This window comes from Amblyomma maculatum, chromosome 10, assembly GCF_055883805.1.
Source record: "Amblyomma maculatum isolate TAMU_Amacu chromosome 10, ASM5588380v1, whole genome shotgun sequence".
NCBI lineage: Eukaryota > Metazoa > Arthropoda > Arachnida > Ixodida > Ixodidae > Amblyomma > Amblyomma maculatum.
Window position 1 is genome coordinate 140,775,271 of NC_139353.1, and position 144,179 is coordinate 140,919,449.

The 144,179-nt window shown below is 47.4% G+C and overlaps 1 protein-coding gene across 1 annotated transcript; it reads right to left on the reverse strand.

Moving 5' to 3' along the window:
• Window positions 1-19,325: 19,325 nt before the first annotated feature.
• LOC146177573 (lipase member M-like) lies at window positions 19,326-117,283 on the reverse strand. Its single transcript, XM_084581593.1, has 5 exons — window positions 117,143-117,283; window positions 93,464-93,689; window positions 74,653-74,767; window positions 55,008-55,158; window positions 19,326-19,373 (listed from the first exon to the last, which is right to left on the reverse strand). The coding sequence occupies exons 1-5, from the start codon at window positions 117,281-117,283 to the stop codon at window positions 19,326-19,328; spliced, it is 681 nt and encodes a 226-aa protein (XP_084437719.1).
• Window positions 117,284-144,179: the final 26,896 nt, after the last annotated feature.

Here is a 144,179-nt window from a genome sequence, read left to right on the forward strand (position 1 = left end):
ACAAATGGGACACGGAAACTAAGCGAAGCAACGTAATTTTCTACCTCACCGGCGTAGGAAATCTATGGTTTTGGAACCATGAAGCGGACATTCCATGTACAAAGCATGCTTCTGTAAAGTCTTCGGCCGTCCGGCTGTGAGAAAACTACGCGCTGAACAGCGCTTGCGTGCGCAGTCTCAGCAGGTTAGCGAGAATTTTATGAGTTATATCGAGGACGTCGTCGCTTGTGCAAACGCCTGACCACACAGATGTCAGAGGCCGACAAGATTAAGCACATTCTGCAAGGCATCGATGACGACGCCTTTCAGATGCTGACGGCTCGAGATATCCGCAACTTCGCGGAAGTGGTTACACAATGTCAAAGTTGTGATGAACTGCGCAAACAAAAGGCCATAACACGCGCGGACACCATGCAATCTGAGTCGCTTGCTGGCCTGACACATGCATTCGAACATTCCGCGCTCCTGCCACAAATCAAAGCTTCATTCGGGAAGAGGTTGCTTGACAGCTCTCCTGTCGACATGTCCTGTCGACATGTGATGTTGCTCGACATGTCCTGCCATCAACAACCTTCCTCCCATCTAGCTCCCAGTTTGGGCCAAATTATTCAAGAACAGGTAGCTGAATCTCTTCCTCCAGCCCCTCAATCCATGCCTGTCTCAGCGCCGTTGACATATGCGGCTATTGCTGCCCGACTACCCCCTACATATGCTCCGCCGCCACCTGCCTACGTTCAGCCGCCTCCTGTGCCTGCGCGAGAACCTCCGCAGTTTATTCCACCGGCTCCAAGACCACGCAATCCCGGGCGCACGACAGATAACCGGCCAATTTGTTACACTTGCGGGCTTGCTGGACATAATTCTCGTTATTGCCGCAACAGTCTCCCAGTATCGGCACCACCTACTCATGGTTCTGGGTACTGGTCTCCGACGCCTCAGTATTCCGCGCCTACTGAGCCTCCAGCCAGCCGTCATTTCTAAACAGACCGCTCAGCAATGTCCGCCCACCGCTCACCGTCGCCGCGACGCCGCTCTCTCTCCGATGCGACGTCGATAGAACGCCTCACGTGAGGAAAACTAGAGGCCGCAGTTCCTAAGTTAAGAACCTCACCTATTTGAAGTTTTCGTCGAGGGTGCTGCTGTCATGGCTCTAATTGATACTGGTGCTGAGATTTCGGTTATGGATGCAAAACTATGTAGCACTTTAAAGAATGTGAAGACGCCAATTGCGGGAATTTCGTTGCGAACGACCAGCGCTCAGCATATCAAGCCTTTAGCAGCGTGCACCGCTCTAGTAGGTATCCAGAATTTCATTTATACGATTGAGTTTGTCGTGCTGCCAAGTTGCTTACACGCTGTAATTTAATCTGGAATTTCCTGTCGCGTCACGCTGCTATTATCCATTGTGCTCGAGCTGAAGTGGGGTTCTCGACTGTGCCCGATGCCCTACCAGACGCTGATCCATGAAATTCCTGTGCTAAAGCCCTCCTCGCCGAAGATATCGACCTTGCTCCCTGCTTTTCTGTGCTTGTTTGTTTCGCTTGTGCCTCTGTTAGAGATGACACCGTTCTCTTCACACCAGCCCATACTCTCCTGGGCCGCAAGTGCCTTCCATTTCCCTACACAGTCCTCACTATTTCCACTGGCTTTTCCATGTTATGGGTCTCTAACCCATTTAACTTCCCTACTGCTTTGCGCCATGGTGAGTGCATCGGCAGTATCCAGCCAATCGCATCTCTTCTGATCTCTGAGGGACCTGACGACGCGCCGCACTCTGCCGTGACTGCACTCAGCCCCCCTTCACCTGCGCCCGCTCCCCCCTCTACAGACTTGTTGCTCTGTTCCATCGACGCCGATCTTCCTCCAGAAAAGCGTACCCAGCTTTTGAACCTACTACACCACTTTCGCTCCTCCTTCGACTCTCATCAAAGTTCTTTGGGTCAAACGTCTACAATCACTTATCGCATCGACACTGGCATCGGCACCCACGCACCACTGCAACAGCGCCCCTTCCGCGTGTCTGCAACCGAACGCCAGGCTATTGAATAGCAAGTGGACGTATTGATTCAGAATGGCGTGATTCAGCCGTCAAGCAGCACTTGGGCGTCAATTGTGGTCCTCGTAAAAAAGAAATATGGTTCTATCCGCTTCTGTGTCGATTATCGCCACCTTAATAAGATTACGCGAAAGGACTTCTACTGTCTCTTACGCATCGACGACGCTCTCGATTGTTTGCAAGGTGCCGAGCTCTTTTCTTCCATAGATTTACGTTCCGGGTACTGGCAAGTTGCCTTGGAAGCGGCTGATCAGTCTTTGTAACTCCCAACGGCTTGTAGGAATTTACAGTTATGCAGTTGGGCCTTTGTAATGCTCCGGCAACATTTGAGCGGATGATGGAGACCATTTTGCGCGGCCTAAAGTGGAAGACGGGCCTCTGCTACCTCGACGACATTGTCTTTTCTCCTGACTTTGACACACACCTCTACCGTCTGAAACATGTTTTGACCTGCCTATCTGACGCCGGACTGCAGCTGAATTTGAAAAAAAAATCGTCTTGCCGCCCGCCAGCTCACCATTCTCGGCCACGTTGTTTCCAAACAAGGTGTCTCCAGACCCTGCCAAACATCGTGCCATAGCAGCCTTTCCCAAATCGACTTCCATCAAAGATCTACGTAGCTTTCTCGGGCTGTGCTCTTACTTTCGCCGCTTTATTAGAAATTTTGCTATCATTGCTGCTCCCTTGAAAGAACTTCTGTCCGGCAGTTCCGACCTTTCGTCGTGGTCGCGACCGTGCGGCGATGCCTTCAATGCTTTACGCCACATCTTCATGGCACCGGCTGTCCTATGTCACTTCGACCCCACAGCACCTACTGAGGTCCACACAGACGCCACTGGTATTGGTCTCGGCGCTGTGCTCGCTCAGCGCAAATAAGGGTGTACTGAATACGTGGTCGCCTATGCTAGCCGTACACACAACAAGGCTGAATCTAATTACTCCGTCACTGAAAAAGAGTGCTTAGCGATTATTTGGGCTCTTACTAAATTCCGCCCTTACCTCTATGGCCGCCCTTTTGACGTAGTGACGAACCACCATTCGCTTTGCTGGCTTTCCTCACTGAAAGACACGTCCGGCAGACTGTAAAGATGGGCTCTTCGCCTTCAGGAATATAATGTCCGCGTTGTTTACCGCTCCGGCCGCAAGCGTCACAACGCCGATGCACTTTCACGCTCCCTCCTTACAGCTGAGGTCGCGAGTCTTTCCTCTTGCGACGATTCCCCGCCATCGCTTATAATCAACGACATGTCGTCAGCGCAGCGGCAAGGTCCTTGGATAAATTCTATCCTAGATTTTAACTCCAATCCTACAGCTGCTTCTCCATCGCGTGCTCTCCGCCGCCATGCTTCCCACTTCGCCATTCGTAATAACCTCCTCTATTGCCGCAACTACTGCGTGGATGGCCGCAAGTGGTTGCTAGTTATTCCCCGGCAGCTCCCTGCGCAAATCTGTGGCTATTCCACGCTGACCCACAATCCGCTCACGCGGGCGTCTTCAAGATATCCACTCGTCTCCGGCTGCGTTACTACTGGCAGGGCATGTACACCTTCGTACTCAAGTACGTTCGCTCATGCGTCACCTGTCAATGTCGCAAGATATCTCCTGAACGTTCTGCTGGAGAGTTGCTGCCGTTACCCAGCCCAGCACGCCCTTACAACCGCGTCGGAATTGATTTGTACGGGCGGCTTCCCTACACTGCGGCCGGCAACCGCTGGGGTATCAAAGCCGTTGATCATCTGACGAAGTATGCAGAAACCGCCGCACTTCCATCTGCCACAGCGTCAGAAGTAGCTTCCTTCATTTTACAGCGATTTGTTCTTCGCCATGGCGCACCTCGAGAGCTGCTCAGCGACAGAGGACGCGTTTTCTTGAGTGACGGTGTGAAAGCCTTGCTCACCAAAAGCAACATTATTCATAGAACAACCTCCGCCTATCATCCCCAGACTAATGGCCTCACTGAGCGTTGCAATCGTACCCTTGGTGACATGCTCTCTATGTACGTCTCCTCCAACCACTCAAACTGGGACCTCGTCCTTCCATATGTAACGTACGCTTACAATACCGCAACGCAGTCTACTACTGGCTCCTCTCCTTTTTTTCTCCTCTACGACCGTCACCCCTCTGCTACAATCGACACCATACTCCCGTATCAGCCAGACATATCAGAGTATACTCCTGCGTCTCAAGAAGCCCAGCATGCGGAAGGCTGTCGACAAATTACCCGTGCATTCACTGCTAACACCCAATACCGCCATAAATCTAACCATGACAGCCAACACTCGACACCGGACTCCTCGTCTGGCGCTCTTGTGTGGCGGTGGTATACCTTCCAACTCTCCTGGACTGTCTTCACACTTTCTTGCTAAATACCATGGCCCATACCGAGTGCAGAAGCGCACCTCTCCTGTTAATTATGGGGTGGAACCTGTTACGCCGTCTCATGATCTACGCCGGCGCGGACGAGAGATTGTTCACGTCTAGCGCCTCAAATCCTTTTACGACCCTGCCGTCTTGCTCATGCCCTAAGTCGCCAGGATGTCTCCTCTTCATCCCGCGGGTAATTGTGAAGATGAAGAAGTACGCGAGGAACATTCCAGTCAGTGACATCGTGATCGCTGCGCGTGTTGGACCTGACTGTGTTCGCTGTCGCTGTGTTCGCCGTTGATCTGCCCAGCCTTGCTGATCGAATCCTGCTGATCTGCTCAATAAACTCCCATCTTACAATAGTATTATTAAAGATGACAATGTTAAGTGTGTAGCTTTTCATCCTACAAGTCTGACACATGTCTTTGTGTCGTCCTTCTTTATCTGACGGACGTATCCTGTGAAAGATCCGCGTGATCTCCGTGTGACGAAAGATAAACGGAATTCATAGAAAAAACGGAGACCCTAAAACTTTGGATGCGAACTATCCTTATGAATCAGTGCTCTTGAAAATAAAGTAAATAGATTCCTACACGGAGTTCACATACACCAGCTAAGTAGTCTATAACGTTAGAGTAAGTTTCCGGTTGTCTTCAGTCTCCAATGATAGATTGATTGATTGAATAATAATTTATTTTTCTTTTATTGATTTATGAGGCCCCCTACCCAATACTCCTGGTACGCATGTCTGAGGAACGGGGGCGGGGAACTCCGCGACTAAGGAATGGCGAAGATACAATATATATTCTTGCCACCTTTTGTTACTCTCTGCTATATACTATGGGATTCCCCTCTGTAGCTCCTCCCGCAGTTTCGCAGCTCCGGAATTAAGGCCAGAGTGAGGCAGCTGTGCTCAGCTCCGATCCGGACACACAGATCGGGGTCGTGACAAGAAGCCTAGATGTGGCCGAGAACCAAAACTGATTGGTCGCTTGATGGGGCTATACTCTTACACTATTTTACTACCTGTTAGCGGAAATAAACTTTATCCTCCTCGCCTCCTGTGAAACACTGTCGTTGGGGGTCAAATTATAACGTGGGAAAAAGTATCCGCGGAATCTAGGACAATTTCAGCTCCAGAGGCAGCGGATGTAGGCATCAAATTCAGGCTTCCCAGCTTTGTCCCCGCGCGAATAAGAGAGTTCGGCGTCTCTTCTATTATGCGCCACGAATTTCAGCGCGAAATGCACGCATGTACTCCTCCAGAAGAAGCAAACCATGTAGGCACCTAACAGTGTTGCTCGGATTCTAGTAACTCGGGGCACCATGGGGTGACTCAATATATTTTCGGCCTCATATTGTTACGTAGTGATGGGAATGGCGTTGGAGAAAAATGAGGCAGCTTGAAATTCAGTGAAATAAACTGTTGGCCTGACGCGTCTGGAAAAGAATTGAGCAATCGGCGGCGGCGATAGCAACAAGGGTGCTCAGCGGTCAATGATCTACGAACACCAAGTTCACTCGAATGCGGTTATTCAAAGGGTGCGACTAGATAAAACCGCGAACGGTGACTAGCATACACTGGAACATTGTAGAAGCAAATGTGTATGGCTGCGATCTTTCGAGATACATCTCAAAGCATCTTCTGCAACAAAGGAAATATTAAAACCGCATCTCGCAATAACAAGCATGAATAAAGAGTGCCTAAACGATGTACCCTCTAAAATTACGGTGATAAGCCCGCAATCCAGCGGCTGTTAAAAAACAACAGAGTTTTTAATAGTTCGCGGCATTACTCGCCCATGAAACAACATCAGCTTGATATACCAACATAAACAAAGGAAGGTAAATATAAACATTCGAAAGATTAAACATCACGTATACTTTAATGCGCGTAATATGGCTTCAGACGTACGGCATGTAGGATTTCTGGCCGAGCACGGTACCTCTGGGATGCGATCGTTCCGTTGAGCATGAGCTCGTATTGCAGCTGCCCGATGCTGCGAAGGACTTTCTATTAGCGGATGTACCGCCGCAAGAGCTTTTCAATTAGTCCAAAGATGCGTCACCATCATCATCATCATCATCATACTCAGCCTGACTGTACCCACTGGAGGGGCCTCTCCCATATTCTCCAATTAACCCGGTCCCGTGCGAGCTGCATCGACTTGAGTCCTGCGAACTTCATATTCTCATCCGCCTACCTAGTTTTCTGCCGCCCTCTGCTACGCTTTCCTTCCGTTCGAATCCAGTTTGTTGCCCTAAGCGGCCATCGGTTATCCTCTCTTCGGGCTACATGTCCTGCCCATGGCCATTTCTTCTTGATTTTCATTAGAATGTCAGTCACTTGAGGTATTTCTCTGACCAACTCTGCATGTTTCCTATCTCTTAACGTTATCCCTACCATTTTTTTCCATAGCCCTCTGCGTTGTCTTCAACTTAAGTAGAACCCTCTTTGCTAGCTTCCATGTTTCAGCCCCATAGGTAAGTACAGGTAAGATGCAACTGCTGTATACTTTCCTCTTCAGCGATACCGGTAAGCCGCTAGTCATAACCTGGCAGTGCTTGCCAAACGCGCTTCATTCTAGTCTTATTCTCCTTGTTATTTCCCTTTCATGGTCCGGATCTGCGGTTACTACCTGTCCTGAATAGATATATTCGCCTACTACTTCCAGTGCTCCGCTACCTAACGTAAACTGGTGTTCCTTCCTAGGCTATTGAACATTAACTTAGTCTTCAGCGTATCGGCGTCTAAACCCGCACCTGGTCTGCCGGCCTGCACTCTGTGTTGTCGCTTGTGATGTCGTCGTACGTAAGTGCGCTGTTGGTTTTTAATGCGCAGCAGGGCTAGTCGTCGGGCTTCTGAACGCTGAAGGTAGGCGGAAACGTCCAAGTTCTCCTTGTCGTTCAGAAGTGCAAGATGCCGGGCTAGGTGGTACTGCATAATGAAATAAAACAGCGCAAGGAACGGGACGAAATACGAAGTAAAGGAAACAAAGACACAGGCGCTGAGTTGTTAGTCAGCGCCTGTGTCTTTGTTTCCTTTCCTTCGTGTTTCGTCCCGTTCCTTGCGCTGTTTTATTTCGTCATTCTCCTTGTCGGTTACATGCGGCCGTATTGTGCCGAGCTTGTCACGGCCACCCTGACGTACACAAGCTGGAATGTGGTCAGTGTGGTTGTGTCCTGAATGGGAGCGTTATGTGCAAAGATCACTTATGGCAGGATGGCGTGCTTAGTCTTGTGTTCGGCGTCGACGTATATAGCGATTATGTCCGCAATCCGCGCTCCGTAGGTCCATTGGTCTGACTACGAGGATTGATCGGGGTGGCATAGTCGTCTCCGTCAAGAACGCTTGGAGCGATGTGATATGTCGATGTCGTGAAAGGTGCGTCGTTCTCTGTCGAGAGCTTGATCAGGTTTGATTGAAGGTCGATGATCACCAGATGTCACTCTTCTGGTACATCGCCCGGACTGTGTATTAAAGTTACCACTAGCGATGCAGATTACCAGGCCATTCCAAGCGGGTTTCACTTTCTTGAGATGGGCAGCGAATGTTCCACTGATGACAGAATTAGCGGTCCCAGTTTCCACTAGAGCGCTAAAAGGCCGACCGTCGACAGCAGCTTCGAGGTCATTTGCTCGCGTCCTCCTATTGCATGTTGGCTCCGGTGTTCGATCTCTACTTCGTTATGTGACGAGGTCGTAGCAGGTTCACACCGTTGTTACTTCGCTGGGCGGCGGTGTCAGCTTGGAGTCTGGTCGTGTTCTCGTCGACGTTGTTGTCGTGTGGAGCGGCGATATAATGGTTGCATGGTCGTCACTCGTCGTAGGCGGCAGAAGATTCTTCTGTTCCTCTTTCAGCACTTTCAGCACTTACTTTCAAAGTGTTCTTTCTTCAGATACTCTTACGGAGTCTATGGCAGCCTCCTCAAACGTAACTTCGTTCTGATGACGCGAAAAGGGCGTTTTACGGGGATGGAGAGTGGTATTAATGAAATGGTGAGTGCCGGGAGCAAGTAGTCGATTTCTTCTGGTCTTTCACCAGGACGGAGTCGTGTAGAATTGACGGCAAAGCCGCTTAGGCCGATCCGTCTGTACGAGCAGTATCGTAAACTGTGGCTGGGCTCATCGCTGTGGAAAGATAGCGGGCTGTTGTTGGATGTCTTCCAGGCGTCGCCCTTCCTGGGGTGGACGGTTGTTCATAGGCTTGGCGGGCGGAGGCCATGGAGCAGTGTACGAAAGAAGCTTGCTTGCGGTAATGGGGGCTTCCGGGTTCCCGTCGGGGAGCAGAATGGCTTAATACGGCAGTGTAGTTCATCCTGCTGTGGGCTCTTGCGTCAGAGCCACCTGAGCTATTGAAGCCGTCTTTGGAGGGAGGTCCTGTGCCGGCAGGACCTCTTCACGAACGAAGCCCGCAAGCGTGGATATTTCGGGCTATCCAGACGATGGTAGGAGTCGTCGGAATACTTCGCGGACGATAACGTGATGTCTTCCCGTAGGTTATCTCCGCATGTACGTGAGACGCCATTGTGGCTTGCGGGCAAGCCATTAAGCGGCCGGTTGTACTGGTGGTTTCGGGGGTCAATGTTTTCTCAATGCGCGTCATCTTGCGTAAATTCCTCCATGATCTTCAGTGGCTCATTTAGGAGAACGGCAAAAAATTGGTCTTTTACACTACGCATCAGGAGATTAACCTTGTTCTTCTTGGTCATGTTGGGATCGGTGAGGTGAGACATTTCATCTCCTTAACGTAAGACAGGACAGACTCATTCGGATTTGAATTTGAACCTGGGCTCTTCGTTTTCGGGCCAGATTGTAAAAACCGCCCCGAAGTCCCTCTTAAATTTCTGCCAATAGTTCAACAAAGTCTTACAATTTTCGAACTAAATTCGGGCACAATCTTAAAGAGCATAGTGTGTTTACTTAGACTCGTTTCCTTGTTCCAGGCGTAGTATGTTGACGCGCCTTCAAAGCTGCCAGTCTTCCACATCCTCATCCGTTCGTCCTTGAAAACAGAGGGTTCACGAGGCTGGAAGAAATCCAAAGGTGGTCTGTTCCACGAGAGCCATCTTCGGGGATATGTCTTGATGTCGGGATGCAGCACCTCCACTAGATGTCTAGTGGTGACAACGCCATTGAAGAAAAAGAGGAGGCTTGAAATACACTGGAATAAACTTTTTGGGGGGTGAATTGCAACCGCAGAAGAAGTAATTGGCGGCCTCGTCGTTAGTGTATCTAATTGGTTATTTATTGGTGACATATCACTGATATATCTTAGATGACGGCCCATAATGCTCTCACCACTAAATCCTAAACGGCAGCCTCATCGTAAACCAATAGTAACCAATTCGACGTTGATTGGTGACATCTGGGATAATTAAAATTGATGAAGGAGCTGGCACGCAGTTAAGTGTAGGCAACGCCTCAATCGCGACACTAAAGCAGAAGTGCGTTCATATAATCCCTGCCTAACGCAGTGCACAATGCCATGCTCTGCTGCTTTGCCAAATGGTCAAATAACCATGGCCCAATAACCCATGGTCAAATAACCATGGGAACGTCTGCATATAAATTTTTCAGAACCTTTCTGCGGATGTGTCTCGTATCTCGAACACCCCCGCCTTTTGGAGTGGGCGCCGACAACACCAGGAACATGACACCCTGAAAAATCCTTCCAAATCTATGTGCAGACGTTGTCATAGTCAGTTGGCCATACCTAGGGGCGCAAGAAAGCAGGACACGGCACTGTGGCACTGCGTTAAGCAGGGATTGCATGAACGCACTTCTGCTTTAATGACGCTATCGATGCCTGGCCTCATCCATAACTGCGTGGCAGCTCTTTCATTCTATTCATTTCAAATATCCCTGGTGCAGTCCTTCTAGCGTTTGTGGCTAGAACTTTTTGGGAATAACGGCACGCCGTCAGAGTGTGAGGCAGTATAGCTGCGCAGCAAGTTCACAGCGCCGCTGAAAGAACAGAACATTTCTTGGCTCACGACATGCTCATGCTAACCGGCCTTTACATGTAGCATGGCCAGTCTTATAAACGGATGCCGAGAAGTTTTCCGTTCTACGTCAGGCTAAAATATATCGTCCGAGCATTCGTCACTTTCCCCGCCCAAAGGCAATCGCGATAAGCAATCTGGGTCGGCGCTGGGATACGACGGCATATGCTGCAAAGTGAAGTTATAGCCAGACAATATGGAAGCTCAGCTTAGCAGCCGAGCTGTAGTCATAGTTTATATTGCTGTCTTGGGGCCGGAATTGTCTGCAGAGGTTTGTGATCCGTCACAAGATAAAAACTTTGTTATGGCTTAGGTCTGATTAACCCAAGCTGAATTGCGAAACCAACGGCGGAAGCTTCTTGTCCGCTACCTTTATCCCCTAACAAGCGCTGTCAGTGTAAGGTGATACATTGTTGGGGACACTTAAGCTCCTCTTTAAGGGTATGACGCGAGAGCGTAAGCTACCAGCCCACATATAAAATGACAAGGGTTCAACGCTGCTGAACTGAATATGGAGCTAACGCATCGGGTAACAGCGCGTCCTTCGTCTTCTTCGCGGCTGTTCAAGGTCATTCGTGAATACGACTACGGACTACGCGATGGCCCGACACCTGGCGTAGTATTGCTTTAGCAATAAAATGACATCCAAAAAGGTAAGAGTGAAAGCGTTTCACTCCAAATACTAGTGCCAATGCCTCCGTTTCTTACTGGCTATAATTTACGGCTGACGACGACAGAGTACGAGATACGTACGCCACAGGGTGGCACTGAACATCTGGCTGCACATGAGAAATGACCGCTCCTAGGCCGTAAGCTGATGCATCACTAGACAGCCTGTACTAGAGCACAGGGTCGTAGTTAGTTAGCATCGGTGGTTGAGGCAGCAGCCGCTTAGTGTTCGAGAAAGCTGATTCGCACTAGTAGCTCCAAGCCCAGGGAACGTCGTGGCGAAGCAATCTGTTGTGAGGCGAAACAATACTTGATAAGTTGGGCACAAATTTGTCGTTGTAGTTTATCAATCTCAGCAGTGAGCTTAACTGCTGCTTGCCGGTAGGACGCGAGGCATTTGCGATAGCTTCAATCTTACCGGTATCCGGTTCAATTCCGTGCCTCATAATGACGTGTCACGCATTTTGTTATTGCGAAAGCAATTCTACTTTCACTTTCAGCTCCTCGCGTGGCGAAGCCGCGGTAGCTATCATTGACCTTTAGCTTGACCTCTTCTATGACGTCATACCATCTTCCGCAAAAACCAGGGGCCCAACGTGTGCCGTGGCGAGGAGAAACCCCGCGTGGTGGCTGCTGCCTAACTCATGCGCCCGTCGCGCGCGGCGCGCCTAGTGGTGTGACGTCACATCTGCAAGAGCAGGCCTCACACTTGTGCCGTCGCGAGGCGAGGTCGCGCGTGGTGGCTGCTGCCTAACTCCTGAGCCCGCCGCAGTTTAAAGCACCGGTTCGAGTACAGCCTTACACACCTAGAGTAAGGCCGACCTCGCTTAGTGTTCAGCGGACCGCACTTGGAAATGGAGGTTTGACACATCCTCATGCACGTAGTAGAGGTGGGTTCAACAAGATTGTCGGCACTTCGGTTGCTACTTCTGTAGGTGGTGTAGCCTTGCAGTCTATAGGAGGTGAACCCACCAGAGGCTGTACAACTACTAAGAGTGTTTCTAACTTCCTCTCTAATGGTGTAAAGAATGCCTTTGCAGCCGGTGCCGGAGCAGCAGTTATGCATTCTGAATTAACCTCGCCTACAACCAAGTATATCATTGCAGCCACAGCAATTCTCGCATCGCTACTAGTTGTACACAGAACAACCAGTTAATACCATTGCATAACCATAAGTCCCATCCCAAGCACCACCACCAACAATGCTACCAGCTAACTAAGCATAGCTACCATACTGCTTTCGCCATCACCAGGCTTAACTCAGCTAAGCCTTCAGTCAAATTCTTTTCTTTACTCTGATGCCTCGGTCCGGGAGCCATTCCAGCACTGCCTCCAAGTTTTTCAGATGCTCCTGTGTATATTTTCCGGTCACCATTATATCATCGATGTAGCAGGCAAGACCTTTAAGACACTTCCGTATATTGTCACCACCACGAGTGGAGCGGCGATGAAATGGTTGCGTCGTCGTTAGTGGTCGTCGGCGGCGGAGGCTCTTTGTCTTTTCGCCGTTGAGCAACCTCACCTCCAAAGGTTGCTGCCTTTAATTTCCCCTACGGATGCTAGGAGACCGTCCTTGCACGTAACTGCGGCCCAGCGACGCAAATCGGGCATTGCACGGCAATGGGGAGCGTGACAGACGCCCTGGCGACGAGTGCTCTCCGCTGCGCAGGAAGTCGTTGATTTCCTGTGGTCGCTCGCCAGGACGGGGTCGTGGGGCGTCGACAGCGAAGCCACGGAGACCGATCCGCCTGTACGGGCAGTGACGGAGGATGTGCCATGCCTCACCACAATGGAAGCAGAGCGGTCCGTTGTTTGCTGTCCTCCAGGCGTCGCACTTTCTGGGGCTTGTTGGTAGGCTTGGCGGGCGGGGACCAAGGGGCGGCTTTCGGAAGCAGGATGGTAGCCACGAGGGCTTGGGAGGTCGCGTCGGGGTGAAGGACGACATAATGCAGCTGCATAGTCCATCGCTGCTGGTTCATGCTCTGGAGCCGTCGGAGTCGTCGCTTTAGGAACGCCCAGCGCTTGCTGATCTTCACGGACGACGTTCGCGAGCGTAGCCACCTGGGGTTGTTGCGATGATGGCAGCATTCGGCGGAGCTCCTCTCGCACGATCTCCCGGATGAGGTCGCGAAGGTTCTCTCCGCTTGCAGATGCGCTGAGGTAGTGGCATGAGTAGTGTGGTTGAAGTGGTCGCTCGTAGTGGCGCATCCGGGTGTCCAACGTCTTCTGGATAGCAGACGCCTCCGTTTCAAATTCCGCCACGGTTTTTGGCGGATTTCGGACAAGACTTGCAAAAAGCGATTCTTTAACGCCTCGCATTAAAAATGTGACTCTCTCATCTTCGGTCATGTTAAGGTCGGCGCGGCGAACGAGACGCTTCATCTCCTCAACGTACGCCAGGACAGGCTCGTTAGGAAGTTGAAGTCTTCACTGAAGGAGGGCGTGGGCTCTTGCTTTTCGGACAACGCTTGAAAAGGCAGTCAAAAATGCTTCCTTGAAAATCTCCCAATCCTTCGTAGCTGCCTCATGATTTTCGAACCAAACTCGGTCATGTCCTTGAAGGACAAAGTAGACCTGCCTCAGTTTCGCAGCGTCGTTCCAGCCGTTGAATTCTGCCACACGGTCGAAAAGGTCCATCCAGTCTCCAGCATCTTCATCAGGTTCTCCATGGAAGCAGGGGGGCTCACGGGGTTGGGCGAAAACAACCGGTGCTGTAGGCTGGGCCATTGTGAGCGTCGATGCCTTCCGAGATCGAATGGGGTCAGGCAGCAGACCGTGTTCGGGTTGTAGGCCTTGGAGTCGGCGGCTGGCTCGGTGACCTGTAGGCTGGTTTTCCAGGGCGACAGGAATAAGGCTGAGGTCTTCACTTGAAGGATGAAGGACAGCACCTCCACCATATGTCACGCGGTGGTGACCAGGTCGATGACACAAATGAAGGGTCGATGATTTCACTGAAGAAACTCTTTATTGGGCTGTCTTGCGCCCACAAAAGGACTAAGCAACTCGATGGCGGCGATATTAACAAACGTGCTCGTCGATCATCGAACAAAGAATGCCCGTCACACTCGTCAACGCTCAGTTTAAAGGCTGGTCAGAACAATCTAGATAACGTCGCAAACAGCTACCAGCACAAGCTGGAACAATCTAGAAAGACACACGAGTGGCCGGAATCTTCGGGACAGATCTAAGTGCATCATGCGCTACAATGAAACTGATAAAGGTGTGACTCGCGACAGCGAGCATTAACAAACAAAGAATACAGAACTGATACGCGATCCAGAATCAGAGTGATAAGGCCGTGTGGCGGCGGCTGTTAAAAAACAACAAATACAGTTTTGAAGGTTTCGCGGCAATATTGTCCATGTTCGTGTGATAGATCGTTGGCCCTGACGCGCTTACAAAAGGCAAACTTTAAATAACATATAGCTCTTGCACGTGTTCAAAATCACGTAGGTCTTCTATTCCTTGTCCATCTCGACTTTTTGAAAAGAGCGATTGAGATCAATTTTCGATTTTTTTTTACCTCCCGCTAATGCTGCCAAAAACTCATACAGCTTTGGTGGTGGCTAAATTTCAATTGACTCGTTCGATTTATTACAGGCACAATTGGCGCAGCGTTCTTGCTAGTATCGGCAGGAGAAATGATTCTCAGCTTCTCAAGCTATTCAAAATCAGCCTATACTTTTCTTACAAAAGCAAAATGTACACTCTGTGCTTTTAGAAAACGGGGTGGTTGACCTTCCTTGAACATTAGACTTGCTCTGCCTTGATAGTTCCTAGCTCATCCGTAAACAAGGCTTCGTTTTTCCGTAGAAATGTTTTCAGTTCTTCTGGCGGACTGGAAGACGTGGCGGGCACCGTGCAAATGCATTGAATGCCAGCCCAGTCTAGCCTGATACACCGTAGCCAGGACCTAAAAGCGGCGTCCCTTCTTGCGGTAAAATTTATAACTGCGGTAGTGCCTCTTGGTTATTGTGAGGGACCAGCACATCTATTACACATACAGATTTTACAGTTTCCCTTGTCTACGTCTTGAGTTGCATACTGTTTCCTTGCAAACGGACATCGGGGAAGAAGTGCTTGGCCTAGCGGTGCGACATGACCGAAACTGCTGCTCCGGTGTCAAGCTGTATTTGTACGGTAGATGCTTCGATATTTACATCTACCGTGATGGATGAGGTTAGAGACCGTCGACACTGTTAAGCTGAGTTTGTCGTGCTGGTTCTTGCACTCGAGAGTGTGCATACAATGCTTCTGGTTCTTAGGTTCCAATTTTTTTTGCACATTCTGCGTAAGTGCTCCTCTTAGTTGCATTCAAAGCAAGTAGCGCGATGTGCGGATATGCTTGTGCATCGTTTTGACTGAAGCTCAGCGATTACACGGTAGGGGTTTCACTTGTCTACTGACTTGCTTATGGTTCTGCTTTTTTCCCTGCATTCAGTGAACGTGGTCGGCACTATCTGATAACGCCTAGTTTGTCGCAGCATTGTTCATTGCGGCCTCGCAGGCAAAAGGACGGTTACCCGCTTTCTCAAACGTTAAGCACTTGTCCTCAATGAACATCTATCTCTGAATGTATATTCGCCGTATGCCACACACAAATGTATCGCAAAGCGCATAGTCGAGGAAAGAACAAAAATCGCAGATGTGTGCGAGTCTGCGTACCTCTAATACAAGCTGAGAAATCGCCTGCGTTTCACGGTGCACGGCGAGATAAACGTCAAGCTCTCTATGCTATAACCGATGGCTTCGGATACAGAAACTTGCTCAAACGTCCCCTCAGCGCGCTTAGAAACTTCATCATCATCATCATCATCAGCAGCAGCAGCAGCAGCAGCAGCCTGGCTATACCCACTGCAGGGCGAAGGCCTCTCCCATATGTTTCCAATTAACCCGGTTCTGTGCTAGCAGCATCCACTTGACCCCTGCTAACTTCTTAACCTCATCCGCCCACCTAACATTCTGCCGCCCCCTGCTACGCTTTCCTTCCCTTGGAATCCAGTTTGTTACCCTAAGCGACCATCGGTTATCCTCTCTCCGCACTACATGTCCTGCCCATGCCCATTTCTTCTTCTTAATTTGCACTGCCAGCAGCCATTCTTGAGGTCAAACGACAAGAAATATTTGGCATTGCGTAACCGGTCCAATGCGTCTTCGATACGCAGGAGCTGGCATACGTCCCGTTTTGTTTTCTGATTCAACTTACGATAATCAACGCAGAAACGCAAGGTATTGTCTTTTTTCTTCGCCAACACTACAGGCGAAGCCCAGGGGCTTGTAGAAGGCTGCACCACGTCGTCGGTAAGCATTTCTTGCTTCGAATAGCTTCACGGTCTCTTGACGACACGTGGTATGGGTGTTGAGAAATTGGCTTGCTCTCCGCCTCAACCATAATGCGGTGTTTGGCTACTGGGGTGCGCTGAACTTTCGAAGACGCTGCAAAGCATCCAGCAAAATACCCAAGGAGCTCTAGGAGTTGCCGCCGCTCAACCACCGACAGATTGGTATAATGTCCACTGTTGATGGGATGTTGGGTGCATTGCATCCGTCTGACGACGGAGGCGCGAGAGTACAGACGTTCGATGGCTCAATAAAGTCTGCAACGTACGCGATGGCCGTTCCTTTCGCAGTGTGCTGAAACTCGGTCCCGAAATTCGTAATCCAGAGCATCGCACGACCATCCCGCAAGCGAACAAGTCCTCTTGTAGCGCCTACCCATTTCTAAAGAAGCAAGCCCACGTTATTCTCTGCCTTTACATCGCGGTCGCATGGTGAGTCGCTTTGTACCATAAACATAAGGCTGCACCTTGGCGAGACCGTAACGTCAGCAGCTGTAATACGTAAGGCCGTTGGTGAACTTTCGACGCTAAATCTCGCAATGGCTTGACTCGGCGAAGGCGTCACACGTGATTCGTGCAAATTAATTATCACACCGTTAGCCTGTAAGAATTCCAAACCGAGTATGACGTCTCGCGAACAGTTGGTAAGAACAACGAAGTCGCAAACATAAACAAATTCGTCAATTGCAAGTCTCGCATCGCATCTTCCAGCCGGGGTGATAAGGTGTCCCTCTTCCGTGCGAATCTAACGTCCAGTCCACTCGGTAAAAACTTTCTTCAGTTTCCTGGCTAACCCACTGCTCATACCTGAATAGTCCACCCCCGTGTCAACTAAAGCAGTAATGAGGAAATCGTCGATATAAACCGGTACGTCCATAGCTGCGCACTCAGGTTCATCGTTACCTGACTCTGTCTAATAGCCGTTATCTTGTAATAAACGTAATAAAGCATGTTCCGCAGTTCGCTCGTAGCGGCCTCACCTCCGCAGGTCGCTGTTCCTAGTTTTCCCGACGGCTCGGGAAGCGGGTGCTTGGCGAACGGCCAGTGTGGTATGTAGAGGGACGTGTTCTTGAAGAATGATAACGGGAAACGGTAATGACGCGGGACCCGTCTGGGGGATCCGTATGAGCCGACAGGTACTCTGCGATTTCGAGTGGTCGTTCACCACTTCAAGGACATGATGCACGTGGATGAAAGTCATGACGTCCAGCGCGGCGGTAAGGACAGAACCTCAACATGTGACAGGCCTTGCACATGTCAGTCTTTCGAAAACGGCCTCGGCTAGAAGAGGAGGACGATGTGGGCTTGGTTTAACTGTAGGGGTGTCTACTCTGGCTCTAAGAGAGTCCTACCCACTATGATGCTGGTTTGGATGAGGCACAGTGGTGTTCGCTCTTTTCGAATTGCACAGGGTATTCTGCTGAATCACAGATGAGTACGTAGGCACACTCGTTGGCGGTGGCTGCACAGCATGCACGGACGGCTCCGGGAAGACTTGCCTAACTTCCTCATGAACGACCTCTGCGAGTGACGGAAGCCTCGGTGACGACGTTAGATCCTGTAGCTGAATGCGTCTCAGCTCTTCTCTGACCACGGATTGAGCAAGCTCCCTTAAGGCGTCACCGGAGCCGTTGAAGCCGGAAGCACAGGCACCCGGTGACAAGGCGGATACGTCACGGTTATAGTACTGTGCTCGGTGTTGAAGTATTTGCTCCATCGTGGTGGCCTCCGCTAGAAAATCTGATGTCGGGCTGGGTGGATTGGAAGTAATTCCTGTTTCACACCGCGCATTAGGTGGCGCACTTTCTTATTCTTAGACATAATTTGATCAGCACGCCTAGAAAGGCGGATCATGTCCTCGCAGTACTTTCCAACTCTTTCGTTCGGGGCTTGGCAGCGAAATTGCAGTGCCGACTCTGCAGGCTCCTTTCGGTCGTTGGCAGTGTAGGACGCCTACAGCTGGTGACGAAAGAGGTCCCATGATGGTAGCGTCGTTTCATGGTTGACGAACCACGTCCGCGCCGAGTCTTCGAGAGCAATATACACATTGTGCAGCTTCCTTTGCTCATCCCAGTCGTTGTAAATGGCGACCCGTTCAAAGTGTTCTAGCCAGTCCTTAGCGTCCTCATAAAGCTCACCATGGAAGGACGGTGGCGTTCGAGACTGAAGGACGACGAACTCGGGTGAGCTCTTTCTGTTAGCCACAATGGTCGTGTTCGATCCATACATGGTGGTCACATGCGTCCAGGACAAAGGCCCCAACTCTGGCGACTGACCTCGGAGGCGGCGGCTGGTACTGCCGTTGACCGGTGTCAAATCAGTGGTGACTCTCGGTTTCCCTTGAGGGGTGGAACTCTGCAAAAGGGGAATTGTACCCGGCTGCTCCACCAGAAAATGTAACGAGTAGAAGGCGGCAACCCCTGAACGGATCAGTTGTTGTTGTTGTCCAAATAACTTATGGCACATACCCACAGAGGGGGATCGGCCAAGAATTGGGTAGCAAAGATTTTTTTTCTCGGTTTCGAGAGGCAAGCGACATTGGTTCGTCCTCTTTTTCCTCGGTTTCGAGAGGCAAGCGGCAATATGTATATTCAGAAACTCTCTCCAGTGACATCGTTACGAAGTAGACGAAGCAGGCAGTGGCACGCGGCGGAGCGCTCGCGCCTGGCCCGCTGGTCATTAAAGCATATTTTATCATCATGTCATCATGTCGTTCTGTTCCTATTGTTTCGCCGTGTTCCATCACTTGGCATATTGCTCCACGCAACATTTTGGTTGGAGGTGTGGCGTACTTCATCCCCATCCTCGCCTTGGAGCATCGACGCCATCTGTAAGCCGGGAGTTATCGACCGAGGACCCAGAGACATCGCCGAGCAGCTTGGCCTCAGCCCTTCAGGCCCAGACCCGATCAACTGCCCCCGCCCAGCCCCCAGCCCGGACCTGAAGACAAGCAGAACAAACAGACCAACCAGAACCAAGACGAAGGACCTGAAAGACCCAAAGGAACCGATGAACACGAACAAGCAACCCCCGCCCAGGCCTCCCGACGTGACCTCGAGCCATCGGTCCCATGGACTCTGGTGACGGATGGATGAAGCGCTTCAGGGGAGGCGGATTACCCACGCATCAGACATCATGGTGGCAAGGAAGTCATTCACTTCTGTCTTTCCTTGAACATCCTCACCGTCACGTCACCTTCCACCTCAAGCGAACCGATCGGGACGATCGCACGGTGTCCCCGGGAAATGTTACGAAGAAGATAGGCAGTGGTGCGAGAGGAGCCCTCGCGCTAGGCCAACCATTAAATTATCCTTCACCCTATCGCCATGTTGTGCTGTCCTCTTCACTTGTCACCACGTAACAATATTCTGTTAATTGAATCGGCAAAAACGTAGAGCGATGAATTGTTATAAAATGTGATTTATACACAGTTAAGAAAATTGACACGCATTTGCTATTTTTTGCACCATTCATAAAATGCAACAATTGATTCGTTAGACGATAATAATCCTCAAAGGGATGGATGGTTCTGTAAAGGACACAATCGTCGGCATACATGCTGAATTTAGATTGGAGTTATTCAAAAGGTCGTTAATATAACGCAAGAAAAGTAAGGGGCCTAAGACGGATCCATGTGGCACACGTACCGGAAGAGACTGCGACGACAATGGATTCACCAGAATTGTATGCTACATACTGAGAGCGTCCAGAAAGAAAGTTAGATATCCAGTTAACTAATGTAGAATTTTTAATACAAGGTTTAGTTTGCTCAGGAGCTTTGAAAGGATTACGGTGTCAAAAGCTTTAGAAAAGTCAATAAATAGAGCATCAATTTGGTTACCAGAATCTAGGCTAGAAGAAATGTCCTGCACAAATTCAGATAATTTTGTTAATGTGCTAAAACCCCATCAAATTCCATGCTGAACGTAAGATAAGATGTTATTTGTTTCCACAAACTCTGTAATATTCTAATAAATACAATGTTCTAACATTTTGCATGATGTCTTCAGCGAAATGGACCTGTAATTGCAAAGAATGTGTTTGTCGCCAGGTTTAAATAATAGAAGCACTTTCGCCAGCTTCCCAAGAGACGGGCATAGTACTAGAATTGAGAGATTTACTGAATATAATATGTAAGTAGCGACTAGAAACACATTTGGAATGTCATAAGGACCAGCAGACTTCCTAATATGCAAGCCTGGTATAAGATTCAGGACATCTATAGAAACATGAACATTGGTGATTAGACAAGCACTAACAAACGATGGTAAAACCTGATAATCATTCGTAAAAACTGACAGAAAAAAAAAAGCGTTGAAGGCTTTAGAACGTTCTTTAGGGCACTAACGTACTTCATTATTGTTCAGAAATATATTAGAGCAGTCTTGGGCAAAATTGCAGACTAAAATGTACTGGAATTTGAGGATAAAGAATTCTTTAGCTTAACGCGAAAAGACAAGACTCGCAGACTTTGCAGCGGCACTAAGTTCTAGCTTTGCGTTACTAAAACGATTCATACTTTCTAGACTGTTTATGAATTTTACGTCTGTCTTCCCACACGACAGGGCAAGTGTAAAATATCACGATTTATCCAATTTGCTTTTTGATTCTGATTTTTCTTTTTTGCTTTAAGGGGGACAAAACGATCGATACATGTTTTAACTGTTTTCATGAAGATATTTATAAAACATCAATATCATTTGCAGCACTCATCGTAATGAATTCATCAAAGCAATCAGGCCTAAACTCGGTATTTGAAACGTCATCTTCGTTGTTAAAGCAACAAAAACATGTAAGATGATACTGCGGTTTAATAACTTCACACGTAATTGAGACCGAATGGCTTCATGATCAGAGATGCCGTCGATAGTTTCATATTTGTAGCCTTTCCTACATACATCAGAAGTGAAGAACAGTGTCTAAAATAACATTATTCCTAGCAGCATCATTGATAACTTGGGTAAGCCTGAATGTTAACGGAAAGTTTTGCAGCTCCCTATAAACGCTAGGTTCTTTGCCAGAAAACTGCATAGATGACTAGAGAATGTACGGTGCATTAAAATCGGCCTTGCAGAGGACATTATATGAACCGAAGTTATTGTCAAACATGAATTGGTTGAGGCTGTACAGGTTATCAATACTGGAGGCAGAAGGGTGGTAAAATGCAGAGATTACTACAGAGAATTTAGCCAGAATGAGTCTGCATCAGACTGACTCAGTATTATCAGGACTGTGTAATAGCTCGCAAAACTAAGGCAATGCCTCCGCCTTTTTAACTTTGCCTATCGGCTCTAAGTGTAACGTAACCAGGAGGAGTGAATTCTGCGTCGAGAACGTCCTCATGCAACCAGCTGTATAATAATAATTAATTGACGATGTCATGAATTATTTCAAGATGGCGGCTTTAGTGCCATCATAATCCAAGATCACAAGAGTGTGATCGCTCGTTACATCGCTTTTCAGAGGGTGAGGGCATATTTTGTTGCGAAAGCTACACTGGCCATGAAGTTGCGTTTTCGCGGCAGCCGTACTATGAAGAGGCACAGCGTCGTTACCTAGCAACCGCCGTAGCTGGCAGGCGCCGCGCGCTCGCAGCACCATTTGGCATTGGATTGAATTTGGCAGGATAGAATTGGATTGTATTTGACTGGAATGAACTTTACATTATTGAACCGGATCGGATTACACTGGATTCGATGGGATTATTGGATTAGAGAGCAGTAGCAGCCCAGCTCCAGGCACACATGCCTTCGCCGCGTATATCCTGGCCTGGCTGAGCTACGCCACGCTCAAATTTTCACACGACGTGGTATTCTAAGGCTTATTGAAAACTGGTCAGACGCTGTTGTACAATCGTGGTCAAAAATAGGCCGTTAATAACTTCGGCTGCCAGAGCACTTCCAGGACGTTACCGTGGCGCTTGCGCGCACGCTGCAAGGGCATTCCGTTACGTCAGGTTTTCTAGCCGCAGGAGTCCTAGAATGAGGACCCAGTCACGGGAGCTCTACGTTATTATTTTTCTTTTTGCATTATATAAAGTTTTCTCTCTATCTCTCTCTCTCTAGCGAAAGCTACATTAGTCGTAATGCAGCGATTTCGCCGTGGCACCAATTTTCGCTGTGGTTGCCTCGCTGACCCCGCCGCTGCCTAGCAACCACCTCCTCGTAATATAGCATGTATACGACTAGAGCATTTCACCGTGTACAAGACAGTTCCCTAGAACGCATGCCCGGAAACCGGAGGAGCAACTGGTGCGCTGCGCATGACATCAGAGAGCATAGCAGCAGCAAATAGAGAATGAGCTTAAGAAGCTGGATAGAGCAGCGGTGACGCTCGAGAGAAGCCGTGCGCCGCGCCATTTTGGCGTGCAGCCGGGAATGTAGGAGAGGAGTGAGGAACTGGCGCGGACAGCGGCGCTGTATAAAAAGCGATTGGTTCGTCGCCGCCGCCGTGTTAGGAGCCACGAAAAGCGAGTGGGAACGAGTGGGAAATCTTAAACAAGCCAGGCTTAAGCATAGGATTGAAAACAGGTGAAGGCGACGAGCCAAAGAGACCTAGCCAGGCAATCACACTACCATGGACGTGCACTCAAGGCTAACCAAGCAACGCTTTAGCGTTCGCTACGTATATCCTGGAATAGCCGAGCTGACCTACAGCCAATATTGTCCCTCGCTTTCGTGCACGTTTGACACGTGCTTGATAAATGTCAAAAGCAGCGTTCGCTACCTTAAGATCCGAAGCTCACTACGAGGAAGGAGGCGCGCAGTTCGCCCCTACCCCCTCAATACTGGCGCTGGGCTGCGGAAGGCTTGTCATGCGGCGGTAGTGCCATAGTTCAGATGGCCGACTACTGTGCCGAAGTATCGGTTTTTGAACCCGACCACCGGAAGCTGCGTTTAGATGAAGGCAAAACGAAGAGACATCTGCAACTGCGCGATGTTAGTGCACGTTAAAGATCCCCATGTGGTCGAAATTACTCCGTAGCTCTCCACCGCGGCTCTCTTCTTCTTTTTCCACTTCACTTCCAGCTTCCTCCATGAACCTTACGGCGCAGTTCAATGTTCACAGATACAAGCGTGACAGACAATACGCCTTTCGCGTCCTGTAAACCAATTATTGTCATTATTATTATGCCAAGACGCCTCGCTCCGGTGTGCCTGCTCTTCAGTGCGTGATAAGATGTGCGAACATTACGCGTTTTAAAAAATAACGGGAACAAGATGTCGCGTTCACGTGACTCCGGAGCGATGTCATCATTCTTGTGCAAGTATACACTCCCTTGACACATTGCATGTGCTGTGATGTGATAACAACTTTATTCTTTCAGCAGATAAATAAGCCCCCTAGTCGCCGCCCTCGGCATGCAGGCCTAAGGAATGGGAGCCAGGACCTCCGCGATCAGAAGGAAGCAAAGAGGTCTTGGTTCTTAGCGGCTTATTCCACCAGGCGAAATGGCTTGTTGCTATGGAGCAGGGCCCTCGCTCCCTAGTGGAGCTTCCCAGACTTTTCTAACATTTTTATATGCTTTAGCCCCTGGCGAGCTAGAACGTTCCCAGAGTATGTGGTGGAGGATCCCTCTCTTCCCCCAATGCTTGCATTTATCCCTTTTTATATCGTCAACCTGAATATAATGCAGGCTGGAAACTTCAAAAACCCAGTCTGGGCACGTTGCATGTGCCTCCTGTGTGACGTCGTCACTTAGCAAGTCATCCTGCTTCACATGACACTTCATTGTCACGTGGTTCGAGTGTGACTCCCTCACGTTTTGCAACTCAGTCTGAATCGCGAGAAAGCTTGTCATTTGGCACTTTCTTGAACGTTATCAAGATTTACACGAGGGTTCATTGTTACGTCGCTCTAGTGCAACATCACCACTTGCAACGCATTGATCCAATGTGAAGTTCATTATCATTGCGAAGTACGTGGCATTAAATGTGATTAGACATAACGTCGCATAATCAGTGCGAATGTGCATGTAACTCACATGACTAAAAAAGCTATTTTCCACCTTTATTAGGACTGATGCTGATATAACTTTACTTTGAATAAGTGTGGAGGAATAGAGGGAGGCTAGTTAGCGTGCCTCAAGCTTTATAGATCTTTGGCGTCGCCGGCCCATCGACGGCCTTGAACTGAATGTCAAAGTCATCGCTGCACCTTACCTATCCCAAGCTTCTTTAGAGGGATCAGTAAAGAATACTGAGGGAGGCTAATAGGTCTTCAGGCCCAGATCATACGACAGAAATTGTATTTCTCCCGCAAAAGCAGCAGAACGGATTCATATTCTTAATTATTAATTTCGATATGTAGTTTGGGTTGTGGAAGTTTCACTTGTGGGTTTCTCGATATGAGTTGCTGTTGTCTTGTCAGTGTTTTATGATGTGGTGAAAGTTTTCGCAAATTGCCTTGTAATGTACAGTGAGATAGTTGTATGATACGAATGGCTCACCGAAGGGCTCGACCGGCTAATTATTGAGCGTATTGGTGGGCAGCCTCAATTGCCTTGTCCCCCACATGGACCGAGGTCTATATCAGTTCGATATCTCTCAAGAGATGAGATTATCATATTTCAGTGGGTATTTGTGAGGCGGGATTGGAAACCCTACCTCTAGAATACATGCTGATCTCCAATTTTTGTCGTTTACTATTGTAGTTGCATTATGACGGCGATGGCCTCGCTGATGGCGGCCTCCACCGCGACTATCTGTCTGGATGTGGAAACCGTCTCCGCCATAAACAGTCGCGCTGGGTAAAAATGCTGGGGTGTGTAACAACACATCGAATATTTATTAGGGTCTTCCGTGTGTCTTCTGCCGCATCGACGTAGATGACATTCTGTAGCTGGCTCAGGGCCTTGTGCAGGCTCTCAGCTCGTACTTACCTTCGGCCTTGATGTGCGTGGGCTTACACGTTCCGATGAAGAGGTTTGATGGTGATCCTCTTGCGGATATCGCTCGGAATAGTTTGAGACAAGTCATGGAGGGGTTCGCCCTCAATACATGGTATAACGTCCAATGACTGCTTAGTAAGCTATATCGCTTAGCATTATACCGATAAATAGGATAGATTAGTGATGAGGCTACATATCCCTTCATATGACTTGACATGATCTTTCGGGATCATGACATCTGTAACCTGCGCTGTGGAATCTTCCGGTGACGCCGTTTTCAACTTGTGAGATATAGAGTTTCGGCTTAAAATTTGACACGTGCTCTAAAATAAATGTATTGATTTTTTGTCTATGAGAGAAAGGAAAGAACTGCGCATACGGACGCAATGCAACAGTAGACTTTAAGAAGTAACTCAATGCAATTGTTAAAGTGTACGCTGCACAATCGGATACTTAACGTACGACGGATCGATAGTAGTGCAACTGGACGAGAAAAGTACTCATGGACAAAGAGATAGTGTGAAAAAGGTGGACTGTGAAAACCTTGTCGGGCAAGATCCTGGAGCACTGTCGTGTAGCGGCCACAGAAATTGGATTGATAACGTGATACGTCGTTACCAAGACCTGATGACGCTTCCGCGTTCTAAATTTAAGAGCAGCATTCAGATAACGTGATACTTCGTTACCAAGACTTGATGACGCTTCCGCATTCTAAATGTAAGAGCGATATTCACAACGATAACTGCGTGCTTACGTAGATCTCTCAATGTGCTTATATAGATTTATCAATTTACACCTCAGAGAGCCACACGCCCTATCTTGCTATACGTCCTATTTTTTTTCTCTACCGCAAGCGCCTGCGGATGCCTGCGCCTACCAAATACTGCTTGAAATCTTATTGGCAGACAATGGCATCGTCGTGCAGACAGCCTCGGAAATAGTTCGAATTATACCAGGCTTCATGCTTGTAACGTAAACATCCTAGAATACCTTACAAATAACTGCAATATTATCGTACGAAATATAACAGAATTCCGAGGTTGAGTAGAGATGTTGTGGCGGACAATTCAATGCTAGTGTTCGTGAACGTTAGAGTTTTTATGTTTAGTCCCTCGTTTTTCGTTTGTGTCCTGCAGAAGCAACTGCGGAAACGCCGGACTGTTGTAGGAGGATATTCAGGGCTTGCACAGTTCACATGTATGCATGGTATGAAGGAGCACTGAACAAGGGTAAAAGGCGGACGCCTCAGTTCACACGTCAAGCCATATCATTTTCGCCTGGCACCGCTGACTAGCTACAAGGAAAGTATCTACACCTATTTCTCAATGAAAATGGACACGAAATATAGCCTGCTATTTTTGTGACCTTGTGGACATAAGGTGTGTAACTTACCGCCAGCACAGGAATCGACGGCAGCAGTAGTGAAAACGGTGTCCCCACGTAAGTAAGGTTTGCAACCGGGCCGTAAGCAACCAGAAGATTGACCTGCATGAAGAGAGTAATATCGGCAGATGTCGACGAACATATCAAATATACGAAGTTAATCAAATATTAACTGCACAAAAAATGTCAGAAATTCGGTGTCCTGAAAGCGCATATTCCAAATATTCTCAGTGTCTCGCGATATCGCATTTTTGCGGAGTAGTGGCAGGCGCCAAGAATGAAATGTAGAAGGTTATACACTAATACGATAGAGACAAGAATAACGTTAGCTTGTCCACACGCCCCCTTGCAACAAGCCGATAGGATTCATTCAAAGCAAGCAAGTGTTCAAAAATAATGACCCACTGGGCAAAATCTTAACCGCTCCTGTATTTCATGTAACACCATCTCCTACATTGAAAGCAATGCTCTTCCGTTTCGTATACTGTGTTTTCACCACCGATGTAAAATAGTATCTAATACCTATGAAAATAGTATAGTCCAGTTGTCAAGATAGGGGGAAAATACTGCTATAGATGCTAAGGTGGCGTCCTTGTTTTGCACTGTATTCTGCGAATGTGGTTTCACTTCCGCTTACTGCTCTCAAGCGAATATGTCCCCCCCCCCCAAACACACACAACAACGTAGCTTCTCTGCGCAAATGCAGGAGAAATCTTTTTGTATAATGATGACAACCATTATTTTGGTTTTTCTTCATACAAAGACAATTCCTCAGCTCGCCAGTAACTAGGACGTGCGACCGTATCGAACTTTTCTTTTCACCGTTGCTGAGGAATTTTGCAGCATTTGGAGCCTCTCCGAAGGGAGAAAGAAAGTTATGAGCGCGCTATCAAGCAGTGCAGGAGACGAAGCTTCTTATAAATTGCTCTCGAATCTCACGTCACCAGTGTAGAGCAGAATAGCCCCACTTGTTAGCGCGGGAAACTGTCTTTTTTTTTAAATTCTTTAATGATCCCAAAGTTTAGCATAACAGTGGTTTGGTTGTTTTGTAGGGTTTGATGCCCCTAAGCGCCTTGGCTATGAGGGACACGTAAGTGGAAGCCTTCAGCTGTTTCGACTTCCTGCAGTTTTTTAACGTGCACTGATACTGCACTGCACACGGGGGCCTTGTTTTTGCCTGTATCAAAAAGCTGCCGCCGCGGACAGAATTCGTTGTGCGTCGTCAGGTTTACTAGTCGACCGCCAAAACCACCCAGCTATGAGGGGTTCTTAAACGTTTAATACTTGTTTTTGGGACAGTAGCGCACAGAACATGCCCCTATATTTCTTGTTTCTGCCATTTATACAGGGTGTCCAAGCTAACACTATCCAGTGTTAAAAAATCAAACATTTGAGGTAGGCCAGAAAAATAAACTGTAAAGTTAATAGCCATCTGGCGCACCACAAGCAATGCTTTATTTTAAAATTAACTGATTATTAATTAGGAGACGTTTTTATTTACACATTAGTGTCTTTAGAAAATAGATGTGATTTGCAAAGTTGGAGAGCACGTTCGTAAACTCCCATTTGCTTTATTTGCGATGAAGAAAACCTCACGTGCGTCTTTTTTCCAAGCTCTAAATAAAGCCTGCCAAATACACAAAAAAATCAGTGATCAACGCATTCGCGCGCCAGTTTTTGGTGCTCTCCAATCGTGCTTTACGAGAACAATATCAGCTGCGACCTGAATTACTGCGGTTGTGGCAGTAATTGGCCACAACCTCCTATGAAAGCCTCGGGAAGGAACAGCAGTTTACATTAGGTAGCGAAATACTGGAAGTAGTAGGCGAATATGTCAACTTAGGACAGGTAGTAACCGCAAATCCGGACCATGAAAAAGAAATAACAAGAAGAATAAGATTGGGATGGAGCGCATTTGGCAAGCACTCGCAGATTATGACTAGCAGCTTACCGGTATCGCTCAAGAGAAAAGTATACAACAGTTGCATCCTGCCAGTACTCACCTATGGGGCTGAAACGTGGAGGCTACACAAGAGAGTTCTACTTAAGTTGAGGACAACCCAGATAGCTATGGAACGAAAAATGGTAGGGGTAACATTAAGAGATAGAAAGCGGGCAGAGTGGGTCAGAGAAATAACTCAAGTTACCGACATTCTAGTGGAAATTAAGAAGAAATGGACATGGGCAGGACATGTAGTGCGAAGAGAGGATAACCGATGGTCGCTGAGGCTAACAAACTGGATTCCAAAGGAAGGAACGCGTAGCAAGGGGCGGCAGGAAGTTAGGTGGGCGGATGAGATTAAGAAGTTCGCTGGGGTCAAGTGGATGCAGCTAGCACAGAACCGGGTGAAGTGGAGAAATATGGGAGAGGCCTTCGCCCTGCAGTGGGTATAATCAGGCTGATGATGATGATGATCAGCTGCGACTGTGAATCGACAGCCCATTTACAGCGGTAGGCTACGTTGGCGACGGTTGTAGCGAACGCGGTGAGCTCGCTGCAGCTTGCACCGTCATGTGCGCCGACTTATCAGACTTATCATCATGCCGCTTCAGGCCATGAAGCTACGGCCGCTGCTGGTTTGAACGTTCAATCAAACCACGCTTCAGCGCAGCACATTCGAGGCTCCCTAATGCCCCAGTCACACCATATTTTCTAGTAATTTGATGGCTTTCTTTAGAGCTTCAAAGATACACGTGCGGGTTTCCTGATGAGAAATATGGAGGCTTCACAAAGATGCTCTCCAACTTTGAAAATCAATATATTATCTTAAGGCAGTAGTTAGTAAGATACAAAAATACCTGTGATGCGCCAGATACCTGACATATGTATAGATGTAGTATCTATGTCTACCCCAAATGATTTATTTTTAACCCATGGCTAAGGTTAGCTTGGACACCCTTTATATTGTCACGTGGTGGTGCCCAAGGTTGATGACATAAATCAAGTGTAGGTGATTGCACTGAAAAAACTGCTTACTGTGCTGACTTGCGCCCGCAAAAGAACTAACCAACTCAGCGGCAGCGATAAGAACAAACTGGATCGTCAATCGTCGAACAAAGAATGCCGGTCACACTCGTCAACGCTCAATTCAAACGCTGCTCAGAAAAATATAGATAAGGTCGCAAACTGCTACTAGTACAAACTGGAACATTGTAGAAACATACGCAAGTGATCGGAATCTTCGAGACAGATCTCGGCGCATCGTTCGCGACAAAGAAAATTATAACGCGTCGTATCGCGACAAGTATGAACAAACACGGTATACAGAATTGAAACGCGTGCCAGAATCACAGTGATAAGGCCTCATGTCAGCGGCTGTTCAAAAACAACAAATACAGTTTTGAAGGTTTTGAGGCATTACACCCCCCTTAAAGAAAACATCGCCTCGATGTTCCAAGATAAACAAAGCAACATAAATAGAAACTACAAAGTTTAAACACCACGCATTCATTAACGCGCGTAATAAGGCTTCAGACGAACAACACGTACGATTTCCGGGCGTGCGCATCGCCGTTGTGATGCTGACGTTCCGTCGGGAATGACTTTATCGTTCAGTGGTCCGACGCGGCGAATGATTTTGAACGGCCCAAAATATCGACGCAACAACTTTTCACTTAGTCCGTGACGGCGAATTGGTGTCCAAACCCACATTTGATCTCCTGGATTGTACTCTGCGTGGTGTCGTCGTAAGTTTATCGTCGGCTGTCGGTGCGCTGTTGGTCTTTAATACGCAGCCGTGCGAGTCGTCGGGCTTTCTCTGCACGCTGCAGGTAGGCGGCGACGTCAAAGTTGTCCTCGTTGGTAACGTTCGGCAGCATTGCGTCGAGAGTCGTCGTGGGCTCCTTGCCGTACACAAGCTTTAACGAGGTCGCTTTCGTCTCCTGAACTGCCGTGTTTTACGCGAAGATCACGTACGGCAAAATGGTGTCCCAGGTCATGTGTTCAGCGTCGAGGTACATGGCGATCATGTCCGCGATCGTTTTTTTTTCAGGCGCTCCGTAAAGTTATTGGTTTGAGGATGGTACGCAGTTGTTCGTCGATGGCTTGTATGACTGTATTCCCGGATGGCTTGCGTCAACTCTGCCATAAACGCCGTTCCCCTGTCCGTGATGAGCACATCATGGGCGCCGTGTCGCAAGAACATTTGTTCGAGAAAAAATTTGGCAACTTCTGCCGCGGTACCATTTTGTAGGGCTTTTGCTTCGGCGTAACGGGTAAGGTAGTCAGTGACCGCAATGATCCACTTATTATCCATAGACGAAGCTGGAATGGGGCCGAGGAGATCCATCTCACTTTGCTGAAAGAGCAGGTCTGGGGTCAGAAAAGGGTTTAGTAGTCCTGCTGGTCTGATAGGCGGCGTCTTGCGTCGTTGGCCCTCACGACATTCCATCACGTAGGGGCAACGTCGGCTGGCAGTCGCGGCCAGTAGTACTTCTCCTGTATTCGGCGCAACGTGCGTGCAAATCCGAGATGGCCTGCAATGGGCTCATCATGCAACGCCTGCAGAACTTCCTGCCGCAGGTGTTTAGGCACTTCAAGAAGTTTCGCGGTCCTGTTGGGTGCGAAGTTCTTCTTCACGAAGAGGCCATTGCTTAACGCGAACGATGATAAATGTCCCCTGAACACACCAGGAGGGGAAGCAGTCTTTCCATCTAAGTAATTGGATAGAACATTAAGCTCAGGGTCTCATCGCTACTGCTCTGTGAAACTGCTGGCACTTACCGGTCCCAAAACGGCGTCGTCGTCAACGTCCTATGGGGAAGCGTCGACGGGAGCGCATGATGCGTCGGAATGCTTCCGGCCCTACTTACACACTACAGTCAAGTGAAATTCATGAAATCGTAGGCTCCATCTGGCGAGGCGGCCAGAGGATCTTTCAAATTAGCCAGCCAGCACAGCGCGTGATGATCGCCTACCACCCTGAATGGTCGGCCGTATAGGTATGGATGAAACTTAGAAGTGGCTCACATGATCGCGAGGCACTCCTCGGTCGTCGAGTAATTGAAGCCGGCTTTTGTGAGGGACCTGCTAGCGTAGGCGATTCCTTTCTCCTGTCCGGCACTCCTCTGGACAAGAACGGATCCTAGGCCCACATTCCTCGCGTTGGTGTGAATTTCGGACTCAGCTTTTTCATGCAAGTGGCCAAGTACAGGAGGGCACTGTAGGTGGCCCTTGGGTTCATCAAATGCTTCTCCTTGCGGCGCTTCCTATTTAAAAGGTACATCAGCCTTTGTAAGCTGCGTCAACGATTCGGCGATGCGCCAAACGTTTCTGACAAATTTTCGATAATAAGCGAATAACCCAAGGAATCGGCGCACAGCTTTCCTGTCGAGAGGCGGTGGGAATTCTGTGATTGCAGCTGTTTTCTTCGGGTCTGAGCGAATACCTTTCTTACTAACGATGTGACCTAGGAACAGCCGTTCTTCGTTGGCTGAGTGGCACTTCTCTGCTTTCAGCGTTAGTCCCGATGACTCGATGGCTTCCAGCACTGTCTGCAGTCGTTTTAGGTGGTCTTCGAAGTTTGACGAGAAGCAAACAACGTCGTCTAAATATAACAAACAAATTCGCCACTTCAGGCCCGCCAGGACTGTGTCCATTATTCATTGAAACGTGGCTGGTGCGGAGCAGAGGACAAATGGCATGACCCTGAACTCAAAAAGGCCGTCCGGTGTTATGAATGCGATCTCTTTCGTCGACCTCAACTTTCCAATATCCGCTCTTCTGGTACATCGATGAGAATTACCTTGTATTGCTAAGCCGGTCGAGAGTGTGTCGATGCGTGGAAGCGGGTAGACACCCTTCCTAGTTATGCTATTCAAGCGGCGGTAATCAATGAAGAAGCGAAGTGTGCCGTCGTTCTTCTTCACCAAAACTACTGGTGCCGCCCAAGGGCTGTTCGATGGCTTGATTCCGTCATCACGAAGCATTTCCTCAACTTGATCGCGTATGGCCTGGCGTTCTCGCGACGATACATGATAGGGGCTTTGGCGCAGAGGTCGGGCATGTTCGTCAGTTATAATGCGGTGCTTGGCCAGTGGTGTTTGTCGTACCTTCGATGATGACGAGCACTCCCTGTAGCTTCGAAGAAGACTGCGAATCTGGTCTTTCCTAATGTGGGTCAGTGCCGGGTTTATGTCAAATGCGGGCTGATGGAATTGGTCCAGTGCGTCTTCCAGTAGTTGGTCGTGGATGGCGAATACGTCTTTGAGGTCCGCTAATTCGCCCAGAAAAGCGAACGTCGTGCCCTTGTTGAGATGACGGTATTCTTCGGTGAAGTTTGTTACCAGCGCCTGGGCTTCTTGTCTCCGGAATTTCGCGATGCCTCTTCCGATGCCGACACCTCGTGCTAAGAGCAATTGAATATTTCCTTCGACGATGCCTTTACCGGTTTCGATGTCTGCGCCACCGACGCTGACTGCGACGCTTGATCGGGGCGACACGATCAATTCTCCGTCGAGGACGTTTAGAGCGACGTGGTGGGTCGAAGTCGTCGTAGCAGGTATGGCTTTGTCTGCAGAGAGCTTGATCAGCCTGGATCGGATGTCGATGATAGCCTTATGTTCATTTAGGAAGTCCATGCCTAAAATCACGTCTCGGGAGCACTGCTGCAAAACCACAAAGCTGGTTGGGTAAGTACGTCCATTTACGGTTATTCTTGCAGTGCATCGTCCCGATGGAGTAATTCGCACCTGCGGTGCGAATCAGCGGGCCATCCCAAGCAGCGGTAACTTTCCTGAGCCCAGAGGCTAGTGGTCCACTGATGACTGAATAGCCAGTTACGGTGTCTACTAGGGCAGTGACTCTGCGACCGATGACATCAACTTGAAGGTGGCTTATTCACGTCCTCGCATTGCGCGTGCGCCTTGGTGTCCGATCTCGGCTCCGTCGTTTCATGAGGTCATAGCTGGGGCATACCATTGTCGCCGTGTGGAGCGGCAATGAAATGGCTGTGTCGTCTTCAGTGGCCGTCGGCGGCGGAGGATCTTCGTCTTTTCGCCGTTGAGAAACCTCACATCCGAAGGTTGCTCCTTTCAGTTTCGCCTACGGGGGCTAGAAGACCGTCCTTGCAAGTAACCACAGCTCGGCGACGCAAATCGGGCATTGCACAGCGATGGGGAGCGTGACAGACGCCTTGGCGATTAGTGCTGACCGCTGCGCAGGAAGTCGCTGATTTCCTGTGGTCGCTCACCAGGACGCGTTCGTGGAGCGGCGACAGCGAAACCACGGAGGCCGATCCGCCTGTACGGGCAGTGATGGATGATGTGTCCTGCCTCACCACAACGGAAGCAGAGCGGTCGGTTGTTAGACGTCCTCCAGGCGTCGCATTTCCTGGGGCTTGGAGATCGTTGCTAGACTTGGCGGGCGGGGGCCAAGGGGCGGCTTTCAAGGGCAGGATGGTAGCGACGAGGGCTTGGGAAGTCGCGTAATCTTGGGAGGTCGCGTCGGGGTGCAGAATGACGTAATGCAGCAGCATTATTCACCGCTGCTGATTCATGCAATGGAGCCGTCGGAGTCGTCGCTTCAGGAACGCCCAGTGCCTGCTGGACTTCTTGACGTACGGCGTCCGAGAGCGTCGCCACCTGGGGTTGTTGTGATCATGGCAGCAGTCGGCGGAGCTCTTCTCGCAGAATCTCCCGGATGAGGACCCAAAGATTCTCTCCGCTTGCAGATGCGCTGGGGTAGTGGCTTGAGTAGTCCGGTTGAAGTGGTCGCTCATAGTGGCGCATCCGGGCGTCCAACGTCTTCTCGATGGTAGACGCTTCCGTTTCAAATTCCGCCACGGTTTTGGGAGGATTTCGAACAATACCTGCAAAAAGCGATTCTTTAATGCCTCGTAATAAAAATTTGACTATCTAAGCTTCGGTCATGTTAGGGTCGGCGCGGCGAAAGAGGCGCTTCATCTCCTCAAAGTATGCCAAGACAGGCTCGTTAGGGAGTTGAAGTCTTGACTGAAGGAGGGCCTGCGCTCTTTCCTTTCGGACGACGTTTGAAAAGGCAGTCAAAAACGCTTCCTTGAAAATCTCCCAATCCTTCTTAGCTGCCTCATGATTTTCAGACGAAACTCGGGCATGTCCTTAAGAACAAAGTAGACTTGCTTGAGTTTCACGCCGTCGTTCCAGCCGTTTAATTCTCCCACACTGTCGCAAAGGTCCATCCAGTCTTCCGCATCTTCACTGGGCAATCCTTGGAAGATGGGGGGCTCCTTGGGCTGCACGAAGACGACTGGTGCTGTTCAAAGTTGACGCCTTCTGGAGTCGAACGGGGTGGCAGCAGACCGTGTTCGGGTTGTAGGCCTTGGAGTCGGTGGCTGGCTCGGTGACCTGTAGGCTGGTGTTTCAGGGCGACAGGAACAAGGCACAGGTCTTCGCTTGAAGGAACAAGGGCAGCACCTCCACCAGATGTCACGGTGTGGTGACCAGGATCGATGACACAAATTAAGAGTCGGTGATTGCACTGAAGAAACTCTTTATTGGGCTGACTTGCGACCGCAAAATAACTAAGCAACTCAGCGGCGGCGGTAGCAACAAACGTGCTCGTCGATTGTCGAACAAAGAATGCCGGTCACACTCGTCAACGCTCAATTCAAAGGCTGCTCTGAACAATCTAGATAACGTCGCAAACTGCTACTAGCACGGCATGGAACATTGCAGAAACATACGCAAGTGATCGGAATCTTCGAGACAGATCTCGGCGCATCGTTCGCGACAAAGAAAACGATAACGCGTCGTATAGCGACGACGAGTATGACCAAACACGGGATACAGAATTGGTACGCGGGCCAGAATCACAATGATAAGGCCGCATGCCGGCGGCTGTTAAGAAATAGCAAATACAGTTTTGAAGGTTTCGCGGCAATATGATTCTTCCAAACGTTTCCTCTGTTGCGTGCTTCTTCTTAATCAGTAAATAAACTATCCTTACTTTATGCAAAAAATATGCTATATAATATTGGTAATATGCAACAAGCATATGAAGAATAAATACCTGACGCAAATAGATCAAAGCTGGCTGGTTTCATACGACGATCAAAAGGTAAAGCCTACTTTTGTTCTCAGAACATGGGGAATGTTTCACTTGACTAAAACTTCGAAACGCTCACGCGTGCCCAAAAAGTCATAGGAACTACAAAGTGCCATTTCAAGATAAGAACGTTGGGTCTTGTTAGACAGTTTTAGGCAAAAGAGAACCTTGATTTTTTTAACTCTCAGAGCAATTTGCGTGATACTGAACGTTAGCTTGTGAGGCACTTACTGTCAAATATTTGAGAACTGTTTTACCTACCTAACAAATCAGTACTGTTGCGAAAATAGAGAGAGGTAGAGCAGATGGGGAATTTGAATAAAGTCATTGCCTAAAAGTGTTTGTTGAAAACCTCATCAAAGGAGTAAAAGCTCTCACCCTGTCATTGTAATCTGGCCTTCTTGAAAGCAACACGAGAGATACCATCGCTCCTTGCGAAAACCCCAAAATCGTAATCTTGGGGCAGCCGCTAATGTTGAGGATGAGATCGACGGTTGCTGCAGTGTCAAAGCGTCCGATTTCGTCGAAACTGCGACAAAATCAGAAATATAGATTAGGAAATAATAATGTAATAATTGGTTCAGAGAAAAGGGAAAGGCGCAGTATCTGTCACACTTGCAGATTGATTTATTTATTTATAGGAAGGAAAAGGCGCGCTAACTGTCTCACTTGATTTCTGTGGACACCGCAACCGCGCCTTAAGGGAAGGGAGGAAGATGGGAGTGAAACTGGAAAGAGAGAAAGAGGAGCCATAGTGGAGGGCTACGGAGTAATTTCGACCACCTGAGGATCTTTAACGTGCGCTGACATCGCACATCACACGACGCCTCTTCGTTTCGCCTCCATCGAAAACACTTCTTGCTGTAGGCATCTGCACCGCGACGTAAGGGAGGGAAAGAAGGTGGGAGTGAAAGTGCAAAGAGAGCAAAAGAAGCCGTAGTGGAGGGCTACGGAGTAATTTCGACCACCTGGGGACCTTTAATGTGTGCTGACATCGCAAAGCACACGGACACTTCTTCGTTTCCCCTGCACCGAAGCGCAGCCATTGAGGTCGGGATCGAACCCGGGTACTCCGGCAGAAGAGTTTTCTGGCGGGCTTGTGGGTGCTTATCGTTCATGATTAAACTACGCGAAAAAACACGAACAGAGACAGAAAACACGTTCACACATAGAGCGCAGAATTTCCAACTTTTATTCGAAAAACGCTTAGAGCATGCCTTTTATACGCTCAAAACAACCACCACATGACACAGCCGGGATAAAAAACACATAATTATGGACATATACGTGTGCATGATGCGCGGACCCGGCATAACGCCAGTCTAAACTAAAATCTAAAATCATGTTCTTAGGCTTGCACCTGCAGGCTAACGGCAGCACCTCCACCAAATGTTACGTGGTGGCATGACAAACGATGGAACACGGTGGTGGTAGAAAACATTTATATAGGACAAATACAGGAGGTTATGCGTGAGCTGACCCTGAAGGGGCCAACCCTCAGAAACACTAGGTGGAGGTCCCTAGTTCGGGACCCCAGTGGCGTCTGCCGCCGCTCGGGCTCGCCCGACTAAGGCCCGTTGGGCCTTCAGGTCGGAGCAGCCGAGCAGGGTCGCCTCCCAGTCCTCCCGGGTTGGGTTGGGGTGAGGGGGGATAGCCGGATTTGAGGGGCAGGCCCACACCATGTGGTAGATGTCCGAAGACACCACCCCACAGTGCGGGCAGCTGCCAGAGAAAGCAGGGTCGAAGTGTTTTAGAGCTGCCGGGCACAGCAGTGTGTTTGTAGAGAGGCGGAGTAAGAGCCGCTCATCCGCCTTTGAAAGGCCTTTACATGGGCGGGGGTAAAGGCTGTGGCTAGATTGGTAGCAATTTACGATATCTTTGAATGTATAAGCCGGATTAGGATCAGCGTCCTGGTCGGAGGGGGAGGAGGAGGAAACTTCCCGGAGAGAGAGCGCGCGGGCGGCGGCGTCGGCAGCCTCGTTTCCAGCCAGCCCCTGATGAGCAGGAGCCCAAATAATATATCGGGTAGCGGGGTCCCCAATGTAGGAGCTATTTTGAAGTATTCGGTAGGCTAGATAAGGGGTCCAGCCCTGTTCGACATTCCGACAGGCCCCTCGCGAGTCGGAAATTATATATTTCGAGTCAGAGTGGGAAGCAGCCAATGCTATGGCGACCTCCTCCGCATGAGTTATGTTGCGGGCCCTGAAGCTAAGACCGTTGACTGTTTTCGCCTCGTGGACGACTGCGGCCGTGTACCACCCCCCATGGTGCGGGCCAGAGGCGTCCACATAAAAAACGCCGGGTTTAGAGCCATAATGGCGTGCCAGGGCTTCCGCCCGCGCCAGGCGTCTGCCATCATGGTCTTCGCGTGCCATTTTAGCGGGAAGAGGGCGTACGCGGAGGGCGCATCTCCACGGCGCTGGAATGCGTGCCCGTTCTTCCATAAGTGTCGTATGTTTGATGTGGAGCCGGGCAAGAAGGCGGCGGCCCGACTGTGTCTCCGACAAACGCGTATATTGATTTGTGAGGTGCGCTTCCCTCAATTCCCTGAAGGTGTTCACCATTCCCAGTGCCATGAGGCGCTGGTTTGAGGTAGTCACCGGAATATCGAGGGCCCGCTTATAGATTTTGCGGAGAATGACCTCGAGGGCATCCTCATCTTGCTTCCGCAGGTGGAGATATGGAGTCGAATAAAGGATTCGACTGGTTACGAAGGCGTTTGCCAGCCGCAAGGCATCCTTGCTTCGTAACCCCCCGCGTTTATTGGAAACCCGGCGGACCATGCGGCCCACCTGGTCCCCCACCTTGCGGAGTTTAGCCAATGTGGTGTCTGGCTTGCGGTGTTGGTGAATGAAGAGTCCTAGTACTCGGACTTCTTGTGTTTCTGGAATTGGACCTGATTGAAGAGTAAGTTGAATTTTAGTAGTGCATTTTGGAGAGGGGCGGATGTGCACAAATTCCGATTTCTGTGGGGAGCATTGAAGGCCGCAGCGGCTAGCATAGCGCTCTACTATAGTCGCCGCCTGCTGCAGGCTGGCCTCAATGTCTCCAAGTGAGCCCTGTGTAGCCCACAGGGTGATGTCGTCGGCGTACAGAGCATGCTGCACGCCCTCGAAAGCACCGAGCTGGGCCGGCAGGCGCATCATGGCCAAATTGAATAGCAGGGGTGAAAGCACTGCGCCTTGCGGCGTTCCGCTGGTACCTAGGGGGAAGGGGCCGTGTTCGTTATCCTGAATGCGGATGTAAGATTGGCGGTCTGTGAGGAATTGGCGGATATATTGGAAGGCACGGTGGCCACAGTTGGTTTGACTTAAATGAGTGAGAATAATATCATGCGTTACATTGTCGAAAGCCCCCTTAAGGTCCAGAGCGAGTACGACCCTGTCGTTATGAGGGCACTCGAGGGGGTCAAGGACTTCACGATGTAGTTGAAGCAAGACATCCTGTGCGGATCTGTGTGGGCGAAATCCGTACATGGTGTCCGCGAAGATATGTTGTGTCTCAAGGTACTCAGACAACCGGTCCCGCACCATCGTCTCCATAAGTTTGCCCACACAAGAGGTAAGAGAGATGGGGCGAAGGTTGTCCGTGTTTATTGCTTTGCCGGCCTTTGGTATGAATGTGACCACAGCGGTTTTCCAATCAATGGGGAGTGGAGTATCTCCTCGCCATATTGCATTGATGTAGTCCAATAAAGTGGTATAAGCTGAGTCAGGAAGGTTAGCTAGTAATTTAACAGTGATTTTGTCCCGGCCAGGTGCAGTACCACGTTTCATTTTGCCCAGGGCTGCCCGTAAGTCGTGGAGCTTAAACGGCTGATCAAGCTCAGCGTTCTCAGAGCCTGCATAAGAGTACGCCTGCCCACGGGTGTCCTGTATGTTGCACAAATATCGGTCCCTGAGTTTGTGCGCGAGTTGTGTAGTATTACCAGAGAAGGTGTGGATTACACGCTGAAGATGTTTTTGTGTTTCTCTACGGGTCTGAGTTGGATCAATGAGGGCGCGAAAGAGGCGCCATGTGTTTCGGCTGGACATTTGACGCGCTGCCGTGTTGCACCTATCCACCCAGTTAGAGTCGGCGAGCTGGACCGCATACTCAGCCGCTCGCTGGGTGAGCTCGGCAATTCGAGCTTTAAGGTTTCTGTTATGTTTCTGCCGGCGCCATCGGCGGACGAGGGAGTGCCGAGCTTCCCAGAGGTGGAGTAGGTGGTTGTCCACATCCGATACCACCTCTGAAAGCTGAATCTGAGTTTCGGTGGAGCGAAGGTGTGAAACCAAATGCTGGGACCATGAGGTGTACCCTTGCTCTGTAATGGATGTTGTGTTGTCGAAATTTTGTCTGAATTTCGTCCAATCTGGGAGACGGGCTTGTGTTGTGGGTTTAGAGAGTGGACGAGCTCTGATTGTGGTATTGATAATGCAGTGGTCGCTGCCGAGGGTTTCCTCGGTGTTGACCCAGTCTGCATGTTGGATGTTATAAGTAAAGGTGAGGTCCGGACAGGTGTCCCTTGTCACGGAGTTACCAAGTCGGGTTGGGTGGACGGGGTCAGTGTGAAGAGTGAGGCCCAGCGTGGACGCAAGCTCCGCCAACCTGCGCCCTCGCTTTTCTTCACGGTGGTAGCCCCAAAGCCGACTGGGGGCGTTAAAGTCGCCTACAATCAGGAGGAGGTCTCGACCCGCGACTCTCAGCGCTCGGCTGAAGAGGTCTGAAAAAGAAATGTGTTGCAGTTTAGGAGGACAGTATACATTGAGAATGTGAAGTGGTGGGTCCTGCTTGCGGAGAGGGAGGAGAGTCACCATCACATAGGAATATACAATTTGGAGGTCGAGGTCGACAAGATTAGCTGTGTACTTTTTGTGGACACAAAGACAAGTCGAGGGGTCTTGTTGGAATGTCGTATAGCTTGTGAGTGCGGCGCCCATCCCTGGCTCTTGGAGGGCTACCACGGCTGGTAAGCATTCAAAAGTTGCGAGGTAAAGACGAAAGTTGGCCCGCTTACAGCGAGCACGGAAACCTCTGCAGTTCCACTGTGTTATTGTAAATGGGGAAGCCAAGTTTGAAGGTGGAAAGCGCCTACATTTAGGGGGCCCCGCCATCATTAGGATTAAATATAAATTTGGAGGGAGCGACTACCTCAGAGCCAGCACCCAAAGGCTGGGCATGGAGCTCAGTCCCTGGGTGAGGGGCAGCTTCCTCGGAGTCCGAGTCTATGACTCGACGGCTTGTTTTGGGAAGTCGAGAGGACACAACCCGAAGGGGTCCCGATCGTCGGAGAAGGCGAGCATTTTCACTGACATGTTTTGAAATCATAGCCGGAACAGTCTCCATGACCTTGGTCAGGACCTGCTCCATTGCTGCACTGATCATTGAGGTAAGTTTCATAGTCAGGCGGGCCTCCATCTCAGCAAGGACCGCCGGGAAGGCTGGTGATGATGCCACCGGCTCGCTCTCCATGTTCTCCGGGCTAGGAGGGCAGGGAGGATTAGAAGCCAATCTGCTTTCTAAAGCTTGAATTTTGGTAAGCAGCATCTCATTTTGGGCCCGGATTGCTGCCATCTGTTTTTGGAGCTCGATATCAACGTGAGAATGGGAGGGAGGGGGAGGAGAGGAGGCAACCCCACCCATGCCACTCACCTGTTTGTCATTTTTCACGGCACGGGCCCAAGCGTCAGCTGTGCCATCCGTCTTGTTAGTATGGGCTTTGTGGCCTTTTCCCCCATTCGGTGGTGGCGGAGGCGTCTGTCCCTTGGCGCCACCTCCGTCAGGGGACTCTTGCTGCTTTTTCGCTGTGATGTTGGTCTGACGTTTTGCGATGTCTTTGGTTGTGGCGCCGGAGTGTTTTGGCTTCCCGTCAGAATGCCGTGTTGCTGCAGGCCCCGAGCGCTTGGCCGTAGAGGGCGAGCGGAATTTCCTCGAGCACTCAGGAGAGTTTGTTGGGTGCCCGAACCCACGCGTCACACATTTCGGCTGACAGTCGTGAGGAGCCCGCACCCCCTCCACTGCCGGCACTTTTTGGCCACACAGGCCGCAGTTTTCACCATTCGGGTTGGGACATGTGTCCGCCCGGTGTCCAACTGTGCCGCACTTCACACATGCCGGAATTGTTCTTTTGTATGCCCGGACCAGGGCAATTTCTGAATTGTAATGCACATACCGAGGCACAGTCTTCCCGGCGAAGGTGAGCTGGGCCGCGTTGGAGGTGCCGTATTTTCGGATGTCGACGATCTCTCCGGCTCGCCATTGAATTTTTTGTTGCAGGGACGCAGTGGTCTCGCAGCTCGCTACGGTGATGACAGCTTTAGAAACATTGTCGGTTTGCTTAAGATGGCCCCGCATGGCAATGGAGCCTTTCGGAGAGGCAAGTTGAAATTCGCCAATAAGGCGATCTGCCACGTCGGCAACCGGGGTGCCCGTGACAACGAGCACCTCCACCAAATGTTACGTGGTGGCATGACAAACGATGGAACACGGCGGCACAACAGAAAAGAACGACGTGATGACATGATGATGAAATATGCTTTAATGGCCAGCGAGCCTGGCGCGAGCGCTCCGCCCCGCGCCACTGCCCGCTTCGTCATCTTTGTAGCAATATGACGCTGCAACGCATCGACCAGTCGGTGGTACAGATCGGACGACTCCTTAAGCGAATCTCCAACAATCATCATGGCAGGCGAGAGTCCAACCTCCAGCGCCTCGCTCAAACTTTCATCTGTTCCCGCATCACCTACTCTGGCCCTTACTTACGTCTCACTCGTGCCGAAAGCGAACGGCTAGAGGCGTCACTTCGAAAAGCATGCAAGACGGTCCCAGGTCTCCCTATGTCTACAGCTACCCATAAGCTCATGGCTCTCAGAATCTCCAAGTATACACTCCCTTGACACATTGCATGTGCTGTGATGTGATAACAACTTTATTCTTTCAGCAGATAAATAAGCCCCCTAGTCGCCGCCCTCGGCATGCAGGCCTAAGGAATGGGAGCCAGGACCTCCGCGATCAGAAGGAAGCAAAGAGGTCTTGGTTCTTAGCGGCTTATTCCACCAGGCGAAATGGCTTGTTGCTATGGAGCAGGGCCCTCGCTCCCTAGTGGAGCTTCCCAGACTTTTCTAACATTTTTATATGCTTTAGCCCCTGGCGAGCTAGAACGTTCCCAGAGTATGTGGTGGAGGATCCCTCTCTTCCCCCAATGCTTGCATTTATCCCTTTTTATATCGTCAACCTGAATATAATGCAGGCTGGAAACTTCAAAAACCCAGTCTGGGCACGTTGCATGTGCCTCCTGTGTGACGTCGTCACTTAGCAAGTCATCCTGCTTCACATGACACTTCATTGTCACGTGGTTCGAGTGTGACTCCCTCACGTTTTGCAACTCAGTCTGAATCGCGAGAAAGCTTGTCATTTGGCACTTTCTTGAACGTTATCAAGATTTACACGAGGGTTCATTGTTACGTCGCTCTAGTGCAACATCACCACTTGCAACGCATTGATCCAATGTGAAGTTCATTATCATTGCGAAGTACGTGGCATTAAATGTGATTAGACATAACGTCGCATAATCAGTGCGAATGTGCATGTAACTCACATGACTAAATAAGCTATTTTCCACCTTTATTAGGACTGATGCTGATATAACTTTACTTTGAATAAGTGTGGAGGAATAGAGGGAGGCTAGTTAGCGTGCCTCAAGCTTTATAGATCTTTGGCGTCGCCGGCCCATCGACGGCCTTGAACTGAATGTCAAAGTCATCGCTGCACCTTACCTATCCCAAGCTTCTTTAGAGGGATCAGTAAAAAATACTGAGGGAGGCTAATAGGTCTTCAGGCCCAGATCATACGACAGAAATTGTATTTCTCCCGCAAAAGCGGCAGAACGGATTCATATTCTTAATTATTAATTTCGATATGTAGTTTGGGTTGTGGAAGTTTCACTTGTGGGTTTCTCGATATGAGTTGCTGTTGTCTTGTCAGTGTTTTATGATGTGGTGAAAGTTTTCGCAAATTGCCTTGTAATGTACAGTGAGATAGTTGTATGATACGAATGGCTCACCGAAGGGCTCGACCGGCTAATTATTGAGCGTATTGGTGGGCAGCCTCAATTGCCTTGTCCCCCACATGGACCGAGGTCTATATCAGTTCGATATCTCTCAAGAGATGAGATTATCATATTTCAGTGGGTATTTGTGAGGCGGGATTGGAAACCCTACCTCTAGAATACATGCTGATCTCCAATTTTTGTCGTTTACTATTGTAGTTGCATTATGACGGCGATGGCCTCGCTGATGGCGGCCTCCACCGCGACTATCTGTCTGGATGTGGAAACCGTCTCCGCCATAAACAGTCGCGCTGGGTAAATGCTGGGGTGTGTAACAACACATCGAATATTTATTAGGGTCTTCCGTGTGTCTTCTGCCGCATCGACGTAGATGACATTCTGTAGCTGGCTCAGGGCCTTGTGCAGGCTCTCAGCTCGTACTTACCTTCGGCCTTGATGTGCGTGGGCTTACACGTTCCGATGAAGAGGTTTGATGGTGATCCTCTTGCGGATATCGCTCGGAATAGTTTGAGACAAGTCATGGAGGGGTTCGCCCTCAATACATGGTATAACGTCCAATGACTGCTTAGTAAGCTATATCGCTTAGCATTATACCGATAAATAGGATAGATTAGTGATGAGGCTACATATCCCTTCATATGACTTGACATGATCTTTCGGGATCATGACATCTGTAACCTGCGCTGTGGAATCTTCCGGTGACGCCGTTTTCAACTTGTGAGATATAGAGTTTCGGCTTAAAATTTGACACGTGCTCTAAAATAAATGTATTGATTTTTTGTCTATGAGAGAAAGGAAAGAACTGCGCATACGGACGCAATGCAACAGTAGACTTTAAGAAGTAACTCAATGCAATTGTTAAAGTGTACGCTGCACAATCGGATACTTAACGTACGACGGATCGATAGTAGTGCAACTGGACGAGAAAAGTACTCATGGACAAAGAGATAGTGTGAAAAAGGTGGACTGTGAAAACCTTGTCGGGCAAGATCCTGGAGCACTGTCGTGTAGCGGCCACAGAAATTGGATTGATAACGTGATACGTCGTTACCAAGACCTGATGACGCTTCCGCGTTCTAAATTTAAGAGCAGCATTCAGATAACGTGATACTTCGTTACCAAGACTTGATGACGCTTCCGCATTCTAAATGTAAGAGCGATATTCACAACGATAACTGCGTGCTTACGTAGATCTCTCAATGTGCTTATATAGATTTATCAATTTACACCTCAGAGAGCCACACGCCCTATCTTGCTATACGTCCTATTTTTTTTCTCTACCGCAAGCGCCTGCGGATGCCTGCGCCTACCAAATACTGCTTGAAATCTTATTGGCAGACAATGGCATCGTCGTGCAGACAGCCTCGAAAATAGTTCGAATTATACCAGGCTTCATGCTTGTAACGTAAACATCCTAGAATACCTTACAAATAACTGCAATATTATCGTACGAAATATAACAGAATTCCGAGGTTGAGTAGAGATGTTGTGGCGGACAATTCAATGCTAGTGTTCGTGAACGTTAGAGTTTTTATGTTTAGTCCCTCGTTTTTCGTTTGTGTCCTGCAGAAGCAACTGCGGAAACGCCGGACTGTTGTAGGAGGATATTCAGGGCTTGCACAGTTCACATGTATGCATGGTATGAAGGAGCACTGAACAAGGGTAAAAGGCGGACGCCTCAGTTCACACGTCAAGCCATATCATTTTCGCCTGGCACCGCTGACTAGCTACAAGGAAAGTATCTACACCTATTTCTCAATGAAAATGGACACGAAATATAGCCTGCTATTTTTGTGACCTTGTGGACATAAGGTGTGTAACTTACCGCCAGCACAGGAATCGACGGCAGCAGTAGTGAAAACGGTGTCCCCACGTAAGTAAGGTTTGCAACCGGGCCGTAAGCAACCAGAAGATTGACCTGCATGAAGAGAGTAATATCGGCAGATGTCGACGAACATATCAAATATACGAAGTTAATCAAATATTAACTGCACAAAAAATGTCAGAAATTCGGTGTCCTGAAAGCGCATATTCCAAATATTCTCAGTGTCTCGCGATATCGCATTTTTGCGGAGTAGTGGCAGGCGCCAAGAATGAAATGTAGAAGGTTATACACTAATACGATAGAGACAAGAATAACGTTAGCTTGTCCACACGCCCCCTTGCAACAAGCCGATAGGATTCATTCAAAGCAAGCAAGTGTTCAAAAATAATGACCCACTGGGCAAAATCTTAACCGCTCCTGTATTTCATGTAACACCATCTCCTACATTGAAAGCAATGCTCTTCCGTTTCGTATACTGTGTTTTCACCACCGATGTAAAATAGTATCTAATACCTATGAAAATAGTATAGTCCAGTTGTCAAGATAGGGGGAAAATACTGCTATAGATGCTAAGGTGGCGTCCTTGTTTTGCACTGTATTCTGCGAATGTGGTTTCACTTCCGCCTACTGCTCTCAAGCGAATATGTCCCCCCCCCCCCCCAAACACACACAACAACGTAGCTTCTCTGCGCAAATGCAGGAGAAATCTTTTTGTATAATGATGACAACCATTATTTTGGTTTTTCTTCATACAAAGACAATTCCTCAGCTCGCCAGTAACTAGGACGTGCGACCGTATCGAACTTTTCTTTTCACCGTTGCTGAGGAATTTTGCAGCATTTGGAGCCTCTCCGAAGGGAGAAAGAAAGTTATGAGCGCGCTATCAAGCAGTACAGAAGACGAAGCTTCTTATAAATTGCTCTCGAATCTCACGTCACCAGTGTAGAGCAGAATAGCCCCACTTGTTAGCGCGGGAAACTGTCTTTTTTTTTAAATTCTTTAATGATCCCAAAGTTTAGCATAACAGTGGTTTGGTTGTTTTGTAGGGTTTGATGCCCCTAAGCGCCTTGGCTATGAGGGACGTGTAAGTGGAAGCCTTCAGCTGTTTCGACTTCCTGCAGTTTTTTAACGTGCACTGATACTGCACTGCACACGGGGGCCTTGTTTTTGCCTGTATCAAAAAGCTGCCGCCGCGGACAGAATTCGTTGTGCGTCGTCAGGTTTACTAGTCGACCGCCAAAACCACCCAGCTATGAGGGGTTCTTAAACGTTTAATACTTGTTTTTGGGACAGTAGCGCACAGAACATGCCCCTATATTTCTTGTTTCTGCCATTTATACAGGGTGTCCAAGCTAACACTATCCAGTGTTAAAAAATCAAGCATTTGAGGTAGGCCAGAAAAATGAACTGTAAAGTTAACAGCCATCTGGCGCACCACAAGCAATGTTTTATTTTAAAATTAACTAATTATTAATTAGGAGACGTTTTTATTTACACATTAGTGCCTTTAGAAAATAGATGTGATTTGCAAAGGTGGAGAGCACGTTCGTAAACTCCCATTTGCTTTATTTGCGATGAAGAAAACCTCACATGCGTCTTTTTTCCAAGATATAAATAAAGCCTGCCAAATACACAAAAAAAATCAGTGATCGACGCATTCGCGCGCCAGTTTTTGGTGCTCTCCAATCGTGCTTTAAGAGAACAATATCAGCTGCGACCTGAATTACTGCGGTTGTGGCAGTAATTGGCCACAACCTCCTATGAAAGCCTCGGGAAGGAACAGCAGTTTACATTAGGTAGCGAAATACTGGAAGTAGTAGGCGAATATGTCTACTTAGGACAGGTAGTAACCGCAAATCCGGACCATGAAAAGAAAATAACAAGAAGAATAAGATTGGGATGGAGCGCATTTGGCAAGCACTCGCAGATTATGACTAGCAGCTTACCGGTATCGCTCAAGAGAAAAGTATACAACAGTTGCATCCTGCCAGTACTCACCTATGGGGCTGAAACGTGGAGGCTAACCAAGAGAGTTCTACTTAAGTTGAGGACAACCCAGATAGCTATGGAACGAAAAATGGTAGGGGTAACATTAAGAGATAGAAAGCGTGCAGAGTGGGTAAGAGAAATACCTCAAGTTACCGACATTCTAGTGGAAATTAAGAAGAAATGGACATGGGCAGGACATGTAGTGCGAAGAGAGGATAACCGATGGTCGCTGAGGCTAACAAACTGGATTCCAAAGGAAGGAACGCGTAGCAAGGGGAGGCAGGAAGTTAGGTGGGCGGATGAGATTAAGAAGTTCGCAGGGGTCAAGTGGATGCAGCTAGCACAGAACCGGGTGAAGTGGAGAAATATGGGAGAGGCCTTCGCCCTGCAGTGGGTATAATCAGGCTGATGATGATGATGATGATCAGCTGCGACTGTGAATCGACAGCCCATTTACAGCGGTAGGCTACGTTGGCGCACGGTTGTAGCGAGCGCGGTGAGCTCGCTGCAGCTTGCACCGTCATGTGCGCCGACTTATCAGACTTATCAGCATGCCGCTGCAGGCCATGAAACTACGGCCGCAGCTGGTTTGAACGTTCAATCAAACCACGCTTCAGCGCAGCACATTCGAGGCTCCCGAATGCCCCAATCACATGATATTTTTTAGTAATTTGATGGCTTTCTTTAGAGCTTCAAAGATACACGTACGGGGTTCCTGATGAGAAATATGGAGGCTTCACAAAGGTGCTCTCCAACTTTGAAAAATCTTAAGGCAGTAGTTAGTAAGATACAAAAATACCTGTGATGCGCCAGATACCTGACATATGTATAGATGTAGTATCTATGTCTACCCCAAATGATTTATTTTTAACCCATGGCTAAGGTTAGCTTGGACACCCTTTATATTGTCACGTGGTGGTGCCCAAGTTTGATGACATAAATCAAGTGTAGGTGATTGCACTGAAGAAACTGCTTACTGTGCTGACTGGCGCCCGCAAAAGAACTAACCAACTCAGCGGCAGCGATAAGAACAAACTGGATCGTCAATCGTCGAACAAAGAATGCCGGTCACACTCGTCAACGCCCAATTCAAACGCTGCTCAGAAAAATATAGATAAGGTCGCAAACTGCTACCAGTACAAACTGGAACATTGTAGAAACATACGCAAGTGATCGGAATATTCGAGACAGATCTCGGCGCATCGTTCGCGACAAAGAAAATTATAACGCGTTGTATCGCGACAAGTATGAACAAACACGGTATACAGAATTGAAACGCGTGCCAGAATCACAGTGATAAGTCCTCATGTCGGCGGCTGTTCAAAAACAACAAATACAGTTTTGAAGGTTTTGTGGCATTACTCCCCCCTTAAAGAAAACATCCCCTCGATGTTCCAAGATAAACAAAGCAACATAAATAGAAACTACAAAGTTTAAACACCACGCATTCATTAACGCGCGTAATAAGGCTTCAGACGAACAACACGTACGATTTCTGGGCGTGCGCATCGCCGTTGTGATGCTGACGTTCCGTCGGGAATGACTTTATCGTTCAGTGGTCCGACGCGGCGAATGATTTTGAATGGCCCAAAATATCGACGCAACAACTTTTCACTTAGTCCGAGACGGCGAATTGGTGTCCAAACCCACATTTGATCTCCTGGATTGTACTCTGCGTGGTGTCGTCGTAAGTTTATCGTCGGCTGTCGGTGCGCTGTTGGTCTTTAATACGCAGCCGTGCGAGTCGTCGGGCTTCCTCTGCACGCTGCAGGTAGGCGGCGACGTCAAAGTTGTCCTCGTTGGTAACGTTCGGCAGCATTGCGTCTAGAGTCGTCGTGGGCTCCTTGCCGTACACAAGCTTTAACGAGGTCGCTTTGGTCTCCTGAACTGCCGTGTTTTACGCGAAGATCACGTACGGCAAGATGGTGTCGCAGGTCATGTGTTCAGCGTCGAGGTACATGGCGATCATGTCCGCGATCGTTTTTTTTTTTTTCAAGCGCTCCGTAAGGTTATTGGTTTGAGGATGGTACGCAGTTGTTCGTCGATGGCTTGTATGACTGTATTCCCGGATGGCTTGCGTCAACTCTGCCATAAACGCCGTTCCCCTGTCCGTGATGAGCACATCATGGGCGCCGTGTCGCAAGAACATTTGTTCGAGAAAAAATTTGGCAACTTCTGCCGCGGTACCATTTTGTAGGGCTTTTGCTTCGGCGTAACGGGTAAGGTAGTCAGTGACCGCAATGATCCACTTATTATCCATAGACGAAGCTGGAATGGGGCCGAGGAGATCCATCTCACTTTGCTGAAAGAGCAGGTCTGGGGTCAGAAAAGGGTTTAGTAGTCCTGCTGGTCTGATAGGCGGCGTCTTGCGTCGTTGGCCCTCACGACATTCCATCACGTAGGGGCAACGTCGGCTGGCAGTCGCGGCCAGTAGTACTTCTCCTGTATTCGGCGCAACGTGCGTGCAAATCCGAGATGGCCTGCAATGGGCTCATCATGCAACGCCTGCATAACTTCCTGCCGGAGGTTTTTAGGCACTTTAAGAAGTTTCGCGGTCCTGTTGGGTGCGAAGTTCTTCTTCACGAAGAGGCCATTGCTTAACGCGAACGATGATAAATGTCCCCTGAACACACCAGGAGGGGAAGCGGTCTTTCCATCTAAGTAATTGGATAGAACATTAAGCTCAGGGTCTCATCGCTGTTGCTCTGCGAAACAGCTGGCACGTACCGGTCCCAAAACGGCGTCGTAATCAATGTCCTTCGGGGAAGCGTCGACGGGAGCGCATGATGCGTCGGAATGCTTCCGGCCATACTTATACACTACAGTCAAGTGAAATTCATGAAATCGTAGGATCCATCTGGCGAGGCGGCCAGAGGATCTTTCAAATTAGTCAGCCAGCAGAGCGCGTGATGATCGCCTACCACCCTGAATGGTCGGCCGTATAGGTATGGATGAAACTTAGAAGTGGCCCACATGATCGCGAGGCACTCCTCGGTCGTCGAGTAATTGAAGCCGGCTTTTGTGAGGGACCTGCTAGCGTAGGCGATTCCTTTCTCCTGTTCGGCACTCCTCTGGACAAGAACGGATCCTAGGCTCACATTCCTCGCGTTGGTGTGAATTTCGGACTCAGCGTTTTCATCCAAGTGGCCAAGTACAGGAGGGCACTGTAGGTGGCCCTTGGGTTCGTCAAATGCTTCTCCTTGCGGCGCTTCCTGTTTAAACGGTACGTCAGCCTTTGTAAGCTGCGTCAACGATTCGGCGATGCGCGAAACGTTTCTGACAAATTTTCGATAATAAGCGAATAACCCAAGGAATCGGCGCACAGCTTTCCTGTTGAGAGGCGGTGGGAATTATGTGATTGCAGCTGTTTTCTCCGGGTCTGAGCGAATACCTTTCTTACTAACGATGTGACCTAGGAACAGCAGTTCTTCGTTGGCTGAGTGGCACTTCTCTGCTTTTAGCGTTAGTCCCGATGACTCGATGGCTTCCAGCACTGTCTGCAGTCGTTTTAGGTGGTCTTCAAAGTTTGACGCGAAGCAAACAACGTCGTCTAAATATAACAAACAAATTCGCCACTTCAGGCCCGCCAGGACTGTGTCCATTAATCATTGAAACGTGGCTGGTGCGGAGCAGAGGACAAATGGCATGACCCTGAACTCAAAAAGGCCGTCCGGTGTTATGAATGCGATCTCTTTCGTCGACCTCAACTTTCCAATATCCGCTCTTCTGGTACATCGATGAGAATTACCTTGTATTGCTAAGCCGGTCGAGAGTGTGTCGATGCGTGGAAGCGGGTAGACACCCTTCCTAGTTATGCTATTCAAGCGGCGGTAATCAATGAAGAAGCGAAGTGTGCCGTCTTTCTTCTTCACCAAAACTACTGGTGCCGCCCAAGGGCTGTTCGATGGCTTGATTCCGTAATCACGAAGCATTTCCTCAACTTGATCGCGTATGGCCTGGCGTTCTCGCGGCGATACACGATAGGGGCTTTGGCGCAGAGGTCGGGCATGTTCGTCCGTTATAATGCGGCGCTTGGCCGGTGGTGTTTGTCGTACCTTCGATGATGACGAGCACTCCCTGTAGCTTCGAAGAAGACTGCGAATCTGGTCTTTCCTGATGCGGGTCAGTGCCGGGTTTATGTCAAATGCGGGCTGATGGAATTGGTCCAGTGCGTCTTCCAGTAGTTGGTCGTGGATGGCGAATACGTCTTTGAGGTCCGCTAATTCGCCCAGAAAAGCGAACGTCGTGCCCTTGTTGAGATGCTGGTATTCTTTGGTGAAGTTTGTTACCAGCGCCTGGGCCTCTTGTCTCCGGAATTTCGCGATGCCTCTTCCGATGCCGACACCTCGTGCTAAGAGCAATTGAATATTTCCTTCGACGATGCCTTTACCGGTTTCGATGTCTGCGCCACCGACGCTGACTGCGACGCTTGATCGGGGCGACACGATCAATTCTCCGTCGAGGACGTTTAGAGCGACGTGGTGCGTCGAAGTCGTCGTAGCAGGTATGGCTTTGTCTGCAGAGAGCTTGATCAGCCTGGACTGGAGGTCGATGATAGCCTTATGTTCATTTAGGGAGTCCATGCCTAAAATCACGTCTCGGGAGCACTGCTGCAAGACCACAAAGCTGGTTGGGTAAGTACGTCCATTTATGGTTATTCTTGCAGTGCATCGTCGCGATGGAGTAATTCCCACCTGCGGTGCGAGTCAGCGGGCCATCCCAAGCAGCGGTAACTTTCCTGTGCCCAGAGGCTAGTGGTCCACTGATGACTGAATAGCCAGTTACGGTGTCTACTAGGGCAGTGACTCTGCGACCGATGACATCAACTTCAAGGTCGCTTATTCACGTCCTCGCATTGCGCGTGCGCCTTGGTGTCCGATCTCGGCTCCGTCGTTTCATGAGGTCATAGCTGGGGCATACCATTGTCGTCGTGTGGAGCGGCAATGAAATGGCTGTGTCGTCTTCAGTGGCCGTCGGCGGCGGAGGATCTTCGTCTTTTCGCCGTTGTGCAACCTCACATCCGAAGGTTGCTCCCTTCAGTTTCGATTACGGGGGCTAGAAGACCGTCCTTGCAAGTAACCACAGCTCGGCGACGCAAAATCGGGCATTGCACAGCGATGGGGAGCGTGACAGACGCCTTGGCGATTAGTGCTGACCGCTGCGCAGGAAGTCGCTGATTTCATGTGGTCGCTCACAGGAATTCGTGGAGCGGCGACCGCGAAACCACGGAGACCGATCCGCCTGTACGGGCACTGATGGATGATGTGTCCTGCCTCACCACAACGGAAGCAGAGCGGTCGGTTGTTAGACGTCCTCCAGGCGTCGCATTTCCTGGGGCTTGGAGATCGTTGCTAGACTTGGCGGGCGGGGGCCAAGGGGCGGCTTTCAAGGGCAGGATGGTAGCGACGAGGGCTTGGGAAGTCGCGTAATCTTGGGAGGTCGCGTCGGGGTGCAGAATGACGTAATGCAGCAGCATTATTCACCGCTGCTGATTCATGCACTGGAGCCGTCGGAGTCGTCGCTTCAGGAACGCCCAGTGCCTGCTGGACTTCTTGACGTACGGCGTCCGAGAGCGTCGCCACCTGGGGTTGTTGTGATCATGGCAGCAGTCGGCGGAGCTCTTCTCGCAGAATCTCCCGGATGAGGACCCAAAGATTCTCTCCGCTTGCAGATGCGCTGGGGTAGTGGCTTGAGTAGTCCGGTTGAAGTGGTCGCTCATAGTGGCGCATCCGGGCGTCCAACGTCTTCTCGATGGTAGACGCTTCCGTTTCAAATTCCGCCACGGTTTTGGGAGGATTTCGAACAATACCTGAAAAAAGCGATTCTTTAATGCCTCGCAATGAAAATTTGACTATCTAAGCTTTGGTCATGTTAGGGTCGGCGCGGAGAAAGAGGCGCTCCATCTCCTCAAAGTATGCCAAGACAGGCTCATTAGGGAGTTGAAGTCTTGACTGAAGGAGGGCCTGCGCTCTTTCCTTTCGGACGACGTTTGAAAAGGCAGTCAAAAACGCTTCCTTGAAAATCTCCCAATCCTTCCTAGCTGCCTCATGATTTTCAGGCGAAACTCGGGCATGTCCTTAAGAACAAAGTAGACTTGCTTGAGTTTCACGCCGTCGTTCCAGCCGCTTAATTCTCCCACACTGTCGCAAAGGTCCATCCAGTCTTCCGCATCTTCACTGGGCAATCCTTGGAAGATGGGGGCTCCTTGGGCTGCACGAAGACGACTGGTGCTGTTGACTTAGCCATTTCCAAAGTTGACGCCTTCTGGAGTCGAACGGGGTGGCAGCAGACCGTGTTCGGGTTCCAGGCCTTGGAGTCGGTGGCTGGCTCGGTGACCTGTAGGCTGGTGTTTCAGGGCGACAGGAACAAAGCACAGGTCTTCGCTTGAAGGAACAAGGGCAGCACATCCACCAGATGTCACGGTGTGGTGACCAGGATCGATGACACAAATGAAGAGTCGGTGATTGCACTGAAGAAACTCTTTATTGGGCTGACTTGCGACCGCAAAATAACTAAGCAACTCAGCGGCGGCGGTAGCAACAAACGTGCTCGTCGATTGTCGAACAAAGAATGCCGGTCACACTCGTCAACGCTCAATTCAAAGGCTGCTCTGAACAATCTAGATAACGTCGCAAACTGCTACTAGCACGGCATGGAACATTGTAGAAACATACGCAAGTGATCGGAATCTTCGAGAAATATCTCGGCGCATCGCTCGCGACAAAGAAAACGACAACGCGTCGTATAGCGACGACGAGTATGACCAAACACGGGATACAGAATTGGTACGCGTGCCAGAATCACAATGATAAGGCCGCATGCCGGCGGCTGTTAAGGAATAACAAATACAGTTTTGAAGGTTTCGCGGCAATATGATTCTTCCAAACGTTTCCTCAGTTGCGTGCTTCTTCTTAATCAGTAAATAAACTATCCTTACTTTATGCAAAAAATATGCTATATAATATTGGTTATATGCAACAAGCATATGAAGAATAAATACCTGACGCAAATAGATTAAAGCTGGCGGCTTTCATACGACGATCAAAAGGTAAAGCCTACTTTTGTTCTCAGAACGTGGGGAATGTTTCACTTGACTAAAACTTCGAAACGCTCAGGCGTGCCCAAAAAGTCATAGGAACTGCGAAGTGCCATTTCAAGATAACAACGTTGGGTCTTGTTAGACAGTTTTAGGCAAAAGACAACCTTGATTTTTTTTAACTCTCAGAGCAATTTGCGTGATACTGAACGTTAGCTTGTGAGGCACTTACTGTCAAATATTTGAGAACTGTTTTACGTACCTAACAAATCAGTACTGTTGCGAAAATAGAGAGAGGTAGAGCAGATGGGGAATTTGATTAAAGCCATTGCCTAAAAGTGTTTGTTGAAAACCTCATCAAAGGAGTAAAAGCTCTCACCTTGTCATTGTAATCTGGCCTTCTTGAAAGCAACACGAGAGATACCATCGCTCCTTGCGAAAACCCCAAAATCGTAATCTTGGGGCAGCCGCTAATGCTGAGGATGAGATCGACGGTTGCTGCAGTGTCAAAGCGTCCGATTTCGTCGAAACTGCGACAAAATCAAAATATAAATTAGGAAATAATAATGTAATAATTGGTTCAGAGAAAAGGGAAAGGCGCAGTATCTGTCACACTTGTTGACTGATTTATTTATTTATAGGAAGGGAAAGGCGCGCTAACTGTCTCACTTGATTTCTGTGGACACCGCAACCGCGCCTTAAGGGAAGGGAGGAAGATGGGAGTGAAAGTGGAAAGAGAGAAAGAGGAGCCGTAGTGGAGGGCTACGGAGTAATTTCGACCACCTGGGGACCTTTAACGTGTGCTGACATCGCACAGCACACGTACACTTCTTCGTTTCCCCTGCACCGAAGCGGAGCCATAGAGGTCGGGATCGAACCCGGGTACTTATTAATTAATTGGTTCACAGGAAGGGAAAGGCGCAGTAACTGTCACACTTGCTCTGTGGACACCCGAACCGCGCCGTAAGGGAAGGGAGGAAGGTGGGAATGAAAGTGGAAAGAGAGAAAGAGGAGCCGTAGTGGAGGGCTACGGAGTAATTTCGACCACCTGGGGATCTTTAACGTGCGCTGACATCGCACAGAACACGGACGCCACTTCGTTTCGCCTCCATCGAAACGCAGCCGCCGCGGTCGGGTTCGAACCCGGGAACTCCGGCACAGTAGTCGGGCGTCTTACCACTGCACCACCCCGGCGGGGCCCGGGTACTCCGGCAGAAGAGTTTTCTGGTGGGCTTGTGGGTGCTCATTGTTCATGATTAAACTGCGCGAAAAAACACGAACAGAGACAGAAAACACGTTCACACATGGAGCGCAGAACTTCCAACTTTTATTCAAAAAACGCTTACAGCATGCCTTTTATACGCTCAAAACAACCACCACATGACACAGCCGGCATAAAAAACACATAATTATGGACATATTCCCTTCATGGATCACTGCCTTGTCGTGGCGGAGGGGCTTGCGAAACTCGATGAAGTCGTGAGCTCTGCTGTGTAGGGCCACCCAAGATAGACAGGTCACGGCAGAGAGTTCTGACAAAATGTGATTCACTGGAGATGGTAATGGCAACCCACTCCAGTATTTCCTGCCAAGAAAACCCTATGGCCAGTCACAATACCATTATCGATATGGCGCAGGAAGATGAGCCCCCCCAGGTTGGAAGGCGTCCCACATGTTACTGGGGATGAACAAAGGGCGATTCCTAGAAGCTCCAGGACGAATGAAGCGGCTGGGCTAAAGCCAAAAGGACGCTCAGTTGTGGATGTGTCGGGAAGCGACCGGAAAGTGCGATGTTGCAAGGAGATATATCACATAGCAACATGGAATGTAAGATCTATGACGCAAGGTAAACTGGATATCGTCAAGCGAGAAATGGACAGATTGAACATTGATATCTTGGGTATCAGCGAGCACAAGTGGACCGGAATGGGAGAATTTAACTCCGGCGACCATTATGTCTTTTATTGTGGGCACGAATCCAAGAGAAGGAATGGGGTCGCTCTCATAGTAAACAGAAGAATGGGCAAAGCAGTGCTAGGGTACAACCCCGAAAACGACCGAATGATTTCACTTCGGATCCAAGGTCACCCTTTCAACATAACAGTTATCCAAGTCTATACACCGAACACTGCTGCTGAAGAAGCTGACGTTGAGAGATTTTATGCGGACCTACAATGCCTTTTAGACCGCACCCCATCATCAGACGTCGTTTTTCTCATAGGAGACAGGAATGCTAAGGTCGGCAGTGAAGAAATATCCGGAATTACAGGAAAGTTCGGTCTTGTTGAGCCAAATGAAGCTGGGCAGAGGCTAGTAGAGTTTTGTCAAGAAAACAACCTCACCATAGCGAATACTCATTTTCAACAGCACAAGAGGCGCCTGTACACATGGATTTCACCGGACGGTCTGTACAGGAATCAGATCGATTATATTATTTGCCGGCAGAGATGGAGAAGCGCTATACAAGCAGTAAAAACAAGGCCTGGGGCCGATTGTGGCACCGATCATCAGCTTCTTGTTGCCAAAATTAAGCTTCGATTGAGGAAAGCGCAGAAAACTAGAAGGCCTTTCAGGTATGATCTGGATCAGATTCCATTAGAATATGCTGTGGAAGTGAGGAATTGATTTCAAGAACTAGATCTAGAAGACAAAGAGCCCGAAGAGATGTGGACTGATGTTCGTGATATAATACAAGAAGTTGCTACTAAGGTAGTTCCAAAGAAAAAGAAATGCAAAAAAGCAAACTGGTTATCTGAAGAGGCTTTGCAAATAGCTGAGGAAAGGAGGATGGCAAAAGGTATGGGGGAAAGAGAAAGATACAAGGTGCTCAATGCGGATTTTCAGAAAATAGCAAGGAGAGATAAGAATGCCTTCCTGAACATACAGTGTCAAGAAGTTGAGGACAACAGCCAATTAAGGAACACAAGAGCTCTGTATAAGACAATCAAAGATATCAAAGGAAGCTTCTGTGCTAAGCTGGGCGTGATAAAGGACAAACGAGGCAAGGACCTCACTGAAGCCTCAGAGATAAAGAAGAGGTGGCAGGAATACACAGAAGAACTGTACAAGAAAGACCCGGATGTGCAAACCCAACATAGGACGGTTGTGATTTCTGATCTCGAGCCGGGCATCCTGAAGAGTGAAGTTGAATGGGCCTTAGCCAGCCTTGCTAAGAACAAAGCTAGCGGAATTGATGGTATTCCAGCTGAGCTGCTTCAAAACCCCAACCACGACGCTGTTAACACACTGCATGCATTATGTCAAAAGATTTGGACAACCCATTTACTTCTGCTTTATTGATTATGCGAAAGCGTTTGACTGCGTAGATCACAGCATATTGTGGCAAGCTCTCCAAGAGATGGGAGTTCCAATTCACCTCATCTGTCTCCTCAGGAACCTTTATGAAGGGCAAGAGGCCACAGTCAGAACTGGGCATGGTCTTACTGATTGGTTTCCGATTGAGAAAGGGGTGAGGCAAGGCTGCATACTGTCGCCCTCCCTATTTAACCTATATGCAGAGTGCATCATGAGGAAGGCCGGTCTGGACGAGTCTTCAGCTGGAGTGAAGATTGCTGGAAAACATATCAACAACCTTAGATATGCGGATGATACCACTTTAATGGCAGAAAGTGAAGTGGAACTCAAGATACTTCTGATGCGCGTACAAGAAGACAGTGAGAAGTTTGGGCTTAAACTGAACATTAAAAAGACGAAGATCATGGCGTCTTGCCCTATCAAGTTCTGGAGCATCAATGGACAAGAAGTGGAAGCTGTGACAGATTTTCTATTCTTGGGCGCCAAGATTACCTTGGAAGGAGTCTGCAGCCATGAAATTAGGAGACGCCTGCTTCTGGGAAAGAGAGCAATGGTTAGCCTTGACCGCCTAGTAAAGAGCAGAGACATTAGTCTACCAACCAAGATCCGTATAACCCGTGCTATGGTCTTTCCAGTTGTGATGTATGGATGCGAGAGTTGGACTGTGAGAAAGGCTGACCACCGAAGCATTGACGCGTTTGAATTGTGGTGCTGGCGAAGACTCTTAAGAGTTCCTTGGACTGCCAGAAGATCAAATCAGTCGATATTGTCGACCATAAACCCTGACTGCTCATTGGAGGGTCAAATTCTAAAGTTAAAGCTCAGCTACTTTGGTCATCTGATGAGAAGAGAGGAGTCGCTGGAGAAAGATTTGATGTTGGGAAAGGTTGAGGGTCGCCGGAGAAGGGGTAGGGAGCGAACGCGATGGTTAGATGGCATTCTCGAGGCATTGCAGATGAAGCTATGTGATGTTAAGAAGATAGTGAGAGACCGGAAAGTGTGGCGTGACATGGTCCATAGGGTCACGAAGAGTCGGACACGACTGAACGCCTGAACTGAACTGAACTGGACATATACGTGTGCATGATGCGCGGACCCGGCAGAACGCCAATCTAAACTAAAATCTAAAATCATGTTCTTAGGCTTGCACCTGCAGGCTAACGGCAGCACCTCCACCAAATGTTACGTGGTGGCATGACAAGCGATGGAACACGGCGGCACAACAGAAACAGAACGACGTGATGACATGATGATGAAATATGCTTTAATGGCCAGCGAGCCTGGCGCGAGCGCTCCGCCCCGCGCCACTGCCCGCTTCGTCATCTTTGTAGCAATATCAAGCTGCAACGCATCGACCAGTCGGTGGTACAGATCGGATGACTCCTTAAGCGAATCTCCAACAATCATCATGGCAGGCGAGAGTCCAACCTCCAGCGCCTCGCTCAAACTTTCATCTGTTCCCGCATCACCTACTCTGGCCCTTACTTACGTCTCACTCGTGCCGAAAGCGAACGGCTAGAGACGTCACTTCGAAAAACATGCAAGACGGTCCTAGGTCTCCACTCCCTATGTCTACAGCTACCCATAAGCTCATGGCTCTCAGAATCTCCAATACCGTGAGCGAACTGATCGAAGCAACTTTCACTGCGCAGTATGAGAGGCTCTCACTCACACACCCTGACCGAGCGGTACTGCAGCAAGTTGGGATCTCCTCGCCGAGATCGGCCCCAAGTTACGCTGAACTCACACCGGAATATCGCCTAAATCTCCGCATTCTTCCCATCCCTAAACGGATGCACCCGGAACACCACGCTAAAAGATGGGTCGACTGGCCTCGTCAATTCGAAAAACGATTCAGCGGATGCCCGGACGTCACGTATACGAACGCCTCTTACCATCCATCGAGGCCAGCGATGGTGGCGGTAGCTTTCGCCCCTCATCGCAGCTGGTACACAACCTGCAGCATTCGCAATGCAGAAGCAGTCACCGCAGCTGAGGAGGTTGCCATTGCGCTAGCACTAGCCGACCCTAATGTCAAAGTCGTCATTAGTGATTCTCAACAGGCTATTCGCAACTACGACGCTGGCCATATCTCTCGCCAGGCATTACACATTCTATGTTATACAGCACTCTCTTCCACATCTCGCACAGTTCTTTGGGCTCCAGGCCATGATGGCAGACGCCTGGCGCGGGCGGAAGCCCTGGCACGCCATTATGGTTCTAAACCCGGCGTTTTTTATGTGAACGCCTCTGGCCCGCACCATGGGGGGTGGTACACGGCCGCAGTCGTCCACGAGGCGAAAACAGTCAACGGTCTTAGCTTCAGCGCCGCAACATACCTCATGCGGAGGAGGTCGCCATAGCATTGGCTGCTTTCCACTCTGACTCGAATTATATAATTTCCGACTCGCGAGGGGCCTGTCGGAATGTCGAACAGGGCTGGACCCCTTATCTAGCCTACCGAATACTTCAACATAGCTCCTACATTGGGGACCCCGCTACCCGATATATTATTTGGGCTCCTGCTCATCATAGGCTGGCTGGAAACGAAGCTGCCGACGCCGCCGCCCGCGCGCTCTCTCTCCGGGAAACTTCTTCCTCCTCCCCCTCCGACCAGGACGCTGATCCTAATCCGGCTTATACATTCAAAGATATCATAAATTACTATCAATCTAGCCACAGCCTTTACCCCCGCCCATGTAAAGGCCTTTCAAAGGCGGATGAGCGTCTCTTACTCCGCCTCTATACCAACACACTGCTGTGCCCGGCAGCTCTAAAACACTTCGACCCTGCTTTTTCTGGCAGCTTCCCGCACTGTGGGGTGGTGTCTTCGGACATCTACCACATGGTGTGGGCCTGCCCCTCAAATCCGGCTATCCCCCCTCACCCCAACTCAACCCGGGAGGACTGGGAGGCGACCCTGCTCGGCTGCTCCGACCTGAAGGCCCAACTGGCCTTAGTCGGGCGAGCCCGAGCGGCGGCAGACGCCACTGGGGTCCCGAACTAGAGAACTCCAACTAGTGTTTGTGAGGGTTGGCTCCTTCAGGGTCAGCTCATGCATAACCTCCTGTATTTGTCCTATATAAATGTTTTCTACCACCGCCTCCGAGCCGAGAGTATGATCAGCCACCCTGCTTTCGCTGACAATAAGATCTCACGCGCTTGTCTACTCACCACTTATACGGACATACTCCAGCACTACCTACTCCAAAGATGCACATATCCTTCCGCACGCCGCGACCCAACAAGACGCGAGGCCGTCCAATGGCGCAAGCTACAAACTGGCAGCTTCCCACACCCCATCTTATATGTACATATATTAGGGGGAGGCTATCCAAAAAAAAATTAAAATATTGTGCCTCTGCCCGTGCCCCTAGGTATAACGGGCTTATACAGCCGAATCTTTCCGGAACAGATTGACCCCATGTGTAAACACTGCTCAACTCCGGGCACTCTCATACACATGGCGTGGACTGGTACGCACTACAACACAGACAGCTCAAACACCCCAGAGACGTGGGAGTCTCTCCTGCGTACTTCCGAGCCAGCAGACAAACGCTGGCTTATCCAGTGCGCGGTGGAGGTCGCGGCATCCTAAAGGATCCCCGCCGACCTCCTCTAAGTCAGCGCAACCGGTCCTTTGACTGGTCCCCTGCTTTTCGGAGCAAGAAAAGAGTTCACCACCACTACCGCCCTCATCATTGAAACATCGTCAGGTTTGACCGATGTACATCTTGCCACGGGATAATGGCGCCTGATAAATAACTTCTCTGGCACATTCAGTGTACTCATGGCTGTGATTTGAGGTGCATCTTTGCTGCCTATCATCTCTGTTCATGATTACCCAGAGTTTCGCGAGCTTACACGGCGCCGCAAACACCATTCGGACGCCATATCTTCCTGCGACTTTCTTTAGATTGTGAGACACTTGGTGCAGGTAAAGCATAAAACACACTGGTTTTCAGTATTCGTTCATTTGGCGGTTCGAATTGTTCATCTTCTGTAGCAGACTTTCGCAAACACAGGCTATCAGCTGCGGCGGACACCCAGCGGCATACATCTTCTGAATCTGACAGTTAAGCCTTGAACCCATTCTGTGTTCACAATACTTTTCTAGGGCCGAACGGCAGGCACGGTGAACATTCGCTCTTTTCACCAACTTTGAATGTGCACTGTCAAAAGGTAGTAACTGCTTGTTCATTCCGGTTGGGGGGGGGGGGAGGGGATCGCATATTATGCAGAAAAATCTGTCAATAATTATCTGCTTTTGATCCCGGCTGTGTCATATGGTGATTGTTTAGAGCGTATAAAAAGCATGCTCGAAGCGCGTTTCGAAAAAAATTTGGAAGTTCTGCGCTAATGTGTATACGTGTTTTCTGTCTCTGTCCGAGTTTTTTTGCTCAGTTTAATCATGAACTCTGGCAGAGTAGTCGGGCGTCTTACCACTGAACCACCCCGGCGGGGCTCAAAAGTTAAGAAAAATGAAATTCACGCATCTGATTACAGAGCAGGGATGAGAAAATACAATGGCCATACATATTGCGGGTATTGATAGTTCATCGAGTTAGATATATCTAGCATCTTAAAGAGAGTTTATTTCGCCTGCTGAGTGGCGGGTACAGGAATGTGGCTCCAGAGTGTTACGACTGTTTGTTAGGGATACACAGAAGATCCATTTGTCGATGAAACGCGGTGGTGGTGGTGAAAACCTTTATTAAATATAGTTACATAGTTATAGTCGTTTTTTTGTCAGGCTTAGTGCCCTTCCCCTCACAAACACTAGGTGGAGTCTCAAGTACGGGACCCTACGGGACCCCAGTGGCGTCCGCTGCCGTCATTGCTCGTTTGACCGACGCCTTTAGGGCTTTCAGGTCGGAGCAGATGAGTAGGGTTGCCTCCCAGTCCTCCCGGGTGGGCTTTGGGTTAGGCTCAAAGGTTAGGTTGATGATATACAGAAAAGAGCCCACTGTACTAGAAATATATTGTAACGAGTACAAGGCAGAGAACATTGAACGGATCCGTTCCACATATTACAATCAGTTTCTTCTTCTTTGTCGGTTCCAAGAAGCACGCGGCATTACCCTCCTCTTTGAAAGCGGTGACACAACGTTGGGAGTGTCCTCAAGCTATATGCACGCAGGAGAAGCGGGGAACACAAAGCTGCACACGCGAAAAAAGTCAATGCCTCTCATATTACGGTTTCATCCGCATTACAGGAACAGTTTAATCATTTGAGCGCCACCGTATTGAGGGTCGTTGACCCCGTGGGACAACATCGTAGGTCACGCTACTAAGACGTCGAATGACCTCGTATGGCCCAAAGTAACGGCGAAGTACCTCCTCGGAGAGGCCTCGATGGCGCACAGGTGTCCACACCCATACATGTTCGCTAAGCTGGTAGTGAACGTCTCAGTGTCGGAGTTTGTACCGTCTGGGATTGCGGAGTAGTGGTTGTTGAATACGGCACCGTGCGAGCTGGCGCGCTTCTGAAATATGTTCACGTCTGCATAGACGCTGATGGCATCGTCACCGTGACGTATGGCTAGCATAGTATCCATCATTGTGGTGACGGGATGACCGTAGACTAGCTGGAATGGCGCCAGACGGGTCGTCTCCTGTTCAGCCGTATTGTATGCAAAAGTTGCATACGGAAGGACTTCATCCCACGTGCGATGTTAAAGTCGACGTACATGGAAATCATGTCTCAAGTGTTCTATTGAGGCGTTCAGTCAGTCCGTTTGTTTGCGGATGGTAAGCAGTAGTCCTACGATGACTTGTGCGGGTAAGACTGAAGAGAGCCGGCATTAGTTCGACCGTAAAGGCTGATCTACGGTTAGTAATAATACCCAATGGGCCATCGTGGCGCAGTACGATGATCTTGAGAAAAAACTGGGTTACTTAAGCAGCAGTTGCACGGGAAAGTGCATGTGTCGCGGCATATCGCGTTAAGTAGTCATTCGCCACTACTATCCATCTGTGCCCTGATGCGGACTTTGGGAAAGGGCCCAGAAACTCCATACTCACTTGTTGGAAAGGGGTTGTTGGCGGAGGTATCGGCTGAAGGAGGCCTGTAGGCTTCAGCGGAGGTGTCGTTCGCCGCTGGTAATCTCGGCATGTTCGCACGCAGTGCTGGACTGAAGGCAGCAACTTAGGTTTATAGTACCTTTGTCGAATGCGTGCCTCCTAACTGACCAGCCGAAGGCTAATCGTGGCATGTGTGCAAGATTTCTGGTCGGAGGTCGGACGGCACAATGAGAAGAAAGGTTTCCTTGTTGTGCTGAAAGTTTCTCTTATATAGGAGGCGATTGCGAATGCTGTAGGAGGATAAACCCCGTTCGAAAGCACGTGGGATTGCTACATCAAGTCCTTCAAGACGCTCAATAAGCGGGCGTAAACCGGGGTCGGCCCGTTGACGCTGGGCAATATCGGTAATCGTGACTAATGTAAGAAACGGGAAGTCGTCGTCTTCGCTGTCGGGAGGGGCAGCATCAACGGGTGCACGCGACAAGCAATCGGCGTCGTTGTGCTTACGGCCGCACTTGTATACAACCGTAATACCGTCCTCTTGGAGACGTAGGTTCTACCTTGCAAGCCTTCCAGAGGAGTCTTTTGAGGTTGCCTAGCCAGCATAACGAATAGTGGTCGCCCACAGCCCTAAAAGGCCGGCCGCAAAGAAAGGGTCGAAACTTAGTTATCGCCCAAACTACCGCGAGACATTCCTTTTCCGTGGTTGAGTAGTTTGCCTCTGCTTTTTAAAGAGAGCGACTTACGTAAGCGATAGCCTTCTCAGTGCCATATTGCCCCTCAATCAGAACGGCACCGAGTCCTAAATTACTGACATCGGCATGAATATTCATAGCAGCCTTTTTTTTTTTTTCAAAATGGGCAAGTATCGGGCGGCCTGCAGTCGTCGTCGCAACTCGTTGAAGGCATCCTCTTGATCATATTGCCACGAGAAAAATAACGCTGTCTCGAGTAAGAAGCGTAGAAGGCTCAGCAATCGCTGAAAAATTGTCGACGACACGCCTGTAATAGGCTCAAAGTCCTAAAAACCTTATAACGGACTTTTTGTCGGTTGGGTGCTAGTAAACGTTCAGATTAGCAGTCTTGTCGGGATCTGGTTTGACGCCCTCAGCACTGATAACATGGCCAAGAAAGCGCAGCTCTTGGAATCCGAAATGGCATTTCTGTGGTTTATCGTCAGTTGGGCTGAACGCAGCGCTTGTAGTACGATTCGAAGGCGGTCGGGGTGCTCCTTAAAACTTGCCGCGAAAATCACGACATCATCGAGATACACTAGGCACGCTTGCCACTTCAGTCCAGAGAGAACGGTGTCCATCATTCGTTGGAAGGTTGCTGGTGCAGAACCGAGACCGAAAGAAAGCACTTTAAATTCATAAAGGCCGTCGAGGGTGACGAACGCTGCTTTCTCGGTCCCTTTCGTGCACTTCTATCTGCCAGTAGCCATTCTAGAGGTCAAGCAACTAGAAATATTTGGCCTTGCGTACCCGGTCCAATGCGCCATCTATGCGTAGGAGCGGATATACGTCCAGTTTCATTACTTGCTTTAATACTCGATAATCGATGCAAGGTATTGTCTTTTTTCTTCACCAATACTACAGCCGAAGCCCAGGGGCTGGTAGACGGCTGCACAACGTTGTCGGTAAGCATTTACTGCACCTGGCTTCGAATAGCCTCTCGTTCCGTTGACGACACTCAGTATGGGTGCTGGGAAATCGGCTTGGTCTCCGCGTCAACCGTAATGCGGTTTTTGGCTAATGGGGTACGCACAACTTTCTAAGACGTTGAAAAGCATCCAGCAAACTCCTGAAGCAGCTCTAGGATTCGCCGCCGCTCAAACACCGACAGATTTGGATTAATGTCCACTGTTGATAGAATGTCTGGTGCATAACATTTGGTTCTTGAGAAAAAAGTGTATTTTACCTGTGCCTTTTTCGAATAACATTTGGATTGCGACGGCGGCGCCAAAGTACAGATGTTCGCTGGCTCAATAAAGTCGGCAACATAAGCGATGGTCGTTTCTTTCGCAATATGCTGAAACTCGGTCCCGAAATTGGTAATCCAGAGCTTCGCACAACCGTCCCGCAAGCGAAAGGTCCTCTTGGAGCGCAGATCCCTTTCTCAAGAAGCAGGCCCACGTTCCTCTCTGCTAGTAGGTTGCGGTCGCTTGGGGTGTCGCTTTCTACCAAGACCATAATGCTTCACCATGGCGGGACCATAACGTCAGCAGCTGTAATACGAAAGACGGGCGTTGATGAACCGTCGACGCTAGGTCTCGCAATGGCTTGGCTCGGCGAAAATGTCACTCGTGATTCTTACAAATTAATTATCGTACCGTTAGCCTGTCGGCAACATACGCTATGGCCGTTCTTTTCGCATTGTGCCGAAATTCAGTCCCAAAATTTGTAATCCAGAGTATCGCACAACCATCCTGCAAGCGAACGAGTCCTCGTGCAGCGCAGATCCCTTTCTCAAGAAGCAGGCCCACGTTCCTCTCTGCCAGTACGTCGCGGTGACACGGTGAGTCGCTTTCTGCCATGAACATAATGCTGCACCTTGGCGAGACCGTACCGTTAGCAGCTGCAATACGTAAAGCGGTTGGTGAACGGTCAACGCAAAATCTCGCAATGGCTTGGCTCGACGAAAACGTCACTCCTTATTCTTGCAAATTAATTACCGTACTGTTAGCCTGTAAGAAGTCCAAGCCGAGTATGACGTCTCGCGAACAGTTGGTAAGAACAACTAAGTCCCCAACATAAATAAATCTGTCACTTGCAACTCTTGCAACGCATCTTTCAGCCGGGGTAATAAGGTGTCTCCCTGCCGTAGGAATCTGAGCCCCAGTCCACTCGGTTAAAACGTTCTTCAGTTTCCGGGCTAAACCACTGCTCATAAATGAATAGTCCACACCCGTAGCAACTACCGCTGTAATGAAAAAATCATCGATAGAAACCAGCATGTTCGAAGCTGCGCACTCAGGTTGATCGTTACATGAGGCCGTCTGATAGCCGTTATCTTGTAGTAAACTTGATAATGGATGTTCGGCACTTCGCTCGTCAGCGGCCTCAAGTCCGCATGTTGCTGTTCCTAGTTTTCCCGATGGCTCGGGAAGCGCGGGCTAGGCGACCTGAAAGTGCGGTATGTAGAGGGACGTTGACGTGGAGAACGATAACGGGAAAAAGTAATGACGCAGGACCCGTATTGTGGGACGTCTTTAAGATCCGTATGCGCCGACAGGTACTCTTCGATTATCGAGTGGTTGTTCACCACTCCGAGGACATCGTGCTCGCGGATGGAAGCCAGGAATCTGGCGCGGCGGTACGGACAGAACCTCAACATGTGACCGGCTTCATCACAGTTGCAACAAAGGGGCGTTTGTCAAGGGCATGCCAGACGTCAGTCCTCCGAAACCGCAACTCGGCTAGAAGAGGAGGATGGCACGGGCTTTGGTAAAGCGTAGGGGTGTCCACTCTGGCTCAGGGAGAGTCGCACCCACTATGATGCTGGTTTGGATGAGGCACAGTGGTGTTCGCTCTTGGAGAATCACAGAGAGTATGCTGCTGATGCACAGATGAGTACATTGGCACACTCGGTAGCGGTGGCTGCACACCAAAAACAGACGGTTCCGGAACGCCTTGCCTAACTTCCTCACGAATGACCTGCGCGAGTGATGGAAGCCTCAACGACGACGTTAGACCCTGTAGCTGAATTTGTGTCTGCTGTGCTCTGACCACAGATCGAATAAATCTCCCTTAAGGCATCATCAGAAACGTTGAAGCTGAAACCATAGACGTCCGGTGACATGGTGGAGGCGTTACAGTTATCGTGCTGCGCCCTGTGTCAAAGTGTTTGTTCTATCGTGGTGATCTCCGTTAGAAAATCTGATGCCTTACCAGGTGGATTGCGCACAAGCCCAGCAAATAGTTTTTGTTTCACCCCGCGCATTAGATGGCGCACTTTCGTCTCCTCCGGCATATTTGGATCAGCACGCCTAAAAAGGCGGATCATGTCCTCATAATACATTCCAATACTTTCGTTAAGAGCTTGGCAGCGAAATTGCAGCGCCGACTCCGCATGCTCTCTTCGGTATTTGGCGGTGTAGGTCGCAAACAGCTGGAGACGGAAGAGGTCCCATGATGGCAATGTCGTTTAGTGGTTCACGAACCACGTCCGCGCTGAATACTCGAGAGCGAAGTACAGATTATGAAGCTTCTTTCGCTCATCCCAGCAGTTGTAATTGGCGACCCGTACGAATTGGTCCAGCCAGTCTTCAGCGTTCTCATAAAGCTCGCCATGGAAGGACGGTGGCATTCGAGACTGCAGGGCGACGAACTGGGGTTAACACTCTTCATTAGACGCAATGTTCGTGCAGGATCTATGCAAGTTGACCACAGGCGTGCAGGAAAGAGCACCGAACTCTGGCGACTGGCCTCGAAGGCGGCGGCTGCAACTGCGATGGACCGGTGTCAAATCCATGGTGGCTCTCGGTTGCCTTTGAGGGGTGAAACTCAGCAAAAAGGGAAATCGTACCCGGCTGCTCCACCAGAAAATGAAACGAGTACAAGGCAGCGAACACTGAACGGAACCGTTTCACACACTACACTCAGTTTCGTCTTCTTCTTTCTCGGTTCCAGAGCCACGTGGCAGTTCATTTTAAGTTCAAGGAGGTGTGCATAAGGGTTTATCCTTATTTCGCCAACATGATAGTGGCTTCGAGTTTATATGCGAGCTACCCGAAGGTAATACATAGCAGTTTTTAAATCTTAGTATTGAGTTCTGTGAGGATCGCGTTCGTTGGTGATATTGCCGCGTGGAAAACGAAAGAGGCTTCTGCAGTACGAATCTGCCCATTCGAAGGTAATAAAAAAGGGGAATAGGAACACTTAGCCTAGAAACCGCACTCAGGAAGTCATGCCCTCACAAGATGCATGGAAGCTTTGATAAACAATTATCAAGGCTGTTTTCAGCCGGGTTCTATTATTCGCTTGTGACTGACGATGGTCGCCAAAAGCCTTCTGCAGAAAATGAAAATGAAGACATTGAGGGCGGTGGAACACGTTCCTCGAAAAGAGGCAAAGAGACCTGTGGTGCTGTCCTACATTCACAAGGTGGCCGACAATTTAAATAAGGTTGCGAGCAGGCATGCTACACCGCTTGTCTTTTCCGCGCCTAATAAACTAGGAAAGCTTTGCTCACTATCTGAAAATGGAAAGAAAGAACGCTACGGCATTAAGCATGTGCTACCTGTTATGAAGTGTGCCGAAGGGGTGGTGTATGTAATCTCGCTGTCCTGTTGCCGCTCTTAAGTTGGACAAGCTGGGCGCTGTTTTAATGGGCGAGTCAGGGAGCATGAAAAAAACGTTGAACAAAGTAAAAAGGAGCAAATTACCCAAACGTGCCAGTCACGCCCTTGTGAGCCATGGTTTTCCGGAGCGTGGATGCTGTCAAGAAATGAAGACACAAAAGCTAGGAAAATAAATGAGGCATTTTTATAGATAAGAAAGCAAGCTTGTGTGTCAGCGATACATCGATATCTCTGTACTACGCCGTTAAGAACTACTTCGCCCACGCGGTATCATATCAACCTTAAATCACGATGATGTTCGTTGTGCGTACGACTACTATATATTTCCGTGTTTTTCCTTCAATAAGGCAGTTGTGAGTGACGCTCTTCCCGTTGCCTTTCTTGTGTCCGTGTCTGTTTTCGCGCATTGAACTTACTATAAACTATCACCACCTATCCCAAGAAGACGTTCTTTCAAGAAGAGATTCAAACTTACCGCATATGTAACTCCAAACACATGTTGTTAATTTTAAGTGCAGGTGGGTCCATCGAGAGGTGAGAGAGACAGTTAACCTTAGCTTTCTTCGAAAACTAAACCAAGCAAAATGAATCGCGGAATGAAAGGGCGGTGTTAAGGCAGTGCCATTTCGTTAATGAATCTGACTAGTCCGTAGGGTTTATACTATTGTCTGTCTTCACTTCCTTCCCTTTCTCCATCTTCCACCGGTTTTTTAAAGCGGTTCAAATTTCACTTCAAGCTTTTAAGACGAAAGCCTTTCGAGGCTACCCCGCCGGGGTGGCGCAGGGGTTACGGCGCTCGATTACTGTTCCCAAGGACGCGGGATCGAATCCCGGCCTCGGCGGTTGTTTTCAATGGAGGCGAAAAGCAAGGTGCCCGTGTGCTGTGCGATGTCAGTGCACGTTAAAGAACCCCAGGTGGTCGAAATTTCCGGAGTCCTCCACTACGGCGTCTCTCATAGACTGAGTGGCTGTGGGACGTTAAACCCCACAAACAAACAACACCCTTTCAAGGTTCATTGTTGTGCACAGTAAGCGTCCGGTCCCGAAAACTGTCCATCATATCTAGCACAGGAACTGAAAACGTTAGAAGAAAAATAATGATTTTAACACATACAGCAGAAAAATTATCCTAGAATTTAAGTTTCACGCCTGTACATAATTACTTAATAATTAGGGCCAACAGGTGATATTTGCGACGAAATAGTGCGGATGTAACTATACCCACGCAGACGTGCAAACAGCGTGAATGTCAGAAAAGCACAGAAACGTAAACTAGGGTCCACGGCTGGCAGTTGTGGTGAAATTTTGGTGAAACAAATCGATAAACTTTGCTATGACATCGCATGAGCCAGGCGTCGTTGAAGCACTGTGACAATATCACATAATAAGCGGAAAATGGCCGTATTTGTATCAAAGTACACTAAGAACGCGGAATTGGGCGTAATAATACTTATCATCACAGGATTATCTACACTTAAGGTCCAAAAACGAATAAACGTAGAATATGACGTCCCATCCGGCGGAAAACGTGCAGGTAATGCGAGACTTCACAAAATGAATAAAGATAGCCGCATTTCGCCGTGTTAGAAAAAAATGCTCACAAAAAGAACAAAAAATGAGCACAAATAAAAACAAAGCAAACAGGAAGGAAGCAAGTGAGTGCAAAAGGAACAAATTAGGTCAAAGACGGCATATGAGTGGAAAGGGTCCCATATTGGCTTTCGCCTTACTGTATTTGCGAGGTAGCTAAGCGCCGACAACAAATTTTTTTCTTATGCCGTGCACATACGTCGAGAATTTCTAATTATTACATCCGCCATCTTTTCTAAGCACGGCGAGTTTCTTCTGTGCGGTCTGGTGAGGTAGCTTTGGCAGAACGGCAGCCATTATTTACGTGGTGTCACACGAATGAAAGACGAATAATAAAAAAAATAATATATTCGGCCTTCTTAACTTGATAGCCAGCAGTCAAGATGAAATTTCGAAGTTCATGGCCATCACCATCAAAGACGAGCTGCCGTTGTTCAAGAAAACCTGCTTTCGTGACTCGCTGTTTCAAAACAAAAAATAACATTTGATACTTCTTGACAGGAATTTCCTGCTATATGGTTTGACAAAATGGCGGTGCTTCAGTGCAAAACAGACTCTGTTCACACTCTTTACAGCGTACAAGGCGTTTAAATTGTTGCCGTAGTTATATCCCACGCCAAGATGCCATCTTAGCAACATGGACTACGCCATAGCGAACAATCATATTTTCATAAGCGCAATTTTCCGGCTCCCTGTTTTATTCTATAACACTGAATAAGAAATTTGGTCAATATAAAGGGAATTCATGGTTGAAGGCCTATAATTGTGTGTTGTGTAGGGTGCCCCATGCCAAGAATAAAATTATTATAAATTTGCTCAACTAATTGTCCCTTTATTTCATTTTTTGGCCGAATTATCTCCGCATTATTAGCAACGCATCTAGAGCAGACGTGCCCAATTAAAACTTTTGAAATCGAATTTTAAACTAATAAATACAGTATATCTTTTCTTCTTGGATATTGTACTGGTGATGGGTGTAGCGTAACTCCTTAGATTTGGAGTTACTTGCAACTATGATAAAATCGGAAGTAGGTTCCCGTACAATCTAAAGTAAATCACCCAACAGCATAAGCATAGCGTCTTTACACCATCCTTTTCATTAAAACTTCCTGCTGGGGGAGTAGGTAGTTAACCCTGAGGTAAGAGTTCTTTAGCGTGAACAAAGACAAGGACAAGAAAGGCGAGACGTACACACACAAGCGTTAACTATCAACTAAGTTTATTTGCTGAAGGCAGCATCATATATAGTCCTAAGGGTGGGAGATAATGACTCGAGAACTAATAACAATGAAAAAAAAAAATCACAAGGTAAAATGCAGGAAATCGAGACCCATGCGCGGGTGTGCGTGTGTCACGCTTGAAAAGACGCTTTTGCCAGAGTCAACAGGTAGTGGCGCTGAAAAAGCCAATCTCAGCCGCGAACAGAGATAACGAAGGCTCGCTGATACATTCGTTCCCAAGTTTCTTAATGTGATAGGCTTCTAGGCTAATCCGTGCCGTCCTGTCTTTACTTTTGCCAGGAAACTTCGTCTCCCCAAACCGGGCCTCTATTCTAGCCCCGAAGTTCTTGATGACGCCTTCCGTTTATGATTTATTTTCTGTCGCTCTTCAGTTGCTTTTCTTGCCTTGTGGTTGAAATGCCCTTCAGGAAATGGCACAAATGCAGCGCAGTTGTGCCTTTGAGAAAAAATTCCCAACTTCAGGGCAAGGAAGGTGCCCGAATTGTCGCGGATTCCACGCAAAGTGAGCTTTCATCAAGGTTATTCCAGCTTTCAAGAAAACGAGAGTGAAACGTATGAAAACTCCACTGGTCAAAGGCGAATTCTTGAGCGTTACTGCTGCTGTTCCGGTAGTGAGCGCACTGTCATTGCTTTTTTCACAGGGTCTCTGCTAACGTGAATTTGTCAAGGGATTTGATAAAATCATGACACTATTTAAGTCAACCCGATTATGTTACTGTCATGTGACTACTTCATTCATCCTCGTCGCAAGCCTTACATGACATGATGACAGCATAAAATATTTTGCATTTTGCAAGTCAACCGTCTCAAGTGAATGGGTGACCAGTTATTGCAAGTCATCCTGGTTTTGGGGCCTTGTAACATTATTGCAGAGTATAACAATTTTAGCAAGTCATCTTGGTTACGTTACTTTGTAATGTGATCTGACAATGTTATCACCTTTTTTGCAAGTTATCATAGTCGTGTCACTCAAGTGACTTGATGCTATTATAAACTTTCTGAAAACTCCTTGCCCATGTGACTTACAAGTGATTTGATGATGTTATCACCCTTTTCATGTACGGCATTCAAGTCTTATTTTCTGAACTCACCTATGTCGAATGAATGTCATGGTAATATTGACCTTATCACTCTTTGCTATTCATCATCATAATAAAGGCATTTGATCAGTGACGCCATCATTTAAGCCTTCCGGCATACGGATCCGATATATTCTATCCCTCATCCATGCCATATTACTGTCATTGCACTAATGACGTCGTACTGCTGCTGTAATATTTGCCATGCCACATTAACAACGAATTACCAATGTAGTCAATTAATCCTTAACACCCACTACGCCAGTAGTTTTGAAACATACTACCATTACGCTAACGATATCACCTTTTATTTCCAGCTCATGTTTGTATGAGGCTATGGATAGAAAATGAGTAGGATTGAGAAATAAATCGAGTAAATGTCATTCTAGTGTTCATCAAGAAGAAATGAGCAGGGAATATAATGCGAAGAAATGATAATCGATGGTCAAAAAGGGTAACTAATTTGATACCAATGGAAAAAACCTGGCAGGGGGTGGTAGAATGTCAGGTGTGCAGATGACGTTAAGAAAATTTCAGGTGTCAGTAGATGCAGCTAGCATGGTTTGGGTTGATTAGAGCGGTATGGAAGAGAGCTACGACCTACAGTGGGCCTAGTCCAGTTGGTAATGATGATGATGACAATGGGATAAGTTGGGCATACCATCATTTGTCCTTTACGACATACTACGCACTTCAATAAATCTGTTTTTCCACAATCAACTTCTCTTCCTCCTGAATCTTTCCAATCTCGCGGCTTGTCGCGGCTGGCGTGGGCACATAAACGGATAACTTTTGCGGTAAGGCCCTGCAAAGGACTTACGGTCTCAAGTTTCGCGGCTCATGAGCTATATAGGGCATCATCTTAATAAATTCGGAAACTGTAATATGTGATCGGCCCTGCGCCCTCTTCACATGATCGAATGACAACCTTCACACCAACGCTAGAATGCACTTTTATTGCGAAAGCAATATTACTTTCCCTTTCAAGCCTTTGCGGTGCGATGGCGGTGCACATAAAATGACCTTTCGCATGACCTCTGTGTGACGTCACGCCTCAAAGTTGGGTGACCAACTCGTGCCGTCCGTGAGAGACAGCGTTGCGCATGAATGGCGGCCTAACTCCCGCTCTATCCGCCAGGAGCGCCGTTATGACGGTGTTATGACGTCACGCCTCAACGCTGGGCGACCAACTCACGCCGTTCGTGAGAGACGACGGTGCGCATGAACGGCGGCCTAACTCCCGCTCTCTCCGCCAGGAGCGCCACAGGTGTTGTGACGTTATACAGCTGTATGACAGTAGCATTGATAATTGCGGTGCATTTAGTGGATAATAATGATGAGAGCAAACGTAATGCACAGTATGCAGCCCCAAAACTCCTGCTTTCGCATTTATGCAGTATAGATTCCACAGTGCTCTCAATTTTTTTAATGCACGTGTATTAAGTATAGTAGATTAAGTAACGTAATTCTTGCCTCCATTGCCAGTACTTGGGGTCGCTCTGCGAGAGACTGGTGTGGTTTGAGTATTTCCTCACTTCTCTTGAGTTCATGGCCCATACATCGAAGCCGTGGTCTGCGAGGAGAAAGCCTGCGAAGATGAGACGGTTCCAAAGCGTGCGTTTGTAAATACACTTGCCAGGTACTTTGCTAGAGGTACCATTCTAGCTTGTAAACGTTTGATGAAAACTATACAAAAACAAATGCCTCAATGTGGATAAGCCTTTGTGGTACTGACTAGTAGTCAATCCGTTTTGCAGACAATGGAAGCTGCTGCCGTAGTTTGTGATTCAAGACAGAGCTGGAGATTGACTCATATAGGGATGCGTGGTCTTGTGCTCAAAGTTCGTATCCCCTGTAATTATGCTGATGTATGAAAGTTGAGAACATAGTCATTCCAGAAGTTTGAGTTATTTAACACCTCCATTTCCGCTTCGTAAAAGTCATCAGTCTTGAAAGGATTTCATATAGCAGTTGATATAGCGCACTTTACTCAAAAGCATATATATAAGATGTCAAACCAAACCAAAATGGCTGGCTAGTTCGAAAATGTTTTCGCTCAGAGATTGTGACCAAGCAGAAACAGAAGGCAATGATCCCTGACATGTAAATATCGCCATTACGTGCAAGCAATTCATGCTCTTTCCAGTCGCTGCATTTACCTTGAATTATTTATATTACCACGTGGCGGAGGCAGTTAAGAGTTATCTGGCGAGCAGTCTGAGTTGTCGCTAGAATGAACTCTTCATTGGTTAAATCATGGCGGGGGACCTGAGGTTGGCTACAATAGTACCAAAGTCTGTGGTCGCAGAAGAACAATCGTCACAGCTCTTGGTTACCCGGAATTTAAAGTCTATAATGAACATCCAGAATATTACTCTTAATCACCATCATTACTATCATTATCATTATCCGCAGCAGCAGCAGCAGCGTCCGGAGTGTACATACTGCACGGCGAAGGCCTCTCCCACATTCCTCCAAGGAACCCTATCCAGTGTTGGTTGTATCCACTTGGCCCCTGCGAACTTCTTAACTCCTTCCTACCTAACTTTTGCCGCCCCTGCTACGGTTTCCTTCACTTGGAAAACAATTTGTTGCCGTAAGTGTCCCTAGGGTATTCTCTCTTTACACTACATGACAAAAAAGCTACAAAATCCAAGGTAAGGCCGCGAATGCATAAAAGCGCAAACAATCGAAAAATACATAGTAGCATCTGCAGTTGCATAAGGGCCGCGCTTTTCTGGACAAGAATAAAAGTTACAAACATTTGATAAAATCAGAGAGGTCAGTTAATGCCCGGAAACATGCAATTGTGTTCCTGAACCATTTACATTTTTATGTTTGATCACTAAATGGAGACCGACAACTTAACCAAAACACCCCGTTGTTTCAAATAATGTTGTGCGTAGCGGCTTAAGCTAAAAGACACGTTTGCGTTTTTAAATATAAGAGCTCCTAAGTTGGCATTTTTGTTCCACGTGAAGCCTCAAGCATGTCGTATACGCTCGAATAAATGATCAGTCCTAATTTTCTTTGTCCAGCACAGAATCACGATGCGCGCAAGTGATGTGTTTCTGGACGTTAACCATGGTTGCTAATGTAACCCGTATTATTTTGTCCCGTCCTGTCCCATCTCACACAGGCGCTACGGTTATCAGCCAACTGCGCCGTAGTCATTACTAGGGGCCTAATCACATGAGTAAAACAAAATATAGGCTGTGAACCACTGCATGCAACCCGAAGAGTATCTCCACAATCTGCATTATAGGCAGCAATGTTCACGCTCCCTGTAATTGTGCTTAGCGGTAATGTAAATTTCCGTGGTGTCTGTTGGCGCGTTCCCACTACCACTTCTGAGGATGGCTGTAAGACAATCTGATGGACAGCACAAGGATTTAAGTTGGTAAACGCACCGGAAAAAGAGGGACCACAAAGGCGTTCGCGGCTTCTCTGTTTCCCAGTCAAACTCCGTGATGAAATATTGCGGAAATTTTACGCAGGAAGTAGCACGAAGCTGCACTTATTGTCATCTGCTGGGTACAACAAAAATGCTGGAAACTGACCCTGCGTGAGACATCTCTGCTTCGATTAATCGATCCCATGATGACGGTATTCGTCTCGAAACCAAAGCCTGAACTCATATTTATATAGAGTCCCGCAACTAGCCCATACGCAGGATTTGGAAATAAATTTATTGTGTTGCTTTAGAGCTCGCTCAAGTGCACGCTGCGTAATAGGTAATTTTTAGGCTTCGCAACTGCTATGCATCCGACGATCTAAGTGGTGTCAAATCTACGCAGATATTTACGACGCAGAAATAAGGAAACATTCCTCTGTCCCATTAGTTTTGCCAAGGGATATTTGGCCCACCGGCAAATTATCCCAAAAAGGATAATAACAATAATGATAAAAATGTGAGAAGGGTTCAACCCTGCTAAATCGAATGTGGAGCGTACTTCTTCTCCATCTGATGATGATGATCATGATGCTGGTGCTGATGCGGCCATTCCCCTTTGTATCGGGGGATCACAAAGTTCTGGATCAGGCCAGGAGAAACGGGTAGAAAAGTGAGGAGTGAGAGAAAATTCTATGCTAAATGTTTAGTCACATAGTCCGAAGAAGTAAGAAAGAGAGAGAAAGAAGAAATTTAACAGGCTTCTCTGTTGCGCCACCAGTCCTCGAGGCGGCGCTTTGTCGTCTCCACTGCCCTCATGATTACCCTAGTCTCTTCGGGTGGTGACGTCGACTGTAGACCGAGTAGACCGAGGAGGCGCTGTCAAAAGCGCCTCCGTTGGCGTTGTCGCTGTTGTAGTGGGGGCGGGTCGCAGCTCTGGGCACTCGATCACTACATGTTGGATGGTCTCGTCGGCATCTACGTCTTCGCCTTCTGTTTCTACTTGTTCTTCTTCGTCTTCTTCTTTGTCGTCTTTTCTTCTTCTTCTCGTAACTACGACCCCTCACGACGTAGCTTCGGCCACCCGAGGTCTCGCTTTGGCTGTCGTATTGTTGCTTTCGCAACAATATCAATAATATTGTCACGCGCCTTCGTAGAACGTCGACGGAAGATGAAGAAGAACGGTCGGGTAGATCGGTCAAGAAGAAAGAAGAGCAAGGGCAGAGGGACGTTTGTACGCATCGCCTCTGTAGCCAGTGTTGAAGCCTGTCCTTCAGTTTCCATGGCCGATATGATACGAGAGATTGTACGCGAGGAATTGTCAAGATCTAGGGACGCCATCTGTAGTGAAGAATATGTGCGGCAGAGTTGTGCACCGCAGGCAAATGTTGCCGCCCTGTCCACTCCGTGGGCTCAACCTAGCCGCGCTTCGCATATGGACGATCTGCGCAGCTGTACTCAACGTTATGACCACCAGCCGATGGAAAAAAGGCCCGCCTACTCTGAAAATGTGGTTCGTCAGCAGCGAGAGCCTCGCTACAACCAACGTCGCGACTCTGTTAGTGAGAACTCTTATGCTGATCGCTGGCGTCCTCAACCTGTGTGCTACAGGTGTGGCATTGCGGGGCATATCGCTAGATACTGCCGCCGCCGTTTTCCAACTGTCCAAGATTACCGACCACACGCGAACATTCACGGACGGCTGCACAACGAACAACAACGATCTCCGACTATGCCTACTGGGGACGCACACCATTCGACATATTTGCGGAATTCATCTACTGCGTCTGATCGTAGTGTGACGCCGCCACCCCAGCGCCCGCGCAGGTCACCTTCCCCTCGACGTCGTTCTTCCCCTCCGCCTCAGGGAAACTAGGCGGCACGGCCGATGGAGGTGAGGCCGCCGGTGAGTCGATGACGTCCATACCTCTGCCCGTGTTTATGTTTAAGAACAAATTGGAACTGTTTGTTGATGGTGTGAAAACAATGGCTTTTGTGGACACTGGTGCTACAGTATCTGTTATGAGTTTGAGTTTTAAGAACCGTTTAGATAGAAAAGTAATGTTCAGTGGTAACCGTGCAGTGTTATTCCGTGGTGTCGGTGGTGAACCTTTAGTTCCTCTTGGTGTGTGTGCTTCGGATGTCGTTATTGGCGGCCTCAAGTTTAGAGTAGAATTTGCAGTACTGCCTCGGTCAACGCATGATGTGATTCTTGGGATTGAGTTTCTGCAAGAGTGTGGTGCAACGTTAGACTGTGGTACGGGAGAGAGTGCTTTGAATCCTTCACTACTTTCGGTTCTTGTGGATGACTCGACACCTGAATTTGGAGCATTTGCTGCAGAAGAAGACACAATTGTGCCAGCGTTATCTGCAGCATTCGTGCGGGTTTTCTCTATTCGGAACCAGTGCGAATCGTTTGAGGCTATAGTAGAACCTGCGATATTCAACTGCTCTAAGAAGAGTATCCTTGTACCTCGTTACATCATTCCCGTGACTAGAGGCCGCACTGAGCTGTGGACAGTGAACCACTCCGAAGAGCCAACTGTGTTGCCTCGGGGCCTAAAACTCGCCCGTTTCGAGGAAGGCATATCCGGTTCCGTCGCGGCGTTAAAGAGCTCTGTCACTGAGCAGCAGGTGCGACCAGGCATGGAGACCCAAGTTACGGCTATGATTAGTAAGTGTCTTTCTACAACTGAGCGTCGTATTCTAGTGGAACTACTACCGAAACACGTGACAGTGTTCAACTTTGCCAAGGATGACTCAATGCCACTGCCTACCAGTCGTATTCATCACACGATCAACACTGGGTCCGCACCTCCAATACGTCAGAAGCCCTATCGAGTCTCAGCAACTGAACGTAAGGTAATAGATGAGCAAGTTCAGGACATGCTAAAGCGCGGCATTATTCGAGAGTCCTATAGTCCTTGGGCAGCTCCAGTTGTCCTTGTTAAAAAGAAAGATGGCACATGGAGGTTTTGTTTTCACTACCGCCGTTTAAATTCAGTCACGAAGAAAGATGTCTACCCGCTTCCACGTATCGACGAAGGAATTGACTGTCTGCACTCAACTTCATACTTTTCTTCTATTGACTTGAGATCCGGTTACTGGCAAATCCCCATGCACATTGCAGATAAAGAAAAAACGGCATTCGTAACACCAGACGGACTTTACGAATTTAACCTTATGCCTTTTGGATTATGTAATGCACCTGCCACATTCGAGCGGTTCATGGATACAATTCTACGTGGACTAAAGTGGCAAATTTGTTTATGTTATTTGGACGACGTTGTAACTTTTCGCAAAACATTTAGTGGGCACAACAGCCGTCTGGATATCGTACTTAATTGCATGGAACGAGCTGGTCTTGTACTGAATGCAAAGAAATGTTATTTTCCGATCGTGAAACAATTGTCCTCGGTCCCTTAGTTTACAAAGAAGGTGTTCGACCAGATCCCAAGAAAACTGAAGCCGTCAAAAGTTTTACCCTGCCCAAATCAGTAAAAGAGCTGCAGAGCTTTTTGGGGTTATGCTCGTACTTCGACGCTTTATACCAAGGTTTGCAGACATCGCTTACCCACTTACGAGTCTACTGCATAAAAACGCAACATTCAATTGGACCAGCGAATGTGACTCAGCTTTCCGTCATCTGAAGTTTCTTTTGACCTCGGGCCCAATCCTCCGCCCCTTCTGCCCATCAGCTCCAATTGAAGTACACACTGACGCAAGTGGTATCGGTATCGGCGCTCTACTTACACAACGCCATGGACGCGATCGGCACGTTATATCGTATGCCAGGCGCTCGTTGAGTAAATGTGAAAGAAATTACACGGTTACGGAGCAAGAATGTCTGGCCGTTGTTTTCGCTGTACAGCGCTTTCGTTCCTATCTGTACGGGAATGCTTTCACGATTGTGACCGACCACCATTCCCTTTGCTGGCTCGTGAGTCTTCGTGACCCCTGTGGGCGGCTCGCTCGATGGGCTTTACGCCTACAAGAGTTTAATTTTACTGTAGTGCATAAAAGCGGCCATAAACACTCAGATGCTAATTCTCTTTTGCGTTTGCCGCTTCGAACGACTGATAACGACTCAGACAATTTCGATGAATATTTGGCTCCAATTTCACAAACCTTCCACGATCTCCGAGTTTTCCGAACCGAGCAACGCAAAGACAAAACATTAACTTCTCTGTTTGATTCCGCCAACGATCCTGAGAAGAACACATTTAGCATTTGCGAAGGATTGCTTTACAAGAAAAATTTCGCCTCTGAGGGAGCACGTATGCTTCTTGTCGTTCCGAAAAGCCTACGTATCACAGTTCTAGAAATGACGCAAGATGACTCCACGTCTGGTCACCTGGGAGTGGCCCGAACACTCCACCGCACACAGCAGCGATTTTACTGGCCGAAGATGCGTTCAACGATCAAGCGATATAGAGCCAGCTGTGTGCAATGCCAGCGCTTTAAGCTCTCGACTTCAAGCCCACATGAAAAACTGCAGCCAGTCACACCTCCAACAGCCCCATTTGAGCAAGTTCGCATTGACCTTCTTGGACCTTTCCCACGGTCCTTGAACGGAAACCGATAGATTCTTGCGTGCGTTGATTATTTAACCCGTTACTGTGAGTCAGCCGCGATACCATCCGCTACTGCGTCTCAACTATCAAATTTCTTACTTCGAGTCGTCATTCCTCGGCACGGCCACGGTGTGTAGGCACGGCCCTCCTGGAGTCATCATTGGTGACCGTGGACGCCAATTCACAGCGGACGCTGTCGAAGAACTTCTTCGCCTCAGCGCCTGCAGTTTTCGCCACTCCATGCCATATCATCCCCAAACGAACGGTGTGGTAGAACGAACTAATAGGACGCTTACCACCATGTTGGCTATGTACGTCGCTGCAGACAATAAGGACTGGGATGGCGTTCTACCGTTCATTGCTCATGCATATAACACAGCGCAACATGAGATAACAGGCTACAGTCCCCTCTACCTTCTCTATGCTCGCAAGCCTCGCTGTGCCCTCGACACCATACTGCCATTTTTCATTCAACCTTCTCTTGCTACCACACTTTGCAGAGCTGAAGAAGCCCGCCAGCTGGCCAGAGTTCGAATTTTATCTTCACAAGAACGTTCTAAGAACCGCTACGACGCCCGACACCAACAAGTTTCTTATGCTCCTGGTGACTATGTGTGGTTGTGGACACCTCTCCGTAAGCGTGGTCTTTGTCAAAAGCCGCTGTCACACTACACCGGACCGGTTGTTGTGTTAGAACGCACCAGTGACCTGAATTACGTCATAGCACGCATAACGGCAACGGTGCAGCGGTGGCGTAGCGGTAGAACATCCGCCTCGCATGCAAGAAGACCGGGGTTATAATCCCGGTGCCGCGCAATTCTCCACCGGATAAAAAAAATTCGCGTGTCGATGGAATTGCATAAACAGGTTTGGGGTGCGACCTGATGCCGGTGAACGCCTCCGGCAATGCACTCCCTCACCAGAACAGGAGTTGGCCACCCTGGTGCAGTAATTGGCCACAACCTCCTATGTTAAGCTCCATAAAACCCCGGCCCTCAGTCACCAGCGGCTGCGGAACAACAGACCACGGCGGCGGTCAGACCTGTGACGCAGCAGGGGGTGCTAAGAAAGCCTGGCTCCGCTGGACAGGCCGCCATTGGAAACTGACCCTGGCAACGTTTAATGCTAGAACCCTAGCTGGTGAAGCTAGCTTAGCAGTGCTGTTAGAGGAACTAGAGGGCATGAAATGGGATGTCATAGGGCTTAGTGAGGTTAGGAGGCCGAATGAGGCATATACTGTACTGAAGGATGGGCATGTACAATGTTATCGAGGCTTACCAGAGAGGCGACAACTGGGAGTAGGTTTCCTTGTCAATAAGTATATAGCGGGTAATGTAGATGAATTCTATAGTAATAATGAGAGGGTTGCAGGCATCGTAATTAGGCTTAATAAGTGGTATAAACTGAAGGTTGTACAGGCCTATGCACCTACATGTAGTTATGATGACCAGGCAGTTGAGAGCTTCTATGAAGATGTGGAATCGACAATGCGAAAAGTAACGACGCAGTATACTGTGCTAATGGGCGATTTCAATGCCAAGGTAGGGAAAAAACAGGCAGGAGACAAGGCAGTAGATGACTATGGCATTGGCTCTAGGAATAGCAGGGGGGAGTTACTAGTTGAGTTTGCAGAGCGCAATAACTTACGAATCATGAATACCTTCTTCAGCAAACGGAAGAACCGGAAATGGACATGGAAAAGTCCTAAAGAAGAGACTAAAAATGAAATCGACTTCATAATGTGTTCAACCCCCGCCATTATGCAAGATGTAGAGATAATCGGGAAAGTGCGATGCAGTGACTACAGGATGGTGAGGTCCCGAATTAGCCTAAATCTGAAGAAGGAACGCAACAGATTAGTGAGAAAAAAACCCATCAACAAATTAGCGGTGAGGGGGAGGGCAGAAGAGTTCAGGATCTCGCTACAGAATAGGTATTCAGCTCTAACTGAGGATGGCGACATTACCCTAGAGGCAAGGAACAATAATTTCAGAGATGTCATTACTGAGTGCGTGGTAGAAGTAGGCGGTAGGATAGTTAGAGAGGATACCGGCAAGCTGTCTAAGGAGACGAAAGATTTGATTAAGAAACGCCAGAGTATAAAAGCTTCCAATCCAACAGACCAGATCGAATTGGCCGAGATATCAAAGCTAATCAATAAGCGCAAGGTGGCCGATATAAGAAAGTATAACATGGAGAAAATTGAGCATGCTGTAAAGAACGGGGGAAGCCTTAAAGCGGTAAAGAAGAAATTGTGCATAGGCAAAAACCAGATGTATGCGATAAGGGACAAGGCGGGCAACGTCATCACTAATATGGAAGAGATAGTCAAAGTAGCCGAGGAGTTCTATACAGCTCTCTACAGTAGCAATAGTAGTCAGGACCATAATGAGATTGGCGGTAGGGAAAAACAATCAAACGTTCCACCAGTGGCGAAGGACGAGGTCAAGAAAGCACTAGAAACTATGAAAAGGGGGAAATCAGCTGGGGAGGATCAGATAACTACAGAGTTGCTGAAAGACGGGGGGGATATCGTGCTAGAAAAACTGGCCACCCTGTATACGCAGTGCCTGGTGTCATCGACGGTACCGGAACCATGGAAGAATGCAAACATTATCCTTATTCACAAGAAAGGGGACTCTAAGGACCTTAAAAATTACAGACCAATCAGCTTACTGTCTGTTACGTATAAGGTATTGACTAAGGTAATCGCTAATAGAATCAGGACAACCTTAGACTGCAATCAAGCAAAGGATCAAGCAGGGTTTCGGAAACGGTACTCTACTATCGATCATATCCATACCATCAATCAGGTGGTAGAAAAATGCTCGGAATATAACCAGCCCTTATACATAGCATTCATTGATTACGAAAAAGCATTTGACTCTGTTGAAACATCGGCGGTGATGCAAGCATTGCGAAATCAGGGGGTAGACGAGCCGTACGTGAAAGTGCTGGAAGATATATATAGTGGCTGCACAGCAACCATAGTTCTGCATAAAGAAAGTAACAAAATTCCCATAAAGAAAGGTGTTAGGCAAGGAGACACAATCTCCCCAGTATTATTCACAGCTTGTTTAGAGGAAGTATTCAGAGACTTAGAATGGGAGCAGTTAGGGATAAGGGTAGATGGAGAATACCTCAGTAATCTGCGATTTGCTGATGACATTGCCTTGCTAAGCAACTCAGGGGATGAACTGCAAATAATGATTGATGACCTAGACAGGAAACGTAGAAATGTAGGCTTGAAAATCAATATGCAGAAGACTAAAGTAAGGTTCAACAGCCTCGGGAAGGAACAGCAGTTTACATTAGGTAGCGAAATAGTGGAAGTAGTAGGCGAATATGTCTACTTAGGACAGGTAGTAACCGCAGATCCGGACCAAGAAAAGGAAATAACAAGAAGAATACGATTGGGATGGAGCGCATTTGGCAAGCACTCGCAGATTATGACTAGCAGCTTACCGGTATCGCTCAAGAGGATAGTATACAACAGTTGCATCTTGCCTGTACTCACCTATGGGGCTGAAACGTGGAGGCTAACCAAGAGAGTTCTACTTAAGTTGAGGACATCCCAGAGGGCTATGGAACGAAAAATGGTAGGGGTAACATTAAGAGATAGAAAGCGTGCATAGTGGGTCAGAGAAATAACTCAAGTTATCGACATTCTAGTAGAAATAAGAAGAAGAAATGGACATGGGCAGGACATGTAGTGCGAAGAGAGGATAACCAATGGTCGCTAAGGGTAACAAACTAGATTCCAAGGGAAGGAAAGCGTGGCAGGGGGTGGCAGAAAGTTGGGTGGGCGGATGAGATTAAGAAGATCGCAGGGGTCAAGTGGATGCAGCTAGCACAGAACCGGGTTAAGTGGAGAAATATGGGAGAGGCCTTCGCCCTGCAGTGGGTATAATCAGGATGATGATGATGATGATGATGATGATGATGATGATGATGATGATGATGATGATGATGATGATGATGATGATGATGACGCATAACGGTGAATGGTCGACGGTCACGGCAGTCTCAGGTGGTGCATGTAGCCCGCCTCAAGCGATTTCCTTCCATAGGTTCTCTGTAACTAGCCCGACGGGCTTCGTCTGCGCGGAGGGAAATGTCACGCGCCTTCGTAGAACGTCGACGAAAGATGAACGGTCAGGTAGATCGGTGAAGAAGAAAGAAGAGCAAGGGCAGAGGGCCGTTTGTACGCATCGCCGCATTCCGGCTTGGACCGATCCCTGTAAATAAACCCCCCGTGCGTACAAAGCACGTAACAATATTATTAATTGGCTCAGAAGAAGTAAAAGACTTAGTATCTGTCACACTTGTTTCTGGGAACACCTGACCCTCGGCGTTATGAAAGAGAGGAATTGGGAGAAGAAGTGGAGAGAGAGAAAGAGGAGCCGTAGTGGAGGGCTGCGTAGTAATTTCGACACACCTGTGGATCTTTAACGTGCGCTGACGTGGTGAAAGACCATTTTTAGGTGGAAGTCCGTAGTGTCTCATACAACAGAAAACTTTGCCGGAAGTGAGGGCACCAAATGTCACGTGACGGGATGGGGCGTCATAAAGCAAAAATATTTATGTGAGTAAGGTAAAAAGTCAAAGGGCATACACATCCGCCATGGCTCACACGCATGACATTTGTTGAAAATTGTGACGCCAGCTGTTGTCGTGCCCTTGTGAAGCATTGTGTGAGACATTCAACATTCCTTCGCAGGGCATCACCCCTTGTCCCCTCTGGAGCACCACTTGTTCGTAATGTACCCCTAACGCACGGCCGTCTGGCTACAGATTTTGCATCTTCCTTACCAAAGGCGTTAAGCATGCAATCTTGGTACAGTGTTCTCGAGGGTGTGATATCATTTCGCTATGAAATTTAAACACATCTGCCATCTAATAATGAGAGACATTCTAACCGACACATGCTCCTTCAATGATATGACTTAAATACCTCCTACACCGCGTTACCTAGCGCAGGAGGTGTTTTCAGAGGAGAAGTGGAAATGGCGCCGTAGGACAAGCAAAAAGAGCACGGAGGTAAAGCCGTCAAACTTGCGTTACTCAGGATCAAGGCACCGATCGCGTGGTGGCAGACATCACAGGAGAAAGCCTGCGAATCGCTGAGCGAGTCAACTATCGCCCTCATACACGTAACGGTTCTAATGAATTAAGATATAGTTTAACTTTCATGAACGTTTGGTGCCGATTGTAGCTCTTTACATAAGCGCTGTGTTCATACACCTTATACAAAAGCAGTTTTCAAGATTGTACGCATGCATGCATTCGACGTTTACTTTTGGTATCAAAGTAATTTACGATACTAGGTACATTGCCAAATATTGCGAACATGTAAACAAAACACAATACTAAGTACTCGTCCCCCAAAATAACGTTACATTCCAATCACTACTGCTGAGCAATGCAATTACTTTGAATTGGTTTCTAGTTTCATCGATGCGGAAAAGTAAACCTACTAAACAACAACAGCTTCTCTCCAGGTGCACACAACACATTTTTCGAATTTTCGGCAAATTCTATCCCCGAAATTCATAAACTTTTATTTCTATACTTCCGCATTCCTGATCTTCAACAAACAACCTTCTAATCGTTTTTTGCACCGCAGGTTCATTTACCCGACCACTGGTGTCTACCAACCGTACGGCCTCAGATAGAGTTTAACAGAATATACTCTGGGGCCAGTATACTCAGAGACAGTGACGGCGCCTACAAGAGATCTGGATGAATACCATCGCATTCAACTATAAGATGTTTGTATGGATTTACTAACCACTGCCCATGTGTAATTTTCTTGGTTTAATTTATTTTTGCAGCTGCATCTTCTAAGGCGCCTATAACTTAAAATACTAGGGGAGCGCTTATTGAGCGATCAGAGAAAGATCCTTTTCTGAAATTGCTTTTCCAGCTTTTACACTCTGCTTTGTTTTGACAGAATCCATTAAAATTTACTGTCTGTATCTTTCTTATGCTGTTTGACACTCGTTATTTCTTGTCCCTGTGTTGAGTTAACGCTTTTATGGTACATCTGTTTAGTACTTCAATTGTCCAGCTGGTAATATTCATTATCTGTACGCACGCGTTGCTGATATATTTTATTCCGAACTTACTGCGTTTTGAAAGGTGCCCAGGCCAAAGCACCCAGTACCGCCTGGTTTTTGGTTTTGCCGTGGGAATCTAGTGCTAATCGGTCAACACACCTCTGATTTATTCTAATCACGACTGTTACCCGCATTAGGGAAAGTAAGCTCTACAACCATACTTTCTTTTCAGATGCCCCTGAGCACTTCATACCTGTGCGGTCCCTGTAAGGCGAGGATTAATGTCCGAGCATCTCTGCATACTTTTGCTACAACATAGTGTTTGTGCTTTTCCATGCATGCCAGTCCTAAATTTATTATTACCTCAAGATATTCATACTCTGCCGCTTATGGCCTTATATTTTAAGCGCCCGATGGGCTAGAAGGCTGAAAACCATGAAACCTGACGTAATTGAGTTAAAAGCGTTGTAGTGTGGTAATTTTCGTCTTCTTAGCCACTGCCATGCATCGCGTGCTGGCGTGCTCGAGGACGAAGAAGTTGGTCGCTGCCTTGCTGGTTCGCCACGCCTGACGCTCCGCTGCGAGTTTCTCCTGAGCGGCTATATCCATCTGAATAAACACACCCCTACAATTGGTGCAGGTGCTGCTGGGTACGTTCCAATCCACCCTGGAACTTAGAAGCCACACGTTGACCACTGCTTCCACCATGCCAGTCGAGACCACATCGACATCGGCGCTCCTACCAACCATGGTACTGTGTTCTGGCGTTCTACGGCAGTGTGATCCATGCCTCTTCAGTGGCACGGCTGACCAAGACGTCGACGACTGGTTGTCGGCGTATGAACGTGTCAGCAGTTATAACAGATGGGACGACACTATTAAGCTAAGTAACGTAATTTTTTACCTGACCGACGTGGCGAACCTCTGGTTTCGCAACCATGAGGCAGACCTGCCATCTTGGTCTGCATTTAGGAAGAATTTTTCGGAAGTGTTTGGCCGTCCTGCAGTTCGCAAACTCCGAGCAGAACAACGCTTGCGTAAGCGCACACAGCATACCGAAGAGTCATTCACAAGTTATATAGAGGACATCGTTGACCTGTACAAACGTGTCGACCCAGTAATGTCCGAAGCGGCTAAGATCGGACACAACTTGAAAGGTATCTCCGAGGACGCGTGTCAGATGCTCTGGCTGAAAAATCCTGCCTCCGTCAGTGACGTGATTAAACTTGGCCAGAGCTACGACGAGCTTCGAAAGCAGCGCGCTTCTACCCGGCGGTCCCATTTTAAAGACGACACCATTTCTACACTAGCACTGGGTGGTTCTACTTCATCCGAGAACAGCCCTTTGATTCAACAGATAAAAGCCTTCGTTCGCGAAGAGGTCGCCCGCCAGCTATCCCTGGTCCCTCAATTACACGACACTGGTCGCCTTGTTCCTGACATGGCTCCGTCTTTGGCCCCTACCATACGGCATGCCGTGCAAGACCATATCGCTCATGTCATTTCGCCCAGTTCCGTGCTCCCGCCCAGCCCAGTGCTGCCGACCAGCCCCGTGCCAGCGCAAGTAACGGCACCACTAACGTACGCCCAAGTTGCGGCCAGGCCGCTAATGCCAACCGCACCTGTTTCCTACCAGGCCGCCCCTTCCAACCATCCTTCGCGATCGCCTGGGTCGGCGTTCCATGTCCCTATTCCAAGGGTACGCCAACGCCCTACAAACCCTTGGCGCACCGCAGACAACCGGCCAATTTGCTACTCTTGTTGGCTGCCGGGCCATGTAGCCCGTCTTTGCCGCCAACGCCTTCCACCTTCTCACCCTGACCCCTGGAACTACTCGTACGACGCCGACCAGCCCTCGCCGAGAACTCAACCCGGTTCCGAGTTCGTTCCTCGGGACAATCAAACGTATACCTCTCGCCGATCATCTTCCCCTCCTCGCCGTTCACCATCACCGCTTCCCCGACGTTCTACCGGTGCTGATGAGGGAAACTAACAGTCGCAGTTCCCGGAGCAAGAACTGCGCTTGGTTCGAACTCTTCAAGTCCTCCGTCTTCTCCCGCAAACGTAATACAAGTGTTCGTCGACGGTGTCGCTATACTCGCTCTTGTTGACACGGGCGCTGCCGTATCCGTCATCAGTGAATCTCTTTGCCGTCGTCTTCGCAAGGTGACCACCACACTACCCGACTTTTCGCTTCGCACCGCTTCATCCCAGCGCATTCATCCCTCAGCAACGTGCACGGCCCGTGTTCTCATCGAAGACGTCTTATACACCATCGAGTTTATTGTACTGGCTCACTGCTCACACGACATCATCCTGGGCTACGATTTCCCTTCCACTCATCGTGCCGTTATTGACTGCGCCCGCGCGGAAGTTGCCTTTTTTCCTGTGTGTGATACTGTCTTGTGCGACGTTCCTACCCCGTCTGTAAAACTCTTTGTCGCCAATGACACTGACATTCCTCCATTTTCTGCTGCCCTCGTTCCACTCTCCTGTGAAAGTGTTACTACTTCGACTGTCTTCTTCACACCGTCCGAGGCCGCTTCACGCCATCCGTGACTCCTGCTTCCATTTGCTGTTCTCTAGTTCGAAGAAGGTCTTAGTGCAATGTATGTATCGAATCCATTTTCGTGCCCATCCGTCCTGCTACGCGGCGAGTGTCTCGGCCGTATTGAAGAACTTGATCCTGCGCGTGTAAATACCTTTCCTGCCACGCCTACTTCATTAGACGTTAATGTTCTCAGCTCTTGCGATATAGCGACCGCTTCGACACTACCCGATGTTCTTCAACAGGCTATTGACGCAGATCTTCCACCTGCGTAACGCGATCAACTTTCTGCCCTTCTACAGAGCTTCACTTCTGCCTTCGACCTTCCTCACACTGCTCTGGGTCGCACGTCTGTCGTTATGCACACAATCGACACTGGTACAAACGCACCTTTACGACAGCGTCCTTATCGCGTGTCGGCCTCTGAGCGCCAATTCATTGCTGATAATGTGGAAGATATGCTTCGCCGGGGCGTCATACAGCCATCAAACAGTCCATGGGCTTCTCCTGTTGTTTTGGCCACCAAGAAAGATGGTTCCATCCGGTTTTGCGTCGATTACCGTAGGCTAAACAAGATCACGCGCAAAGACGTCTATCCTCTGCCACGAATCGACGACGCCTTGGACTGTTTACCGAGTATTTCTCCTCTTTGGATTTGCGCTCTGGCTACTGGCAGGTGCCGATGGCTGACGATGACCGCTCGAAAACTGTCTTTATAACACCTGATGGCTTATACGAGTTCAACGTTATGCCCTTTGGCCTTTGCAATTCCCCGGCTACTTTCGAGCGCCTGATGGACACTGTTCTTCGTGGACTCAAGTGGCAGACCTGTCTTTGTTATCTGGACGACATCGCAGTTTTTTCTACCGATTTTTCTTCTCACCTTCTCCGCCTAAAGGATGTCCTCACGTGTCTCGCCGGCGCTGGGCTTCAGTTGAATTTGAAGAAGTGCCACTTTGCCGCTCGAAAACTCACTATTTTAGGCCAAGTAGTTTCTAAGGACGGCATTCTTCCCGACCCCACCAAACTTCGCGCAGTTGCAGAGTTTCCGAAGCCAACCTCCCTGAAGCAGCTCCGGAGCTTTATCGGCCTCTGCTCCTACTTTCGACGTTTCATCTTGAACTTCGCCTCTATCATCGCTCCTCTGATCCAGCTCCTTGCCGGCAGCTCCGACCTTTCAGTCTGGACTCCGGCCTGCGATAAAGTCTTCGACACTTTACGCCGCCTTTTGGTTTCGCCTCCCATTCTACGCCACTTTGATCCGACTGGGCCTACGGAGATTCACACTGACGCCAGCGGTATTGGGCTTGGAGCCGTCCTTACCCAACGTAAGCCTGGTCACAGCGAGTATGTTGTGGCATACGCCAGCCTAACACTGACGAAAGCAGAGTCCAATTATTCAGTCACAGAAAGGGAATGTTTGGCCATTATTTGGGCCATCGGAAAATTTCGTCCCTATGTGTATGGCCGACCGTTTTATGTTGTGACCGATCACCACGCTTTGTGCTGGCTGGCCTCTCTGAAAGACCCATCCGGTCGCCTTGCTCGCTGGGCTCTCCGCCTCCAGGAGTATGATATCAATGTCATTTATCGATCAGGTCTGAAGCATACGGACGCGGATGCTCTTTCCCGCTCGCCATTGCCTAGTGATACCTCGTCTGAGCACGTCTGTGCTTACGATTTGTCGACTCTTTCCACTGTCGACATGGTTACCGAGCAGCGAAATGACCCGTGGATCAGTGCACTTTTGCATTTTCTTTCAAGTCCTACTCCCGGTCATTCATCCAAGGCGCTCGTCCGACAAGCCCACCACTTCTCCATTCGTGACGGTCTTCTCTATCGCCGCAATTATTTGCTTGATAGACGGAAGTGGCTTCTAGTCATCCCGCGTCATCTCCGCGCCGACATTTGTGCTGCGTACCATGGTGACCCACAGTGTGCCCACGGTGGCGTATTGAAAACCTACACGCGCCTACGTCTGCGATTTTATTGGCGTGGAATGTACCGCTTTCTACGACGTTTTGTGCGTGCTTGCGAATCTTGCCAACGCCGAAAAACTCCACAGAAGTCCCCTGTTTCGTTGCAGCCGTTACCCTGCCCTGCTCGTCTGTTTGACCGCGTTGGCATAGATCTCTATGGCCCTCTTCCTACTACTTCCACTGGAAACCGGTGGATTATCGTGGCAGTAGACCATCTTACTTGCTACACTGAATAATCACCGTTACCCTCTGCCTCCGCTAGAGACGTTGCTTTGTTCCTTCTCAACAACTTGATTCTTCGCCACGGAACTCCGAAGGAACTGCTCAGTGACCGTGGACGCGTTCTCTTGTCCGAAGCTCTTGAGGCACTGCTGAAAGAATGCCGCATCATTCACCGCACCGCAACTTCTTACCACCCTCAGACGAATGGCCTGACCGAGCGCTTCAATCGTACTTTGAGTGACATGCTGGCAATGTACGTCAACGACGCTCATTCCAACTGGGACCAAGTTCTTCCCTTCGTAACCTACGCGTCCAATACTGCGATACAGACCACCAATGGATTCTCTCCCTTCTTTCTTCTTTACGGACGCGAGCCAACCTGTACAATGGACGCGCTCTTTCTCTACCGCCCTGATGTCTGAATCGACGCCACTCTCGGACGCCGCCCAGTACGCAGAAGAATGCCGTCAGCTCGCCCGTTCGCTTACAACAGAAAACCAGTTGCAACAAAAACACCACCGCGACACCGGCGAGCATTCTACATATGCACCTAACTGCCTGGTATGGCTCTGGGTCCCTGCCACAACGACCGGCCTTTCAAAGAAGCTTCTTGCTCGATATCATGGTCCATACCGAGTCCTCCAACAAACATCTCCTGTCAACTACGTATTTGAGCCTGTTACGCCCTCTGCGGACCTGCGCCGCCGTGGACGCGAAACAGTTCATGTCAACCGAATCAAGCCATACTACGATCCGTCTGTTCTGTCGGCTCCATAAGTCGCCAGGATGGCTCCTTCTCTACCCGGGGGGAAAATGTAGTGTGGTAATTTTCGTCTTCTTAGCCACTGCCATGCATCGCGTGCTGGCGCGCTCGAGGACGAAGAAGTTGGTCGCTGCCTTGCTGGTTCGCCACGCCTGACGCTCCGCTGCGAGTTCCTCCTGAGCGGCTATATCCATCTGAATAAACACACCCCTACAGCGTCTTTTGTCTCCACAAGGTTGAACTACAGTTTTCAAGTCTTCTTGAGTCTCACAGTAGATGTCTTCCGTATACATTAAACCAGGACGCCGCTGCTCTACGACTTACGCCTAATCTATGTCATTAAAACCCAGGTTACTTTCTTGTAGCCTGCGATCTATATTAGCCATGTAGAGCTGCCTCCACGGCCAGGTGGTAGCCGAGCACCTGTACCCACTACACCACCACTGCAGATTCGTTCGTCCTTTCCTCCTTTACATTAATTATTCTCAAGAAAAGAAATATTATAGCCCGATTCGTCTTGTGCTCTTTTGGCCTCTTTCCTCTTTTTTTTGTGTTTTTCCTCTGAACTAACACGCAGGTACCCCCATTCATTATAGCACTTATTTTTTGTTTTATGCTCTTTCCTTGATACCTTAGCCTCCATAAACACAGCCTATGGAAGTAATGACATCGTGCACACTGCTTTCACCCATTGAATCAAATATCAAATTTTATTTTAGTCCCTAAAATAAAAACACATAATACTCACCTATGCTCTGCCAAGGGAAGTTGAGAAAGTAAATGTCCGCCCCAGTGAACAAGGGAGATAGGAGGAGGACGGGAGGGCGAAGACATGTTGTATTCACTCCATCTCGCGTGGAAGATTCGTTGCCATTGATTCCATTAGGAATTCTGATGACTTGAAGCACGTAGCCATCCTCGGTAGTTGCATACGTGACATCACACGGGTAGCCGTGGTACCTTATCAGCTCGCACTGCACCATGAAGAGACGTAGGTAAATGATGGTATCCGAACTATATATATACTTTAACAATTTACACGTCAGAAATAAATATTGGACTTGTATGGGAAGCATTGAGAAGCCAGTCTTTGGAAACTTCCTAGAGACAGTGTTTCACATTTATCGCAATTAGGGTAAGAGCATTATGGTGTCGGCAATTCTATGAATTCAAAAATGTACAAAGCGGAAGAAAATGCTGGCACAATGTGTGCGTACTGCAGAAACTACAATTCGTCACCGTTCAAAGACCTTGTAGTTCACCCCCATTTTCAATAAAATCTTGAACTGCAAGACACCGGATCTGCTTAACGTGCATCAGGACTCCGTTTCTAAGGCAACAATTAGACGAGCGTTTTATTTTTATGACTGAAAAAAACGCTGAACGATGACAGCGAAGGACCGAATACTGAGGCATCATTGAGAACTAAACATTATGCCATTTTTACAACTAGGCATTCCAGAAATATGACGAGAGGAAATTCTACCATATCTTTGAAGTTCGGAACGATAGAGGCTCTTTGCGGCAGTAGTCTACGCTCTGCGTGGATGTAAACATTTCGCTTTGAGGAGCTCAACAGTGGCGGGCTTCAGTGAGCGCCCTGATTGATGCAGTGAACCCACTACCCGCGCCTGAAGTTGCCATCGGTGTATTGAGCTCTAACGCGCGGGCGTTCCTAAGAAGGTAGATGCTGCGATATAGGTTTCCGAGAGAAATGATTTTAATACTTCACTTGCGGTTGTGATTAAGCGCTGGCGATCGTGTTGCAACATGGTTATGTGGATGGTTCTTGAATCCCTCTCGCACCTGTGTCCCCTCTAGTAGGCCACTCTCTCCATTGTCGTTTAAAACCAAAATGCGTTTGTAACATTCTTACATATTTAACAGTCATAAAAAGAACGGCATATTGCTAGACGGAAACTAGTTGCAGTGTTATCTAGTCTGCTACGAACACGCACTGTAGTTAAGAAATAAGTGAAAAACTGGCGGTGTTTTAATCATAGCTCAGCCGAGTTAGGCTAGGGATAGCTCGATAATTGCATGGTTGTATGATGTGTGGCACTTGAGCTTGAATTTTACTCGTTGAGACCATTTCAACGACAGCTAAAGAAGTACAGTTTAAAAGAAAATGTTTAACCATAGGTTAATATTTATTGATAAGTGAATAAGACATATATTTATTCGAATACATTTCTATTTGCCATAAAATAGTATGCAAATATGACCTTATGCTGTAGCATATATTTGAAATTTTCATTATCAAATAACTATTTACGATAATTATTCACGACGTATAATTAGTAAAACTATAAATATACCAGGTAAAATCTATCAAAACATAAATCATTTGCGTTGTTATTAAAGTCGATGTAGGGTACAAGAATAACAATTGTAATGTGCTGGTATGACTCAAACATTTAACGTTGATGTGCTGACGATCATTTACAGGGTCTGCAATGGCGGCGGACTTTGGCATGAATAGAGCTATCGCTCTGAGAACGATACGCGGACATCGGATTGTAGTAAAATATAAATATTGAATATGCGCTATTAGATAGATAGATATATTTACTGAAAGGAAAAGGCAGAGAGGTTGGCCGGAATAATTCAAATCTGGCCTGCTACTCTGCACTGGGGAAGGCGAAGGAGAGAAGAAAGAAGGTCATAATGGGTTACGATGAGGGAGAAGGCATATGAAATACGTGTACAGGCACAGTAGCTTGTTTTACAAGCGCGAATCGAGTCCGCTGGCGCACAAAAAACGGCAAAGAGCACCCACTGCCTGGACACCCTTCCCCTTCTCCTGCCAAGGGCCCAGCAGCAGTTCCTCCGACAGAGGCCTCTTGTCCAAACGCTTCAAGGAAGCCGCTAGCACACTTCTTTCACGCGCATACGCTGGGCACACCAATAATATGTGGTCCACAGTGTCTGGGATGCCACAAGTTGAACAATCCGGCGAGTCCATCTGTCCAATTAAATGTAAGTACTTGTGCGTGAAAGCCACGCTTAAACGAAGTCTATGTAGTAAGCATGCCTGATGATGCGGAATATCACGCGGAACATAAAATTTTAAAGTTTGATCGCGCCTTCTAAGACGAATGTGTCGGGCGTCTGGCTGGGCCCAGTAAGCTGCTGTAGCATTATTCATACAACTCGTAAGAAGGCACGTCGTGTCACCTCTTGAAAAATGCACAGCTGTTTGGAGGCCATTTATGAGTGCGTTTTTCGCTTCAACATCGGTTCCTTCCCATGAAGCCCGCAGTGGGCAGGGATCCATTGAAACATTATCCTGTGGCCTTGCAGCTGGGCAGATGTTAGGATGTCCATAATGTTTAGTGTCAGGGACTGATAGGCAGTGTGGCGTAAGAAGTTTTCCAAAATTTGTAATGCAGTCTTTGAGTCCGTCAATATACACCATTTTTGATGTGGTTCCCCACATATGTAGCGAATAGATTCCCGAATGGCTAACAAGTTCAGCAGCGGTTGATGTAGCGGTATGTCCCAAAAGGAAATGCAGAGTCGTTTTCTGAGTTGGTATGACCACAGGTGGAGCGGATGCCTGTGCTGACCCAGATCTATCGGTGTATACGTGAATATAATGAGTATATTCTGACCAGATGTGCGCCAGAGTAAGTTGTTTGAGTCCACTAATTGGCTCCACTGATTTCTTAACTATTCCGGGAACACGAAGGTGCACCAATGATTTATCCATCGTCCATGGAGGTTGGGCGGGACGATATGGGAGGGCATATCCTGTCGGTACTTGCGACGGATGGCAGCGGAGTGCACTTGTAAAACTGCAGTCCGGCCTTTCATCCAGAATTTTGCTGAGTGGCAGAAAACTGTGTCTTGTAAGTGCTCGTAAATATACACGAAGTGGTTCGTGTGACAAGTATATGAATATCGGGAGCATGTGCCTCTTCAATTGTACCTTTATTAGAGGTGCATCTAGGCATTCCAAGGCATATTTTCAGTGCCTGCGATTGTACGCTCTCTAAAGTCCGCAAACATGAAATGCTTATACTAGAGAGTACAGGAAGGCTGTACCGGATGTAGCCAACAAACATCTCGTAAAGCCGTATTAAGGAGCGTTCAGTATGACCCCATTTGATGCCAGCTATGTAACGAAGTACATGGCAAAAATTAATTAGCCTTTTCTTCACCATAGTAACATGTTTCGACGAAGATAGTCGGTGGTCAATAATTACTCCCAAGAATCTGTACCTGGAGACGTATGGTATTACGACTCCAGGAAGGGTAATCGGGTAGCGGCTGACACATTTCCCCGTAAACGCAATCACTGCACACTTTTCTGCCGCTAACAATAAACCTTGACGCCGTAGGTACATCGACGTCGATGACACAGCTCGTTGCAATCTCGCACGTAGTTGTGGGCGCGTCGAACCAGAGGCCCAGGTGCAGTTGTCGTCAGCATATGTACTTATGTGGATGTTAGTTGGCAGTTCACTCACCAGGCCAATTAGCGCAACGTTAAATAAAGTTGGGCTGAGGACTCTTCCCTGTGGAACTCCACGACCGACCTGAATCGGGTAGTATCTCCTTCAGGCGTAGTCATGTAAACAGAGCGGCCACTGAGATAGCTTACAATCTACAAGTACAGCCGGCCACCAACTCCCACGTCATCAAGTGCATCAAGAATGACATCATGTAGGATGCTGTCGTAAGCTCCCTTTATATCTAAAAAGACAGCAGCTACTAGTAGACGGTGGCACTTTTCGTGTTCTACTGTCGCCACAAGATCGATGACGATGTCAATGGAAGAGCGTCCGCGGCGAAATGCAGTCATCATATTCGGATAAAGATCATTACTCTTTTGATACCTTTCCCGCAGGGGGCATCTGTTAAAGCAGATGTTTGCGTGTACTGTGCGACACCGCGGACCCCGAGCACCCACGCTTAGCCGTTCGCGGCATCGCCGTGTCTGGGGAAAAGGGGATCCTGGTGGTTGAGCCGATGCCGAGTGTTTGGACCTTTAAGGCCCCTGGGCGGAGGCAACACACCACTTTGGCCCACGCTTCCCACAGACGGCACCTCCGGGCTGACCCACCCGGGGGAAATCGGCAGTCCCCTTTTCCTGTCTCCCCTCCATCTTTCACTTTCCTATCCCCTCTCTTACAACTGTCCTGTCTTCTCTTACCTTCTTCGTTTCTTCCTACTTCCAGGCGGCGAGGGTTAACCTTGTGTGGCTAACCACCCTGAGCTACGCCATATTGGGTTATAGTTACGGTGTACAGCTGGCGTGGGCAGGACTTGATTGCCAATTCCTGTCCCGTCCTCTCGTTGGGCTGCATGGTGGGTGGCTGGCACCGCAGCCGAACAATAAACATTTTCTATGGCTTCCTCTTCTTCTTCAACTGATCGCCCTCCTTCGAAACGAGGGTGCACCGACCAAACTGCCCAGTTCTTTTTTAAAACAAAGAGCACCTTCCCACACTTTCATGTAGTTCGTAGTGAGCACTCAGAAAAGACAGCAAGACAAGCCTCACCATTCATTGTTGCAAAGACACTGACTGAAGCTATAGGCAAGGGTTACAAGATCAAGAAGCTTGCAAATGGAGACCTGCTGTTGAAACTTTTATATCATCATCAGTATGAGAAACTCTCAGGAGTCAGCGCTTTTGGTGACATTCCTGTTGTGATTAGCCCACATCGTTCTTTGAATACTGTTCGCGGTGTTCTTTCGGACCAAGATCTAAAGTACATGACAGAGGAGGAACTGCTGGAAGGGCTGAAAGAGCAACACGTGACAAATGTATACCGAATAAAAATAAGACGTGACAACAAAGAAATCGAGGCTAAACACTTTGTCCTTACCTTTGCACTGAGCATACTCCCCGAGTCTGTGGAGGTGGGGTACACAAAAGTCAACCTGAGACCATACATTCCGAACCCGTGACGTTGCTTTAACTGCCAGAAGTACGGTCACGGTGCTCAGAGCTGCCGAGGCCGACTCACTTGTGCAAAGTGTGCTGCACATGAGGACCAAACCGATGACTGCCAAACTCAACCCCATTTCTGTGCAAACTGTCAGGGCAACCATCCTGCTTATTCGCGTAGCTGTCCGGTGTGGAAGACTAAAAAGGACATAATCACTCTAAAGGTAAAAGAAAACATCACGTTCACCGAAGCACGCAAATCATTTTCAATCCAACACCCTTCTCATTCCTCTGTGGCGCAGCAGGGCGCGGCACCACAGGAGTCTTCAGCACCTACCCAGGTTACGAAAAATGAGTCTGAGGTGGTGCCATCCGCGCCCCTGGTGGAAGTAGCTGGTGCTGCTCCACTACGCCCAAAACAGGCTGCGCTGACCCCCAGGTCAGCGGGCCCGAAGGCCTTGTCCCAAGGAGCAAGGTCTAAACCAAGTGCACCCGTGCCTTCTGCAAGAACGTCCAACACATCTGAGGATGTGATGAACACATCTCCCTCCTCGCCGCCGCGTCAGCGGCGGCAAAGCTCTCTCGAGCGAAAACGAACGGACAAAGTCCCAATAACAGGTCCAAAGGACCCATCTACCTAGGTTTTTAAACCATCCTCAACTAATATTTCACTATGGCATTTTTAGTTCACTGGAACTGTCGTGGACTTTTAAACAATTACACTGACATAACAGATATATTAGGTTCTTTTTCCCCAGTCGCATTGTGTCTCCAGGAGACAAACCTTGGACCGCAGAATAAAAACACCCTTAAAAAGCATCAAGTATTTCGTTGCGATCGACAGAACCTAAGCAGACTCTCAGGTGGCACTGCTATTGTGGTCCAAGGTGGTTTTCCAACCCGAAAAATCGACCTTAAAACCACATACGAAGCAGTTGCAGTCACAGTGCTCCATTTTAAAGCCATAACAATATGCTCCATATACATTGATCCTCATCTAACCGTTACACTTCACGACTTAGAAACTCTTTTAATACAACTACCAGAGCCATATCTTTTAGTTGGGGATTTTAATGCTCACTCCTCTTTTTGGGGAAGCAGACAAACTGACGTCAGAGGTCAGGTTTTAGAAGATTTTATTCTGTGCAACAATGTCTGTTTGTTAAATACGAGGAAACACACATACTGCTCTCCAAGCACTGGCAAATTCAGCTGCCTAGATTTGTTTTTTTGTTCACCAAGTGTTTTTATCGATTTTAAATGGGACGTACTTGACAACCCCTATGGGAGCGATCATCTTCCAGTCATTATCAGCCTAGCATCATCACCATCAATCATCCTAACAAAACCACGGCGCTGGAAGCTAAATGTGGCCAACTGGGCGCTCTTCCGCGAGGAAGCTGCCCTAGAAGAAATCTTTTCGGACAGTTTTGATGTCGACACATTAAATGAAACTTTCACAGCATGTATTATTGCCGCCGCTTACCTAGCCTTTCCACGGACTTCCGGTGTGGTGAGACAAAATAGTAAAGCATGGCATACGCAAGAATGTAGAAAGGCAAAAAAGGAACAAAACAAAGCATGAGGAATATTATGCCGCTACCCAACACATGAAAACCTGATAAATTTCAGGAAGGCAAAATCTAAAGCTCGGTATATCCGCCGCACAGCTGAAAAGCAATCATGGCAGAGGTATGTATCTTCTATCAACAGCTCAGTTACATCGAAAGACATGTGGGAAAAAGTACATAAACTGGATGGAAAGTACTCCCACTTCACAGTTACATTTTTCACAACCTCTGGCGCACAAACCAGTATAGAGGAACAAGCAGACATATTGGGAGAATATTTTGCTGCAGTTTCAAGCTCTAGACACTATACACAATCTTTTTCAAAGTATAAATCAACAGTTGAAAAACAAAAACTCGCAATGACTGGTAGCGTAAATGAACCTTTCAATGCTTTAATTACACTAGAAGAAATACATAGAGTACTGTCAGCTGGCAAACACACTGCACCAGGACCTGATGATGTGCACTAAGAAATGTTAGCCCATTTATCAGAAACCTCTGTAGAAGCATTGTTAAAACTGTTTAACAAAATCTGGATATCCGGAAACATTCCTGAGTCCTGGAAGAAGGCCATTGTAGTGCCACTTTTGAAGACTGGAAAGTTGACAAATTCTCCAGGTAGTTACAGGCCAATAGCCCTGACGAGCTGTCTTGCAAAGTGCTTTGAAAGTATTCTAAATATAAGATTGATGTTTGTCCTCGAATCCCAAAAACTGCTTTACACTCACCAGTGTGGCTTCAGGAAAACATGTTCCACTACTGACCACCTTGTCCGCCTCGAAAATACAGTTCGAGAAGTGTTTCTACATAAGCAACACTGCCTTGACGTCTTTTTTGACCTTGAAAAAGCCTACGACACCACATGGAGGTTTGGGATCCTGCGAGATTTGGGAGAGCTTGGAATTCGCGGCAGGATGCTAAAATGTCTAGCTGACTTTCTACATAATCGATCCTTCCAAGTACGTCTTGGTTCCGTACTTTCTAAAACTTCACACAAGAAACTGGTGTGCCCCAAGGGTGCATTTTAAGTACCACGCTTTTCATAGTAAAAATGAACTCTATAGCTAAAGTAATACCGAAATCCATTATGTACTCAGTTTACGTAGACGATTTGCAAATTGCGTGTACATCATCAAACGTAGCTACATGTGAGAGGCAGATTCAGCTAACTGTAAATAAGCTGGCATCATGGGCAGATAAAAATGGTTTCAGGTTTTCCACGCAAAAGTCTGTGGCTGTTCTCTTTTCTCTTAGACGAGGACTGCACACTGACCCCACCATCTACCTAAATGAAATCACACTACCAGTAAAACACGAACACAAATTTCTAGGTTTAACATTTGATAGGAAGCTCTCTTTTCTTCCTCACATAAACGTCCTAAAAAGAAAGCTTCCAAATCTCTGAATATACTCAAAGTCCTCTCACGCAAACACTGGGGGTCTGACCGGACGTGCCTTTTGCACATCTACCGTACAGTCATTCGCTCTTGCCTAGACTATGGCTGCATTGTATACGGATCAGCAAGACCTTCATATTTGAAGCGCTTGGACCCTGTACATAATTCAGGTTTGCGTCTTTCTACTGGCGCTTATAGGACATCACCTATCGCAAGCCTTTATGTAGACACCAACGAACCATCCCTAGAACTTAGAAGGACCATGCTCGCATTTTCATATATCCTGAAAATACGCTCCCTACCAAAACATATATGCTACCCCATTGTCACTAAATGTGCCTCCGGAATATTGTCCAAAAATAGGCCTCAGTCAATCAAACCCTTTTTACTTCGATTTGAGGATAAATGCAAAGAATTAGGAATACTTAACGCCCTCCCCAATATTTCCTCAAGACAAAATTCACTGCCACCATGGTACAGCCTTCCTGTTGTGTGCGATTTCACACTAACTCAGTTTTCTAAACATAAAACACCACCTGAACACATCCTGCAAGAATTTCTAGCTCTTAAAGGAAAGTATGACAATTGCACACAATTTTGCACGGATGGATCCAAGACAACAAAGCACGTAGGAAGTGCAATAGTGCATGGAAAATGGGAAAAATCTGTAAGATTACCTCAGTGTGCAAGTATTTTTACAGCTGAATGTTATGCTCTGGCAGTGGCTGTAAGCAAAATAGTGATCGAGAACATTACCAACAGTATTATGTACACAGACTCCTTAAGTGTTCTCACAGCCCTTCACCCCAAAAATGCAGCTGTACCACTACTCGGGGAAATCATACACAACATATCAACAGCCTCTGCTCGAGGACATAAAATAACCTTTTGTTGGGTCCCGAGTCATGTCGGCATTGGAGGCACTGAGAGAGCTGAATTTTGCGCTGCCCAGCCCCATGGAAAACGAATAAAGAGCATAGATATGCCATACAGAGACTGCATGATGCTGGTGCACAACAAACTAAAGGACGAATGGCAGTTATCACGGAGTAGGGAGGTAAATAATAAACTGCAGTTGGTGAAGCCCACTTTAGGGGAATGGAAATCATGTCGCAATCAAGAACGTTTTATAGAAGTGATTTTATGCCGTCTCCCCATTGGCCACACACATATGACACACAATTTTTTGTTGAGAAAAGAAAACAAACCTCTGTGTGAAGAATGTGGGCAGCAACTCACCATAAACCACGTTTTACTTTCATGCACAAGATTTTAAAGGCTAAAGAAAAAGTATTTTACTCGATTTTACGATGAACACATTCCTTTCCATCCAGCTTTGATTTTAGGTGAAAGCGGACTTGTCGATCTATCATGTGTTTTTAGCTTTTTAAAGTAAGCAAATGTTTTACGGAAACTGTTGAATAAATAGTGTATGCCATTTACAACCTTGTGCTTGGCGCATGATAGCCTGAGCTGCTTATGCGCCATTAAACCCAACACAACACAACACTCTCGAGATACCACTCAGGTCTTGTCAGCACCATTCGCTCCATAACTTTTCCAACACAGCTTGCTAGGGCAACTGGCCGGTATGAGGTCAGTTCGAGAGGAGGCTTTCCAGGCTTCAAAAGAGCAACCGGGCGGCTAATCTTCCAGTGTTCAGAAACAGTACTAGAAGCCCATATATCACTGAAGTAATTAAGTAGTGCAGTTTTGCCATCCTTGCCTAGGTTTGATATGGTTGTGTAAGTAATGCCGTCAGGACCAGGTGCAGATGAATGCCGACAAGAAGCAAGAGCGGCGTCTAATTCAGCTATTGTAAAGGGCACGTCGTATTGATCATTCGGCGAAGGTGGCGCAAAAACCTCTGAAATTGGTAACTATGCCTGGTTTGTGCCCACAATCATTTTACAAAAATCTTCAGCTACGTCAACTTCATTGCAGCTTTGATAAAGGGCCAGGGCACGAAAAGGGTGCCTTTCTCGCGGAGATGTGCGCGAGCTTCTTGCAACATACCAGATACGCGACAGGGGCTTACGGGGATCCAGTGATGAGCAGAACTTCCTCCAACGTTGTCGTCCTAACCTCTCCAGGTGGCGTAGAACATGTCGTTTAGCTTCGCGAGAAAGTGCGAGATCGTGCGCGGATTTCGTTCTGTACTTCCTTTCAGCTCGCCGATGGATCGCGCGAAGCCGCTCGAATTCCACGTCCATGCTGGACACTGACATCGGCACACAAACATAGCGAGTGTTCTCACTTAGAGAGGAAGTAATGAGGTCCCCTATTTGACATGGTGACTTGAGGTCCACGCTGGAAATCTCCACCGATGCCCTAAAGGCGGGCCAGTCTGTGTATTGCACACAGGGCGAAGTGGCAGGTGCAAACCACTTGGTGCATACGTACGTTGGTATGTGATCCCTCCCATGTGTTTCCACATCCCTACACCAAGAAACAGAGGGATGGAGGCTTCTGGAAACAAACGCCCCATCCAAGCAGCTGCTGTAGATTGTTCCGCGTAGACACGTCGGTGAGCCGTCGTTTATATTGACGAGATCTTGCGTATGCATAAAGTCTGCCAGGTCTCTTCCTCGATTGCTCATTATGGCACTACTCCACTGAGGGTGGTGAGCATTAAAGTCCCCCATAATAATACGAGGAGCTGTACAGCACTGGACTGTTGAAAATAGATATGACTTGTCGAAGCCATCTCTCGGTGGAATATAGGCGCCAATTGCAGAACATGCTCGTCCTTTCAAGGTTAATGTCAAACAAATGTAGTGGTTCGTGCTGTGGGGCTGCAGAGCATGGCGGACGAGCGCCATGTCTTGGCGTACACACACCAGCACTTTGCTTGTTTCGTCTGCTTCTCGAGACAACAGCAGAACATATCCAGAAAGGCGGAAAGCAGCCGGCATGTTGGGCTCACAGGTCACAATTACGGGAAAGCGGTACTTCTGTACCCGCTGTCGGAAGTCACTCAGCCGACCACGCAGGCCTCGGGCATTCCATTGCATCACTACACTGCGGCACAAGTGCATCGTCACAGAGGTGGCGTTAGTTTGTTGCGCCATTGTGAACTATTGCAATGCCGACAAGAGCGGCTCAAATGCTTCCAAAAACTGAACAGCAAACTTTGCTGTTTGCGTATTGATGCTGGAGAGCATCACCCGCATTGAACGAACTAGCTGTTTCAGCATTTCTTTCACCTGCTGGATGTCGAGTTTGTCGGAATTTTCAGCACGTGTGGCAACCAAACTGGGATGAGGCCTGGCGATGGCCTTTGATGGTAGAGCAGGCCACTCAACATCAGAGGCGGCAGGTAATACAACAGCTTCTGTCTGATCCTTGGCCTGCGACATTGCCTGTGACATTACAGCGAGAGTATTCTTAACGGGATTAGACTCAATCTGTTGCGGCACCTGAGCTGACGTTACTCTGAAGTTGACTTACCCAGGCTAGGCTTGCCTTCCGATTCCTTATGTCGGCGTCGGGAACGGTGTTTGCTACGACGAATAGACGCAGCCGCTTCTTGATGAGTCGAGTTGTCTCGCACCATCTTCTTTAGTATACGTCTTTCGTTCCTAATTTTAGAACAGTCCTTAGCCGTTGCTTAATGGGCACCCGAGCAGTTCGCACACTTGAAAGTCTCCGTCTGGCATGTGTCATGAGGATGCGTATCGCCGCATCGATGGCAGGATACCTCGTTTCCCGAAACGGCACTCACATGTCCGGTCTTGTGGCATTTGTGGCACTGAACAGGTCTTGGAACATACATCCCAACTGGGTGTCTCACATAGTCCACTTTAACGTGGGATGGGAGGGATTCAGTTTCAAAGACTAATTAACGCACTTTGAGCGGCCGAAACGATGAACATTCCCAATGACGCGCCGCAGATTTGATCAGCGTGCAGAGATCGCTTTCACTTATCTCGGGGTCAACGTCGGTGATTACACCCGCAGTAGTCTTTTTTCCATGTGCAAGAAAGGAACGGACCGGCATGTGGCCAAGCGCACCAATTCCTTTCAGCTTGTCCACTGTAGCCTGGAATTGGACATCCACGGTCAGGACATTCTTCCAGGGATTAATTCTGACTCCGTCAACTTCACCGGGAACCAGCTGGTCGAAAACTTGGGTCAGATGCTGTCTGTTAATAACATTCAGATTATCCGTTTCCGTTGTTGGTACGAAGGCCACGGAAAAGATCCCTTGCTTTTCAGCATTCTTCTTTGGTGTCTCACTCATTATTGATGTTCGGCGCAGCTTCCGTTTCAGGCGGCGCGACTGTACAGGCGTGTAGCTGCTGTCAGAATCCATCTCAGTCACTGTGGAGTCATCTGCCCAGTCTGGAAGCTCCACGTCCGCGACGTTGAGGTGACCCGTCGAATACGCCGCAGCATGTTCGAAGGTGGCGGGTGGGCGCAGGGGTCGTGCGCCCGCCAACCCGAAGGATGACGAGATCACAAATAACTCACAGCAATAGAAAATCGAGAAAAATGGAAGAGCGCTAGCTTCAGGCGTTCGGAAACCTCCACTTCTTCGCGACTCTATTAGAGGTCTACGCGTAACAGTGAAGAGAACACTGTTGCGCCAACTGAGCCACATTGACAACATTTTTCTTACAATGGTTGCCACTTTCGGCCCCCCCCCCCCCGGGTGTTTGCCGCTCGTACTGGCACATCGTGAGTGCCTAGTTTATGTCATCATCATCATCATCAGCCTGATCATACCCACTGCAGGGCGAAGGCCTCTCCCATATTTCTCCACTTAACCCGGTTCTGTGCTAGCTGCATCCACTTGACCCCTGCAAACTTCTTAATCTCATCCGCCCACCTAACTTTCTGCCGCCCGCTGCTACGCTTTCCTTCCCTTGGAATCCAGTTTGTTACCCTCAGCGACCATCAGTTATCCTCTCTTCGTACTGCATGTCCTGCCCATGTCCATTTCTTCTTAATTTCCACCAGAATGTCGGTAACTTGAGTTATTTCTCTGACCCACTCTGCACGCTTTCTATCTCTTAATGTTACCTCTACCATTTTTCGTTCCATAGCCCTCTGGGTTGTCCTCAACTTAAGTAGAACTCTCTTGGTTAGCCTCCACGTTTCAGCCCCATAGGTGAGTACAGGCAAGATGCAACTGTTGTATACTTTCCTTTAGAGCGATACCGGTAAGCTGCTAGTCATAATCTGCGAGTGCTTGCCAAATGCGCTCCATCCCAATCTTATTCTTCTTCTTATTTCCTTTTCATGGTCCGGATCTGCGGTTACTACCTGTCCTAAGTAGACATATTCGCCTACTACTTCCAGTATTTCGCTACCTAATGTAAACTGCTGTTCCTTCCCGAGGCTGTTGAACATTACCTTAGTCTTCTGCATATTGATTTTCAAGCCTACCTTTCTACTTTTACTGTCTAGGTCATCAATCATTATTTGCAGTTCATCCCCCGAGTTTCTTAGCAAGGCAATGTCATCAGCAAACCGCAGATTACTGAGGTATTCTCCATCTACTCTTATCCCTAACTGCTCCCATTCCAAGTCTCTGAAAACTTCCTCTAAATAAGCTGTGAATAGTACTGGGGAGATTGTGTCTCCTTGCCTAACACCTCTCTTTATGGGAATTTTGTTACTTTCTTTATGCAGAACTATGGTTGCTGTGCAGCCACTATATATATCTTCCAGCACTTTCACGTACGGCTCGTCTACCCCCTGATTTCGCAATGCCTGCATCACCGCCGAGGTTTCAACTGAGTCAAATACTTTTTCGTAATCAATGAATGCTATGTATAAGGGCTGGTTATATTCCGAGCATTTTTCTATCACCTGATTGATGGTATGGATATGATCGATAGTAGAGTACCGTTTCCGAAACCCTGCTTGATCCTTCGCTTGATTGCAGTCTAAGGTTGTCCTGATTCTATTAGCGATTACCTTAGTAAATACCTTATACATAACAGACAGTAAGCTGATTGGTCTGTAATTTTTAAGGTCTTTAGAGTCCCCTTTCTTGTGAATGAGGATAATGTTTGCATTCTTCCATGGTTCCGGTACCGTCGATGACACCAGGCACTGCGTATACAGGGTGGCCAGTTTTTCTAGCACGATATCCCCCCCGTCCTTTAGCAAATCTGTAGTTATCTGATCCTCTCCAGCTGATTTCCCTCTTTTCATAGTTTCTAGTGCTTGCTTGACCTCGTCCTTCGTTTATATGTAACAGATTATAAAAGCGAAATGTAAGCGAGGGCACTAAAGTATCGGCGATTGTTTTACATATTTTTACATGGTTTTAAGTAGTACTCTGGAGGAGTAATATTTTATAATAAAGATAATTTATTGAAAGCCAGAGGTGACAACAACGTGCAGCCAGCGGAATCGAAGCATTCGACCTCTGAATTCAGCTTACGTTGCTCTACGAATATAGTAAAAGATGCGACCATAATAACCGTGTACTTTCTAGACAATGTTCGTGTGCTCATTATGTGAGCAAGTGTAAGCAATTGAGCATATATCTGTGCTTTTGGATTTTTAGGGACCTTGTGGCAACTGCGACTGAATTGTTTTGCCCTCTCGTATCTGGCTCGGTATGTGGGCTGTACAGAGGTATGTTGTTTTTTAACGGAAACCTTTTTTTATTCTATGCCGCAGCTGTTTCTCTGTGAGTATAGTTAGATCGGTATACGCGCACATTTGTGCTAGTCAACTATGTGATACTCTAATCATATTGGAGAGATGCAAAATATGTTCTCGCTTTAGTGCAGATTAGAGGGGCCATCAAACATGAGCGTCCTGAATGGAACGAAATCTCCTTCTGGTGTTTTGGTAGTGACAATTAGCTTATACTTTTGCAATTCGCGATCGGCCGCGCTCGAGCACATGCATTATAATCTATAGTCTGCGGCTGGTTTATATGTCGCATTTCCTTCCAACAATGGTGTTTGAGGGCGTTCGCATTTTCTGCTGGGGTCTTAAATTAGCCATCTTAATTACTCCTTAACCTTCATGCATGTCAAAAATATTGGTTGTATCATGAAGCCTCTTCCAGGAGAATGCACATTGCAGTGCTGCATGCGGTTTCTTCTACGGGCTCTGTTGTGTCTCTTCAATCAAGAAGCCGAGCGTGAGATTGTCGCAAAGCCACTTCGAAAATAAAGTTTCCAGATTAAAAAGGGAGAAATTAACAAGCATATATAAAGCATATTGAGCTACTTTTTCCTGGGCAGTGAATTGCTATATAGAATGAGGGAGGGAGAGAGGTTACATAAATGACCAAAGTGAAAAATAAGCCGACTTTTTGCTTGCGACTGAGGTGCTTCTGTGAGTACTGCTATGAACCAATGAAAGATAAAATGCTCCGCCCTCAAAATGCCTTGAGCGGATTGACCAGCTTATTGGTTACGCCTTCTGCAAATAGTGCATCGGAAACGTTCCATGCGTAAGCCAGAATAAGAGATGAATTACGCTGTGCACTTTTGGGATGCTTTACTGAGCTTCTTGTCAGAAAGTTTATAGTGCATTTGATCAATAATTTATTTCTCTTGAATACCCCAGAAGCGAACGCAGGCATAAGATTGAATTTGAATACGGAACCAAAAAAGCGTTCCAAGCCATAACGAGGCTAACGAAGCTGTTCACTCGATGTGCTATAAATAAGTAGGAGCGACTAGAACAAAAATATACAAGCAAATGAACACTATTTAAATTTGTTATCAGAGCTGCAGTAATGTGTACACAAGCAACACACACCTAAATACAGTTTTTCCAGAAGATAAGCTTTGAAAAGTAATTACATAATCACGACAAGCGCTAAACGGAGGCAACCGCTTTTTATCGACACAGCATGTAAACGAGATAATAAACCGTTTATAGACAGAAGGAAGTCTGGGTGGTACCGAAGATTATTAAAGCTGTGAGACACTTCTGCTCCGCATTTTAATCAGGATATGAACTGAAAGTGTTAATGTCTCCCACCAGCGAATCACACACAGCATAATTTTCTAGTAATATCTTACGCATGCTCGTTAGTATGCAGTCGTTATGGATACCCGATTTTGCGTAAGACGACCCAGGAGTGTTTGAAGAGCCCTGTAATATTAAGGCGTTAAGAGCGAGCTTTCGTTGCACAAGGTCAGCTTGACAGAGTTAACATCAGTCTTGTGACGTCGTTTATGCAAAATACGTAATTGAATAAAATTGTAGTTTTCCATATAAAATGTTATTGACTACATCGGCAATTACTACACTTGATAAGTAAGAAGCTCATTGCTGAAAAGTAATCCTTTATTATTGCCCCACTTTCCTTTCAAACTTCACGGCAATAACAATATGTATTCTAGATACAGTGAACTAGTGCAGACTGCTTTTTATTTTGTTGCATATTTTACGTTCACAAAACGGGTGTTTTTATCAAAATATTAAGTCAATTTTCAGTGTGTTCTAGTCAAGATACCAATCGATGTAATGAACTAGCTCCAAACATATGCGCTGAAGGAAAGGGAGCAGTATTATAAAATATGAGCACTTCGCGCACGTGCAAATAAAACTGTTCTGTTAGTGCTAGTTACAACAAAAACTAACTTATTGTCTTTTGCACCTTCCTCCACTGGGCAAACTCCGAAAGCTTGATAGCAGCGGAGCAACGTCTGATTCCTTTATTGTGGATAATTCTCGAAATTTTTCAACAGGAATCACTAAGACCGAGTATATATAGGGCACATGTGGGTATTATGTATTCACAGCGTAACGTGGCCAGTATCATTTTATAATTTGAGAACGATTTATATACGACAGGCAAAGCTCATCGTTGACAAAGAAATTCTGTCCAATTTCAAAGGAGGCGCAAACTTTCACCACGCAAGGCTAGCTGGCCTTTGGGTAGTTAAGCCTGCGTACCGAAAGGTTTATTTAGGAGCGTGGTAAGCTTCACTTACTGGGGTCATCTTGGCTTGTAGCTCCAAGTCATATATAAATGAAGCAGCGCCGCCGAGAGTCATGAGAAAAATTGAGACCAAACTGTAGAAGAGGTTAGAATCACCCATGCCAGTACGCGGTCCTTGCGACCCAGACTTAGCTGCTACTATCTAGAGATCTTAGCCAGCAACTCATTATTTACGCCCAATCCACTCGTTTTAAAGCTAGAGCACGGCATGATGCTTTGAGGTTTTTACTTGCGGGAGTACATGCGAAATATAGAGCGTGGAGGTTGACTGGAGCCAACGTGTACAAGGCCACAGAAATGTCAACTTTGCGGCGCAACTATGATTTAAATCGTTCTGAATGCCTCGAAAGACCGGGTAAACGTATCATTACTTTTTCACTAGCTTCCTGGCGCTTTATGGGGCGTCGATGATGTATGCAATGGCACAGGGGTTTTCTGTTTTATTTGCGAGCTCTACTTAACCCCTTTGCTGCACGGCTCCTGACGCATTTCCGTTCCCATTTAACTGACTAGAAAAAAAACCTGCGCTGGCACAGACAAAGGCTGACTGCAATATATGTTTTACTAGCTTGATGTTCATCTTTGGTGAGAAGCAGAATAATAAATTTGACATAATGTAAGCGCAGTCGTTTCTCCCGATTTTTTTTTTATTATTGTGGCTTCTGCGTTTTTGTAGGAATTATGCTGGCAAGGCGTCTGCGCAGTGCCCTGATAATAACAAGGATGTTCTAGATTATGTTTTTATAGCTTTATAGGGCTGCAGGTTTACACCCACAGTTGTATGTGCAAATACATGGCGAAGATAGTATAGCATGAATGAGTGTTTAAGCAAGATTTTTATGCACGTACATCGTGAAAGGCATCACATAAAATTGTCGGCAAGCATTTGTTAGTATTAAGGTTGTTCATGTAGGTAATCACGATAGTTTTTTCAGTAAATATAGCCAGCTACAGAGAAAAACAAAAGCAAATATGCGTGAGTCCGAGGAATGTTTCTTGATGGTATGTTTTGAGTGGTGAAAAGTGTAGCTCGTTTAGACTGAATGATCAATGCGCCTTTTTTCAAACACAATTATAAAATGGTTCATACATAACAGTCTACTTGTAAAGTTCGTTGTTGCTAATAGAGAATGAAGAGATTACTAGTGCGAAAATGTTAGGCACAACCGTAATTCCCTTCTCCAAGAAATCAATAAGAAAGAGCAAATCCTGGTCTTATGTAGGGTATGCTGCTGGGTAGTTGATGGTGGTTGTCAAGCATATTGGTGTTGCAGCGCGAGCAGGCAGTAGCCCTCCTAGAAAAAGAGATCGCTTTCTTGTCCAGGTTTTTATGAGTACTCTGCATGCCAAGCGATGTAAAACACTTTTATTACTTCTGTGTTCCGTTTTTGACCTGCTGATTTCGCCCTATTTACGATATCCATGCACCTGATTTTAGCTACTGATTGAGTTATTGCTGTTCATTTTTACTTCATTTTGGATTCTCACCTCACTGACGTCATATTTTCACCAGTTTTTAGCTTTCATTAATTTTTTGGCTGTTAATTGTTGCCTCTTTGATAAACTTTTATCTGTTTTTCTTTTTCGCCTCATTGAAATTTTTTGGCATGCTTTTAGTTGGCTTTTTTATGCATCTTCACCTTTTCATCATTTTGCCTTGTGTATTGTTGGCTCTTCATTGCCATTTTTCATTTACCATACAGCATTTTGTTTTTACTTGCTCCTATGCCTTGTTTTTATAGCCTCTTCAGTGTATCTTGCACCACGTTCGTTATTGTGGGACGGCCTTCTCGTACTGAGATTGCGATACGGCCACTGAGATTGCGAGAGATTGCGATGCTGCTACTGTGATTGCTATATCTGTCTTGTGAGTGCGCTTGCATGTCCAGTTCCTTCTGTGAATTATAAATGCGCGGATAAAAAGCGTCCAAAATAAAGTTGAAAGTTCAGCGCAGTTGTGTGGGTCCCTACTCCGTTTGTCCTTGTCTACCATCGCGGCGACACCAATATGCTTAAAAATCTTGGTCTATCTCGCTGCTGTTTGGAAAGCGGTGCATCACCTATAACTCCTAAAAAATGCAGTGTCTTCATCGGCCATAGTGGAAGGTTCGACCGGCACTCGCGAAAGGCAATAAGCATCCGTGTACTGCTTTCCAGATTTGTAAATACCTGCAATGTCGAATTCTTGTAATCTAAGGTTTCAACGCGCGAGTCTCCCTGAAGGGTCCTTTACGTATGTCGGCCAACCGATAGAGTGATGGTTTCTAATGACTGGAAAGGGGCGAGCATAAAATTGAGGGCGGAGCTTTATAACCGCCCATACCACTGCAAGGCATTCTCTTTAAGGTGCCGAGTAGTTTGCTTCTGCTTTCGATAGGGTCCTAGTGGCGTAAGCAATTACTTTTTCCCCACCATCCTGGAGCTGCAACAACACAGCATCTTGTTCCACGTTGCTGGAATCCGTATGAAACAGCCCAAGGGCGTCGTCATCAAAGGGTGCCAGGACAGGTGGTGCCTGTTGACGCCTCCGCAGCTCATTAAAAGCTTGTTGCTGTTCTTCACCCCAGCGAAAGACAGCATTTTGGAGCGTTGCATTGTTCGGAAATGGCTGCCGTGTAGTCGACGGGTTGAGACTCGTGGCATGGCGTAAACGGGCATTGGGCGTACCGAAGTTCATTTCTAACGGCTTCTATGAGGACATCTTATGACTGAGCCTTCGTAGCCGTAATTCGCTGCAGCTCCTCAAAGAAAATTTCTGGAATGAGTCTCGAAGAGTGGTCCTATCGGTTGCAGTCAGCGCCGCCGGAGCACAGTTCACAGGTTGGTTGTACTGGCGGCACCGGTTTTGGAAGACTCGCTCTATCGCCGTAGCCTCCTTAACGAACTCACTCACGGTTTTAGGTGGGTTGCATACCATGTCGGCAAACACCTGCTCTTTTACAGCGTGCATGAGATGTCACAGCTTCCTCGGCTGACTCATCTAAGGGTCGGCACGGCGAAAAAGGCGAGCCATGTCTTCCGCAAACACAGACACGCTTTCATTCGGCTTCTGATGCGCACTTCAAGCAGGCGCAGTGCATTGTCTCGTCGATCAGATTTCGCAAAGTGGCCTACCAGCTGACGGCGGAAGTCAATTCCATGTGAATAAGCCGGCCTCGTGGTTTTCAATTCACGCTGTAGCATTATCCTGAAGGGCGAAATAAACGTTGCAAAGCTTCTGGTCTGCACTACACTCATTGATCTTGGCCACCCGCTCAAACTGGTCGAACTAGTCCTCCACATTTTCAAACGCTTTCCCGCGAAAGCACTCTGGCACCTTGGTGTTCTGAAGAGTCACCGGCGTAGGGTTGGGATGTGCCATTTCTTGGAAGAACTGACGAACTTGGGCGTTTGAAGAGTCGCCCGGCAGATGGATGTGCTCCGGGGCAAGGCCTAGAAGGCGGCGGCTAGCACGATGGACAGGCGTGCCGATGTCTGGGATCCGCTTTGGACTGCCGGAAAGATTCTTCTTCTCACCCAGCACCTCCACCAGTGTCAAGTAGCGACAGAGCACCAAGGAGGGCCTAAATATAGTACGGTTTGAATGGTTGATCAGAACGAGTCTTGCGTTCAAGTTTCCTTAAGTTCGAGGCTCGAGCTTGTGGTCCTAGCCGTCATATTTGGCGTCTTCTATGCGGCATTATTAACATCCATGTGTGAGGCAAAGAAGAAAGCGCCATTGCCAGATCAACAATAAATCTGCGTACAGCAGCGGCAGCCCGAGCGTTATTCATCATTCGCCTGTTTGGACACAGGAATTCTTAAAACCCAAGAGCTTCAGAAAATTTGCCTAAGCACTACCGAAAATATATATAGCGCCTCAATTTCCACAAAACTGTAATGCACTTTAAAACGCGTAAGGAGATCACATAGAAAATTATTCAAGCACATAATAACTTGAACAAGGGAACGGTGGGCTAGTGTCGCATCTACTCTTAATAACCTAAATGATGATATGAATTCTTTACTTCTTTCTTTGATAGTCATCAAGTAGCAATGCCGTGTTTTATTTTTTGTTTCTCACATCACTTGTTATCTCCTTTTCTTGTCATGCCTTCTGATGAAATTTTCCCGAGCATGCGTTCTGTTCACTTTTGCAGGAAAAATTCGTGCTGTAAGCACCATGTAAGCAAGCGCCCTTCTGTCACCATTGTTTCCCTTGCGCTAGCTCTATACAATTCAGGCCGTTTATCAACTGTCATATTGACTCGGTACAGTCTTTGTCTTCCCTCTGCCCTGATCGTCAACGCGTGCCGCCTCGAGGCGAAGACACCGAAGTTCTGTTGAAGCGGTCCTGCTAGTCTTCTGCCACTCTGTGTGCACTTCTGACTTCTTTGACTCCTGTGTCCCACGGTGAGATCTGACCAGACTTCACACCGTGACATCTGGTGTACGGCACTGGGTGAGGCACCCAATGCTCCGAACACCTCCAACCAGCCGAGACTCCAGCCCTCAGGGATCTCCTATCATCGATATTAGGCTTAACCATCAGAGCCGACGGCTTCGAGGTCTTGATCTCGAATTCGCGCCTGTGAAATTTTCTCGTACTTGCGAGGCCCCTACCACCTTCACCACCTAGGCGACAATACAACCACCCATAATGATGCAGGTCGAAACTGTTCCAGCGTCCAACAGCGAACAAGCAGCGTGGTAGCAAGAAGAAGAAGAGCGTTTATTCGAGATTGCATGCTGGTATTTATAGCCTACAAGCGGCTGCATGATAACGGCCAGAGCGCATGCGCGACTGATACATTACATCTTCCTCGGTGTAATCTTTAAAAGTCTGAGAGCACAATACGCGACACTTGTTGGAAATTCTGGTCGTAGTGAAGACGATTGGGCTGTCTCTTTTGTCGGGTGGATCGCCTTTGCACAAATTGAGTGGGCTGTATTGTAGACTGCGATGCTTCCACGTTTTCCTGGGAAATGTCTTCGCTGCCAGAGTCATCTTCCGTTAAGTCGCTTCGGAATGGCTCACGTGTGACTATAAAATGTTGTCGGTTGCGTCGAAGCACTTTGTTGTCCTCTGTAAGGACGAGATAGGATCTTGGTGCTACAAGGCCCATGACTCAAGCCTTGCAGTCCCAACATTCCCTCGTACTCTTACAACTGCATCTTTTTTTTAGTTCAGGCAGATTTCCCCCTTTGAGGGCCATTGCTGGCGTGGTTGGCGCCGGGACTTTGTTGACTGGAGCATGACGCGAAGTCTGGTAGCCGAGTGCGTAACATTCTGCCTTGAAGAAGCTCTCCGGGGAACCGGCCTTCGACTAGTGGAGTCGAGCGATAACCGAGAATGCCCAACCAGAAGTCCTCGTTGAACTCGGCAGTCTTCTTCATTATTCTTTTGACAATTTGGACTCCCTTCTCGGCGAGGCCATTGGACCGTGGGAATCGCGGACTGGACGTGACATGCTTGAAGTCATATCTAGAGGCGAACAAAGCAAATTCATGTGATGAAGACTGAGGACCGTTTTCAGTGCAGACTTCCAACGGAATCCCATACCGTGCAAAAATTGATATAAGCTTAGCAATGACAGTGCATGTCGTTGTGTCAGTAAGCGTTTCGACTTCAGGGAAGTTTGAAAACGCATCGAACACGCACAGGTAGGAGTTTCCGCCGTACATAAAGATGTCAACACCCACCCTGTACCAGGCATGGCCTGGGATCAGCCTAAGCAGCACTGGTTCGGTTTTTTGTTTGTAAGCGTATTTTTGACAAATAGAACAGGTCTTCACCATGGTTTCAATGTCCGTATCCAGTCTCGGCCAGAATACCAAGCGACGGGCTCTCGCTTTGCACTTATTTATGCCTAAGTGACCTTCATGAATACGACCCAGTTTTTCAGCTCTCATATTCTTCGGAATGGCGACCTTTGTCCCTTTCATAATAATACCCTTAACTTCTGATAACTCAGGACCAAAAGGTTTCATCGAGCCTTCAATTTCTTCTCCATTCCTTAGTTGCCGCAACACTGTTTGCAAGTCTGGGTCAGAGGCTGTCGCTTCTGCCAGTCGATCAAACATTTTCTTGCTCACCAGCTCTAAACTCAAGCTCACTGCATGAACGTCGACGTTTTCAGGGAAGTCATCACGTTCGCTTGGAACGGCTGGCGACGATCTTGAAAGCATATCGGCCAGGAACAGCTGTTTGCCTGGAACAAAGTGAAGGACGTAATTGTATCTTAGCAAGCGCAGAAAAAATCGTTGCAGTCTTGGTGGCATGTCACCAATGGCTTTCGAAGCAATTGCTATCAATGGCCTGTGGTCTGTTTCGATGGCGAACTTGCGGCCGTAAACGAAATGAAAAAAATTTTCACAGCCGAAAGTAATGGCCATTGCTTCTTTCTCGATTTGCGCGTATCTTTGTTCTGCCTCCGTCATTGTGCGTGATCCATAGGCGACCGGCCGCCAACTACCACCGTAGTTCTGAAGAAGGGCAGCACCAATCTCATTTTTCGAAGCATCAGCAGCGACCTTGGTCTCTTTAGCGGGATCGAAAATGACTAGCAAAGGAGGACCACTCACGAACGGAAGATGGCTCTGACAGCGAAGACATTTCCCATCCTTTTTTCTTGCTGCAACAAACGGACTGACCCAGTCAGTGGGTTCGGTGACTTTGGCCACGATGCCAGCCCGCTCCATCCGATCCAAATCTTCTCGCAGGGGCTCGAGCAACGCCAAGGGCACCCGTCGCACCGGCTGGACTACCGGTGTTGCATCCTCGCGCACAACCATGTGGTAAGGGCGTGCTAGGCAGCCGATGCCCTGAAACCACTCGGGAAATTACTTAACCACTTGGTCAGTGCTGTCCATGTGCACAGTGTTCACAGAACGTCACAACAGACCTAACGCTTCACTTGCAGACAGTCCCAATATGGCCTGGTTGCCCTTTTTTACAATGAAGAAGTCGAAGTACCCACTTTGGTCGTTCACAACCACTTGGAGCGTAGCCACGCCGATGTGCTTTATAACGTCGCCAGGTGTATAAGTGGAGGACGGAGGGGCTTGCTCTTAAACCAGACTTCGCTTTGAGCCTTTGAAAAGCGGAGTAAGGCAATAAATTAGCTTGCGAGCCTGTGTCTACTTTCAGAGACACTACTTGGGAAGCCACTCTCGCGAGAATGACCCAATCAGCTGTGTTGCCTAAGCAGGCGTCGAGTATTTCAAAACCTTCCTGCTCACCGCGTACTTCGCTTACTTGAGACACGTCTTTGCAACAGGCCGCAAAATGGTTAGCGCCACGGCACCGGAAGCATGTTTTGCCAAACGCTGGGCATCTGCCGCGTTCGTCGATACGGTTGCACTTGGAGCATTTGAACTGCCGGCGTGTTTTTATACGAGCAACTTCCTGCTCTCGTTGAGCCTCGTCCTACTATGAACATTCTGCACACTGTTCACAGGCTGAAAAGTTGCCTTGCTGGCGCGTTTCAATTCGTGCTACTTGCTTCTCCGCTTGAGCCCATGTATTGTTTTGTTCGGCGCATACCTCTTCAGCCTTGCAAATTTCCTCCACCCTCAGTAAAGTAAGGTCCTTAACTTTCAGCATCTTTTCGCGCAATTTCAGATTATTTGTGCCAAAGACAACCTGGTCCCTGGCCATGGAGTCACTCAAGGTTCCAAAATTGCAGCTTCGTATAAGTCTCTTCAAGTCCCGTGAAAAGCGTTCGAAGGGTTCGCCCTCAGCTTGCGTTCTTGAACGAAAGACATAGCGTTCGTACACTTCATTTTGCTTCTCGTTGCAGTATTCCTCGAACTTCTTTGTAACAGTTTGATAATCTTCCTTGCTTTCGTTCTCCGAAAACAAAAAGTTGTTGAATACCTCTAGGGCTTCTTCCCCGGCTGCTGTCAGCAGCAGTGCGGTTTTGGCTCCTTCTGTCCATGGTTCTTTCGTCGACTCAGTGGCGTGCAGGAACAGCTCGAACCGCTGCTTGAAGAGGCTCCAGTTCTTCGCAGTGCGACCGGACAGCACCAGCGGCTGCGGTGGCTTCACTAAATCCATCGTGCACTGCACAGTCACACCACCGCTTCTGTCAGCCCGTTACTGCATACGTGAACGCTATCCCACTTCTGACACCTAGTTCCAGCCTCCAACAACGAACAAGCAGCGTGGAAGCAAGAAGAAGAGTGTTTATTCGAGATTACATGCTGGTACTTATAGCCTACAAGCGGCTGCATGATAACGGCCAGAGCGCATGCGCGACTGATACATTACAGAAACCACTGCGCCCTCATTCGTGTTGGAGCAGCCGCGGGAGATACCCAACTTCCAAGCCTTTCCCGGCGATGACCCGGAAGACTGGCTGGATAAATTTGAGTGAGTAGCCTAGCACAATCGCTCGGTTTACGACCAGACACTTCAGCATGTATTTTCCGTGGACTGTGCAGCTCGCACATGGTTTGAAAATCATAAGACTACTGTCACAACCTGGAGTTCCTTCAGGAATCAGTCCTGAGAGCTTTCACCATCGTTCTTCGCGAAGACCGCAGTGTGTAGAAAGAACGCTTAGATCCCTCCACAGATGAAGGTGCTGATGATACCATGCTATTAAATGCCACCAGTGCAGAGTGCCTCGCTGAAAGACAATCTGCAGATCCCGAACTTCATCACATCATGGACTATCTAAACGGTGCATGTACAACTACTCCTAAAGCTTTCAAACGTGTTTTGTCATCGTTATGTGTACGCAATGATGTTCTTATGAAGAAAAACTCCGTCAGCCAAACGCCGTTCCTCATTGTTGTACCTATGTGTCAACGTGATGAAATGTTCACCCGTACACTTGCAAGGCTCAAGGAAAATACAACTGGCCTCGTCTTAACTACGAAGTTTCATACTATGTGGAAACGTGTTGCAGCTGTCAGCGTCGTAAGGTGCCGCCTACCTAACTCACCGTATTCTTGAAATAAATAGATCCACCATCGAGGCATTTCCAGTAGTAGGGCATGGACATGCTGGGACCGTTTCCCCTTTCACACTTCGGTAACCGGCGGGTCATTTACTACGGATTACCTTGTACGATATTCGGAAACCGCCGCTCTACCCAGCGGTACGGCCCTAGAGGTTGCAAAGTTTTTCATCAATTCCGTTCTCTTGCGTCATGGCGCACCGGAGATTTTGATTCACAGCCGAATTTCTGCAGCAGATTTTGATTCACAGCCATACTGAACACAAGAAGAGGACACCATACCATCGTCAAGCGAACAGCTTGACTGAACGCTTGAACAAAACACTCGCTGACATGCTCTCAATTTACGCCGACGTAGAGCACAAAACGTTAGATGAAGTACTACACTACGTTGCCTTTGCATACAATACAGCGGTCCAGGAAACAACGAACACGACACCTTTCCGTCTGGTCCATGGCCGTGAGGTGACCACGATACTTGATGCCATGTTACATCTAGATGACGACAACCAAGAAGCAGATGTTCACACCTTCTGCACCTCGCTGAAGAAGCCCGTTAGCTGGCCAGGCTGCGAAATCATAATCAGCAACGCCGCGATGCCCAACTATACAGCTTCCGACACCGTGATGCCCGGTACACTGCTGGATAATGTGTCTGGGTGTGATTTCCTGTACGTCGGCGAGGCCTCAGCGAGAAACTCCTGGGGTGTTACTTTGACCCTTAAAAAGTGGTAAGACAAATTTGGGACCTAACCAGTGAGGTCGTTCCTGATGAATTTAAAAAGTGCCGACGCTCCGCGTTCCCTGAGGTGGTCCACATGGTCCGCCTGGAACCGTTTTGCGACCGATATATAGTGTTGACTCTTGCTGTGCGCCGAGCAACTGCCCTCGGTGCAATGTTTTTTTTTCTTATCTTTACCCACAGGTCCAGCATCGGGGCGATGCTTCTTGTAGCCGGGGGGGGGGGGGGGCAACGACAAGGTGCTGTCTTTGTCTTCCCACTGCTCTGATCGCTAGCGCGTGCCGCCTCGATACGAAGAAACCGAAGTTCTCCTGTTGAAGCAGGCCTGCTAGTCTTCTGCCTCTCTGCGTACTTCTGACTTCTGTGACTCCTGCGTCCTGCGGTGACCTCTGACCAGACTTCATACCAACAATATTACCAATTTACGGAAGCCCTGATTGTGTGTGTTAAGGAAATGGTTGCAGATATCTACTCCGCACTTCTAAACCGTAAGAATTAACATTTTCCAAGGCGCATGTGTCTAATGAAAATCAGCCTGAGTTATTATACAAGTCAGCCCATTCTACGCATGACCACTCATCCTACGTTCCACAAAATGGCGTTACTTAATACACTGCACCGTTTATGGGATGACACTTGCAAAACAGAAAAGGTTACATCTATCAATCAATGCAGAATTATTGGGCTTGTTAACCATGTGCTAGTCTGTTGTTGGCGAAAGAGATTCCTTGCTTTGGAAGCACGGCGTGACGCTGAGAAGAGATGCTCTTGCACTGGCCTCAGATAAACTTTTGTTGCTTTTCCTTTACATAATTGTTTATTTATCCGTAGACGCCAGTAAAGTGAAAATGTTAAATATCAGCATGCAAGGAAGCGATTACGTGCAAGCGCGTTATTTAGGCTGGTTTCACTAGTGTTGGACGCTAAATGATGTAATAAAAGTGATGAAAATCGCGCAAGAACGCAAATGGAACGAAGGAGGTGCGGAGCTGAGGTTTGAAAAAGGGCGCGCGAAGAAGAGTGAACTCCATGTTGGTATATTAAGAACGAGGAGGACAGCCGGGGATTAAACAAAGCTAGAGATGGTCTGGTGACTGCTCTTATAATTGGTGCTGCAACCAGGAACGGTATTGTCAGCTTCTCCACCAATCCTTCCTGGAGGTTTAAAGAAGAATACCAACGACGCTCCTGGAAGATATCAGCTCTGACAGCAAACCCCACTGGAGAGAGACAAAAGGACTGCAGTGAATGATCATGGACAGCAACAAACGAAAGCGCGTCATTGATCGCACTTTTCAGACCCGGCTGTTCCATGAAGGAAGCGATAATGTTCAATTCGAGCGCAGATATGTTTCAGCTAGATCGTATTCACGCCAGACGAGAAACATACAATGACGCCTATGCGAGCTAAATGAGAAAAAAGAGGCTTTCCAAGATGGTGTTTCTATAGAAGACATCATATCTGTACTACAGCCCGAGGAAACAGCCACACGTATGATGAGGCTCTTGGGCCACCACATCTCTATCCCCTTCCTGCTGCCGGCAGCCTGCTGCCGGCAATTTTATGGAGACAGCAGCTGAGCAAAAAGTGACAGCCTTTGTGCCAGTACAGAAACATTGTCACTCACATCCTCTGGAAGAGCAGATGCCGGCGAGAGTTTGGCACTACTACAGCGCCAGTTGGCCCTAGCAGAGAAGAAGCTGCAGCATTTGCAATAGGACTTTAAGAAAACATCGGCTGAGCGGAAAGTGGCGACAGTAGTGTAGGAAACACTTATTGGCAGCCACATCCTCCGGATGGAGGGGATTCCAGCGAAGCACTTCGGCAGTGAAAATGTCTGAAGCCTCTCCACACAAGCGGAAAAATTTGTATTGCCCTCAGTCGGCCCTTGCTAACATGGCAAACGAAAATCGAGCCGAGCTCGGCCACCCAGATCGGCTAGACGTCGAGGATGGACAACGGCCTATGAACGGCCGATGAATGGTAATTGACTTTGTAGTATAGTCGAACTGGCCAGCCTACTGCCGCGGCTAGGCCACAGCTTTTTTGTTTTTGCGGTCCTCTTTACCTCCCGCTTTACTCACTGCGAAGGATGTGACCGCCCTCAGAGAGCCAATGCACTGCTATCAGTCAATCAGAGAATTGGGCGTCTAAGCAACGCAAAATGGGAAGAACGAATTCCTACTGAGAAGGCAAGTAGTACCCAGAGGTTAGTACGAGGGAGGGATAGGTGTAAGAGGCACCCGAATAAGAACCTTTAAAGCCTGTCATACATCCCTCTCCCCCTGTACACAGCGTATTAGTACCTTAAAGTCCTTCTGGGAAAAAACTATGCCACGCATAGCATCCACCGAAGTAGGAGCCCAAACCCCACCATATGATACTGCTGAAAGCAGTGGCCAAGAACGCCAGGATGGTGTTCGATAAGGTCAGCAATTGCGTTTTTCACTACGTTGATGCCGTAAGCTGGGCAATAGAAAACCTTCTACTGCCCACCACTTCAGCATACAATAAAACTGTATGGCCGTCCCTTGTGAGGACCTTGTCAGATATCTTTATGGTTTGTGTGGCTCGATAGTGAGTACCCAGCGCCACTTGAAGCCCAATTCTTCGCTGTAAAAACAGGCGGCTGTTTTAACAGTAATTTACCCATCATATTTGGCTGCCAAAGTTTTCCTTGGAAAATTACACAGGACATTTTTTTCTTTTTGCGAGGGGTGGTTGTAATAATGAATTATTGGTGTTAAAAGCACAGGCACTATGGTATAAATATAGAAGCCTTTTTTAGAGCCAGTATGCTGTAAAATATAGAAAGCTATCTAAACTCGCACGATCCTGTAATTTTTATTAACGTTATTTTGCAGTATAATTTAAAGCAGGAGTTAAAATTACGAAATCAGGTGTGTTTTTATTCTCACCTTATATATCTTCTTACCTATTTTTTCATTCTCATAATTTATATATCAGTGATTATGCTTACCGAGATATCCCAGTGTGCCTCGCAGATTTGATGAATAAGCCAAGAACGTTCTTTTTCACTTCTGTATGTGACTTCTTTTTTTTTCTGCCACGATCCGGGATCACATACAGTGCTCTGTTTCTGGGTTGAAAAAAAAGAAACAATGAAATGAAGGCAAATATATACAAACAATCTACTGGGGTCCAAACAAACTCTACTTATTGAAGTTATGCATGTCATGTCTGTCGTTCTTTAAAATAGCAAAATAAATATTTATTCTACATATATAAAAGCCGAAACCAGAAGCTAGTTTAGTAAAACGCATGCACAACTTGCATCGGGCTAAGATAAAAAAGTCCATTTATTGCTTAATAAAGCTAATTTCGGAATTAGTCCTCGTAACCATCCCACTCCACATCATTCTTGTTTTTGCGACATCTCTGTGAGGAGAGCCTCTTCGTTAAAGAGCTGCTCATTAAGTAGCATAAGGATATTCTATCGCATGGAAAGTTAAGTAAAAATGGCCTTCTCTAAACTGATCTACTATTCCTTCCGGCGTTTACAGTACTGCACTTCGACAATATTGCGGTGAAAAGTGAAGGTGCAGGCTCTGACTGTGGTAGCTATGCAGATACAAAATGCGTGTGCAAGTAAATATAAGTAGAACAAGAATTGCAATGCCCACTGATGGTTGTTTACAGAAACAAAAATAAACTGAGATGTATAGATGAACAAGAGAAAAAGTAGAAGTGATACAGATACTATTAGATCCATGTTAGGTATTAGGTATGTGTTCTGCGTGTGACTAGAGCTGTGCTAGAGAACTGTATAGCTAAATGTTTAACATGCCAAAGATGCTGAACAAAAGCACACCGAAGTTTACTTATTTACTTCCCTATGCTGCTGCAAACGAGCAGCGCTATCCCAAAGTTTCAAAGTTCAAAAATCGAATGGTCGTATGAAGGAACTAAGCTGAAGTTTACCTTTGGCCAAATTCAAGTGTGCGGCAAACTTCGGCATCAAAGCAAATGTGCAGGCAAAAATAGCAAAAAGCATCGTAAAGGCTCCATCAATGTCTGACGCTGCTGCCATAGCATGCCGGTCAATGAAGATTATGTATTCTTGTAGAAACGAAATTTCATCTCCTGGAAAGCACACAAAAAAGATGTGTTTATCAGCAGCGCAAGCTCATTATTTCCCGATTCCTCAATAGTCCAAGTAAACCATGACAGTGTAATTAATACCTCTGTCACACGGCTACTTTCGATCCTCAGTGAGCATGATCTACATTGACGTTTTCGAGAAGGATTGAAGCATCCCATGCTTCACCGGTGTTCTCAATGAGCATTGAGAAATTTCCCTCATGTGCGCTACGAGGGTGTGAACGACCGCTTTCGAGAGTGCTTGAAATCTCAAGATCGGTTTAGGAAGCAGCTTGAAGTTAAGCAGGCTCCAGCTCGATTGCACTTGAAAGTTGCCATGTGACAACCTCGATCTGCATTGAGTTGAATGCAGGTCGAATTCAATGAGGATCGAAACTGTACGGGTGACAGGGGTATAAAGCTTCCTATTATTACGGATATAAGAAACTCTAGTACTCTGAAACTAGGCTGCATCTATGCTGCAAGTAATGTCTACTACCTGTTAGCATGTCTAGATCATAAACGGCCTGCTACATACATGACGCTTACCAAGAAATGTGTATTGTCATAAGCGGACTGAAATAAAAGTTTAGCAGACACTTTGGTTAAGGATCGCTATTGTTAAAAACATGACTAGATGCAGAGTTAATGCTTGTCCTATGTACCACTATGTAATTAATTGTAAGAGTAGTAAATATCCACAGAAACGAAGTTCTCATGGAGTCTAGCAAAGCATAGGAGGCAGCCAGGTCTTTTGGTACATTTTACGTAAAGTAGAGGCATTAGCTTGGACAACAAAAATATTAGGCATTCTGATGAATTGTTACAGAAGCCTGAAACCTTCAACATAAATTTTAGCACTAAAACCAACAATAAAACTTTATATTCATTTTGCATGACTGATAGAACAGGAAACCATGCATTCTGATGTTAAGAACAAAAGTTGACTCCCAATTCACCCTTCTTTTCAGCAGTTTACATCATACTCTCTGAATACATTTTCAGACCCTGCATAAAGCTGTTATGAGGCGGGGCATTCAAGGAAGTTTTTGTAGAAAACTCGCTGTGATTAATTTTCTGCTATTGCTGCTTTGTTCAACCACGCAGAAAAATTGACCCAAGTTCACATAGTATTTTGCTTCCCATTTAGCAGCCATCTGCTAGTCACCATTGAGACTATTTTCCCAACACATTTGAACGGGCGACATACGTACCTCCAATTACATGCCTGTAACTATAAGAGTGAAAGGTAACACTTGCATCCTCCACCGAGAAGTGAGAGCGACAATGCACCTTCTTTTCACCAAAAACCTTCGATTTTCTTTTTTTGAAGGCACACTTTGCCAGTCTCGTCAGTAAACCGCCAGGCAAGACCATGCCAAAATGTGCTTCCGCATATCTAAATCTATTTAAGCGTGGTGCAACCCTGCCTAATATATTGCGCATATTTAGGTTACTATACGTAAACTATAAAATTCGTTTTGCAGTCAGACTAATAAACATACCCGATGCAAATATGCACGGAAACAAAGAGACGTCTGGTTTCTCTTCAATGTCGTCAGCAGTCAGGTGCGCTTGAAATGCTATAAAAGTGTCAATTATTAGCAATTTACGGTAGACGACATCAAGTAGTAGGGAAGTCATGCCTTCCTATCTGCATATTGCATGGCGGATATCGTGCAGAACACCCCTTTCGAGCAGACGCTAACGCTCCTCAGTATCAGAAGGACTCGATGTATCGTTTACAGTCTAACCTCTCTCGTCAGCAGCAGCTCTTCCTGCTGTTCCCCAAACCATGCGATGATTAAGAGTAACATGCCGAGGGAAGTTGATTGCCTCAATGCTGGTAGGAGTGAATTTCATGCAGACAATCTATTTGTTGTTTAATCGTTGCTGTGCAAAGAAGTTCAGAGTGCTAGTCTTCTTATCTGCGAGAAATTACTGCACATCATGAAGGTCCGTACCAAGCAGCGCCTAAATATGCCATAGTAGGCCACGGGAAGTGAAGAGATATGACCAGCTCTGCTTCAGCTCGAGAATCGGTGGGCCAGCCTTGATCTCTCGCTTCTGCATTGTTTCCAGAGATCTCGATAAGAATCGAAGTTGCGGCAGTTTCTTCAATTATAATCAGCTTTCCTTCTTTTAAAATTTTGTCCGATTTCAAAATAATATGCAGAAAAAAACAAATCTAGAGCTTCAAATTTTGCACGAAATGAAGCACGGAACCTAGACAATGTAGAGAAATATTTTCAGTGCCAACATATTATTGTCTTGCAAGAATGCAGGCTGAATTTGGCCCTTATCAGGAAAAGCACTCGGTTTAACAGTTAATGTTATATTTTTAAACAGTATATTGCAACAATGTTTAGTCCGTGATATTTTTGAGGTAATGAAGATTCTTGAGAGAGATTTTGATAAACATCGAAGATGATCTTTTTTTTTTAATTGCAGCAGAATTGCCCTTTACTGCTGTTTTCAAATTTTAGGCGATTTTGATGCGTTGTGGAGAACACACCTAGCGGTGTGGAGCTCCAAATATTGCCTGGAATTAAGAACATCCATTAGGAAGTGAAAACATATTTAGTGCCACCAACCTAATGTATCATATGCCAGATATAAGGTTAAAATGGATAGGTTTGCAGCGCATCGCTCCTGTAGCAAAGTTAGCGATTTTTTAACAACTCAACTACAAAAAAGGGTTTTTAATAGTGTTTGTAAATGTAAAACCTGCATATATTTAGGGAGTAAAACATAGTGGATCACAAAACCATGGTATGCAAACTTGCAACATTTTTAAATGGCAAAAACAGCATTTCACCTCTATAGATATATCGTACGATTTTTTTCGATGAAACTACGCCGTATCTACAAACCTAAGAATAACTCCTTTATGTCTAGATATTTGCCGACCGCATATAAAACTTTCATTGGAAAACGAGAGATGATCATGGGACCTCGATTATGTTTCTTTTCTAAGGCACCCATATATACGCTGTGGGAAAGCCAATATCAAGGGCTTATTTTTGAAATTCCATATTTCGAACGGTTGTGTCATCTAAGAAAACTTGAAAGCTAAGCACACCTTCGGTGTCGCCAGCCCTCACTTTCTGTTACAGGTGCACTTTCTAAGCTGAAATATTTAATACGTTGAGTGCTTCATTTTAGCCACGAATATAGCGCTGTTAAGAGTCAATTTTAACGGAAGGCCACAGTGACGCAATTCTCGTAGTATTTGTAAGTGAAATCTGTAAAGCTTACAAATATACCTATATATATGATCTCATGCAGGTTTTATTCAAGCCACATTACACCCGCTGTTCCCGATAGTTGAGCCATGGGTTAGAAATAAACCGTTAGAAACAGGCGATGGAGACCGGTGGCGCCACTTAGGAGAGCGCAGTAAAGTTTCGTTTTGTAAGTAGTGAATTGCGATTATTTGCTCCAAGTACTAAATATTCACTTTAGACAATGAATACGACTTAGAGTCGGTGAGCACGTTCGGGAAGCACTGTTTCAATATTTGCGGTTAGAAACCTCGTGTGTACTTTTTTTTCAATCTGCAGAGGTATTCCGGGAAATGTAGAACCGAAACCGTTACCAGCCCAATCGCGCACCTCAATTGTGCTGCTTTTAACATGATTTTGAGCGGACGAAACAACCTGCCGCTATGATGGCTGGCCCCATGCATGAATAAGGCTGATATGCTGGCGATGGTTTCTCGCGTCTGCCCTTTGGCGCACATGATGGCGCGAGTTACCGTGAGCGCACCGAGCTTTGCAATGCGGATAATGACAACAAAGCGGTAAGAATTTAGATGAGTGGAACAATATTTTTCAGCTGTAAAATATTAATACAGTCTTGTTGAACGGTTGCGCTGGAGCGGACGAGAAAACCATAGGCAACTTATAGGTCTGCCGCTACACAGGGCTGTCGAGCCAAGCCAAGGCCGCAATTGTATTGTTCGACAATCTGATTTTTGTATTGTCAGGGTTTGCTATTGTATCTGGAGAACAAAATGCAGACGTGAGGGTTCTTTATGGCAAATAATAGTTCTTTATAGCAAATAATGAAACGTGGGCTGTGCCGGCACTCTTCAAAGTAGCGACGCCATTTATTGTGTAAGCCATTATTCAGTAATGTAGGTAAATAAAGTCATTTAAGGATTCCAAACAAAACATTTTCTGTGGCGCTCAAGGTAGCTTCCAGCAATATGTATCTGGTTTTCTTCGCCTGCCTCTGAAATGTCTTTTTCAGCCCTTGGATCAAATGTGCTTGGACAAGCAGTATATGTGTAAAAATGATGCGCCTCATATTTCAGTTGACAGCAGATATCATCCGATGACTACATCACCACTTATCCCACTGAAGGTCCTCATAATTGCTTGAATGACAGCCTTTTATTACTTTAACAGGCTAGAAGATTCATATCAATACGGAATGAAGACTCATATTTTCTTTCGTATATTTTCTAGATTGCATGAGGAGAGGCAGCGTGTACCTAAATGACGTTCTCTCCAGAAAGGCCGCGGCAGCGATCAAGCGATGGCTCGTAACAGTGTAGTATTGGACGGCGAGCACAGCGAGCAGGGAAACGTGACATCTTTAACTCAGCCTAGAACCTGAAAGCCGGAATAAATTGCTGTGAAGCCTGATAAACTTGTAAGCTGAGTGTGCCACTTTTTTATTATGATGGCTTTGAGCCTGTTTCTAATATGTAAGAAAAACCAATAAAAAGGGCTCTTTAAGCCTAAATTATTTGATGCGCAGGCTTTTTAAAGTACATACGTATCGGCTGCTTTTCACCTGCCAGGAGAACACCATTGCTGATGCCAAAAAGTTAGAGCCCGCTTGGAAGAGAAGATGCGCATCTAAAAATACTGCCGCAGCGCTAATTTCCCTGCACAATCAAACTAATAGGTAAACCATAGGCCATGGATGAGTAGACCACTAATTATACATGGATAAGCCACCGGGCAGCGAGTACCGCCAAATTAGTTGGGCCATGTGTGGGTAAGCCCATGCAGGACCCCAACGCGGCAGTAGACTGGCTAAGTCGGCCATACTCGTCGGCCTCAGGTCCACTAACGACGGTGAATAAACCACCGGGCATCGAGTACCACCGACATGGTTGGGCCCTGTGTGGGTAAGCCTTGGCGCATGGATGGCCCTAGTGTGGCAGCAGGCTGGCCAGGTCGGTCATACTCGTCGGCCGGAGGTCGATTGCCGATGACCGGCCCAATTCTTATGCCATTGTCAATCCCCGATCTTGGCCTGATGTGGGTGGCATAGGGCTGCCAGAGGAGTTTTAGTCCGCCATATTGGCAAGGGCCGAGCGCGGGCCGACAATAAGTTGGCCGCTAGGGATTAATGTTCAACACGGTGTAGTTATTTGCCTCACATACCCTACAGCAGTGGAGGTGGAACAAAATGCTGGCATGAAATCGCCTTATGACAAAGGAAATGGTTTCTTCCTTCACAATTATAAAATTATTTTTCACCAAAAGAAAGCTGCCCATTCGAGGAGTATAGCTCCATATCTTTGAGGGTATATTCTGTTCCTTTGTGTACAACTGCCTCGGTTACGAGCGAATTTTTTGGCAGCAAATGTAGATTATCAAAGCACTCCTGCATGCACGCACTGTAGTCCGTAGGACAAAATGGCGAAATGGAGTGCAAAAGTTTAATGAAATATGCATTAATGCCTGTAGTAGCCGATGTTTTTCATATGGTGTCTCGATGACGGATTTAAGTTCTTGGCTGACCGAGTGAAGTTCTTTAAGTGTGAGTGCTTACTCTCGAACCGCAGTGTCCACACGTTCACTAATGGCCCAAAATGAATTAGCATGCTTAGATAATGAACCATGTAGTGGTGTTTTGGCTGCAGTATATCTGAAGGAAACAGCTCATACCGATCTTCCAAGTACTCTTGAATCAACACTGCCATGTGCGCTGCATCACCTTCTGTCATACCAGCTGCCACAAGGGTGTCTGTTATCGTCGTTAAGGTCAGATAAAAACCCCGAACTGAAACGGAAGCTTCAACCTTGCGACCGATCATCAGTGGCCGAAGACGAAACAGCAGCCAAGTCTTTACTACTTCAGAACTTAGCTTGATGCCAGACATTTAACTCACAAGGCTTGCTTCGTGCATCAGAACCTTTGTAGTCAAAGTTAATAATGCTGTAATTAATATACTGATTTGTGAAAAAGTCGTCTTTGTAAAGTAATTAAGGAATAATGCTAATTCATACAACATTACGCCTTCGATAAAATCATGCGCTACGCATGGTGGGAACCTGGGATCAGAAACGTTAAAATATTTAAGCTTCTTGAATATGCTGCTGAACTTTACATCCTCATATGGCATTCCATTTTGCAGGGCTTCACGTGCAGCATTATCATACTTCTCAGGTGTCCTTTTTTCGCCAATAAAGGTAGGGTTTGCATGAAATTAAGCACGAGTAATTAGGCAATACCTGCTGAAGGCTCCTCCTTCTAAATAAGGGTCCATGAGCTATGGTCTCGCCCGACGGGTGGAAAACCAAGTCTTCCTAAAAACACCGGTTTATTCCGGATCAACGGATAGTATTAAATAACACACGAAACAGCATTGAACAAAACTGCGCTGAAAACACGCGGTCGAGGTGCGCGACAATGAACGATCAAGATTAAAACGAAACAAGGGTCAGGATTTTACCGCGGCTACACAAAGCACACTGTGGCACGAATAGGGCGAGTAATAGGGCCAAAGGGTTGATAACGGTACAATAACATTGCTTCTCGCGTGGCAGAAACTCACGCTAATACTTCTAAGACATCCTTGTAGGCACTGCTTCCGTCGTGTGGCAGGACCCCGCTCCGTCGTCTGTGTAGTACATGGCGAAAGAAGTACGATAGCCGAGACATGTGGGCCAGTCCATCATGGAGCGAGAGAAGCAGCAAACTCTTTTGCTGCATCACTTAGTGGGTGCGTGCGGCAAAGGACTTTGTTGCTGACTGTGAACTCCAAAGGTCGCCTTCCCTTTTTCTGGTTGCAGTGTTCCAGGCGGGCATGATCCAAGGTCGCGCTTGCCTCCTTCAGAGTCTCGGCCAAGCGGCTCGAACGATCATGCGTGCATTTATAATGGCTAAGCCCCGATAAATTAGAGCCATTCAGAGCATGCTCAATAGGGAACCTGAGCTCATTATTAAGTTGAATGGCTGCTGGCGTAAAACCTGTTGACCGCTTTACCATGGGTCTTGGGGCGAGGGCCATCTCCAGGATACGATCGTGTTAGTCCTTGTGCCGCTGCGTGAATGTCACCATCATAGTCTTGAGATTTCGATTCACTCGCTCTGTAATGTGGGGGTAGGGCATAGTCTTTTTGTGCGGCATGTCAAGAGCTTTGCATGTGTCACTGAATATCCTACCGGTGAAATATGTGGCATTATCAGTGATACGCAGAGCTGACAAGCCAAAGCGGGTGAATGTTTCTAGTAGCTAGTAGCCTACCCAGAGGATACATACCCATTTCGAGAAATGATCAGTGATTACTAACAAGTTGCGATTTTCGTTCACTGATCTGGATAGCGACCCAATATGTTGCAGGTTAGGATTTCCCACGAGTATCGGCTCTTTACAGGTTGCATGAGGCCGGGTGGTTTTCCTCCCCTCGGCTTCGCTGTGTCAGGTATGAAAAGTGCGGACGTATGCCAGAACCTCCCTTCTATGTGGACCCATTATGCGAGGCGACACAATTTGCAATGTTTTCTTGCCATCGCTGTGGCCTTCGAGGTGTGTATCGTGAGAATGCTCTGGAACATACTTGTGGAGGCCCTTAGGAACGACCGCACGACATGCGGACTCACCACTCTTGGTGTCCGCCGCAGGTATATACCGCAGGAGCTAGCCATCTTCTACTTCCACGTAGCTGTCATAGCTTCCGTTAGGCGCCCGCCTCCCGATAGGGTTGGCGCTGTTCACGCTTTAGCGCATCTGGTTGCACTGGTAGTCTGAGAGCTGAGCGTCGAGCAGCTGCTGACGGGACACCAATGTGCCCCAGGTGTCTGCAGGAGCTGCCAGAGCGTGGAACACGGAGGTTCACTCACCCTCACCAGAAAGTGGAGCTCGGGACAAGGCATTGGCTAATTTATTGAAAGTGCCTCTTGTATTCCACCCTGTAAATTACTTTTGGAGATCCAGTGACCTGTGGGCTAAACGGTCAGCTGGCTTTTGCAACTTTGAAAGCCATCATAGGGCCTTGTGGTCGGTCTGAATTGTGAATTCGGCCCCATCCAAATACATGTCAAATTTCTTTAGTGTAAATACAATCGCAAGACACACTCTCTTTAACACTATGGTTCTTTCCCGGTCCCATTAGTGTATGACTAGCAAACGACAATGGGCAAAGCTTTCTTTGACGATCTTGAAGCAATACCACACCAATGCAATACTCACTCGCATCCGTTTGTACTGAGAATGGCCGGTTAAGGTCTGGAAACCGCCGGCGTGCAGTATACGCGATTGCTGCAGACAGTGAACGGAAGGATCCCTGCCCTGTTTCTGTCCATGACCAACGGGCACCGTTCCGGAGGAGCTGATGGAGGGGTTGCGCTATGTAAGTGCAGTTCGGGAGGAAGTGGCGGTAGAATCCCACCATCCCCAAGAAAAGCTGGAGCCTCTTCATGTTGGTTGGTGGTGGGAGCTGCAGAATGGCCTGAAGTTTCTCTTCATCCGGGCGAACTGTGCCCTGTTTCACAATGAAACCAAGGAGGTTGATTGTGCTTGTCACCAACTGAATCTTGCCGGGGTTAATGGTGATGCCCGTATTCTGAATTCGTTGAAGGACATTGGTTAGACGAAGGAGATGCTCTTCTAGGCTTTCTGTGAACACTGCTACATCACCCATGTAGGCCAGAGTGCGTTTAAATTTATCGTCTCCTAGCACAATATCTATTACACGTTGAAAAGTAGCAGGGGAATTGCACAAGCCGAAAGGCAATCGCACAAATTCAAACAGTCCCCAAAGACAAGTGAAAGCCGTTTTCTCCATTTCACAGCGGCCATTCGGGATTTGCAGAAAACCTATACTGCATAGATGTAAAAACTTAGCTGACCCAAGTGAGTACATAACAGAGTCAACTGACGGGAAAGGGTAACAGTCTCGCACTGTCACAGCGTTCACGCGTCCATTATCGACACAGAACCGGGCTGTGCCATATTTCATAGGCGCAAGAACAGGGAATGCCCACGGGATTTTGGGGGTCTCACCGCATCGGTAGCCACCATGTCGTCGAGGGCACCATGCATCAGTGCTCACTTTTGGACACTCAAGGGCTTTGGATTAAATCGGATCGGCCAGGAACCGCCCGTGTCGATCTTGTGAGTTAGTACGTTGGCCTTCCCCGGAGCCTAATTGAACATTGCTGCAAAGGGCCTGAGTACTGTCTCGATTCTGCATTTTTCCGCTGGTGACCTCCTGAAGGACTTCAAATTGCACCAGTAAAACTGCGCGAAAAAGACGGGACGCAAGAAACACGCAGGCACAAACAAGGCGCAGACTTCCATCTAGTTTCATTAGTTTACCAACTAGGGCATCAATGCACACACTGATGCGCACAATGATTGCAAGCCCTCGCAGCTGCCCATAAAATATCGACCACTATAATCCATGATGGACACAATATTGAGAAACCATCCCAACTAGTAAAATATTGACCACCATATGTCAGTAAATATTTTGTGTTGACCGGCCGTCAACCACACAACTGATGGCAAGAGAATATTGGTTGGATGGTTTGTGGGGTTTAATGTCCCAAAGCGACTCAGGCTATGAGAGACACCGTAGTAGTGGAGGACTGCGGAAATTTCGACCACCTTGGTTTCTTTAACGTGCACTAACATCACACAGCACACGGGCGCCTTGATTTTCGCCTGCAAGGAAAAGCGGCCGCAGAGGCCGGGATTCGATCCCGTGTCCTTGGTAGCAGTAGTCGAGCGCTGTAACCACTGCGCCACCGCGGCGGGGCACAAGAGAATATGGATTAGACTATGTAAACATGTATGGTTTTTGGCAAGCCATTACAATTCGTCAGGCAACATCGGCTACCTCTCCCCGCGATACATTGGTGGTGCGGGCGAAGTCTGACTTTGAACTCCATCTTACCTTATGTAATTGCAGATATACAATGTTGGGAAGCCATTACGAATGGCGGGAAGATATTGACCAAATGTATGCCAAGATACATTCGATGCTGAAAAGCAATCTACATTGGCAGTGCCATATGCGCCAATGAATGTCATGATAGGTGCGATGCTGGCCAGTCGCCACAGCTCATTGGGCAATACTGCCCCCTGGAACCAACAAGTATACATGGTTGGGATGCCACTAAAACAGTTCGGATAGCATTATCCATATATATGCCAAGATATATAAATGTTGACAAGCCAGCTATACTGGCAGGTCAATATTTACCGTTGTATGCCATCATCAACCATTTTATCTGCAGATATACACAATGTTGGGAAGCCATCACGATTGGCACGGGGATATTGACCAGTGTATGCCAAGATATATTTGATGTTAAACACCATCAATACGGGCTGGAAAATTTTTACCAATGCATGTCATGATATGTCCAATGTAGGCCAGTGGCCGCCACTTGTTGAGCGATATCGGCCACTCTAACCAAAAATGTATACATGTTGGCAGAGCCACTAAGACTGGCGAGATGATATTGACCATAGAATGCCAAGCTGCACTCAATGTGAACAAGCCGCATATACTGGCAGAAACATATTCACCATGTATGCCATGAATCGCGAATTATGGGCAAGACATTGATAATGGATACGTAATAATGGCCATCATATTTCATTGTGTATACAATGTTGGCAAGCAATTCTATACGCAAGGTCATTATTGCCCATTGATAGCCCATGAATGCCAATCATGGGGTGAACATGTAAGTCATTGATCCAAGAGTGGTCATTATCGCATGGCTATACCATTATTGGTAGCGCAATGGTAATGCTGGGCCACTGGCAGACTAGATGTAGCCAATCAATTTCTGATGTCGGTCGCATGTGCTACCTGGATATATATATTATATTAGTTGCATGCTAAATACCTGCACAAAAACAAACTCAACCACGGGTTTGGTGATTGATGTTCTTAGCTGCCTCTGCGCCATAACACCCATGAAACAAAAAATAGTCACAAAAAACAACATTGAACAATAATGGGATTAACTGGATGTCAATGATGCAAAGCCAGTTGGCAACCTTGGGTGGGTAGTTTTGGGCAGCCGATGAGCCTAGCTGGATAGCAGGTCTTAAAAGCCAGTGACTAATCTTGGGTATAAGTATTGGATTGCTAGTGAAAGTGGCTGGATGTATGTTGTATAGGAGCCTGTGGGTATGCTTCGTTGGACGATATTGGGTAGTTTAGTGAGGCTGCATACCAATAAATAACCTAGTTTGCCATTGGTGGCCATTGTAGGAAACGCAGTCTAGTAGATTAGATTAAATCTTGTCACGGAGAGAGCGCTATTGAACCGTCTTTATAGGCCCCAATATTGGGCCGATGGCGGTCCTTTGACGGCGTGCTGCTTGGGTGTGTTTATTTTTCAATACCTCGAGTATCCCTGTGAAGGGATTTTACATGAGAGGTGGGCCTTAGGTGATGCAGATGAGTTTTGTGATAAAGTGCTTGAAATGGATGTGATTGCAATAACTAACAGCAGCAGCAGGAAGGTCATTCCAGTCCTTTGGTGTCCATACAAAAAACGTGGAAAGATGGGCTGATGCTCGGACTGAAGGTAGGTATACCATGTTGTCATGACTGAGGTGTAAGGAGTGGTGGTGTGCTGGTAGAATGGCAGAGTTTCGAGGGAATTCATAATACAATTTATAGAAGAGGAAGAGGCGGTCGACTTTGCGACAGTGAATAGGGTTGGGGAGGCTAGCTTTTCCTTTGAGCTTGGTAGCACTGGAAAAGTATGAGCAATCAGAAAAAATAAAACGCGCCGCATGGTTCTGAACAGATTCCAGCAAGTTAATGTGATTAGCTTGGTAGGGGTCCCAGATAGCGCATGCGTATTCAAGCTTAAGTAGAACGAAGGTGCTGTATGTTAATAATTTTTCAGAGGGAGAGGCTAATTGAAGTTGGGGCATAAGTAGCCGAGGACACGGTTAGCACAATTTGTTAGCATAGTTATATGATCGGTCTATGAAAGATCGGCAGATACGTTATATCCTAAGTATCTGTAGGTAGTTACGGAGTTGAGGTCGGAACCAAGAAGAGTGTATTTCGGGGTAGTAGGAGTCTGTCTTCGATGGAAGGTAAAAGCTGATTTCTTGATGTTAAGGACATAAGCCATTTGTCACACCAAGTTTGAATGTTCTCGAGATCAGATTGAAGTGCATTAGCATCGGTTTTTTTGTTAATAGGGCGTGAGATCACGCACTCATCTGCAAATAAACGAATATTTGAGGAAATATGACTAGGAGGGTAATTAATATAGATAAAGAACTGAAGAGGGCTTAGAACAGTGCCTTGTGGTACTCCGGAAACAACGGGGGATGAAGCTGAGGAGCCGTTATTAGTGAACACGAACTGTTGACGGTTAGCTAAAAAGTCTCGTTTCCAATTGAAAACTAGATTGTTAAGAGACAGAGATGAGAGCTTTAAATATAGACGTTTGCAGGGACTCTTTATCAGATCTCTTTCGAAACCCAGAAACAAGGCATCGACTCGGGTGTTAGTGTCAAGGTTAGAGCTTATATCGTTTATGAAGAGAGCTAACAGAGTATCATAACAGAGTCCCCTGCGGAAACCATGCTGGTTAGGATGAAAAAAGTTAGTATCTATAGGAAAATTTACAACGTGAGAGTAAATTATGTGCTCCATTAGTTCAGAACACACACTTGTGAGTGATATGGGACGGTAGGTGTTGGGAGAAAATGGATTACCTTTCTCTGGAACTGGGATCACCTTCCCCACTTTCCAATCTTGTGGAATAGCACCAGATGAGAGCAACTGCCTGGGGTTAGTGCGCACCATATTAGGTAAGGTTGATGTGAAAAAGGAGTGTTTAGGTTTCTTGGCCAGCGATTGAAAATTCTTCTTGGTGTAGCGATATTTCTCCCATGCGATCGGTGTATTTGCGCGCTTAGCAGTCCGGAACTGTCGCGTTTTCTTGCTGTTGAGCCGTTTTAGTGCTGCATTAAAACATTGGTGATTAGGATCATTCAGTAACGGTGATGGTTGGAATGTAAGTGAGTTAGATCATGCATCTTGTTTTTAAACAGGAGCTAGGTATACTCAACGTCGCAATGGAAAAATCTAGGTAGGCAGGAGTCACAGAAATTGGCTAGTTCTTCATTATTAATATTGTAGTTCTCTTTGTTGTAGAGGGTTATCTTCTTCTTTATCTTACTCGATGCAGTTAGGTGAAAATTGAATGAAGCGTGGGTAACGGCGTGATCACTAATCCCTGGCAGGTGGGTTAGCGATGTAAGGCGATCAGGGTGTGAAGTAAGGAGCAAAGCAAGGTTATTGGATGAATGAGTAGTCTGTCTAGTTGGTTTAGATATCAGTTGTGATAGCCCTAGTGTTAGACATGAAATTACGAAATCACTTTCAGTGTTTTGTTTAGACATTGTATGCGACACATCAGACCATATTATTGCAGAAAGGGTAAAATCACCACAACGGAACGTTAGGAATGGAGGCAGTAATGCTGTGGAGAGCATTGTGAAAGTGCATGACGAAAGAAGCTTCAGCGTCTGGCGGGCGATAGCAAACTTCGACAATGATCCGAGGGTATGATGCGTTGCATTATACGATCAAGATTTCTAGTGATGATTTGATTTTGAAGATATAGCACTGCAACTGCTGACGCGCAGCTATAAGCAGCCCGCCACCGCGCTTATGATTGCGGTCCCGACAAAAATGTCGATGTTAGGGAGACAGGATGAGAACTCGTTATCGGTTATTCATGGGTTTAGCCAGGTTTCAGTTAAAAGGAGAATGTTGCATTCGGCGGCCTCAGTAAGGTGATGCAGCGGGTCAGTATGAGGCTTTGAATACTATTATAAAAAAGGAATAAGTGGGTGCTATCTCTGATTGGGTGCGCAGAAGGATGTCGTACTAGTTACGGGTTGAGCATGACAGCCTGTTGGGCAGCGTGGTCAAAAACGTACGCGGCATCATCAATAACCAGTTTGTCGTACCGGAGTTGTATCGATGTGATCTCGGATTTTGCGAACTCAGCCAATTTCTTCCGTGCAGGACGAGTTTCAGAAGTCTAATCTTCAGATATGCAAATTACAGTATTAAATATTCGCTTGCAACTAAAAATCATGTCCCAGAAAGCCCAGTTTTGAATATAGTATGTAAAAGGCACAGATCGCTTCAGACACACGACACACGCGCGATGAAGTTGTAACCTGAAAATCACACAAAACACGCGTCATGTTTTACAGGACCTTTTGCAATACAAATTGGCCCCCTCTGCGCCGTAAAGTATGACATCGTGACCAAAGTTCATGCATACAAAATAGTGCGCTGAAAATACAGTTCACAACTGAATGGCGTGGTGCGGTCGAAAGAAATGACTTTTCGTTCTGGCAAGCATATCGGTTATTGATATGATGATCAAGGCTGACAACATACCGCACCAAATCATGCAAAAAAAGGTATCTTACCATACGGCCAGCGCAGATTCGCAGGCCTCAGTTGCAACAATCTAAATTGAATGTTGCCACGCAATGTACATCCCTGTGATCTGATGCTTTATTACACCTGGTAAAAAAAAAGTAGCCATCTTACAAGGAGACAAAGCAAGGAATAATCTCAGAAAGCTCAGTTATGAACAAACAACCTAAAATGCTGGTGGTACTCGCAGATACCCTCTTTCAGGCATGGCCATTAAAACGAATCGGAACTTTCCCAAGGCTTGGTTTTTCGGTTCTGCTGTCCAAAGCTGCGAGAGCTCGAGCGGGTGGGGATTGTGTGGCCTTCCGGACGCCTCTGAAAAGCCACTTGTGTCGCGTTTCGAGGCACGGTTGGAAGGGGCCGAAGGATCGTTGTGTTTTATGTCTCTCTCTTTTTTTGCTTGAGAGCTGTCGAAAGAGCAGGCATAAAGCTCGAAAGGGGGCGAGAGAAATGAAAGAGGTCCCGTAGGACTGCGCGAGCCCAGAAGAGAAGGCTGCCGGCCCAGAAAGTTGGCGGGAAGGAAGGGAAGAGTGCGGGGAAGTTGAGTGGGGGGCATTGTGAGCAACGCATGCCTAGCCGGGAGGAAAGAGAAAGAGGTCCCGTAGGACTGCGCGAGCCCAGAAGAGAAGGCTGCCGGCCCAGAAAGTTGGCGGGAAGGAAGGGAAGAGTGCGGGGAAGTTGAGTGGGGGGGCATTGTGAGCAACGCATGCCTAGCCGGGAGGAAAGAGAGGGCAGTGAAGGTCGCTGCCCTTCCGCGAAGACGGTTTCACGGGGAGAAAAGGCTACAAGACGGGAAGTTGAAAGCGGTTTAGAAAATTGCTTTAGTCAAGGCCCTCGGACGGAGAGGCGACGAAAGGACGAGAGAATGGAAACCATATGTTATTTGTACCAAGCTTGTGAGGAGGAATGCGCAGAGTTTTTCCCTCGGCTTCGCTAAAACAACGAGGAGTGCATTCGGAGGTCTTTGGTCGCCTCGACTGTTGGCTCGGTAACGTTTTCAGTGGCACGATAATTTCGCTACATTTTTTTGTTAATGCAAAATGCGTTTTACCTTAGTGTTTCAAATAATAATCACATACGTAAAACAATCTTCAGTTTCAACGGAATCGTTCTCAGTTCGAACAAATGGACATATTGTTTTACTAAAGATGGCCCACGGGTCGCTGTTCATGACGGAGTGCTCTTAAAACGTAATCACGCGCAACTGAGCGATGCAGCAGCCACTATACTTGCTGTATTCTACGGGTACTTCAAGGTTAAAATTCCCATGTTATTATTTTTTTTTCAAATCAGGTTGACGTTTAGAGCAAGAAAAAATCCGCATCGAACTAATCGTGGGCATATAAAGCAACCAGAAATACAAAATACTCGACGAGCTAAGATCTGAAGAACTAAATTGGCAGTAAAGAAAAAATAGAAAGAAAGCAAGGGTAAACATTGAACCTATATCTACGAACTTGGGACAAGGTGTTGTCCTCAAAACGATTCACGGTATAATAATCTTTCAGCCCGCGGAAGCTGCACTTGTGAAAGCAGCAGAATATTTCAGAGAGAAAACCTAATCCTCAATCATGTGTTAAATTCTTCGAGAGTGGTGTTCGCTAAAAATGCCCCAAAAGTGCTTAAATAACGCACTCGCATTACTTTTAATATATATGAATTGCCATTAGCTGCCTGGTTGACACGATAGGATATAATTAAGTTCTCTGGAGGGAAACGCCTTTGGTGCGGTGATTATATGGTTGGATAATAAGGCAATGAATTCGTGAAGAATAGTTTCGGAACAGTGCTTAGGAGAACGCTTTCAAACGTTGTAGTCAATTGCATCATTATGAGCCATGTATTGCAGCTTTCGAACAAAAATAACTTCCGTAAAGAGCATCGTTACTATGCAATTTAAATTTTGTTACCATATATGCTGGCGACACAGCGTGCATTCATTGCACTGTGAGTAATTGTTTTATTTTCTTTTTAATTTGCCTTGCCCCATGTATTGCTGTTGATTTTTTTTATCTTCCACATGCACACGACTTTTTGGCAGTGTGCGATTTACGTCGTATTATATTACGAATCATTCCAGGACAGTTCAGATTTCTTTTCTTGTCAAGTGAATTAGCTAGATGTACTGTAGAATATATGTTGCTTGTATTTTTTCTTTGTGTTAAAATATTTTATGCGCTGCTGCACCGATAGCCAAAGTCGTTCAGTCTTTATCTTTCTGTTGCTGAAGTCCACAGCAGAGCGCAAAAGAGTACAGGAATGAGATGCAAATTTATGTTTAGTAGATATTAGAACTCGAAGGCCTTGACAGCAGCCCAGCATATGTGTCTGTAAGAACAGCTATTACTGAGGCGTGGTATAGTCGGTGCTGATGCTGAATGCCGGAAACAGCTGGCGTAATGCGAATCGTGTAGTGCGTGTTTGATCTATCCCACCTCTGCAATCGCTTGAACATGTTGGGTTTCTTTCTATCATGTAACAAAAGGCGGAAATTATGATGCTACGCGTGCGTGTTTCCAATCATGGACAAACATTTACAGGATGTGGATTCACCGGATATATTCGATCGTTTCCGCGTTTACTATCCAAACGTAACCACTGGTGTTCGTTCAAGCGACTCACACGTTCTGTTGCGTTCTTTGAATTCGAGTACCTTGCGTTCTTGACTGCGCAGGAATGTTTTCCGCGGACACGCATCTATTAAACTTTTGCTTGTCAGATATATGCTCGAAGCGTGTGCGTATTCTTGTGCACTCGCATGCGTATAGACCCATGGAACGAAATCCCGTGCGCGAGAGTTGCGCGCGAGGTGTGTTCAGGATCTGTGCATGGATATATCTGTGCATCGGATCTGTGCACGGATGTGTCTATCACTTTCAATCATCCTGATTTGACAAGATCAGAAAGACAAATCGCCTCCACCGAGAATCGAACTCGTAGCCTAGCTAGCGCTTTAACCAACTGCGCTAAACCTTGGATCGCGAAACTAGCACCATATATCCTTGTCTACCGTGAGGATAGTGACGAGAATGACGCTGCAATTAGTGATAATGACAATGTTTACAGTATCAATGGTAATGACGCTGCGTTTAGTTGATAACGAGAATGATACGTGATGCACTGTATGCAGCAGCAATGTTCTCGCCTTCGCAAAATAAGAAATCGAATAGAATTAATGTTTTTCCAAATAGAATAATATTGACTACTTGGGCCAATTAGTACGGTTGATGAGTAAGAAGCTCATTACTGAAAACTAATGCTTTATTAGTGCCATACCTTCCTTTCAACCTTTATTGCAATACAATATGTATTCTGGATACTGTGAAGCAGTGAAGACTGCTTTTTATTTTGTTGGATATTTTACATGCTCAGCATGAGTGTTTTTCTCAAATTATTAAGTCATTTTCCAGTGTGTTCAAGTCAAGATACCAATCGATGCACTGAACTATCTCCCAACGTAGCACTGCAAGCACCCCGTTCTATAAGTGCTAGTTAAAACAAAAATAAAGTCGTTGCCTTTTGCACCTTCCTCCACTAGGCAACTTCCAAAAGCCTGATAGCACCGGGAGCAATGTCTAATTCGTTTAAAGTGGATAATTATTCTCGAAATATTACGGCAAGGATTACTAAAACGGAGTATATATTGGGAACATGCGGACGATATTTATTCATTGCGTAACTTTCCAGAATCATTTCTAATTGGGGAATCGCTTATTCATGACAGGCAAAACTCATCGTTGACAAATAAATTCTGCCCTATTTCAAAGGAGGCTAATTTTCGCCGAGCACAATTAGCTGGCCTACGGGAAATTTGGCCTGTGTACCGGAGGGTTTATTTAGGAGCGTGTTAAGCTTCATTTAGTAGTGTCATCTTCGCTTGTAGATCCAAGTCATTTTAAACGACGCACCGTCGCCGAAAGTAAGGACTTAAATTGAGATGAACACGTAAAATAAGCTGCAATCACCCATGCCAGTACGCGCTCCTTCCGATCTGGACTTTGCTTCCTCTATCTAGTGATCTCAGCTAGCAACCCATTATATACGCCCAATCCACTCGTTGTAAATTTATAACACGGAATATTGCTTTACGTTTCTAACTTTCGGGTGTACATACGCAATATAGAGCGTACCACTAGGACATGCGCCCTGCCGGGGTGGTGCAGTGGTAAGACGCCTGACTACTGTGTCAGAGTACCTGGGTTCGAACCCGACCTCGGCGGCTGTGTTTCGATGGAGGCGAAACGGAGTGGCGTCCGTGTGCTGTGCGACGTCAGTGCACGTTAAAGAACCCCAGGTGGTCGAAACTTCCGAAGACCTTCACTACGGCGTCTCTCATAGCCTTAGTCGCTTTGGGACGTTAAACCCCACAAACCAAACCAAACTAGGACATGTGTGGAGGTTGACTGGAGCCAACGTGTACAAGGCCACAAAAGTGTGAACTTTGCGGCACAAATAAAATTTAAATCGTTTTGAGTGCCTGGGTAGGCTGGATAAATGTACTAATGGCCCCACCAGATTCCTGTCGCTTTATGCGGCGTTGATGTTGTATGCGATGGTATTGGGGTTTACTGCTTTATTTGCGACCTCTGGTTAACCCCGTTACAGCACGCGTTCTGACGCTTTATCATTCCCATTTAACTGACTGGAAAAACCCAGCGCTGTTACCCTTGCTGGCACAGATAAAGGCTCAGTGCAATATATGTTTTATGAGCTTTATTTGCGTGTTAGGTGAGAAGTTGATTCATAAATTTGAGATAAAGTTGGCGCAGTCGTTTCTCCCGAAATTTCTTTTTGTCTGTAGCCTGTGTGAGTTTGTAGGAAGTTTGCTGGGAAGGTGGCTGCGCAGTGTCCAAATAATAGAAAGGATGCTCTGGATGAAGTTTTATATAGCTTTGTTCGGCTGCGGTTTTACGCCCTGAGTTGTATATGCAAATGCATGGCATAGATAATACAGCTAGCAATGAGTGCTGAAGCAAGAGTTTTATGCACGTACATCTTGAAAGGTATGACATACAATTGTCTGCAAGCATTTATTAGTTTGACGATTGTTCATGTAGGCAGTCGCGATAGCGGTGCAGTAAATATAGCCAGCTATAGAGAAAAACAAAAGCAAATATGCATGAGTCAGAGGAATGTTTTTGGATGGTATGTTTTGACTGGTGACAAGTGTAGCTGGCCTAGA

Bases quoted from the DNA above. Each gene is read 5' to 3' on its own strand.
- LOC146177573 (XM_084581593.1), bottom strand. From the start codon at position 117,283: ATGGTTGTGCGCGAGGATGCAACACCGGTAGTCCAGCCGGTGCGACGG. The intron at 55,159-74,652 runs GCAAGAATTACG...ATTTTGTCGCAG, and splicing joins CCCAAGTACTGGCAATGGAG to TTTCGACGAAATCGGACGCT. The intron at 19,374-55,007 runs GTGAGAGCTTTT...GCTTGTCTTCAG, and splicing joins GGCCAGATTACAATGACAAG to GTCCGGGCTGGGGGCTGGGC.